Source organism: Canis lupus, chromosome 38 (genome assembly GCF_003254725.2).
Source record: "Canis lupus dingo isolate Sandy chromosome 38, ASM325472v2, whole genome shotgun sequence".
In the NCBI taxonomy this organism is placed as follows: Eukaryota; Metazoa; Chordata; class Mammalia; order Carnivora; family Canidae; genus Canis; species Canis lupus.
The window spans coordinates 17,832,183-17,975,357 of record NC_064280.1 but is presented as its reverse complement, the minus strand read 5'-3'; the positions used below and the strand labels follow the sequence as shown (position 1 = coordinate 17,975,357).

The 143,175-nt window shown below is 48.8% G+C and overlaps 1 protein-coding gene and 2 long non-coding RNA genes across 4 annotated transcripts; 2 read left to right on the top strand and 1 right to left on the bottom strand.

The window, feature by feature from the left end:
• Positions 1-35,158: 35,158 nt before the first annotated feature.
• Positions 35,159-111,236, bottom strand: FAM78B (family with sequence similarity 78 member B). 2 transcript variants are annotated; one of them, XM_025420927.3, is made up of 2 exons: positions 110,922-111,236; positions 35,159-35,900 (listed from the first exon to the last, which is right to left on the bottom strand). In XM_025420927.3, exons 1-2 carry the CDS (start codon positions 111,182-111,184, stop codon positions 35,378-35,380), a joined length of 786 nt encoding a protein of 261 aa, XP_025276712.1. In that variant the 5' UTR covers positions 111,185-111,236; the 3' UTR covers positions 35,159-35,377. The 2 variants fall into 2 exon arrangements, with proteins under 2 accessions (XP_025276712.1, XP_048962868.1); XM_049106911.1 differs by lacking the exon at positions 110,922-111,236 and adding an exon at positions 79,703-79,858.
• On the top strand, positions 73,544-95,154 carry LOC112643089 (uncharacterized). Its single transcript, XR_003125610.3, has 3 exons — positions 73,544-74,029; positions 81,708-81,916; positions 84,642-95,154. It is a non-coding gene; the product is annotated as an uncharacterized LOC112643089 (long non-coding RNA).
• On the top strand, positions 100,426-109,068 carry LOC112643091 (uncharacterized). Its single transcript, XR_003125612.3, has 3 exons — positions 100,426-104,809; positions 105,464-105,673; positions 105,793-109,068. It is a non-coding gene; the product is annotated as an uncharacterized LOC112643091 (long non-coding RNA).
• Positions 111,237-143,175: the final 31,939 nt, after the last annotated feature.

Genomic DNA, 143,175 nt, shown 5'->3' with positions numbered 1-143,175 from the left:
AACACTCGTGTTAAGAGAAAAAGCCTCTACAGTGAACACGGTGCACAGCTCACACCTAGTCCTACATTCAGCAAACACTGAGCTCCTCCCATGCTCCATCCAGAATGCTTCTTGTGGTTGAGATTAAAGGACTAAAAAGTATTTCTATCTCTGAGGAATTCGCAATGAGTAGACAGGGAAAGATATGACTTTTGTAGAGAGAAGACGGGTTCAAGTGTTGGTTCCACTCTGAGCCTCTGTTTCTTCTTCAAGAAAATAAAGGAGGTTGAGAACAGCCTCAAAGGGATGGTGAGGCTATTGGAAATGAGATAAGGCATGAGGAGGTTTTTTTTCCAGGAGGCAGTAAAGCTCTAAATGGGAGTTTTTCTGAGACACCCTGGTGGGTTGAGAGGGGGTACATTGATTGGGGCCCCCTGGTGAACCTCTCTCCACAAGGCCTGACTGTTCCCCCTGCTGGTGGTCCTCCAGATCTTGCCACCTCAGGACTCCCCATCTCGGTTTCTCTGCTTATAGGACTGGCCTATGAGCAGTGGGGTACTGGACTGGGGGTGAGTCCTTCTATCTGTAGAGCTTCCCCACCTCTCCTCCCAACTGGGCATCTGGAACCCTGAGGCGGGAGGGGTGGGGGTGCTACCAAGGTGTGGTGAAAGCTTTGCCCGTTAGTTGTTTTTTTTTTTTTTTTTTTTTTTTTTTTTTTTTTTTTTTTTTATTTTATTTTATTTTATTTTTTTTTTTTTTATTGGTGTTCAATTTACTAACATACAGAATAACACCCAGTGCCCGTCACCCATTCACTCCCACCCCCCGCCCTCCTCCCCTTCTACCACCCCTAGTTCGTTTCCCAGAGTTAGCAGTCTTTATGTTCTGTCTCCCTTTCTGATATTTCCCACACATTTCTTCTCCCTTCCCTTATTTTCCTTTTCACTATTATTTATATTCCCCAAATGAATGAGAACATATAGTGTTTGTCCTTCTCCGACTGACTTACTTCACTCAGCATAATACCCTCCAGTTCCATCCACGTTGAAGCAAATGGTGGGTATTTGTCATTTCTAATAGCTGAGTAATATTCCATTGTATACATAAACCACATCTTCTTTATCCATTCATCTTTCGTTGGACACCGAGGCTCCTTCCACAGTTTGGCTATCGTGGCCATTGCTGCTAGAAACATCGGGGTGCAGGTGTCCCAGCGTTTCATTGCATTTGTATCTTTGGGGTAAATCCCCAACAGTGCAATTGCTGGGTCGTAGGGCAGGTATATTTTTAACTGTTTGAGGAACCTCCACACAGTTTTCCACAGTGGCTGCACCAGTTCACATTCCCACCAACAGTGTAAGAGGGTTCCCTTTTTTCCACATCCTCTCCAACATTTGTTGTTTCCTGCCTTGTTAATTTTCCCCATTCTCACTGGTGTGAGGTGGTATCTCATTGTGGTTTTGATTTGTATTTCCCTGATGGCAAGTGATGCAGAGCATTTTCTCATGTGCATGTTGGCCATGTCTATGTCTTCTTCTGTGAGATTTCTGTTCATGTCTTTTGCCCATTTCATGATTGGATTGTTTGTTTCTTTGGTGTTGAGTTTAATAAGTTCTTTATAGATCTTGGAAACTAGCCCTTTATCTGATATGTCATTTGCAAATATCTTCTCCCATTCTGTAGGTTGTCTTTGAGTTTTGTTGACTGTATCCTTTGCTGTGCAAAAGCTTCTTATCTTGATGAAGTCCCAATAGTTCATTTTTGCTTTTGTTTCTTTTGCCTTCGTGGATGTATCTTGCAAGAAGTTACTATGGCCGAGTTCAAAAAGGGTGTTGCCTGTGTTCTTCTCTAGGATTTTGATGGAATCTTGTCTCACATTTAGATCTTTCATCCATTTTGAGTTTATCTTTGTGTATGGTGAAAGAGAGTGGTCTAGTTTCATTCTTCTGCATGTGGATGTCCAATTTTCCCAGCACCATTTATTGAAGAGACTGTCTTTCTTCCAATGGATAGTCTTTCCTCCTTTATCGAATATTAGTTGCCCATAAAGTTCAGGGTCCACTTCTGGATTCTCTATTCTGTTCCACTGATCTATGTGTCTGTTTTTGTGCCAGTACCACACTGTCTTGATGACCACAGCTTTGTAGTACAACCTGAAATCTGGCATTGTGATGCCCCCAGATATGGTTTTCTTTTTTAAAATTCCCCTGGCTATTCGGGGTCTTTTCTGATTCCACACAAATCTTAAAATAATTTGTTCTAACTCTCTGAAGAAAGTCCATGGTATTTTGATAGGGATTGCATTAAACGTGTATATTGCCCTGGGTAACATTGACATTTTCACAATATTAATTCTGCCAATCCATGAGCATGGAATATTTTTCCATCTCTTTGTGTCTTCCTCAATTTCTTTCAGAAGTGTTCTATAGTTTTGAGGGTATAGATCCTTTACATCTTTGGTGAGGTTTATTCCTAGGTATCTTATGCTTTTGGGTGCAATTGTAAATGGGATTGACTCCTTAATTTCTCTTTCTTCAGTCTCATTGTTAGTGTATAGAAATGCCACTGACTTCTGGGCATTGATTTTGTATCCTGCCACGCTACCGAATTGCTGTATGAGTTCTAGCAATCTTGGGGTGGAGACTTTTGGGTTTTCTATGTAGAGTATCATGTCATCGGCGAAGAGGGAGAGTTTGACTTCTTCTTTGCCAATTTGAATGCCTTTAATGTCTTTTTGTTGTCTGATTGCTGAGGCTAGGACTTCCAGTACTATGTTGAACAGCAGTGGTGAGAGTGGACATCCCTGTCTTGTTCCTGATCTTAGGGGAAAGGCTCCCAGTGCTTCCCCATTGAGAATGATATTTGCTGTGGGCTTTTCATAGATGGCTTTTAAGATGTCGAGGAATGTTCCCTCTATCCCTACACTCTGAAGAGTTTTGATCAGGAATGGATGCTGTATTTTGTCAAATGCTTTCTCTGCATCCAATGAGAGGATCATATGGTTCTTGGTTTTTCTCTTGCTGATATGATGAATCACATTGATTGTTTTACGGGTGTTGAACCAGCCTTGTGTCCCTGGGATAAATCCTACTTGGTCATGGTGAATAATTTTCTTAATGTACTGTTGGATCCTATTGGCCAGTATCTTGTTGAGAATTTTTGCATCCATGTTCATCAGGGATATTGGTCTGTAATTCTCCTTTTTGGCGGGGTCTTTGTCTGGCTTTGGAATTAAGGTGATGCTGGCTTCATAGAACGAATTTGGAAGTACTCCATCTCTTTCTATCTTTCCAAACAGCTTTAGGAGAATAGGTATGATTTCTTCTTTAAACGTTTGATAAAATTCTCCTGGGAAGCCATCTGGCCCTGGACTCTTGTGTCTTGGGAGGTTTTTGATGACTGCTTCAATTTCCTCCCTGGTTATTGGCCTGTTCAGGTTTTCTATTTCTTCCTGTTCCAGTTTTGGTAGTTTGTGGCTTTCCAGGAATGCGTCCATTTCTTCTAGATTGCCCAATTTATTGGCGTATAGCTGTTCATAATATGTTTTTAAAATCGTTTGTATTTCCTTGGTGTTGGTAGTGATCTCTCCTTTCTCATTCATGATTTTATTAATTTGAGTCTTCTCTCTCTTCTTTTTAATAAGGCTGGCTAATGGTTTATCTATCTTATTAATTCTTTCAAAGAACCAACTCCTGGTTCTGTTGATCTGTTCCACAGTTCTTCTGGTCTCGATTTCATTGAGTTCTGCTCGAATCTTTATTAGCTCCCTTCTTCTCTTGGGTGTAGGATCTATTTGCTGTTTTTTCTCTAGCTCCTTTATGTGTAAGGTTAGCTTTTGTATTTGAGTTCTTTCCAGTTTTTGAATGGATGCTTGTATTGCGATGTATTTCCCCCTTAGGACAGCTTTCGCTGCATCCCAAAGATTTTGAACGGTTGTATCTTCATTCTCATTAGTTTCCATGAATCTTTTTAATTCTTCCTTAATTTCCTGGTTGACCCTTTTATCTTTTAGCAGGATGGTCCTTAACCTCCATGTGTTTGAGGTCCTTCCAAACTTCTTGTTGTGATTTAGTTCTAATTTCAAGGCATTATGGTCCGAGAATATGCAGGGGACAATCCCAATCTTTTGGTATCGGTTCAGACCCGATTTGTGACCCAATATGTGGTCTATTCTGGAGAAAGTTCCATGTGCGCTTGAGAAGAATGTGTATTCAGTTGAGTTTGGATGTAAAGTTCTGTAGATATCTGTGAAATCCATCTGGTCCAGTGTATCATTTAAAGCTCTCGTTTCTTTGGAGATGTTTTGCTTAGAAGACCTATCGAGTATAGAAAGAGCTAGATTGAAGTCACCAAGTATAAGTGTATTATTATCTAAGTATTTCTTCACTTTGGTTAATAATTGATTTATATATTTGGCAGCTCCCACATTCGGAGCATATATATTGAGGATTGTTAAGTCCTCTTGTTGAATAGATCCTTTAAGTATGATATAGTGTCCCTCTTCATCTCTCACTACAGTCTTTGGGGTAAATTTTAGTTTATCTGATATAAGGATGGCTACCCCTGCTTTCTTTTGAGGACCATTCGAATGGTAAATGGTTCTCCAACCTTTTATTTTCAGGCTGTAGGTGTCCTTCTGTCTAAAATGAGTCTCTTGTAGACAGCAAATAGATGGGTCCTGCTTTTTTATCCAGTCTGAAACCCTGCGCCTTTTGATGGGGTCATTAAGCCCGTTCACATTCAGAGTTACTATTGAGAGATATGAGTTTAGTGTCATCATGATATCTATTCAGTCTTTGTTTTTGTGGACTGTTCCACTGAACTTCTTCTTAAAGGGGAATTTTAAGAGGCCCCCTTAAAATTTCTTGCAGAGCTGGTTTGGAGGTCACATATTCTTTTAGTTGCTGCCTGTCTTGGAAGCTCTTTATCTCTCCTTCCATTTTGAATGAGAGCCTTGCTGGATAAAGTATTCTTGGTTGCATGTTCTTCTCATTTAGGACCCTGAATATATCCTGCCAGCCCTTTCTGGCCTGCCAGGTCTCTGTGGAGAGGTCTGCTGTTACCCTAATACTCCTCCCCATAAAAGTCAGGGATTTCTTGTCTCTTGCTGCTTTAAGGATCTTCTCCTTATCTTTGGAATTTGCAAGCTTCACAATTAAATGTCGAGGTGTTGAACGGTTTTTATTGATTTTAGGGGGGGATCTCTCTATTTCCTGGATCTGAATGCCTGTTTCCCTTCCCAGATTAGGAAAGTTTTCAGCTAGAATTTGTTCAAATACATATTCTGGCCCTCTGTCCCTTTCGGCGCCCTCGGGAACCCCAATTAAACGTAGGTTTTTCTTCCTCAGGCTGTCGTTTATTTCCCTTAATCTATCTTCATGGTCTTTTAATTGTTTGTCTCTTTTTTCCTCAGTTTCCCTCTTTGCTGTCAACTTGTCTTCTAGGTCACTCACTCGTTCTTCCACCTCGTTAACCCTCGTCGTTAGGACTTCTAGTTTGGATTGCATCTCATTCAATTGGTTTTTAATTTCTGCCTGATTAGCTCTAAATTCTGCAGTCATGAAGTCTCTTGAGTCCTTTATACTTTTTTCTAGAGCCACCAGTAGCTGTATAATAGTGCTTCTGAATTGGCTTTCTGACATTGAATTGTAATCCAGATTTTGTAACTCTGTGGGAGAGAGGACTGTTTCTGATTCTTTCTTTTGAGGTGAGGTTTTCCTTCTAGTCATTTTGCTCAGTGCAGAGTGGCCAAAAGCAAGTTGTATTGGGAAAAAGAGAAAAAGAGAGGAGAGAAAGAAGGAAAGAAAAGAGAAAGAGAAAAAAAAAGGGAAGAAAAAGAAAAAAAAACGAAAAAAAAAAAAAAAAAAGAAGAAAAAGAGAAAGAAAAAGAAAGGAGAAAAAAAGGGGGTGGGGGAAGGAAACAAATCAAAAAGCAAAACAAAACAAAAACAAAAACAAAAACAAAAACAAAAACAAACAAACAAAAAAGAACCACCGGGGAGTATCTTCTGATTCTGTGTTCTTTAAGTCTCTTGACTTCCCCTGGAAGTTGTCCGTCTAGCTGGTGTTCTGGGGGAGGGGCCTGTTGTGCTGATTTTCAGGTGTTAGCAGTTGGGGGAGCTGCTGTGCCCCTGCCTGGTGCAGGGCTCGGTGGGGGTTGTTTACCCCGTGAGGCCGCAGGAGGAACAGCCCCAGTGGCGGGGCCGCTCTGGAAACCTGGATTCAGCTCCGGCAGGAACTCCGTCTGCAGGGCCTGGAGGCTCCGGGGCGGGGCCGCTGCTCTGCTCAGCTGGGGCAGGAGCGTCCTCGCTGTCCTGGGCCCTCCCGGCCTCTGCCTGTCCCGGGGGAGGCCGGATCCTGGGCTGTGTCCCGGCGCCCTGTGCTCCGGAGCCTGCGCTGGTGGATTCGCGCTCCCGGGCCGCGCAACCCCCTCCGCGGAGCTGCCGCCCGAGCCCCTCCGAGCTGCTCCTGGAACCGCGCAGCCCCCTCCGCACGGAGCCTCTTCTTCTGCCCGAGCCCCTCCGAGCTGCTCCCGGGGCCGCGCAGCCCCCTCCGCGGAGCCGCCCCCGAGCCCCTTCAGCTGCTCCGGGTCCCGCCGGGTCCCGCCGTGCGCGCTGCAGCCCTTAGGGACCTCGGCGCACTCTCCTGGGCGCGCAGTTGCTCTGTCAGTGTCCCCGGGAACCCGAGGGCATCCCCGCCCTCCTGGGTCCTGCTCCACCTCCCTGCGAGCCCCTTTCCGCCCGGGAAGGTCGGTGCAGCTCCTGCTCCTCCGGGACGGGGCTCTCCTGTCCTGGGGACACTCGCCCCGGCCTCAGCCCGGCTCCTCGCGGGGCCCCTCCCCCTTGGAGGCCTTTGTTCCTTTATTTCTTTTTCCCCGTCTTCCTACCTTGATAGATGCGCGAACTCTTCTCACTGTAGCATTCCAGCTGGTCTCTCTTTGAATCTCAGCCCGAATTCATAGATTTTCAGGATAATTTGAAGGTTTTCTAGGTAGTTTGGTGGAGACAGGTGATTTGGAGACCCTACTCCTCCGCCATCTTGCTCCTCCCCCTGCCCGTTAGTTGTTAAATAATATCTCAGACATATACAAACACAAAGAAAATAGTATAATGAACCCTGTGTACTCAGTCCTCAAGGTCAACAATTATCAGTACAGGGATGCCTGAGTGGTTCAGTGGTTGAGCATCTGCCTTGGGCTTAGGGCATGTTGTCAGGATCCAGGATCAAGTCCCACATCAGGCTCCCTATGGGGAGCTTGCTTCCCCCTCTGCCTGTGTCTCTGCCTCTCTTTCTGTGTCTCTCATGAATAAATGAATAAATCTTAAAAAAAACACAATTATCAATACATATCCAATCTTGTTTCATTCATAACTCTATCTATGCCTCCAGTCCCCTGGATTATTTTAAAGGAAAGCACTTCACACACACACATACACACAATCACAAGATCACTATCACACCTAAAAATGTAAAGATTGTTCCTTACTATTATCAAACATCTAGTTGGAATTCACCTTTCCCCCAATTGTCCCACAAATGTTTTTGTGGAATAGATTTCTTCAAATCAGGATCTGAACCAGATCCATACCATGTATCATGTCCTGGTATTTTGGCACATGTTGTGTGCTCCCTTAAGTAGGGAGGGCAAAATTGGTTTTGCAGGAAAGGGAGAGAATGATTTCAGGACCAAGGTGCTCCAGTGCACACAAAGTCCAGAGCACAAGTAGAGAAGTTGACTTTGGAGAGGTGTGGAGATGCTTTCTCTCTTGGGATGGCTGGCTGGACTCTGGTAGGCTACCAGGAAGGTGTGTCCCTGGGGATTGTTACTGATATTTCCACAGTGGCTTTGACGGGTGAGTCTGGATATTGCGTTGCATGATTGAAACCCAAGAGTTTGGTCAAGGAGGAGACTCATAATTACAGAATTTCAGACTTAAAGAGGTGCCCCTAAGATCCATGCTCATTGCAAAATATTCCCCAGAGCACCTTATAATCCTTTAGTAAGAGGTTGTTGAGCCAGTGCAACCTGGGACAGAGGCAGAGGGAGAGAGAGAATCTTAAGCAGGCTCCATGCCCAGTGTAGAGCCGGACATGAGGCTCAATTTTATGGCCCTGAGATCATGACCTGAGCCAAAATCAAGAGTCACACTCTTAACTGATTGAGCAACCCAGGTGCCTCTCAGCTCCTCAGCCACTTTTGGATCACACGCAGTGACTGGGTGCTCACCACCTCTCAAGCAGTGTACCCTACTGTGGGACATGTCTAATGGCAAGAAAACATCAGGCTAATGTGGGGTTGAAATCTGCCTCTGTACAATTTCTACCCACTGAGTCTAATTCTGCCTCTGGAGCTGTACAGTTAGACTCATCTCCCTCCTTCGTGACAGCCTTTCAATTACTTGGAGCTTCCTCCCAGGTCCCCCTGCTGAGAAGTGACACTGCTTCTGAACCTCAAGTAGTAGAGTTCTCCTCAGAACAGCAGCCTCACCCCAAAGCTTGGAGGACCAGATTCTCTTGATAGCTCAATTTCTGTTGCTTTTTCTGGCGGATGTCAGGAAGTTAACTCTGCTGCTGACCCCATTTTCTATTTCTTAAAAATGCTTTCTCTTTTCATTTCAGTGACCTGGGACTCCAATATAAGCTCTCTAGTACACCCCACTTGTCTTGCCCATACCTTGCACATACCACAGACACATACCTGCTTGCTCTTCCTTCCTCTGTTAGAGGGCAAGGTCCAGGGCACCAAGCCTCAATCAGGGGGGGCTCCTCTGCTGATTCACTGACAGGTTACCAATAGGAAGTCTTTGTCAGGGAAGGTGGGGATGCTTCTCAGTGTGGCAGACACACAAGTGGAATCTTGTCTGGATTCCCTACACTTACCCCTCACTCTTCAAGTTCTTCTCACACATCAGGGTTCACCCTTGGACCTGTCTCCTCTGTGAAATCTTCCCAAACAACTCTAACCTGTGCTAACTTCCTCTTGCTCAGGGATCTTCATCTTCACAGCAGTGGCATATGGGTAGGAGCCATTTTTACCTCTGGGGAGGAATAATTTATGACAGCTATTGTTTAGAGTTACAGCAATGATGATAGCAACAAGCAGATCTTCTTTTCGTCCATCTACTGTTTGTAAATCCTCTGTGCACAATATATCGCCTCATCACTTGCCCAGGCATGGGTGCCCCAACGCACCCATGGCTTATTGGTTCCTCGTGGCTTGCCATATGTTTCTCTGATTGTTGCGTGAGCCTTTGTTTTCTCCCCCAACCCAAGCATAAGCCATTGATGGCTGAGAGGAGTCTTAACTAATCTTTAGCTAGCCCTGCTGAGCCTGGGCACGTAGTCATGGCTTAAGAAGTAACTGCCTGATTTCGCAAGCGAATTATTGGAGTGGTTCCCCATTCTCAGCATCCAAAGCAGTGCACTGCGGTTCTAATCTCCCTTGAAGTCATCCCTTCTGACTGGCCTCAAGGAGGAGAGAGACCAGAGTGAGTGGGCATTTGTGTGTGTGAAGGAAGAAGGAAGCACCAGGGGAGAACCCTGCATGTCCCCCACCCCCTGGCTGTGGAAGAAGGCAGAACTGGAATGCTCTCTGGATGGCTGGTCCACACCTACCCAGAATCCCCCCAATCTAATCAGGGGCAGGAATCCTACTTCTGCTCCTCTTCTCTCATCCTTTCTCTTCCTCACTCCCACCTTCCTTTTGTAATTACTCTGATGGGATTTCAAAGACTAGAGCATCTTTTCCTGACCTCAGCAGTCCATATGATTTCATTTTGATTATGCTTTGGCTGAGCCCTTGACCTGTTGTAATTATTTTCCCAAAGTGCCTGCAGTCCCCAGTGCACACGGCTAATTATCTGCAGAGCATGCACAAAGTGATCTCTCGGCTTCTGATGGATCCGGGGCTCTGCAGCCCTAGCCTGTTGGTTAAGGACCAGGAGCTCTGGCTGGACAGCTTTGAACTTTTCATTCAGGGCTTTGGCATGTGGGAGGTTCAGCAAGGGCCCCATTCCTTCCGGAGGCTGGCTGTCAATGAGCAACACCCAGTAATCAACAGTACGCTTTTCCTGGATATTCATTCCAACCACATGGTGGCTAGCCTGCTTTCTGGGAATGAGGCCACCATGGGAAATAATTTCATTCAATTACTCATTCAATTCATTCCTTCATCTATTCAACATCTTTTGAGACCCTACTACATGGTAGACATTATGCCAGGTGCTATGTATCTGATGAATGAATAAGACATGGCCTTTGCTTTCAAGAATCTTGGTCTAGTCAAGGAAATGACAAGCACATAAGAGAGTCTTATGTGCTATGAGGGAGGCACAGATCAAATGCTGTAGGAGTTCATATGACAGGAGGGGGAAAACACTTAAATGAGGGGACAGGGAGGTCTTCTGGGTTAAGGACATGGTTAAGCTGGACTTAGAAGATGGCTTTAATTTGGATGTTGGGAGGCAGAAAGTGGAAGAAGCCCATTGTGTGGGTGAATCTGTTAGACTTTCTCCTAAGGGCCAATCAGGGATCCCAGCTTCTTTGAGGCCAGCGGCAAAGTCTCTACAGAAGCCTTGCTAGCCCCAGTCCTCACTCCCTCCCAACCTGAGCAGTGATCCTCTGGAGACTGATGCTCAAGGTCATGTTCTTGAAGTGTCATAGGCTTACAGCTCCACCATCTTCTTTTTGGCCCATCTCACAGATGCTGAGGAACTTCTCCACTTCCAACTCCTGCCACCTCCTTGCTTCCCATCATACCCTCTCCAGGGTCTGGATAAATCACTCTAAGTGTCAAAGATGATAGCACCATAGACTAAAGACCCAAGAAGCACACCTGCCATGCTCCTGGACCTGCCACGCTCCGATACTTTCTCACCTTTGTTCCTTTGCTTAAGCTGATCTTCCCTCCTTTTCACTCCTCCCAGGGCTGACTCCTTATGTCCATCTAGACTCAGCTCCAGTGCTGCCTCTCCCTTGGGACCCCTTCCCCCCAGCCCAGGCTGTGTTATGTGTCTCTTTTGGAGTTCCCATAAATGCCACCATTGCCCAGAACTGTTTGTTTTTGAACCTATGTACTCTTGCTTCTTTGAGGTCAGGAACTCTGTGTTTTTTCATCCCCAGCGCATACATAGTAAGTGCTTAATTGGTGTTTGTTGGATCAAGAAATGCAGGCAGGGTGCTCTATCAAGCAGATGCCTCTGCAATAAATGTGGATTGAAGAAAAGGACTTTGCACATTTTTCTTAAAACTGTCATGATATTTAAATTATGTCACTACTGTGGCCACGTTCTGACAAGTCTTCCTGGCTTCCTGGTGGTCTACGTGGCCTATAGACCTGGCTGCTGGGAGACCTTCTGGGTCTTACCCAGATGCATGTTTTAAATAATCTTCAGGAGATCACTTTTCTCAAAGTGGAGTTCTCAGACTCCATTAGTGTCACCTGGGGACTGGTTGAAATATAGATTCTCAGACCTCCCTTGAGTGTTACTGGATCAGAAACTCTGAGGGTGGGGCTCAGCCACCTGTGTTTTAACAAATTGTATGCTGAAGTCTGACAACCTCTGGCCTAGCTTAGCGCTCCTTAAACTGCACTCTGTGTAAAAATCACTTGGGGGAACTTAGAATGAAGGTCCCTAGACCCCATTCCAGAAGCTGTGATTCTGAAAGTCAGGGAAGCCCAGGAGTGTGTACCCTGGGAGATTTAGGATCCATCTCCAGATCATATTTCAGTTCATCCACATGGCAGGAGATGATCGCTGAGGTCCCCGCCACAGCGACTGGCCTCTGGTTCTGGTCGGCAGGGAGCTGCTGATACAGTGAGTGGCAGAAGGTGGGCCTGGGAAGCAGTTGACGGGGAGAGGCCCTCAGGGGGAAACCGTGATGACTGTGACCGCCCTGTGGGACAGGACCCAGAAAGGAAAGTGGCTCCGTGCCTGAAGTGGGACAGTCTTTCCCCAAAATAGCCTAGAGTGGTACTAGGGGGAGGGCGTAGCTCTTCTGCCCCTTTAAACACCCTTGTAATTTGCATTTAAAAATAGAAAGAAGCTCATGAATAATTTGTGAGTCATGAGCAAGCCCCTTCAAAATACAGTCATGAATAAAATATCCTGCTTTCCCTCCTCTAATGGCATCGGCCTTTGATGTTTTATTGATGGCTTGCCTGCCCTGAGTGCTGCCAGGCTCTGGGATTAATTCATACACTTGGGCCCTCGACCCTCCCAGGTTGGTGGGTTTGCCCTTGCTTGCTTGCTGGCTTGCTTACACATAAATATACCACGCTGTTTTAGACAGTTGGAAAGGGCTGCCTCAGATCCCTTTGGAACAAGAAGCATAATTACAGGACTTGTGGGAACCCCTGCCCTGGCCCACTGAGAGGGTGAGACCTAAATCACCGGGAGCCATTGTTTATGGCAAGGTGAACATTTAGAGCAGGTGTAAGTGTGTCTCCCATTTTATTGCTTCCTAGGAAGCCAGGCATGGAAAGCAGACATTAAGGAATTGTAAATAATAATCCCCCAAAGCCTGAAGGAAGAGGTGCCCTGGAGGCATGTGCCCCATCTAAACAGATGCTCTGTTTTCCCTGGAGGGGTAAGGTGGGGTGTGTGTGTGAGAGAGAAACAAAGGGGGAAGCCCCAGTGAAGGAGTTGGAGGTGGGGCTTGGCTTTATATCCTACCTAGGGAGTCTAGACACCTGCCAAGGACCCTATCTCCAGGCAAGTCCAAAGGACTGCCTGGGTTATGTTGCTATCTACACAGACATAGGAAAAAGTAGGGGAGGGTCGAGGAGGGCCTTTTTAAAGTAAAACTAAACAAACCAACCTTATCAGGAGAAAAGCACTTCATGGGTGAAGAGGATGCTGGTAATGAAGTTCCAGACACTGGATGTTCTGATGAAGAGGAGACCCCAGCTTTCCCAAGGATGACCTGGATGGTCTGGGAATTCACCCTGGGACAACAGAGAGTAGAGGTGTTTTGGATCTGTCCTGGGATGGATTGATTGGAGGTGGGACAGTTTTGGGGTGGGAATGTGGGGACCCTACCAATGTCTTTGATTTAGGTCTTGGGCCATGTCCCAAGTTTGCTGAGAGAGCCCATTGGAAGAGTAGAGAGAGTTGTAACAGGTGAGGGCAGAGCCCTTCAGAGCCTCAGCCCTGTCTGAGTGGACAACTGCGGTCATCCAACCATGGATCCAAGTCTGGTGGTGATGAGAAGAGCCAGGGACACTGGGGACATTGCAGAAGCAGCTGAAGGCATTCAGGCTGGGGAGTGGGAGCGCCTTGACAGCCAGAGACTATGGTGGTCAACGAGGAGACAGTGTGAGCTCCCTTGGATCTGACTGCTCTCCCCGACCCCTTCTCCCCTTCCTGTGACTGGGCTGGAGTCCCCGAGCTAGTCTCCTGTGAAGAGTAGGACACTGGTCCCATCAAGATGCAGAAAGAGGGATGCCTGGGTATCTCAGTCGGTTAAGCGTCTGACTTCTGATTTCAGCTCAGGTCATGATCTTAGGGTCATGGGATCGAGCTCTGCGTTGGGCTCCACTGGGCATGGAGCCTGCTTGAGATTCTCTGTCTCCCTCTGCCCCCCACCCCCGCCGTGTGCGCATGTGTGTGCTCACAACAACCATGAGGGAGCACAAGCCCTGGTGGAAAGAAGTAGACCAGGGCAGACAAGGTTCACGATACCTGCTCCCCTTCCTGTGAGTCAAGGCAGTGAGGTGGTCTGGATAAAGTGGGATCTGTCCTGGTAGTGGTGGGGGTGACACTAGTCCTAGACATTTGCCTGCTATCTGCCAGAAAACTGTCACAAAAATATAAAAAATCCCTGAGGATTCTAATATAAACGGCACCCTTAGAGTCGTGTAGTGTACAGCATACAGCAGCCCTAGGGGAGGTGGGGATGGGGCTCCTTCACCACTACCCCAGGCTGCCCTTCCAGGGGCCAGTGTATTGTAATAGGATCAAAGCCTCATGCAAAAGGAAGTCATGGCTTTGCCCACTGGGGGTAGGGAATAGGCATTTTTTTAGGGGGGTGTCTCAGTCTGCTTGGGTTGCTCTAACAAATTACCATAGGCTGGGTGGCTTATAAACGACAGTATTATTTTCTCATAGGAGGCTGGAAAGTCCAAGATCAGGGTGCTGGTAGATTTGGAGTCTGATAAGGGCTGATTCCTGCCATCAGGAACAGCCATCTTGCCATGTCCCCCACAGTGGAAGGGTCCAAGGAGCTCTGTGGGGCCTCTTTCATAAGAGGACACATTCCACTCATGAGGCTCCACCCTTGTGATCCTTGTGACCTAATTACCTCCCAAAGGCCTTACTTCTTCTTTTTTTAATGATTTATTTATTTGAGAGAGAGAGAGAGACCATGAGTGGGAGGGGCAGAAGGAGAAGGAGAGAGAATCTCAAGCAGACTTTGTGTTGAGCATATGGTCCGGTCCCTATGGCCGGACCCGGGGCTCGATCTCACCACCCTGAGACCATGATCTGAGTCAAAACCAAGCTATGAGGGGCCCCTCTGGCACCCTTCTGGTACCAGGGCTTGTGCCTGAGCCTCTCTTTGCAGCCACTAGGCAGCTGTTTAACTGCCTTGGAGCCCTCTCCAAATGGAAATGATAAAGTTTTTTTGCAGAAGAGAGAGAGAGAGAGAGAGAGAGAGAGAGAGAGAGAGAAAGAGAGACTTGAGCACCAAGGAGCTCATTGGAGGTGAGAATAGCTAGTTGCTGTCTTGTCCACACAGTCTGGGAGACAACCAGAACTATTTTCAGGTCAGAGGCGGGAGGAGATTGTCCATTTCCTCATCTTCCCTCTCAGCCAGCATTCAACGGAGCACCTATGCTCCATAGCCTTCTCGGCCATTCTTCGGGATGCATATAGCAGGCAAGCTGGTAGCCTAGCCCACCCCTGCTGTCAGGTGGCTGGGAGCGCAGCATCGAGCTCCCACTTACCATGTGCTCTGGGGTACCATGTCCTCAGTGCCAGTGAGCCCCAACTTCATCATGTAGAGCATCATGCCATGACTTGGCAGGGTTGTTGTGAAGGCGGAATAAGGGGTGTCTCGGCGCTCGGCACTTGATAAGTCTGATAAGTATATTTTTCAATGCTTCTTGAAAAGGAAATACATAGCAATGGGGTGACTATCAGTGCAAAATGTGGGAAGGTCTATATATATTAAATATGATGAGGAAAAAACTTTTTGAAGAGATTATGCACACAAACAAATCAAATATGGTTAAAGGATATTATGCAAAAATAGATTCCCTTCTTCACTTCTTCTTGGTTCCTTCTCTGCCTCTTCTTTGTTCCTTCTCCCATGAGATGATCATGGGTTTTTTTGGTTGTTTTTTTGTTTTTGCTTTTATTTATTATTTGAGAGACTAAACGAGCAAGCATGAGCAGGAGGAGGGGCAGAGGAAGAGGGAGAAGCAGGGGAGCCCAACTCGGGTCTCGATCCCAGGACCCTAGGATCATGACCTGAGCTGAAGGCCACATTGGCACCCTAGAGATGATCAAGTTTCGCTCTCTGTTGAGACGGCTGTGTTTTGGATTCCCCTTACTTCCCTCTTAGGCTTAACTCATCTCGACTTCCAAGATTTTCTATGCAGCTTTGCTTGTCTGGGAGCCAGTTTTGAAGAAAACATGATTTGAAATGTCTTAACACATGAATAAGTGTTCTCCACATTTGTTCTACAAAGGATTTGTTTCCTCAAACCCCGGTGCCCCAGACAGATACATCTGCCTCGCTGGCACCGTGACCGGCCGCTGGTGTGTTTGTGCACGGTGGCCGTGAGGCCGGAGCCGGGGCGTGAGGTGTGAACAGCAAGCGCCTCGTGGGAGTGGGCTGGCGGGAAGCTGTGGCTGCACCTGCACCCTGGCCACCGCCCCTTCTCTCTGCATCGTGACCTGCACTGGTAATCAATGGGCTCCTGTGAAGCAGCCTGTGGTGATGGGGGTAAACTCATGGTGATTCATGAGTAAACCCTGAGCTCTTGAAGCAGCAAATGCCATGGCTAAAGTCTCACTTTGGCAAAGATAGGCAAGCAAAGCCAGTGACAATTACCTCTTTCCCTCTGGGCCCCTAAAAATGGCATTGATGTAGAGTCCTGCTTGGGTTACGCACTTGGCACCAGTCATGGGACCCCCTGCAGCCCCCAAATGCTTGATCCTGTCCCCACCAGGGAAGGGCCAAGCCATGTGACTCCCTCTGGGGCCTCATGAAGACTGGGAGCTGGGCTGTGTTCAGGAACTCCAGCTCTGGGGAGACTCAGCCCTCACCCCAGGGATCTCCAGGCCCCCGCTGATGGGGAGTGGGACTGACTGGTTCCCCTCATGCAGGCCCGTATGCCAGCTCACAGATGCAATAGGAGAGTTTCTCTGCACAGGAACTGTTTTGCTCCAGTGTAGATGCTCCCTCCATGAGGCTGCAGTAACTGCCCTCAGAGCCCTTGGTTCTAAGGAAAGCAAAGATCCTAGAATCTCATATTCATCCACCCAGGGACCATCTCTTCTGAGGTCCTGGGATTATGGTATTGCTCCTGACCTCAAGAAACTCACAGTAGGGGATCCCTGGGTGGCGCAGGGGTTTGGCGCCTGCCTTTGGCCCAGGGCGCGATCCTGGAGACCCGGGATCGAGTCCCGCATCGGGCTCCCAGTGCATGGAGCCTGCTTCTCCCTCTGCCTGTGTCTCTGCCTCTCTCTCTCTCTGTAACTGTCATAAAAAAAAAAATTAAAAAAAAAAGAAACTCACAGTAGGCCAACTGCAGAGCACCCAATGTGAGCATAGGGGTGCATGCCAGTAGCTAGGATGACTGAGCAGGTGCAGGAGAGGGGGCAGGGGAGGATGGGCATTCGCACAGGGGCAGTTGGTACAGAGCTGCCAAGGAAATAGCATGACCTGTTCATAGCCCTGGTTAGACGTCCATGGTCTTTCCATGACCCCATGTGTCCTATACCTGCTTCTCCTTATTATTTCCTTCCTTCTTTTTCCCAGTACGAACTCACCTCCGTCAAAGACCTGCGAACTACTGAAGAATTTCCACGGGGAAATTGGCTACCCAGCCAGGACATGCTCACCTCTGATGAAGACCAGTGGACAGGGCCAGTTCAGACTCCGTAGGGCGCTCAAATGAGCTCCTGGCAAGCTGGATGTGAAAGACAAGGCTCATTCCACTCTAACCCCACTGGGCTTCTGTAGTTCCTCAATCATGTCCACACCCGGCTCCAGCCTCAGGGCCTTTTCACTGCTGGTTTCCTCTTCCTAATAAGCAACTTCTCTAGGTTTCCCCCTGACACCCATTTCTTTCAAGCCTATGTTTATTTTTTTTCAAGCCTATATTTAAATGCTACCTTCTCCGTGGACCTTCCCTGACCATCCTCTTTTAAACCCATCAATCTTTATTTTCCTTTCCTGCCATATTCTCCTCCAGAGCGTTTATCACGAACATAGCCTCTGTTTTGCCTGCTGATTTTATCATCTATCACTCCCCAGCCACCAACTAGAATGTAAGCTCCGGAAGGCAGAGTTTTGCCTGCCTGGTTCACTACTGGGTCTCCCACACCCTAAACGGTGCCTGGCACAGAGCAGGTGTGCCCGACATGTTTGTTGAATAAGTAGCGAAGAAATGGGTATTTCTGCGGACTGAGTAATTGGACCGAAGGGAGGTTCCTTTTGCACCTCCGCTGGGGGGTGTTGCATGGTGGTTGCAGACTGCTGGAGAAATCGCTGGGAAACTCCTCTGCTTGGTTTCCAAGCCCCTGATCCCTTGACTCCGGCCTCTGTCTTCTTTCAGAGAGGACCCAGTAGGGAGAGCCGTCCCTAGAGGGGAAGGAGGCAGTATGGACTTGGGGTCCCTGGTCAGCTTTGTTGCTGTTTCTCCCACAGCTTTGGTGGTAGCCTCCCTGCCCCTGGGACCCCAGGCTGTGTGGTTACTGAGCGACTCAGCATCCCAGAGCCCCCCCCCCCCATTCCCAAGCTCTATATCCTACTAAGGGGCACTGATCGTGGGTGTGGGATTTGGGGGATTTGTCTTTATAGATATCAGTTTAATACGTTGGAATTCAGAAGAAATAGCCCAAGTCAACTCAGAAATGCCTGGGGACAAACTTGCCAGCCTGCTGTGTTCGCTGCTGCCGTATGGTCCTCTCTATATGGCGTGGGAGAGGGGTGTTAGGAAGGGAAGAACTGGTTCCCCACCAAAGACCATTTTTCACTCTCTCAGAATCTTAGCAAAAGGTCCCTGCAGCTCCGGTTGGAGCCCATTTCTCTCTGTCTTTCCTCAGTGATAGGAACATAATTGGTTCCCATCATCCTCAATGTAGATAATCTCTCTAGAGTGAACAATTGCTCCGCCTCAGAAGATGCTGCTGGGTGGAGACACAGACAAATTCCAGAACTATGCGGATAGATTCTATTTAAACTATTTTGTGTCTTTGTCGGGCTATGGGCATCATGATTCTAGCATCTCCCACATGCTTCCTGCTTATTCTGGGATTGGTTCCACCTTCTGTTGTGTTCATTCACTACCCTTCCCAACAGAAATGAGACTTGCTCGTGTCCTTCATCATGACCCTGGGCTTATCAAGTGTCTTTGTGTTTTGGGTGGTTTTGTCCAGCTTCCCTTGGCATCTTGATGGCGAGGAGCCACAGAAGCAGGGAAAGGACACTTCTGTGCCTCCTCCAAGCTGGGAGGACAGGTGAAGAGGCTACTTACAGTCTTCCCTTGTTGTTCTAAAGTCTCTCACCCAGCCCGTGGGAAGGGAAGGGCAGGCAACATCTGGCGACTCCACGAACCATTTCAGAAGAGAATGTGCCTCTTGCCTTCCCCGTTTGGACGGCTGTAAGAACACCATACATTGGATTGCTTAACCAACAACGGTCTATTTCTCAGTCTGGAGGCTGGGAGTTCAAGATCAGTGTGGCAGCATGGTGAGGTTCTAGTGAGGGAGTCCTTCCTGGTTTCCTCCCATGGAGGAGAAAGAGGGAGAGAGAGAGAGAGAGAGAGAGAGAGAGAGAGAGAGAGAGCGCCCGTGCAAGAGAGCACATGCAAAGGAGTGAGGTGGGGTCTTTTCATCCCTTTATAAGGGCATCTTGCTGTCAAGGAGGCTCCTTCCCCATGACCTCATCCAAACCTGATCACCTCCCCAAGACTAAAATACCCCCAAACCTCATTACCTCCCAGTCTCCAAATACCATCAACTTTGGGGATTAACCCTTCAACCTACACATGTTGGAGGACCCACTCAGTGCATGGCAGCTTCCTGCCCTTAGTTTTTATCTTCTAAGCTTTCCCAGAAGCTGAATTCAGTCTTCCTTCCTATCTTAGACTGATGGGCTCAGTACCAGCTACCTTTCAGGCCAGTGTGACACTTTCTTTCTGCTCCATGGTGGGCATTCTCCAACGGCCGGCGCAACAGAGGGAGACCAGAGGCCTGAATGGGACAATAAATCCAACTGGTTGTTCATGGCCACACCCACAGCCCTGGTATCCGTCACACAAATGTCCTTTTCTCCACACACAGTGCTCAGAAGCTCCGGACACAGACCACGTCCCAGGGCTTCTTTAACTCATGTAGTGCGGTCATCTGTGTGCTTTCTAGAATACCTTCAAGTGGGCTTGCTTTGAATCCAATTGGAATCAGATAATTAGTTTACAGACAGAAAATATATACTGTTTTAATTTTTCCAACTTGACTAAAGATTGCTTTGGGAGTTGTGTGCAGAATGCTATAAAAATAACTCCTTTTAATTATATTTATTTACTTAATGAATCACACAGATAGTAGCTAAATGGAGTGTTGAGGCAGCCTGCAGAGTTGCCCAAAAGCGTCATTGGTACCATGCCTCTTGATTTATAGTGTAATTTCACATCCAGTCACATCTTCTGTTTGCAGGGAACTTTTTGAGGTTTCATACACCTAGTAAGAGGCAATGCTGGGTCTCAGTTTTGGATCTTCTGGCTTCATGTCTTGTGCTCTTTACAAGTGCATCAGGAAAATTATACAATGGAGTCACAAGGGCGTCCTTAGAGTCCTCACTGTGACACTTAGCAGCCATGTGGCTCTTGGGGTCACTTCACCTTTCTAAGCAGCAGTAAACGAAGGCTTCATGCATTGCTTAAGATAGGAGACAATCAACCTGAGACTGCCTTGGAATGTGTGAAGTGTAGATCTCAAGCCTTCCATGGCCCAGGACGCCTCCTGATGCAGAGGTTAAATGGGAGAGGCCATAATTACTATTGTCATTATTAGTAAATGCAATCGACAGCTGCTTCTTCATATATGGCCCAGACCAAAAAGCACCTGGAAGCTGATCTTCCTGAACCCTTTCCCCTCCCATTGACCCTCTTGCCACATAACATATCATTTCCTTATTCATTATGTCCATTGTCTATCTCTCCCTCCACTACAATGGCAGTTCCAGAAGGGATGGGTGTTTGTGTGGTCCTGAGAAATGCTCGGCATCTAGAATAGTGTCTGGTACATGAAATAATACATCTCCTGCTCTGCAGATCTCTCCAGTGGTCTCCTTAGTTATGCACATGGGCGCTTCAGGGAGGGAGCACAGCAGAGGAACCAGGGCCTTTCTGTAAGACAGGGAATGAGAGCAAATTCCTCTCCGCAGGGATGCCTGTGGGGCACTCCAGGGGACCCACACCTGGGCTTAGAGCAGGAAGCATGGTAAGGTCACTGACCTGGAGAGGACAGGGTTGTAGGTTGTTAAACTGAGTGTAACATAGAGGTTTAGAAATTTGTTGAAGGTGGTGTCAGCACAACATGGGATGGATTTTAGAAAGGCTTCCAGTCCCAGCACCGTTGGCATCGCTGTTCATTGAGAACAGTGACTGAGCAAAGTATGGTGTCCAAGGCTGTACCAAGGTAACAGCTTGTGTCCTGGGCGTCCTGGCAGCAGGGAATTGGCATCCTCTGCGGGAATGGATTAATATGACCCTGTTCTTTCTGTCTGGTGTTTCAGCTCTCTTTGGGATGGGTTCAGGACACAGGGTTCCTGACGAATTGGGGGTGGGTGGGCTGTGGGACCTCAAAAGGGACTATCATACTCTCTGCTAACAGGGACTTCTTAGGAAAATTCATGTAATTAATTTGAAAAATAAAAGAAATGTGACCATATTTTTCCCCTAAGTTGATAAGGCAGGTTGTTCCATTTTTTCATGTAGGTAACAATAAATATGTAGTTTCGATTTGAATATTCTGTATTTGTTCCCCCACATTTCTTCTTTAAGAGTGTGTGTGTGTGTGTGTATATATATATATATATATATATATATATATATATATATATATTTAAATCACATACATCATTGTTTCCTTTTCCAAACCATCACAGAGTTTAACATAGAATTTTATGGTTCCTTTTAGTGAGAAAGAAATGCCACTTATTTTCAAGTTTGCTTTAACTGTCACTATGTTCCCAACCCTCATTCATCCACTTGAGCTTTTTACATGTACACACACATGTTCAGCCATCACCAGCACATTGTTAATTTCTTAAATTAATTAGGAAAAATGTGCCAATTGCCACAACAGTGTGTACCTCAGATGATGCTTTTTAATGGATAAGCTAGAGGAATCCCTTTTCTGAAATGTGCCTGTAAGGCTGCTGCCCATAGAATTACGAATGTGCTGCTCTGCTCACTTGGTAAGGGAGGGGGGTGTCCTTGTTATAAATCCGTCTGTTGACAAATGAACCCTCCTTGCCCCATGAGTTGCATGATAGACAAATATTTTTTTTCCAATAGTGGAAACCACTCTAAGTATCTGAGTCTCCTTCTTGATTTTCCTCTTTTGAACGGTCTGTGTGTGTGTGTGTGTGTGTCCGTGTCCGAGAAAGAAAGAGAGAATGAATATGCATTTTTAACTCCAGCCTTCTTAAAACTGCTGACCTCTCAGAAGAGTGGCAGGAGAGCTTGTGGCAAATAGCCATGATGGCTCTGAATAAAAGGTCCAGGAGAGAGAACAGCTGTGGCCGGCTGACACCCTGCGCTTGCCAGCCAGGTGCTCCTTCAGGCTGGAAAGTGGGGTGAGGAGGAGGCGAGAGAGGCAGGGGGGCTGGGGGAGGGCCAGGGCTGGACAGCTGTGTCCCTCACTTCCTTCCCACCCGCAGAGTGTTCAGAATCCACGTGCACGTCAAGATCTCCATCCCAACTACGCTGCCCACCGTTGCTAAGAACTGACCATTAAAATATGTGGGATGCCTGGGTGGCTCAGTGGTTGAACATCTGCCTTCTGCCCAGGGCGTGATCCCCACAGGGAGCCTGCTTCTCCCTCTGCCTGTGTGTCTGGCCCTCTCTCTGTGTCTGTCATGAATGAATGGATAAAACCTTAAAAAAGAAAATCCTTTTTGAAAAAAAAAATGCACCTTGAGGGAGAGCAGGCAATACCCCAGAAGCCTTAACTACCTTCGAGTATGCAGACTCTTCACATGATCTTGTTTTAGTAGAATCCTAAGTGGCAAGTGTTGAGCTACAGGGATATCATTTAGCGGAAGCAAAGCAGAAACTGGCCAAAGGGTGCTCTGGAGAGGAGGAGTGATGGGGAGTGGGTGAAGGGTAAGGTTTGCCCTCTGTGTTTCTAGAATGTTCTCCTTTCCCCAGTTTTGCAGCGCTAAGTTGGCCTTGTCCTTAGTGGGCAGGATCCTTGCATGTGCCCTCTGTACGTCCCCGAGATGCTTGCTCTGGAGCCTCCCCCAGGCTTTTTAGGAAACCAGCCACTGCATCTTTAATGACGGAATTAAAGAGAAAAGATACTTTGTTGTTGTTGAATACATACTGTATTTAACTTTTTTTAATCCCAGAGAAGTGAAATGCAACATCTGTTTGAGTTTATGTAACATCCAAAGACTGACGACTCAGAATTTCCTAATTAAAGTCATTTTTAAGGCACTCTGCAGAGCCAGCTTTCGTCTCTTCCTCCAGTGGCTTTTTTTTTTTCCAAACTGCAGCAGAATACCTGGTTTCTCTTTCTTCCAAGCGATACACACATGCTCATGCTTTTAACCTGTTCTTTGTCCAGACAACACCGAAAAACAGCGCAATTCCAAATGGGAAACAGTGAAGGAAGGAAATACATTTGTCAGAGGTGGGGGTGGGTACAGAGAGGATGCTTTTGAGTAAATTAACTGATGGGGTGGTAGCAGAAAAGAGAAGGAGCAGAAGGTAAATGGACCAGGGTGGGGTGGGCCAGATGGCTGGCGGCCAGTGAAAAATAGGCTACATTTCCCAGTGAGGTTTAAATTAATTTAGCTGTTCCTTCCTTTTCTTTTTCATCTTCTTCTCTCTCTCTCTCTCTCTTTTTTTTTCATTTGTAAAGTTTAGGCCAATATAAGGGAGGTGTCTCAAAATCCTGGAAAGTGTATGTAGGTAAGTGTGCTTGCTTGTGCTCATGTACTTAGGAAGGCTTGATCTTAGAGATAGGTATGGTTTGGGGAGGCCCTAAGAAGCTCCCCGATAAAAAATAATCTCCCTTACTGGCCCAAGGCTGTGCCTGAGATACCCACCATTAGAGCCACTCCTTCGGATTAAGGCATTATCTGTAGCCCCAATTAAAACATAAATGTCACCTGGGAGGGGTAACACTCAACTCTTTAGCACCCACTGACTGAACCGTCTGTCACCTATCAGAGAGTAGGACCCTGAGAGATGGGACATGGGGTAGGGACATTCTAACTAATGGGGAAAGAAGGCTTGGTGGCATGGGATGCGGGAGGGGACAGGCTGGCAGCAGAGGTGTGTGTGAACTAGCACTTGCCCCAGGAAATTACTCAGATGAGGGAAGTCAAATACTAAAAAAACCTCTTGTGTGTTTGACAGTTTGTGTATATTATAACCTTCTTGTGTGTATATCTAATATGGAATTCACCAGGCCCCATTATAAACATGGTACATCTCTATGGATCTCGGTGGTTTGTATGCAGCATATGGACACCACACACATACACACATTCACACACGTGTTTGCTCACACTCAGCTCTGGAGCTCTCATAAGTGTAAAGGGGGAGATGTCTCTTCTCAGCCATTTGGGATTTGGATGCTGTGCAATTGTTGGGAAAAGAACTGGCTTGGGGCAATGAGACTCCTTCTGTTCCCAGTCGACCCCCATTCAATTCAGGTGGCTCTGCAGAAATAGCCAAGGCTTGGGTTATCAAGACTCAGCCTGGGCCTTCCCATCAGGATTGGGATTTGGAGACATAAATGTCACCAAGTGCCCTTTAAACCTTTGGAGTTGGGGAGTCTAGGGCAGATGCAGAGAGCATCTGGCAAGGAGTAGGTTTCTGTTGCTAGAAAAGCTGGACACCATTTGAGAGCCCCTGGGCTGGGTGCAGACATCAGCCTCAGGGTGCAAATGGTGGGACCTGCCAACTCTCCAGGGATCTGCTCAGGTTGGTTGACCTGATGGGTAAGGTTCAGTGAGGAGGAGGAGCTGGAGAAATGGGAAGAGAGTTCTCATTCCCCAGTGGCTTCTCCCATTCTTGGCAGAAAGCTCAGGAAGTAGAGAGGATAAAGGATGTGGGTGGGTGGATGGGTGGGCAGGACGAAGGGAAAAACCACTAGAAGTGCTTCTCAACCCTAGTCTCACATTAGGATCATCCAGGGTACTTTTAAAAACACCAGTGCCCAGGCTCTATCCCCGGATTCTGCTGTAATGAGCTAAGGGGGGCAGGTACTGGGTCTGGATGGTTTTTAAGCTCCTCGGGTGTCTAATGTGCATGTAGCCTTCAGAAGGCGGTACCAGAGCAGAAGGAGAAGTCTGGTTCTGCGGTGGCCAGGCTGTAGCTGACTGCCCGCCGCGCCCCCCTCCCTGCCCCTGCCCCACCAGCACACAGAGCAGGAGGGGAGGTGGAGGGGGTGCTGCTGGGAGGGGGAAGGGAGGGCCGGATGCTGGAAGCTTCCATTTGGGCAGTTGAACCTCTGCTGATTTGTGTGGCTTTATCCCCTCACTGTAGCTGGTGGTTTCTAACCCCATTTCTGGCTGAAAATCTGATTGGGGTGGAAGTATTTGGGTACAGAGGGAATTTCCACCCTCTGTTTTCTGTGGCTTCAGAGAGGAGTAACTCACTGTGCTCTTTGGGGCCAAGAAGATAAATTCTGGGGCTGGGTGCCTCAAAGGTGGGAGTGGGTTTTCTGCTGTATAATAAATACATATTTCATAAATGAATCAACTGGTGAGCAAGCCAATCAATAAACCAAAATAAAACATTACACACCATTTTTGCCCTCTTAGGGTGGCTCTCCCCTCACCCCACTGATCCTGCTGACATACACTTTGCCCTTGGTCACCTGAAGACACCTAGTATGGTCATGCTGGAGAAGTGGGACTGCTTTGGCCCTGGCTCCAAGGATCAGAGAAATCGCGAGAAAGTATCAACACTGGCTACCCACGTGGAGAAAGGAGGTAAAGGATAGATACGCATTCCCTCTGTTTCCCACCCACAAGTGTAGGGAAGGGAAGGCAGAGTTTGGGAACCAAGGCTGGGCAATTTTAGGTGTCTCAAGTCCAGGCTGACCAGCTCCTTCTCCCTGGGCGGCTTCACTTAGAGGGTTGGGGATGGACTTGAGATCTGGATGGATGGGCCCAATCTTTCCACACAAAAAGCTACAGCAGGCATAGCTCCCACTTCAGCGCAGCCCACCGAGAGCCAAACAGCCAGCCCAGCCAGTCCATGGGGGGTGCTGCGTGACACATGGTGGGGCAGGAGGGGGTGCACATCACAGGATGGGAGGATGTGAGGAGACAGGTATAATGGCACTCGTTTTAATGGGAAATCAGCTGTCCAGGTCTTCAGCTTCTAGAGCCACCAGCCATGGCTCGTTTCCTCCTCTTTAGTCTCTGCCATGTGGTTCTGCTTGCTGGACGTGCCTTGTCCTACTAGGTGACCTGTATGTGGACATGGAAACATGTAAACAAAATGGGCATTAAGACAGTGGCCAACGCATGTCATTCCTTAGAAGCAGATGTTTATAATCTGGGCTTCATAAAGACTTCAAGGGGACAACGACCCTGACATTTTATGCAGAGTTACTGGGACTTGTTTACATATGCATTTCTCTGCAAAGATGGTCTATAGCATGTATGCAGGTCTTTAAAAAAATTACCAAAACTAACAATATTAAGGGATCCCCGATCATCAATAGGTGTAACCCACCAGCAAGGCTTAAAGGGATCTTAAGAAACAGGTGGGAATTCCAGATGCCCACCCCCCACCCCACAGCCTTGTGTCCCAGCAGCTGAAGACACAAGGAGATGTGCAACAATCGCTGATTGACCAGAACCCTGTGGCTTACCCCACTTTCCTGTGCAAGTGTGCACACTCCAACTGCACTAGGATTCCTTGGGTGTGGGTCTATATTACTCAACGGGAAGTTGTCAGTCAGTTTTTCTTTTTAAAAACTTGCTGCCCCTATTTCATTGTGGGGGTGCTGGGGATAGATATCTGTATATATGGCTTTATGTAAAAGTTATGGTCCTAAATAAGGGGGCAAACTGAATCTTTCAAATGAAAAGAATATTTTTGAATGCATGGAAGGACGGAAGGAGTGCTCTGAGGTAAAGCCCAAGCACCAGGCATCCTCCTCCTTCTTCCCTGATCATTTTTTTTTTCATTTTGTGCCTTTGGGTTTTCAAGATACTGGCTTTGCTCATGGGGGTGCACTGCCATTATGGCAGAACAAGTTTCTATGCTAACAAATGAACACCGTTGCATTTTCAGATTTTTATGCGTGGTTTCAATTTCAGGAAGAAAACAAATCTCAAATTCTTACATAGATTATCAAATAAGCTTGTTCCAGTTGTTTGCAGTGTGCAAACAACCTCATTATACATACAAATGGGGACTTAATAGCCTAAAAGCCATTCCAGAAATGGTTCCTCCATCCACCCTATACTCTGGATTAGCTGCCATGCTCCAGGGTCAACGAATGTCTGTTCCCTGTCATGCAGTGAGTGGTCAGAGGCACTGAAGATGCCAGGCTCTGGGAGCCCTTGTTACCTTGCATGGCACAGAATGACAGACAAGGTGGTTGATGGGGGAGGATGGGGCACGGTGTGGGCACATGTCTGCAGAAGCCTTGGGACAAGCCCAGATCTGTCTGTTGCTCATGGACCATACTGGAGAGAAGCCTGTGTGCAAAAGTCACATCATCATGACGATTGCTTTATAGGACCCCTATATTCATTATTATAATAATCATATTCTGTTAATGGCATTAAACTTACTATACAGTTAGGGGTGCCTTTGGGTTAGCATAATTTTTGCACAGGAAATCTTTGAACTGCGTGCTTGAGTTCTGTCTCTCTGTTTCCCCAAGGCAGCTCTGTCGGTGCATTGTTACAAGCTTAGAAACGTTGAGGGGGTGATTATGGCACCGAGAACAGGCCTACCTCCCATTTCACAGATGGAGAAGTGAAGAGACCTCTTGCACAAGAGACCTGCATAATAATGCCAATTCTAAAGCAGGCTCGGGGAGGGGGGCCTCCGGTCTCCTGGTTCCTGCCACCACCCTGAGCATTTGAAAGAGGGAGCTGGCTTAGGACGTGCCTACTGCTTTCCTGAAGAGGAAAAGACAAGATCTGTCCTGCAAAAAGTCTGGAATCCAGCTGAGTTTAGAGCTGCTTATTCTCTCGCAACAAAGGCCCTACTTCCTTTCTGATGAATGTGCCCAGAGAAGGAAGGCATTTCCCTTTGATTTTGTGAGTGACTCTGAGGAGCAGGTGTTTTTTTTTTTTTTTTTTTTTTTTTTTTTTTTTTTGCTGTTTTCAGAAGACCCATGAAATTCTTCAGGTGAGACAGCAGATGAGCCTCAGTCCCTGAGGCGTGTGTGTGTGTGTGTGTGTGTGTGTGTGTCTGTGTCTGTGTGTGTGCGTGTGTGCACTGCCCACGAACAGCTAAGTGGTGTAGCTCCTCAGTCCCTGTTCATCTGATATGCATATGCAGGGCCCTTCTTTCTTTCTTAATTAATTAGAAGTAATAGCTTTCTATAGTTTCTGGTACGTGAGGGAGTGAAGTGGGAAATAATTTAATTGGCTGTCTTGCTTTCAAAGCCCAGTTTAATGAAATAGTTCTCAGCCTGAAGTGCATGTATTATCTTTCCTGTTATTTTTCCAATTAACATTTCATTGGATCATGTCTGTGTGGAATATTCTAATTGGCTTGAAGGGTGGGGGTGACGGGACAAGAGCAGATGGAGAGATAAGCAGCTGTTTCTCCGGTCTCCAGTGCCCGCGTCTGTAGGGATGAGGCTGTGAGTCCTCCCAAGTGCCTTTGCTCGGAGGAGATCAAACAACGTGACACAATGTTGCCTGTCACCTCACCCGTCCTCATCGAGTCCTCGGGCCAGAAAGGCAACTTCCCTTCACAGGCTGACTGGGGGAACACTTGCTAAACTTCTGGGGCTCCTTGTGATGTGTGGCACCGAAGGGAAACGTGAGTGGTGCCCAGAGCTTCCTGTGAGCCTCGTCTCCCTCTGGGCAGGGCCTCTGTTTAGTTCGGCTCACAGGAGATGCTGGAAGAATGGGCGTCCCAAGGGACTTCCTGGGACCCGCCTCCACCCACCCTTGCTGTGAAGAAAGCAGCACTGCGTAGACGGTGGCGCAGAGCAGGGCTGGGAGCAGGGTGAGGGAAGCAGGTGTCCCGGGCAGACACCGCAGGGCGTTCACTCTCAGCAGGTGTGGAGTCGGCCTTTGTACAAACCCGCATCAAGGGCCTTCTGAGATTCGGTACCCTGGGCACCTTGGCTGGTTCACCCTCACCCCGGCCCTGGCCTGAGGCAAAGTAGTCCGGCCTCCTGCCTATAATGCTAATGTCTATTCTCCATTCTCCTGGACACTTCTGACGCAGCACTCTGTGGCTGTAAGGGTTGAGCCACATCTTCTGGGTAGCTAAGGACTCCTGGGAGCCTGGCTGCCAGGACAGGCTCCTGTGTGTGGCCGGGACAGGCTCCTGTGTGTGGCCATGTGGCCTGCTGCCCAGAGGCCTGGCTTAATTTTTATCCTGGTGAGAAGAGTGGGTGGCTTCTCTTCTGGACCACTCCCCGGGGCGGCAGGGGAGCGGTGGTGCAAGATGACCTCTCTCTTCAGGGGGCCTGTACTGCTGGGCCCAGCTGGGAGAGAGGCGCAGTGGCATGTGGGGCCAGGGGCCTTGGGAAGCAGACCTGAGGCAAGCTGTGTGGCTGGTCCACGTGCGGCCACAGCAGGCAGGGTGGGCAGAGAGAGAAGGGCCATTACAAACATGCCTGCCATGTGGTGGGACAGCCTGGGGGGGCAGAACATTTGGAGAAGTATAACCTTTTTTTATGTGTACTGTCAGGGCCAAATCTGTAATGCAACCTCCAAACTGTGGAGTCCTAGCCAAGATCTGGGGCATCGGAGACCGTGTAGACAGGCCAGTGGCCAGTGTGTGTTGATCCCCCCCAGCTCCAACACACACACTATATACATAATTACTTTCTGCCTCTGTATCAGTGCAACTCACAAAAGAGGTGTGCGTGTGTGTGTAAAATTATTATTCTCATTTTCTGCCTTTGTCTCTTGCCTGAGCTCACAACAGGAAAAATGCCACTGCCCCTGGCTGGCTTCTCCAGGAGACTTAAACCAGGCAAAGTGTGCTGGGATTTCAAGTCTGGCCCAGATCTGATGTTCAGCATCCTTTCCTTGCCAAAAGGCTTCTTGGAGTTGTAGCTACAAATCCTGCCCAGAGCTCTTTTCTGCAGGGCTACCTAGTGGTCTCCTTTCTTTTTCTGACTGCCAGGGTCCAGGCCTCTCTAGCAAAGTGTTTGGGGGCAGGGGGAGCTCAAAGCCCATCACCCTCCAGTGAGGTCAGGCTTACTTGGCAGGAAGAGTGGGTTTCCTGAAAATGGTTTTGGGCTTCCCAGTAGATGAAACTTGAGATCGTGCAGCTAGCTCTGGGCTGTGTGATTCTGCCGATGTGACAATACCTTACAACAGGCATCAGGTTAGAAATTTTGGGAGTGTTTCCAGATATCATCCTACTGTGTCTTCCTGACTGTGATGTTGACTGGGTATTAGTAGCTCAGTTAACGGAAAAGGCAACAGAAGCCCAGGTGAATTAAATGATTTGCTTAAGGTCTAGTTCAGCAGCTGGATCGCGAGTCACGCTGAGGTCCTGGGCTCTGACCTCCAACATCAGAGCACCCAAATGGGCCTCCCTTCCGATGAGAAATAGGAGGGAAATCCCCTGAAGCCATAGAGCCTGCAATAGTTGAACCCAGACCCTTCAGGTGAGCTGATTCCGTCTTGTCAAACTGAGTTCAGAGATCAATCAAAAAGGATCAATCTTTGCACCCCTGCAAAGACTCCATCTCCTAGTTAGTCAACCCTGCCCAAGGAACGGCAGTAACTACACAAACAGAAAAATGCTTGCATTTAACAAGGGAAAGAATATTCCATGAGAATGGAGTAAAAATATGCAGCCAGAAGACTGAAGCTCAAGTCTTCCACGCACTAACATCAAGGTGACCTTGGACAGGTCACTTGACCTTTCTCCTCAAATCCCTCATCTGTAAAATGGGGACATAAGGCAGCTCTTACAGGGTAATTGAGAACAAAATGACAGAATGTTTGTGTTGGTGCTGTGCAAAGTGTAGCATGGGAGTCAATCAAATCAAATGGGAATCAATGTTGTTAATAATAATAAGGATAGAAAGATAAGGCTAAAACTAAGATTTCCTGTCTTCAACAGAGTTTTTTTTTTTTTTTTTTTACTTTGTGTAAAGGGCAGTAAAAACCCTTTGTAAGCTGTTAAGCATGGTGCACCTGGAAGGGATTGTTAGCAGGATTGAAGTTAGGGTTGGATCCACCGTGGGAGGGAGCAGGGCTGCTCACCGAGGGCAATGGCGCTCATCGCCCCAGACGCACTCCCATAAAAGTGTTTGAGGATGACCAAACAACCTTGGCTGTCCTCCGGCCACTGAGCTGGCAATGCTCCTGCAGGCCCTCCATAGGCAGATGTCCTACCAGGGAAACTGGAACCAGATGTACTCCAGATCTCAAAAGAAATTAATGGCAGTAAGACTCTGGGGTAAAAATATCTGTGTGCACTGAGCTTGCTCACTCAGCTCCCTTTCTATCTGAGGATCATTTAGGCTTAATTATAGAGTTCAGGCGTTCATTGGGTTTTTTGATTAATTTTCTTTTCAGCTTGAGGAGTGTGTGAGTGTAGTGGGTCCGTGCGAGTGTGTGTGTTTACATCTTTCTTTGCAACTCAGTTGGGAGCTGGCTCTGGTAATGTTTAATTGTGCCCTCAGTTCTAACAAGAATGGCTCAGTGTGCCAACCAGAGCTCAGAAACCATTGTTTGCACTGCTTCCGCCCCACGGGCTGCTCCTGCTGCGTTGAGGAGTGGCGGGTGGCCGGGCCTTGCTCAGCTGGGACCCTTAGCTGCGGGATGCATAGTTTCCTCCTCCTTTTGTGCTTACAGGGTGTTTAAGGGGTTCTGAGACCAGGAGAGCACATTTCCTACTCTACTAATTACCATGCTGTGCTAGAAGCGACCAAGTGACAGCAGTGCCCCCACACTGCAGCCCCTAACAGGCATTTTTTGGGAGGCCAGTTTCCCTGGGGATTACCAAGTTCTCTGCATAAGAAAACAGTGTTCATCCTCTTATTTTTAATATATCCACTTAATAGTTGGTAGGGACAACAGGACCGTGTAGGTGCAAGTGACTTGCTTTCTCCCTTGCTTTGTTCTCTTTTGTGCCCTCCAGGCAGGGAACACCCAGGGAGGCTGAGCAGTACGGTGTCCTCACGTGGGATCTGGAGCCAAATATCCCAGTTTGAATCCTAGTTCCTAACTTCTCCTATTTGTGTACCCATGGATAAGTCACTTAACTCTTCTGGATCTCAATTCATTGTCTGTAAAATGGAGATAGTAATATCAACAACAATGTTACACTCGCCATAAGACTGGGGATGAGAAGATGCAAGTGGAAGGCTTTCATAAATATAAATCACAGTTCCTTTATTTTACTGCTCAGAATTGCTGCTTAGAACATGATTTTGACCTATGAGATATTATTCTTAGCACCAGGAGATAGGGGGTTGTAAAAAGGCCCACAGGATGGAGAGAGGACTAGCCTCCAGCCTTCCAATGGGCTGTGGACCAAGGCACTGACCTGGGAATATAAAACCCATGCTGCAAAGGGCCTGGATTAAGAGTTCAATCTCAAAGCAGCTGTCATGGAAAAAAGGGAGTCTGGAATATTCATTTTTTGACATAATGGTAACAAAGATCTTACCCTATTTTTTAAAGGATGAATTCAATCGTCTCTAGTGCTGGGAGGGTAAACGGTTCAGGGATGGAGACAGGAGAGGACCGTGGGTCTCTGGTAAGTGTGCCCAGGCTGTGCTAGGAGATTTGGGAGACCCAGGTTCTTCTCTTGGCTCTGTTGCTAATTAGGTCTGTGACCCTGAATAGATGAGCTAATTTAAGTGGACCTCAATTTCCTTGAGATTGCAGAAGAAAAGATCTCAAAGGTGACGCCATTTAAGATTTATTACCTGACAAAATGCTCTTTTCCACAGGGAATTAAAAGCTCTTGTGCCACCAGAGACCATTGCATATGTGTGTGTTCAGAATTCAAGTACAGTCCTAAGACCACCAACTAAAACCTGATCAAGGCACCGAATGAACCTCTCTAAACTGATGGCATCTGGCATCAGACCCAGGGACTCTCAGGGGAAGAAAAGCCTGTTGGGAGGGTGAGGTGACCCCAACAGAGATTTCAAGGTGAATTCTCTCTTGGAGGACAGCCTTTCATTTGGCAATATCTTGACTAAGCTGAAAGGTAACGATCTAAGGATCACAGAAATAAAAGGGATTGTTTCATTGTAAAACCACTTTAACTTTAAAATAATCAGCTGCGGGGCAATGGAGCATTCTTCCAGGATCATTCCAGAACCAAGAGACCCAACTGCATAGCTCTCAACAGTATCACCGACAATAATCATAATGTACATTTGCCCAAGGGCTGTTAACTTTTATAAGCACTTTCCTCGCTATTTTTCTCATTTTGTTATTACATAATTTTCCAGAAAACTGGCCAGGTCATTTCTTTTCAGCAGGGACAAGTCTAGCTGTGTATGCTATCCCTTGCTTTCTACAGATACGCCCTTGAAAAAGTTATGCTATATATAAATATGATTGTGGAAGTCATATCTTGTTTTAATGGATGGGCAAGGGGAATTTAAAAACAGAAATATTGTGTCGGATTATGTAATTACAATGATCATTTCTCATTAATCAGTTGTTTGTTACAATTTTGGATTTTTAAATATCAGGTTTTCTCAGGATAGGGCCCCACGGGTGAGATTCCAGGATCAGTGTCCCAGCATCCCATAAGGGTGGCATCTAAATCAATCCGAGGGAGGGTTTGTTGTTTTGGACATCAGAGTGGAAAATAGGCAGCTTTATTTCAGCAATGGAGCTCTTTGGAGCTCCCATAAAAAGTGAGGAAGCATGGGAAGGACAGTGGAATCCAAATGTAACAGCTGAATTATTTTAAAATGGAATGTCTCCAGGTCTTCTGTGAGTCACTGATGTGTCATTAATGTGCTGCTATAAATAGCTCAGCTTGCCATCAATAACTAATCTATAAGAGAAGAGTTGGTGGTTGGGGTGTGAGGTTAACACTACATGATTTCAAGTGGATCTGTGAACCCTCTCTTGCAAATAAGCACCATCCCCTGGGACAGGAACCTGAGAGAAATTAGACTTAATTGCATTTTTGATAAAAATAATAAAAAAAGGTTCTTCTGCTTTTCCTTCTCCATTCTTAGACTCTGGAGACATCACTGGAGCCAACCATAGGGCTGTGATAATTCCTCTGAACTTCTACTCTTTGGCCTCTGAAATTAGGATGCCAGTATCCATCCATAAAACCCACAATGACATTGTGACAGTTTTATAATTATTTTGCTTGGGGGATTTTGAATGAAGAAACCATACGTGTGTGTGTGTGTGTGTGTGTGTGTGTGTGTGTATCATAATTTGCATGATTGGGAATAAAAGGAAAGGCTCTTTTTGGGGTGATGTAAGCTAGAAGAGCTGGAAAAAATCCTTACTATAAAGACTGGAAACTCTTTAAAACTTATGATATTGGCCTGACTAAAGGAAATATGGTCTCTCATCCTTGCTGGTTGGATCTCAGCCATACAGTCTTGCACAATGTGAGCAGCTCAGATTTTCATTAAAGAGCTCTGAAGTTAAGCATTATGAAGCACTTCCTCACAAATGCTCATGCAGTTAAAGTTGAGCTTCTGTGAAACCCGAGCTAAAATAAACATATAGGAAGTATGTGTACTGGGCCACAAGTACATATGTAGGTACTGCTGGCAAATGTGTTAGTCACGCTATCAGCAGCCTGGCACGTATGCTTGCATGTGTGCATGAATATACATATGTGCATTCTGTACCTTCACATCATTCAGAAGCTAAAAAGACCCCAAAAGAATGAAAATAGTAATCTTATTTGTTAAAATGTTCTTGAAATCCTACGTGGATTCCAAGGTTTATAAACAATTATCTTTTTTTGTAAACTTAGGGCTGGTAATGGGAACAGGATAAGCAGCTGTAAACAAAATCACAAATAAGGTTTCACTAAAAACATGGTGAAGGCCCCAAATACCATAGCTTCTGCAGAATACAGGAACTGTCTATCCAAATACTGTGATTAAGGATACTCGGAACAATCAGATTTTGGGAAGAGGTGGGTAGATGGAACCATCGAGGCACCACCTGTCTGTTCACATCAGAACCTTGGACAGTTCCCAGGAGGCTCTAGTTCTCCAAGTGTACCTTTCATTCCAGTGAGTATGTTGAAAGTCTGATTGTCTACTAATAAGTTCATAGGTATTAATTTGTAATAACAACATATTCCTTCCTCTCCCCATTCTCTTCACTACCTTTCATTCCACCCCCTTCCCCGAGCACCCTCCCGTCAGACAATGGGACTGTCTGTCTTACAAACACCTGGTGTAGATGTTTTCACTCCCACTTCTAATTGGTTGGGAAGCAGCATTTGCCACAGGCACTGTTTAATTTTGTTTCCATCCCCTGCATCTCACAGGAAAGAAATGGTCAATAGTTCAGATAAAAGAATCATCCTGGTCAGCTCCAAAATATGGCTACTTGCATGGTAATCACAGCAAGTCTGTCATATCAGTGATTTCTTTATTCCTAAAAAGAAGGGACTTTTCCTAAGGATTATGGTTCTACCACCCAAGAAGCAGCCCTACTCTTCATAAGTGGCTGCAAAGGCTGGCAAACCAAGAGGTCTGCTTTGGCTCAGAAACTCAGTTTGGCTCCTGCCACCCCTGGCAACCTCACTGCGTGTCATAGCGTCATGTGCTCCACACACAGTCAGGCCAGTCTGCTTCTACTTAGGAGGGATCACAACCAGAGGTGGTCCTCGCTTGGGCCTCCACATGAGGACCTGGGCATCGTTGGCATTGGGTTTCACTAGTGCATTGGGGGGGATGGGTTCCATCCGGCTCAGGATCCGGGGCTGCTCCTGCTGAGTCCTGCCCACCAGCCGGGCCCGTTGCCCCAAGAGCTGAAGAGGGTCCACCTCAATGTCCACCCTCATCCTCCACTTGATGGTCTGTAGAATGATCTTCTCCTTCGTGGTGGTATTCATGGCCACCAGCCAGGTAGTGAAACTTTGGTCCCTCTTGATCCTTGTGAGCAGTGGCACATTGCTGTCACTCACTGGCACTGCCCACGTCACACTTGGGTAGAAGTTGTCATTCATGCTGACGGAGAACCTGGAGATCTTGTTGGTGGGACCAACCAGAGTCACAGTTTCTGTGGTGTTCCCGTACCAAGGGTAGCTCACCCCATCTGAGTCACTGATGGCTTTTACTCTCCCTTCCCTCAAGTCAGGTAGTTCCCAGCTTGACCTGGCAAAGCAGAAGAGATGCACAAGAAAAGAAGAGGCTAAATGAATTTTTCAAAAGCTGGAGAGGTGCCCACCACTTACTAACACAGTCAAATTGGGCAAAATGGGAAGCTCAGAGGGGAATTCAGGTCAGAAGGTTCTATGCTGTGCTGCTCTGAGATTACAGAGGGGCAAATCTAAACAATACAAAGATTAACAAGCAATACTGAAACAAGTTAAATAAAATCGGAGCTCGTCCAACTAGAAACAGGAAGCTCAAAGAGGCATTTGTGAGCCCCACAGAGGCATCAACTAGTTGGGATGGTGTTAACTGTAATCAGCTCTTTAGAGGCATTCCACTGCAAGAACCACTTTCTTGCGAATTATGAGTACGTGTAAGGGTTGTTTGTTGGGAAGAGATGGTGACAATTTTAAGTACTTGGAAGGAAATATCAGGTGGAGAGGAGGGCAAAAGGAGGCAAAGTCAAGGGTTACAAGAGTTTCCCAGGAAATCAGAGTAGTAGAATTTCTACTCAACAAAGAAGGTTGCTTAAATTCTAGTCCTAGACACATCTAGCACTTGGAAAATAGACGTTGAAACTGATGATACAAGGAGATAACTTAGGTCACCTTGGAAACCACCTCAATGCGGATGTTGTGCCGTAGGCTGGCATACACACTGTAATGTGCTGTTCTCCCACTGACTTCAGGTCCAGCCTGGAAGTCCAATTGCTTAGGTTAGCAAACTTGCCATTCTGGATATTTTGCAACTCCTGGCTGCCCCTGACATTAGCGCATGTATTAACCCATGTCTATCCACTCCTGCTCATCATTTATCACCATCACCACCACCACTAGCACCAGCACCATCATCATTGCTGATAACTTATTGAGCACTTGCTTTATTCTAACCACCGTGCTAAGTACTTTAATTATGTTATCTCAGTTAATATACAAAGTATTCCACAAGATGAATGAATTTCTATTTCCATTTTACACATGAGAGGATGGAGGTATAAAGATGTTAAGGTCCACATCAGGGGTTCTACAGATTGTGAGAGCTGGAGTTGGGAGTTATCCGATTCCAAAGTCTATGCTTTTGACCACTACACCTTACCACTCCTGAAATGCCCTTTCATGGTTCTGGAGAAAACCCGAGTGAAGGGGACTCAGGCTGTCCAGTGTGCTTGCAGCTCCCAGAGCAGCCACAGGGAGCTGGACTGAACCCAGATAGAAGCAGAAGTTTAGTCAGCTGAGCCTGCCTATTTATTCTCCAAATATCCACTGCTGGGACTGGGAATGACTCTCAGTGACACTGCAGAAGAATTTAATAATTTAAAAAAATGAGATGCTCCATTCATCAGCTACGACGTGGTAGCCTTGTTTGATATAAAGTTTGTCCTCTTAGGAAGTGACAGAAGGTCCTACAGGGCTTTATAAGAATAGCTTAAGAGAGAGCTGCATTGTCAAGTTGATGCTGAAATGTCTCAGCATCCTTGATCATCACACCGGGACATGGAGATACTAACTGCTGCCCCTGGCTCATCCCCACAGCACTCCCTGTGCTAGTCAGCCCCAATCTGAAGAGAAAGGAAGGCAGGGCTGCCTGGAGAGGAGGTGATCCCACAGCTGCAAGAACCTTTTCTCCTGTCTCCATGCCCTTGGTAACTGCTGGGAGTAACTGCAATGTATCATGATTGGCAGAAATGAAGAAGAAGAAAATGAACTCAAGCAGAAAGTCAGAGAGAGCCCATTTTGCTGCACATGCTCATTGTAGCCACACTGATGAGTAGCTCCCCCAGTAATGCCACAGCTGTGTCTTCCTGTACAAAAGGGTGTAAATGTTGTTTGAACAGGAGATAATGACATATGGGTCAGAGGTCGGGTGAGACCCAATCAGCTTATTGGGTTGAGGAAATGGCCAGACTGGAGTCAGCTTGTTGCCCCCAGCCAAAGTGTGAAGACAATTAGTAAGTCACTAGGCATTTACTTTCTGTGTTGCCTCAACTCTGTTTTCCCTTTAAGTTACAGTGACCGGGCCTGCTTTGGGTTCCTTTGGGGGGCAGGAGGGCAAGTATTCTCAGCAGTGTAAAATTGTACCTGTTCTCCTCTCTTAGACACTGCCAACTGTGGCATATTGCATTGGGGAATTTTCTCATTCTGGTTGATTCTGTTTTTGATTCCGTTATAACACTGTCCTTTTCAGGACTGGCTATCTTGCTGGTTGATGAAGATACTTTGTCTATAGAGTTTTCACAGTTCATATTTTTGTCCCCACCTTCCTGCCTAGAGCTATGTGAGCAGACTTAAGCCTAGGGTTCTAGAGGTCAGTCATGTGAGAAATTTACAAAGCTTAGCTTGGTCCCAGATTTTCTGCAAACAGAGATAATACAGTAAGTGGCACTCTTGTGCCTGTCTTGAGAGAGAAGGAAGATACCCTTTTCTTGGAGGATTCTGTGGAATAGAGAAATTAAACAAGCGTCTTAATCATCACATCGAAAACAAAGGCCCCTAGCTGAGTGTAGCTAATGGGCGTGGTGATCTTGGGAGCCTACGTACTCCGTCCATCTGCACTGCTGTGACTTCTGACACTGCTCTATTGGGAATCCTTTGGGTCTGAAGCATATTCTCTCCCACAGCCCCAGGGACCAAAGGACTCCATCATTAAGAGAAGGTTTGGTTTTGGAAGTAACAAAAATTGATTATGACTTAAGTCTAGTGAATAGGTTTCTTTTTCAAAAATGCATTTTTGATTTATGAAAAATGGTACTAATGTGCATTCAAGGTAGTGGTGTTTTTTTGGTCTCCCCCCAAAGAGTTATGCCTATACAGTGCATGACTGGTTTATGTAGCTGATAAACTGGCTTTGGTAATGGTTGTCAAAGAAGTCCCTGATAAGTTCCAAGAGTCATAGTACTCTGGAGTCACTCTGTGACCATTTAAGAGGACTACTTTTTTTTTTTAAGATTTTATTTCTTTATTCATGAGAGACACAGAGAGAGAGAGAGAGAGAGACAGAGAGAGAGAGAGAGAGAGAGAGAGAGAGAGAAAGAGACAGAGAGAGAGAGACAGAGAGGCAGAGACACAGGCAGAGGGAGAAGCAGGCTCCATGCAGGGAGCACATTGGGCTCAATGTGGGACTTGATCTCGAGTCTCCAGGATCAGGCCCTGGGCTGAAGGCAGCACTAAACTGCGGAGCGACCTGGGCTGCCTACTGCCCTCATTTAAATTCAAGCCCTTGCCATCTCCCACCTGGTCTACTGATAATGGTCCATCACTGCCTTCTCTGTATCCAACTTTGAGCCCTTTCAAATTTATCTTTTAGCTGCTCTAGTGTTCAAACATTCTGACCATGATTCTGTCCTTTCTACACCTAACACCCTTCAAGAGCTCCTCTATATCGGCATCCCTGGCATCACCCACATGATAAGATTCAATTTTCTTAAAATAGGGCCCTCCATGGTCTGGTCTCCCCACTCCACACACCATGCTGTATTCACCTCTTCCTTTTTTGCTCATGCCATGCCCACTACCTGAAACATTCTTTCCCCTGCTAAAGTCACACTGGCTCTACTTGTCCTTTGAGAATCATTACTTGCATCATCTCCTCCAGGAAGCCTTCTCTTCCATGCTCCCGTGGATATATCCAGCTTTTTACAGGTACCAGTTTATATTATAATTATTTGCTTATGTGTCTGTTTTCCCTGTTAGATTATGATTTCCTTGAGGCTTGGGATTGTGGCTTATTTTTTAATCATTAGCATCTAGCACATTGTTGGCATATAGTAAATCTTGATACATTTTTGTTGAAGGAATGAATATTTTCTTTTAATCACTTTCATGCCTATTTACCTGGAGCTTGTATACAACAAGGTGCTTTATCACAGTTTTACCCTTTATATATTCCTTCACCTTAAAAAAACCCTGACATCTACTATTCATGTATTTTATTATTAGAATAGCACCATGCTTAACACTGAAAGTTATTTATCCTTGAGGGGGATACAGACAAGCTACACACAGATAAAAATGAATGAACTGGTGAATATAAATATATTTAGTGATTGTTTATGCCATCATATACCTACATACAAAAATGGACAACACAGACTTGGAGTGATATGGGACATTGGAGACATGGACATCCACGCAGACTATAGGGGGAGAGCTTTGCTGAGAAAATGGCCTACGAGCTGTAGGGAGCAAAGAAAAGCACACCCTGGTTGGAGGTTCTACTATGGGCAAACGTGTTAGCTGTAAGCATGAACATGGAGTGTCCAGGAAACAGGGGCCACCTGGGAAGAGTAGAGACAAGGCTGGGTGGGCAGAGCAGCGTCAGTCTGTGAAGTAGCCTTAAGTAATGGGCTTAGGCTCTGGGCTTCATCCCAGGGGTGGTGGGACTTTTGAGCAGGAGACCATGTGCCAGGAAGAAGAGTGATGTAAGAAGGAAAATCAGAGGACTAGCAGGAGGGATCCAGGATGTTCAGGAGCCTTTGCAACATTCTGGGTGATCTGTAGTGAGGCTTCCATATAGGCTGGAAGGAACAGAGGAGAGGGGCCATATATAAGAGATACTGCAAAAGTAGATACTCTATGGCTTGGTAACTGACTGCCTATCACATAGGATAAAGTAAAACAGTCACGCAGAAGAGCCACGCACAGTCGACTGGTGTGTGTGTGTGTGTGTGTGTGTGTGTAATAATTCTCAGAAGTAAGAAGGTGTGGTCTCACTGCCTCCGTCATTCCACAGCCATCCCTGGACCTGCCCACAGTGGTATTTAAGAGTGTAAAATCCTGACTCCTCCATGAGGGTGTGAAGATGGAGTCATGTTTGTCTTTGCATCCTTGCCCATGGTGGCATGGGCATGGATGTGTAGCACACACATAACTCCTGCTGCCCTTGTGTCTCATGATCTCATCCTCACCATCCTTGGCTGATTCTGCTTCAGGTCCTAACCTTTTACCTTTGGAGGGCACCAGGTCTCAGTCTTTGGTCCTCTTCTTTCTATCTACTTACGTTCCCTTGGTGAACCTAGCCTCATGACTGTAAGTACCATCTACATTCTGATGATCTCCAAATTTATATCTCCAGTCCAGATTGCTCTCCTGAGCTCCAGATTCACATACCCTGCTGTCTACCTGCCAACAACTTTGAAATCACTCTTGGCCATACTCACATTCCACATCCTCTTGACAAATCCTGTTGATGCCATCAAAATCTATCCACAGTTCAACTCCTGCCCATCCATCACCTCCATTGCCACTACCCTGATCCACGCTACAGCTGTCCCTCCTGGATTGCTGCCCTAGCCTCCTAACTAGTCTCCTTGCTAAAACCTCCGCTCTACTACTCTGGTCTATTTTCAACATGGCAATCACAGTGATCTTGTTAAACAAATGTGAAATTATGTCATTCCTCTGCCCAAAATGATTCCACAGCTCCTAAGCCACTCAGGAAAAGCCCACGTTCTACATGAACTGGCTCTCCATTTCCTCTTGGCCATCAACTTTTCTCACTTTGCCCATTCTGGCTTCTGTGCTGCCCACTGAGCATGCCAGGCCAACTCCCCCCTCATGGGAGTTTGCACTTTATTTTCATTTTATCTGAAGCATTCTTCTCTCAGGCTCTTCAGGGCTTGCTCTCCCTTGCCTGCCTGCATTATTCCTGGCTCAAGTATCATGTTCTCAGTGCAAACTTTCCTGTCAATCATATTTAAAATCACAACTTTCTGCCCCAGCACTCCCCATCCTCTGACTCTATTTTTCTCCACTGTCTAATACACTGTATTACTTACTTTGCTTATGGTCTCTCTCCTATCACCCTACTCCCCAGATGTAACTCCACAGAAGGCAGGAATTTCCTGTTTTATTCACTGACATATCTCCAGTGCCTGGAACCGTGCCCAGCACATAAAATTATGTTGAATTATCTGTTGAATAGGTAAGTACTGAAATGATCTTAAGTGAAAGACAGGAAAAGACTGAGTTTTAACGGGGAGGCGTTGCTTTTGTGGAATTGCATAGTTGGGTCTTAGAGCCTAGGAGAAAGTCAGAGTTAAAGGTGTCAATTTGGCAACTATCTGCATGGAGAGGATCAGCTGACCTGATGGTGCTGGTGAGATCACTGGGGATGAAAGAGACACCTTAGGAGGCCCATTCAGATGGACAGGAGACAAAGAGGAATCTAAGAAGCAGAAGAGCCAGCAAATGGGGACAACTCACTTCCAAAGTCAAGAGAATTTCAGGAAGTCATTGTTGTCAAAAGCTACATGAACTGAAGAGATTTGTTAGTTACCAAGACAGCAGGGAAGATCTGCTGGTAGAGACCATCCTGTAAGGGGTTACAGAGGGAATGGACAGGCACAAGAAAAAACTGGAAGTTCAGGTAATTCCTTCAAGAAGTTGGGCAACAAAGGTGAGAGGAGAGTGAGGTGGAGAACTGGTTGGGCAGAGTAGCCGAGAAAGGGATTTCTGGAGCCAGGCTGCCTTGGCTTGTAAACCGAGTGCTACCACCTACTGGCTGTGTCAGTTAGGCAAGTCATTTGCCCTCTCTGTACCAGTCCCCCTGTCTACAAAACAGGCACAGTAATAGGATTTACTTGATGTGAGCATTAAGTAAGGTAGTGAGTGCAAAGTATGGAGCATGGCGTGTGGCACAAGGAATTGAGATCTGACTTTAGGTATCAGTAAGGAAGAGAGATGGGGGCAGGGTTGGGAAAGAAGGAAACTAACAACCATTGACCTTTCCATTGGCAAGTACCTGACAGCAACCATGTGAGGCAGGGATGATGATTACGCTGGTCACACACAAGGAAAAAAAGCTCAGAGTAAAACGTACCAGGGCCTATCGATAGGAAGGGCAGCACCAGGATCTGGGGTCAGGTCTCTCTGACCTCAAAGCCTACTTTCTCTCCTTCACCAAACGTGTGGGAAAGCTCCTTAATCTTAACCTTAAATAAATTCTTGATCTCATTTTTTTTTTCTCTTGGAAGTCTTGGCCATGGTGAGTGGAGCATGCATGAACACTGCTCTCAGGGGCTCGGGTGTCAGTCCCAAGGTAACAGCTGGCTGGGCTCAGACAGGCTGCTCCGGTCAGCCTCAGGCTCCTCATGTGTAAAATGGGAAGGAAAGTAACTCCAGGCCTCTTCCTTCTCAGAGGTGTTACAAGGATCAAATGGAGTGACGGTATGCGGGCAGATACTTTGTAAACTCTAACACACTAGGTCCACATTAGGTCCTCCTCTCATTCCCCTCCTTCTACAACCCTCTCCTCACAGTGATAAACACAGTGTTTTCATTTTAGACAATCAGTCATTGACCCAAAGCTCACAGCTAATGGCCTCACCAATGGAGCTAATAATGAACACATCGATTTTTGCAACCTTCATGCTTTCTGCATCCCAATCTTTAGAAGAAAAAGGCAAATTTTATTCAAACAAGCTCATGGGAAGCATTTCATTCAAGTAAGTGGTCCCTGGGTTGAGGTCCAGATTCCACCCAGACCCAGCCAGTTCTCCCAGTGCCCATGAGGGGCAGAGCAGCCTCTCTGAAGGAGCCTTATTTTGCTCTCTCTGAAGCCTTGTGGTCACTGGGGGGAGGGGGGCACAACAGCAGCACTTCTGAGGGCAGGGAGAGGCAGGTGTTCAGAGGCACTGCTGACATGGATGTCTCCTGATTGATGGGTGGTTTCAAGCCTGTTTCAAGCTCCCAGGGAGGCCCTGGGATCCAAGATGACACCACCCCTCAGCCCAGGTGAGAGGAGCCCCTGCTTGGCCCTAAGCTTTGCTTTAAGGGACCCACTCTGGTGTCTTCTGGTAATGCCAGTCCACGTTGAGCAAGGGACCTGTGGGGCTAAGAAGACATGCCCACCTGGAGCCCGTGCCCCTCCTTCTGGACCAGTCTAGGTATCTGAGATCTCAGTATTCCCAGTCCAAATGGCCCCAAACATGCCTCCAGGGTTGATGCAGGCCTTTCCCCTGGTCTGTCTTCCTAAGAGCAGTCCACTCCACCGGTGCGAGCCAGAGCTCGCTGTTTGTTGGGGGTGCGCATGGAGTTCGGACATGTGTGTTAAGCATCCACATGCATATGTGTGATGGTCCATATCCCTCCAAAGGGTAACGAGCCAGGGCGGGAAGAGGAGTGGGGCCAGCTGGGGGTTGGCTATTCCTTTGCTGCTACACTCCAGTACAGAACTTTGAGGAGTCCAAGAATTTGAAATTTGAACCTTGCTTTCTAGGCGGTTCTAAAGGTGTATCTGTCAAGGTAGGAGGACAGACCTCATGTGATTTAGCACTGCTAGTCTGACTTACGCCCTTCGCTTTCATTAGTTTACTTAGAATTAAAGTTAATATTTAGAAATAAGGCATATGGGCCTATATTTGCGTCCTTGCCTTGGACCTAACAAATGCTTGGGGACAGTGGAGGAGGGGAGAGCTGGCGACCCAGAGCTTCAGAACCCCGGACAGCTCCAAACCAGCATTTTCTTTTGGTTTGTATGCTTTGCTTTTTTACTCACATCTGTTCATTCTTAACATTTACAAAGTACTCTCAGAAATAGCTTTGCACCTACTTCTTACATCAATCTCATGAAGTGGGTATCATTCTACTTTCCACTACACAATAGCGAATTTGCTCAAGGTCACCCAGCTAGCGATGGGCAGAGCTGAGTTGCGAATCCAGGATCTGATTCAAAATCACATGCTTTCCTCACAATGACTCCCTGGTACTAAATCAGTGGCCCAAAGGCTCTGAAAAAAATGATAATAATAGTCATGGGTGATATTATCTGATAGACGCTCGCTATCACCACACCAGTTGTTAAAATATTGAAACGCCTTTTTAAATAACTGCTAAACAGACACCCTTCACCCTCCCCAAGTGCCTCCTCCCTAGCTACCCAGGTTCTTGCCTGGGGGCCTGGATATATATCTCTCTCTGAAGTCCACTGACCAAAGGGTTAATGCAGCAGGCAGGACAGAGGACCTCGGAGACCCTGCTCCTGCTCCAAGGCTGGACAGCAGCCCTGATCATAGCACACGCTCTGCTCTGGGAGTCTGTGGTCTCTCCACCTCGCTGAGCCTGCTCTTACAGGAAACTGGCTGCTGGGTGAACTTTACTGCACTTTGATGGTGGGAAGGTGCTCCTGATTCTCTCTTCATGGCTCAGACCTACGGCCTTACCACTCGAGAATGTGGAAAATTAAAGAGAATGTCATGTCTTTCTGAGGATTCAGGCTTTTCTCCATCTAGGGCTGGGGAGAGCAATGTGCCACGTCCCAGAGAGTCTGTGGCTCAGGGTCACTTCTGACTTGGCAGAGGCAGTGCCCAGCACCTTTGCTTCCCTGAAGCCCCTCCACACGAGAAGCTGAAGTAACAGCCCACGGCAGGTGGGTTAAGGGAGAGGAGAGAAGGAAGAGAAGCCTCTTCCAAGGAGCAGGTGGGGGCAGGGCTCAGGGCTGGGGAGAGGGCTGTGGTGGGAGGTGGGGGAAGAGGAGTTCAAAGTCAATGCTCCGTGTCACCTGGTGAGTCCAGACGCCCACGGCCTCTAGGCAGCCTCTCAGCCTGTTCAGACACCAGTCCCAGCCCTGGCCCTGGCATGGGTCCCGATTCTCAGATGGTTTGCACCATGATTACAGAGTAAGTTTTAAAATTAGGTTTTTCCTCATTCTGCACTGTTTATGTCAGACTCCAAGAAGCCTCCCACCTCCTCCTCCGCCCCTTCCTTTCTGACCACATCCTTTTTTCTTGGCACGCAGGGAGGTATTTTTTCCCACAGCAGAAAAGGCAATTTCCAGTGTTTTTAAAGAGGCCTCCGTGTTGGGAGAGGCTCCATGTTTAAGTGAAACGCTTCTCTTGCTGCCACACTCATGTTCTGCTCAGACTGGCTTTCACTAGCATTGGGGACACCTTCTTATTACCTATTTATCCTTCACTATTTGGAGGTCAGTTTCTCTGGTGGACCCCTAGCCCAGCTGGGTTCTCGGAGGCCTCTGCTGGCTCGTCCATATTTGACAAAGCCTGAAGTCTCAGGTCAGTGGCCAGGCTTCTGGGTCTTGTGTGAGGATGGGTCTCCTCCGACTACAATTCTGAGCTTCTCGGAGCAAAGCGCCCTTCCTCACAGATGGCTGCAGGCCAGGGCAGCCTGAAATGGCGAATGTCCTCACCTATGTCTGTGGGGCAGGTATGCAGGTGCAGGCTGTGTCCCGAGCCAGCAGGATGTCCTCTGTGCAGGCACAGGCACTGTGCTAGGCATGGCGGGGGTCTGTGCCCAGCCTCCAGTGCTCACAGCTTCCTGCACTCAGAGGTTCCTCACCTCCTCCTGCCCTTGGAATGACGGTTTTGCCTCCCGCTCTCGAAGGCTGCCCCAGGGATGTAGCCTTGAGTTCATGCTGTGGCTCTAAGACCATCTGGCTGGTTTGCAGGTACAATGTCCAGAGTTGCCTACAGGTCAGTGTGAGCCCCCACCCTGCCCTGCCTCCTCAGGTCAATGGCAGCCCACCCCTCAGCCTGCTCAGCTCACGTCCAAAATACATCACACTCATGATTTGCAACCCTGTTAAATAACTCATCACTTCCTATTACAGAATAAACACAAACGATTATTATTTTTAAAGGTAGTCTCTATACCAGGCAGGGTTTGAACTTACAACCCGAGATCAAGATCAACCCGTTGCATGCTTCTCCAACTAAGCCAGCCAGGTCGTCGGGCTCCCGGTGCATGGAGCCTGCTTCTCCCTCTGCCTATGTCTCTGCCTCTCTCTCTCTCTCTCTGTGACTATCATAAATAAATAAAAATTTAAAAAAAATTAAAAAAAAAAAAAGGATCCCTGGGTGGCGCAGCGGTTTGGCGCCTGCCTTTGGCCCAGGGCGCGATCCTGGAGACCCGGGATCGAATCCCACGTCGGGCTCCCGGTGCATGGAGCCTGTTTCTCCCTCTGCCTATGTCTCTGCCTCTCTCTCTCTCTGTGTGACTATCATAAATAAATAAAAATTAAAAAAAATTTAAGCCAGCCAGGTGCCCCAGAATTAATTTTTTTTAAACGAGAACAAAATAAAGATAAAAGGAAATACCCATAATCTTGTGATCACAGGTAACTACTCTTAACAGTTTGGTGTATCCATCCAATGTCTTTCTTAATTTTAACAAATAATCCATCTGTAGTAGCAAAATCCCAAAATGAGAGGAAGAAAACCTATGTCCACTTTCCCTTTCCTCTTGTCCATCATTTGTCTGGCTTCTAGGGATGAAAGCAGGGGATTCAGTTGACTGCCATGGCTGGAGTGTGTAGCACCCCCACCCCCTCCAGCCTCTTCCAGTGCCTTGGGGTGAAGCTCATGGATGGTGCTGTCACATTGAGGCACTCATGCTGATGGCTAGTGGGATTTTCAGGGGCTCAAAGGGAAGAAGTCTAATTTCAGAAGAGAGAAATGCAGTGGGTATTCCTGAGGGACGAGCTGCTCCTCCCAGAACACAGGACCCCACACAGTTTCCAGGGCTCCAAAGACACTGGGGACTCCAGGTGGCTGCCCTGGATCTAAGCTGGGCTTGGGTCCCCATTCACTCTCCCCTCTAGGGTTCCACCAGCCTCCTGATTGGGTCTCTGACACCACCTGCAGTGGGGGAGCCGCTGCGGCTCCTGACAAGTGGTTCTGATCTGCTGGTTGCCCTCCTCCAACCTGTGCATTTGGGGCAGAAGGAGACATGGTTCCTACCTCCACCCCGCCTGGTCCCAGCCCCAGGCCAGGCTTGCCGGGAACTCCTATGATCTAGAATCTCCTCCCGGGACAATGACAGGCCTCTGACCCTGTGAGCACCCAAACCCTTGCTTCTCATTTGCTTCTTCAATTGCTCCTCCTGTTCCATCACTGACTGGGAGGAAGTGTGGCTTGCTTATTTATTTTTGTGTTATTCAAGTAAGAGTCCTAGTTCAGAATCTTCTGGTGGGTCCCTGGGGGAGGGCACCTTGGGGTCCTCCCATTTCTGCAGTCTCAGGAACCAACAGCTTGGCCCTGCATGCTCTGCAGTCACACTCACTTTTAGCACAGAACATCTGCAGCTTTTATTGTTGTTTATAAAGACACAACTGGTTTTCTGGAGGCTGAATCTAATGATGGCACGTGTGTCCGACAGAGACGAGGAACACTGAGGCTGGCTGGCGGGGGGCCCAGGCAGCTCCGAGGAGGAGACAGCCTCTCTGCCATCCACTCTGACATCTGGACCTAATGCTGATGGAGGCTGGGGCCAGAACTCTGAACTCTTCATATGTGTTGGCCTAGACAGTAGTTGTGATTCCTTCCCATCTGGTTTGGGAACAATCATGGAGGACAGTTCCTCAAGGTCAAGGAGATACTGGTAATGATGCACTTGCTAAATCTTCCCCAAGATGAATAGGAAGTCACTAGATATTTACAACTAAATGAATGAATGGGGACACCTGGGTGGCTCAGGTTGGGCATCTGCCTTTGGTTCAGGGTGTGATCCCGGGGTCCCTGGATTGGGTCCTGCGTTGGGCTTCCTGCAGGGAGCCTGCTTCTCCCTCCTGCCTGTGTCTCTGCCTCTCTCTGTGTGTCTCTCATGAATAAATAAAATCTTAAAAAAAAAAAAAGGAATGAATGAACGGATGAACCAGAGCAGGGCTCTCAGGCACAAGTGTCTGAGCAGGAGTTCAGGGGCACCACCAACTCCAGAGCTGTCTGAGCCTCACTGACTCCAGCCTGGGGAAGAGCTGGAAGAGCCACTTCCCAGTCCGCCCACCCCATCTGCTAGCCCAACAGACCAGTCCACAGGGCTCAGGCCACTTTGGGGGTTAGACCTGGAGAGGTAGCTAGAAAGGCCAACTGACCAAGGGGGAGGCTGACAGATGCTGGTCTGGGCCACCAAGCCAAGGGTGGGACTCAGGAGTGACCCAAGGGTATGGGTACCAGGAGTGGGGGGTGTCAATGCAGGGTCTGGGGTGCAACCTCCTTGGCCTCAGCGCTCTTGTGGGGCATAGAGGCTGGAAACTAGAAAATTAAGTCAAAGATATTGGAACCCGAACAAGACCAAAGGAGCCAGACTGAGCACAACAGCGATGGTGACAAGGTAGGAATCAAGGCAGACGGAGGGGACTCTCAAAAGTATTACTCGTACTGCTATTCCCCGCGAAAGTGGCAGCTACTTACCAGGGGCTTCCTGTGTGCCAAGCTCTCTACTAAATACTTGATTCAGCAACCTCAGAGCAGGCCCAGGTTACTCCCCTCAACTTTTTTTTTCTTCAACTAGGGGACTGAGGCTCAGCTCAAATCATTGGGCAAAGTCACAAAGCCAAGCAGGCAGCTGACCTCATCCGACCCCGACTCTCCAGCACCTGTGCCCACTTGCAGCTCAGAACCAAAGGCTGTTGTTGGCAGCTGGTACTGAGCTGAGTGCCCTAACCTGCTTCCCTCCCCCCACCATCCCAAGGCACTGGTTCTCTGTACAGATGATGCCGCAGCTGAGGCAGGTCCCTGGGAGTGGGGCGGGGGGGGGACGTGGTGGCAGGGGGACAAGACTCTGCAAGGTGCTGCTGGGAGCTGTCCTCTCTCGCTGGCACGGGGCCGACGAGGAACCTGCGCCCTTTCTCCCAGCTGCTGCTGCTGCTTCATGGAGGTCCCAGTTCTCCCGGGGTAACCCCCAAGCAGGGGTGGGGGGGTAGGGTGCGGCACTGGCCAGGCCCCCGGAGCTACTCAGGGGAGGGAGGCAGACGCCGGGGAAGGGACGAGGCTGAGGACGGAAGCAGCGTGCCTAGCGCCACAGACTCTTAAAACCAGTTTATTGTTTTCATTAACTTTCCGCGTTAGTGTTTCTCACGTGCCACATTTCACTGCACGCCGAGCAGGGCAACAGATGTGGGGACCAGCCACGTGGGGGGCAGACGGCACGAGGCTGCGACAGCTCAGCGTGTGTCCCGGTGGCAGGGCCATGAAAATGCTTTATTAGGCAGGCCCCTGCTTAGCACACAGAAGGGGGCCCGTCTGCCGGGCAGTGGACGTGGACACATTTTGTGAGCGCCAAGGAACTCACGGAGGTGTTACCCACCTGCAGGGGCAGAGAGATGCCCAGACACCTGCCCAGGTGCGCGCGGCCGGGCGGGGTGCCCCTCAGCCAGCAGCCAGGTACGCGCTTCACACACCTGCTCTTGCTTGGCCTGTCACAACGCTGCCGGATGGCCACAATTAGCCACCCTATTGTGCAAGGGGGAAACTGAGCCACAGAGAGATGGAGTGATGCCGGGGAATCAGGCGGCCAGGAGACCATGGAGCCAGGATTCACACCCCAGTCGCCTCTGTGGCCCGAATTGAGGGACTGAACTCTCCAGAGATGCAAGGAGATGACCATTTCTCACGCTCCTACTATGCCTGCCGTGCTCGGTACTTTCCGAGTCAACAACTCACGTGGTCCTCTTAACCTCCTCGTCAAGGAGGCGTCGGTAGCCCTGACTTTCGAAGTGGGCAACCAGGCTGAGAAGTTAGGTAACTTGTCTGTATTGTCCCCATTGGGAAGTGGCAGGGCTGGGTTTTTTTTTTTTAAAGATTTTATTTATTTATTCATGAGAATACACAGAGAGGAGAGAGAGAAAGAGAGAGGAAGAGACTCAGGCAGAGGGAGAAGCAGGCTCCATGCAGGGAGCCTGATGTGGGACTCAATCCCGGGTCTCCAGGATCGCGCCCCAGGCTGTAGGCGGCGCTAAACCGCTGAGCCACCCGGGCTGCCCAGGGCTGGGGTTTAAACCCAGGAGAGACCCCCACACTCTTTCCCTCTAAACTGGGTGTCTCCCACTTGACCCTGCTTTCAATTTTAAAAAGTCACGTTATTTATCTGCTCTCGACACCCCTCCATCCGCTCTCCTTGTTAATCGATTAAATCCTTTAACACATAATTTGTGAAGCCCTTCTGTGTCCAAGGCAATAAGGGGGCAAGGAGGGGACCCAGCGCTGGCTGTGGCCTGGCTCCGGGCCGGGTAAGCCGTACACGAATGACCTCGATGCAAAGAGGAAGGTGAGTAGTGCGCTCGGGCCAGAGAACTTTCTGGCGTGCTGGGGATGCCAGAGGACACCTGTTCCTCAGTATTTTAGTCTTTTTCATGCTATTGTAAAATGGACTGTTTTCTTAATTTCCTTTTCAGAGCGTTTGATACTCATGCACAGAAACACAGCAGATTTAGGGAGCGCGTGTGTCTGCTGTCGTTGTGTCCTGCGCTCTGGGGAGGGTGGCTCTGAAGTCAGCCTCCCTGCAACGTGGGGTCCAGGCTGCAGATGATTTGAGCCAGTGCTGCTCGAGCTGCTGGTCACCCCCATCAAACACCCAGAGGACTGGCTCTTGCCCCTGGATGGATCACCTCTGCTCTGAAGATTCTGGCGTCCGCCTGAGAGTCAGCAGGGGAGGTGACTCACAACAGAAACCTCTGGAACCTCACACGCTTTAGATGTTAAGTTGGAATCCAGAGCTTCATGACCCTTCCTATCTTTGGGAGGCCGACAGAGCTGTGTGAACCAGAAGGAGCCGCGGCGTCACACCCACACGCCGTGCTCCGCTTTGGCCTCATTCTCTTCCCAGGAGAATCTCCCTCTCTGCAGACCCTGCTGGTGGCGCACACCAAGCATTGGACTTGACGTCAGAAGATCCGGGCCTGCATCCCGGTCTGTCAACTCAGCGGTACAAACCCCATGAGATACGCCCTGGCTCCCCTCGGCCTGCGCTGCCTGAGCAGTGAAATGCAGACAGTAACGCCTGAGCCACTGTGTGGGTGACACAGGAAGTATGCAGAATGCTAGGTTTTATGCCCATTACAATTTCGGGGCTTCATCGAGTGACACCCAGCTGTGGCCAAGCCATTTCCACCCCACAGTCCTCTGGGACGTGCTTCTTGACCATCCAACCTCACTTGACTTCTGGAGGGCTCTGTCACCTTTTCCCACAGCATCAAGCCCAGATGGACGGGCAGAGGAGGCATCCAGAGTGCCCAGGGAGCTGGGAAATGGACCAGGAAGTAGGCCAGGGCTCCATGGAGGGGCTCATGTTGCCCACGTCCCCTGCCCTCCAGGTGTCTGAGGGATACTTGGAATTTCACAAGTATGCCTGGGACTCTGCAGGAGGGAGCTCGCTGGGAGGCACGGGGCTGATTGAACAGCAGCTTTTCCTTATGGGCTGGAGCCCTGTGGTCAACAGTGCTGCGTGGACTCAGCGAGACCCGGCTCACACCGCTCCTGAGCCGCAGTGAGGCTGTCCGTCCTCCTGGGGGCAAGTGTAAAGCCAAACAGCAGAGGCAGGGAAGGAGGGCCAAACAGGAAGCTGGTAATAGCCACTTGCAGAAGTAGCTCTTTCTAAATACAAAGGTTCGTACCAAGGTCAGTTATACAAGGCTCCTCCTGCCCCTCCCAGGCCCTGCCATTCCCAGTGCCCACTTTCTGACCTTGTGCACTCATGTGGGTTGAAGGATGTCAACACGAAAACTGAGGAACAGAAAATCCTACCCGAATGCGCCACTTCTCAGAGCTCCTGAGCTCACAACCCTGGAGATAACGCTCGCTCCACTTTCCAAGCCAGGGTCACACAACCATCTGCCCATTCACCGATACGTGAGTCAGCCCAGCCCCTGGACAGGCACAGCAATGCTCAGCCACGGAAACTGACCCCTTATTCAACAGGAAGACTGGCCTGAAAAAGTCAGTCCCAGGGGAAGTACATGCCATGAGCCAAAGGAGGAGGCCACGTGAATGATGACAACAGGACAACAGCTTCTGCCTCACAGGTTAAGTCCATCCTTCTACGGCTACACCTAGCCCCACCGAAGGACATGTCACCCCAATCAAAATCAATAGTAAAGAAAAACCACCTCAAAGATATGGCTCATTTTAAATCAGTGCCCTGATTTCTGCAGTACTGCCATGTGCCTGGCACGGTCCTCGGTGCAGGGGTCACCCAGACTTAAGGCAGGGATGCTGACCCCCAGGCCACGTTGACATTACTTGAGGAGGTCAGGCTTCGAGGCAGATCACTTCAATATGCTGTGGGATATTTGGGGACAAAGATATGTCATCCTAGGGGAGGTAGGAGAAGAGTGAAGGCCAGCTGGGGAGAGGAGCAGGTGGCGACTGCAATGACAGCCAGCGCTGATTGAGGGCTTGCTCTGTGCAGGCGTCCTTCCCAGCACTTCACACGCATTCACTTGTTCATCCTCACAACCACCCAGTGAGGTTGGAAGTAGCACTGTCCTGTTTTAAATGGACCTGAGGTTTGGGAGGTGAACGAACAAGACTGGGGTAATGCGGGATTTGAACACATCCGCGTGGAATCCTGGATGAAGAATGAGTGGCAGAGGAGGGAGCAGCATGAGTGGTGGCCTCAAGGTGTGGCCTGGTCACAGAGGGCACAGAAAGTGGCCTCTGAATGACTTGAGCATAAAATTGGGCCAAGAGTGAAGGAAGATGGGTGGCTCAGTCGGCTAAGCATCAGAGTCTTGATTTTGGCTCAGGTGATGATCTCAGGGTGCTGGGATCGAGCCCCGCATCGGGCTGTGCCCTCAAGTCTGCCTGAGATTCTCTCTCTCCCTCTCCCTCTGCCCCTCCACCAGCTTGTGCTCTCTCGCTGTCTCTAAATCTTTTACAAAAAAAAAAAAAGTGTGAGGGAAGACGGAGTGGGAGGGGAGGGGGTGGCCTTGCCCACCCGCCTACAGCGGTATGGTTAGGTTGATGCAAGGACGTGGGCTCTCGAGCATAATTCTCAGTGGACCCCCACCTCCTGCTGCCACAGAGATGCTCCACAAATGTTTGGCGACTGACCCGATGGGAAAATCATCGTAGCCAAGTACTGGCTTAGCACTTCACCAAATACTCCTCAATGAGCTCACTTAATCCTCACACTAATCCAATGAAGTTGATATGGTATGTTCTCCATTTTACAGCCAAGGAAACCAAAACTCAGAGAAGTTAAATGATTTTTTTTTAAGGTCCCACAGCGAGTAAGTGGATGAGATGAGACTGGTCCCGAACCTCCATCTGCATTCTGCACGTTGCCTACCTCAGTTCTCACTGAGGCAGGATAGCTGGAGAACCCAGAAACTGGGGTTAACGTGGGTGAGCTACCATTTTTCTGAAACACAGAAAGGGTGGGAGGCTTACGTACCAAGATTCTATGTTTCTGATGAATTTTCCAGAACCCTGGCTCTCGGGGAGACTATCTGTCCAAACTGCCTGTAATACGCTTAGTAAACATGAGCCAGAAATAATTAGGTAATAAGCTGCCATCAGTGCTAATTATCTGTGCCAGGGGAGGCGAGCACTGGCGTGGAGAATAAAGAGCAGTGAGAAAAACGTCCCCGTGATGGGGGCGCATGGCCCCGCGCCTCCTCCCAGTAGGGGATCCTGGGCAGGTCGCCCTGGGTGCAGCCTGTGCTCCCAAACCTGCCTGCGGTTCTCAACCATCCCCAGCAGGAACCCCTGTAAAGGGACCCCTCCGGGTGGTCAGTGCTCTCCCCGGCCCTCTCCCCTCTCCCACCCTCCCGTCCTGTAGACTCTCCATTGTGGACTCACTCCTGGTTCTCTGCCTATTGGCTGCCTGTTGGTCTTTGAGCTTCAGGCTTCCTTCAGCCTGTCATCCGGGACGCAGACCTAGGTGTTCCTCAACTGCGAGCCAGCCTTGCCCACCTGGAAACCCAGTCCTGGCCCTTGGAGCCCCCGGGGAAGGGCTCCCCAAAGGGCGTTCTGTGTAGGCAGCACAGCTTTGACTACACACCCAACTCCCCAAACATATTGCCTTCAATTTGGTGCCATGTATCTGATTATTTTTGCAGGATAAGGTGAGAGTGAAGAGGCCCTGAGGAATGTCACTAATCCGCATTTTTGACAAATGAAGAAATAAGTAACTTGAATCCTCCAACGATGCCCACTTTGCAGATGAGCACGTTGGATCTTAGAGACCTTCCACCTTGCCCCTAAGCAGCCATGCTAAGATTAAAGCCGGACCTCTCCGAGCCCCAAACCTATGCTCCTTCAAGTCCACTTGCAAACTTCCGCTGGAGCTAAGAATATGCCAGGAAATAAACATACGGGGGCAGCTATTCATTAAAGGAGCCTTGCAAAGAAGCACTTTTGGAACAGAAAACGGTTGATGTAACAGATAAACGAGTACCCATTTGTTTTTCCTATTTTACAAGTTTCTTTAAAAATAGATATCCAGTTTCTTAAAGTGGGGCATGTCAGTTTATAGGGAAAGACCCAGAAGAGGTATTGGGCATGAAGAGGTGGTAGGAACACACAGCTAAGTGGTGCCTCAAGTCCAGTTGCACCTGGCAGTTGTGAACGGCAGCACAAACATGCAGATGGTCATAAATCCTAATTTTTATGCAGCTATCCCAAGTACCTGCCCTTCCCATTACTTTTACCAAGAAAAAAGGGGTCTGATCGTTCTCTTCTTACCTGGGCCAAAAGGAGAAGAAGAATCAAAATATCATGACATGCCAGGCCCTGTATGACCCCCACTTTAAAGCAAAGGGCTTTCTTTTACATTAATGGTCTTTCTGTCCCTTCTCACGTGTAAAGGCTCTAAGACATCAAGCCTGCACTGAATTAACGGAGGACAAACACGAAAGGAAAGTGTGTCAGAGCAATTCCTTGAGAAAAAAAGGCAATCTTGTTCAGCAGAGACTTCTCAGGGGCCGGGAATTGGCAGGCAAGGGGGGTCACAGGGAAAGTGTTCTTTATTTTTTTTTAAAGAAAGGAACAAAATTAGCAGAGTAGATGAGGCAGTGGAGGTAAAGCAGGCATTGATTTTTAGGGAAGAATTGATGCTCTTGATTGGCTGGGATGATACAGGGACAGGGCTGCTGGGAGGGGAGACTGCTGGTCCTGGGAACAGTGGTAACTCCCTGGGGAGGGCAGGGAGCATGGGGCAGGGGGGATGCACAGGGAACAGAGGTGGGCGGCTTGGGGGGTGGGGGGAACCACAGGGAACAGGAGGGAGTATGGGGGATGGAGGTGCACAGGGAACAGAGGTAGGGAAAGGGGGAGCAAGGAGGGCCACAGGAAAGGGGGGCCTTGGAGGTGAGGGGAGAGGTGTTCAGGGAATGTGAACGTGTGTGTGTGTGTGTGTGTGTGTGTGTGTGTGTTGAGGCCACACTTCACAGAGCCAGAGGTTGGGAGGAAGCAGAGGTTGGGATCAGGGCTGACCTCACACAGGAAGCTCTGAATGCAGCCCCAGAGAAGCAGCTTTCCGGGGCGGGAGGTGGGGTGGGTTGAACAGTGCTGAGGCAAGGGCCTGCGGTCACAGCCAAAAGACGGTGGCCCCCGAAGAGCAGGAACAGGAGTGCCGGGGATCCAATAGAGGGGGAAGCTGCAGCCAGGAGCTGGGGGACCCAGAAGCAGAAGACCCCCACCCTGCTCTGGAGGGAAGATGTGACCTGTGCTCCTTGAAGGAGGCCGCCCCCAGGCTGCGGCGGGTCTTCTTCCTGGGCAAAGCATGTGCCATGTGGGCACCTGCACTCCAAAAGCGGCAAGGTGGCCATGCAGCCCCAGGGCTCAGGTGCATCTGGCCCCACGCTCTCTTGTTATGTTGGGACAGACTCCCTTCTGCTCCAGTCTGTACCCTCCTTAGAAGGCGGACCGTGCTGGCGTGTCCCGCAGTTGTGGGGACAGGATGCACCCTACTACTTCTGCAGGTGAACATGTTGGCCCCGTATGGATGCTGCCATGAATCAGAGTGGCTACGTATTCTGGAGGGAACCCTAGAGCTGCAGAGGCTGACGTGTGCAGGAGGGGGCCCAGACAAGACTTCTGTTGTAGTGACAGCCAGAAGGACAGCAGGACTACTTGCTGTGGTTTCCATACTATTCCATGGCACAGAGTATAGTGCTTTTGATGCACTTAATCCCCATGGCTACCCTTCTGCACAGTGGATATTATTAGATCCATTTAATATAGAAGGACATGAGCACTAATACCACTTGTCCAAGGTGACACATCAGAGGTGGCCAAACTGGCAGGTGCTCTGACCCTCCAGAGCCTCCTGCCCATCCTCATCAGGCATGGTGAACTCCAGCCCTCTGCACGTGCCCTGGCGCGGCCCCGCAGGAGCTAGCCGGCTGGCACATTTCCCCTTCCCCAGAGGGCTTTCCCAGGCCCCATGTGCAGGCGGCTTCCCTGGGGGGTAGCTTCCTTTCCTTTGAGCATGAATGACTCGATGACAGGCCCTCTTACTGACCCAGTCCCACAAGAGGTGGCGAAGCCAGGCCAGAAGGACCTGGGTAGAGGCACGTCCAGGCATCACAAGCACTGGTGCCAGCCTGTGGTGTGGGTGCGGCTGGGGGTGTGGGTGCACCTCCTAGCTTCCTGCTGCTGTTGCAGGGCTGTCAGAGCCACCAGGGTAGGGGAGGTTAGGGACTGCAGCGATAGGAAGGCAACCATCACCGTTTTCCAGTGGAGCTACACAGCCTGGACCTCCAGGCACTGTCAGGGTTTTCCCTGCCCCTGGCCCAGAGCTCCTGAGCCGCCCTAGGGCCCTTCAGGCTCCCCAGTCATGCCCCTCCCCACCCCTACCCAAAAGGAGGAAATGAGCAGGGAACTGCCCAAGTGGTAGATACGGTGAGCGATGCACAGACCCCCCCGAGGGGACAGTCTCTGGGGCTGGAGTAGGGGAGCATATTCGGACCCATTTGGGGGGGCAACAGAGAGGAGTGGGATGCTAACTCCTGAGGACCAGTGACAGAATAAACACAGAGATGATCAGACCCTAAATGCAGCAAGCTGCAGACAGAAATGTAATTCCCCAGCTGGGAATGGTAACACCTAAAAATACGGAGCTGTGGTTCTCGCAGGAATGCTCAGCGGCCCACGTTCAATCGAGAATGGCTTCTGGATTATGGGTTAGAGTAAATAAAGAAGATCATCTAAGTAACATAACCATAGGTTTTTAGCTTAAAATGACATCTGGTACCAACATATTGTCTATCTCCAAGAAACTCAAATTGCCAGCCGTCCTGGGAGCCTCTGCTGCTCTCAGCAAGTTTTCATCCTGAGTCGATCTGGCGGGTAGGAAGGGCTCAAGTTTCGACCTTCCAGTCCCTCTTTGGGCCCTCGAGTCTCTGCGGTGACTTGGAAGCCACTGCTGGGGACAGGCGACTGTTGTGGGCACCGGGCTGGTGGCTCCGGTGGGGACGGAGAGCTGGGCCCGCTCCCCCAGACACCCCCACCTGCTCTCCCAGAGAACAGCTTTAAGGGCACCACTTCCCCATGGTCGGCCAGTGGCAGCGGTTTCTGGAAGGAAGGAAAACCTGCCCCACGAGAGATCTAATTCCTGGTTTTACAGAGTCCAAGCCGCGTGACCGGGGAGAGTCACTTGGCCACCTTATGCCTGTTTCCTCATCGCAGATGCAGACTAAGGAGTAGACTATTTCTCACTGGCCCGAAGCAGCCCAAGAAGGCTGCTTTCATGTTCTCCTGCTCCTGTCCCCGCCCGGGGGCCTTGGTCCCCGAACACCACTGGGGTAGGTCCGCCCGCACCCCCACCGCACGCTGACCTTTGCCACAGGACGTCAGCCTCGTTACCGGGGAAACCAGGCTGGAGTTCTAGGATCCAGAGAAGATGAAGAGCTGTCTTCAAAAGAAAACGAGCAGGGATTTATCACTGGCCCAGGCCTTGGGTGTCATGAAATCCTGACTTCACATCCTCCTTGGGCACAGCTGGGCGTCTTTGAAGAGTTGGGCGGTGAGAGACTGTAACTGCTGTCTTCCTTCGGCTGTTCTGGACACCGTTCATTATCTTTTCTTCCTGTGGCCAAGGCCTGAGCAAGCGAGGAGCAATCAGAGGCTTTTTTTTCCTCCCCTGAGCCACTGCCCAAGCCTAGCTGATCATTAATGCCCTCACTCCTTTCTTGCTTGGCCAGTCACTGACATAGGGAGCACATGTCACATGCACGTCGGCTGGTAGTGAGGTGGGCATCAGTCACTTCAGATTCCATGACACGTGGAACCCAGTCACACAGAAAACCCAAGGGGGGAGTTTGGGAGAGCAGAACTGCAGCCCCCAAGTGTGAGAGACATAGCTTCTGACACCTCACGTAGCAGGGCTCCGGGATACTGCGAGGCAGTCGCCCAAAGAGCCCCTGGGATGACACCGTCCTAGGACAGGTGCAGGGTCCAAGGGCCTCTGCACATAATACTGGGAATTAGTTGTCAGAGGAGCCTGTTATGCTTGGGGAGGCCCTGTGCCCCATAAATTTTAGGAAATACAAAGAAACCTGAAGGGTCCCTGCTGAGCAAATAAGAAGGACCCAGCAGTGGAAAGAAACAAAGTGACTGGTATCAACTCTTCGATGACCAAACCTAGAGGGCGGAAAGTAAAAGGCCGCTGTGTGAAGACCAGTTACAGGCCACTGTCGACAGGGTTCTCCAGACCATCTCAGGAAAGCTGGCCTGGACTTGAGCCTTCTCTTTCCTATGTTCCCTAGATCAAGCAACTGCAAGGCCCAGGTGGCTGGGATATGTCCCAGGAGGGCCCTGCCCAGCGCACCTGCTGTTCTCTGCATCAAGGAGATCCCACATTTATTTTTTATTTTTATTTTTTAAAACTTTTAAAAAAAGATGTTATTTATTTATTCACGAGAGACACAGAGAGAGAGGCAGAAACACAGGCAGAGAGAGAAGCAGGCTCCCCGCAAGGAGCCTGATGTGGGACTCGATCCCAGGACCTGGGATCACGCCCTGAACCAAAGGCAGATGCTCAACCACTGAGCCACCCAGGTGTCCCAGATCCCACATTTATTAAGTTTGTTAGAAGTAGGCCTCTCTCCAAGACTGATGGGCAGGGATGGGAAGGATAGGGTTATAATGGGTTCACATTTGCTCTCTGCACCCCAATAAATGGGCCTCTGCATTCAGAGGTTGGCCATCAAGTCAAGACACTTGATATGAATGATCTCAAGCACACAGAGAGAAAGCCAGAAATGTCAGATGTGTCCAGGGCCTCCTGTTACAGAGGCCAGAAGAGCTGGGAGCCACCAAGGACACATTGACTGTGAGGTTCATGTACACTGTCCCTGCTATACCTGTAGTTTGTTCTGGAAATGTAGTAAGTCTCTTGTTTTCATTACAGGCAACTGGAATTATCACTGCTTTTTGGCCACCTGAAGTGGGAGAAAAGTCAAACTCACAAAGTCCAAGAAAATGTCTTTACGCGTCAGAAAATTATCAAGTGGATACTGGTCTGGGACACCTTCTGCATGGAGCTTTTGCAGGGACCCAATGCATGCAGGACATTAAGGTTTGCAGCCCAGCTCCTGGTACCTAATAAGCACTCGGTCAATGTTCAATACTATCTAATTTCCTGGAATATTGAAAATATAACCAGCCACAGAGCAGGGCTCCTGGCTTCCCAAGGCTAGTTCATTACCTGTGGCTTACTGTTCTTTATTGCTCTCTGGCTACATTTCCATCCAGGTCATAGTAATTTTGCCTAAGAGGATATAAATTGAGTTCAGTAAGTTGCATGATCATCCAGGTTCTCACGGACTTGAATACCATCAGGAGACGGGTCTCAGCAGCCTGGCCTTTCCCGACCAGTTTCGTGTCTGGAGACAGTCAGGCCTCCCTGGCACTGCTGCTTCTGTCTCACTTCTTGGGGTGTCTCTCTCCACTGCCTCTGCAATTCCCTTTCAGCTGAGTCATTCCCATCTTCAGAACGTATTTACGAGGGATTAGTTTTCTTAGTCACTGATCACATTTCTATTATAATTGTATTCACAACTCTGGTCCCCAGACAGACACAAAACAGAGGCAGGTCAAGGGAAAACACAGGTGGGAGCCCAAAGAGGGTTCTGTGAAGCCCAGCCTGTTGCTTGGCTTCTCATCCTCAGCTCACTTCACCCAATTTCTATAAAAGCATGAATCCTGGTTTTTTGGGTCCAGAGTGTGAATTAGCTGAGGAGAGGAGCCACGGAGCCAGAAAGGTCACTTTTCCCTTAGAGCCCTCCACCTGCGGCCAAGACCCTGCTCCAGGCCCTCATGGCATCGCCTCCTCTGAGGAGCTGAGGAAGGACTGCGAGGGGGACCCTGAGTCCTGGAGCTTGCAGATGAAGAGCAGAGCGCATCCTAACCCCCCGAGTCTGCTCTGCCTGTTGCAGACTCCCCCTTCTCAAGGGGCGGAGAGAACAGGCTGGCTGCTCCGTCACCCAAGAGGCAGGCATTTCCCAGCTCCTGCCCTCAAAACAGGCAGGACGGGGGTGCAGCAGGGCCCTGGACAGCCCACGGTTCCATGAGTGCTCCGCACACGCCAGGCCCCACGTTCGGCACTCTGGACAGGCACCCCCCTTCTCTTAGCAACGATCCTGTGAAGTACACATGAGGGTTATTCTCATCTCACAATGTGGAAGCTGAAGCCCAGGGGGGCTAGGTCATTAACCTGCGGCTGTATCACTAACAGGTGCCAGAGCTGGGACATGAACCCAAGTCACTAGACTCCGAAGTCTGTATTCTTGGAAAAATCTATCATCTATCTATCTATCTATCTATCTATCTATCTATCTATCTACCTATCTATCTATCATCTATCATAAGATTTATTTTTTATTTTTCAAAGATTTTATTTATTTATTCATTAGAGAGAGAGAGAGAGAGAGAGAGAGAGAGGCAAAGACATAGGCAGAGGGAGAAGCAGGCTCCATGCAGGGAGCCTGATGCAGGACTTGATCCCGGGTCTCCAGGACCATGCCCTGAGCCAAAGGCAGATGTTCAACCACTGAACCACTCAGGTGTCCCAAGATTTATTTATTTTAGAAAGAGAGCAAGAACATGTTTGCATGCAAGTGGGGGTAGGGGCAGAGGGAGAGAGAGCATCCCAAGCAGACTCTCCACTGAGCATGGAGCCCACTGCAGGCGCCATCCCAGAACCCTGAGATCATGACTTGGAGCTGAAATCAAGGGTCAGACGCTTAACCTACTGAGCCACCCAGGCACCCCTGGGAAATCCATCTAAAGTTGCATTGTTCAACTGTCTAAGTTACAGAGATGAGAGATTAAAAAGCAGTAAAAAATTAGAAAAACTTTTTTTTTTAAGAAAAACATTTTCTAATGAAATAAAAAACACTACAGAAATGAACTGTACTGAACCAGGCTCTGAACCAGGCTCAGCTGTGCCCGGTCTGAAGTCTTTTCAGGCCTCAGATGGTCAGTGGCCCCAGACCTGCATGCTCTGTTCTGGCCTCAGGCAGGAGGACAGTGTGGGCACAGGGGCCACAGTGAGCCGGCTGGCTGTCACTGTCATCCTCTGCCTGTTTCACTGTCTGCAGCCAGGATGCCTCTGCAGTGGGTCCTGAGTTCCCAGGCCCCCAGAGTCCTGCCCCCACAGCCTTTCGAGGAGACCCTGTGGGGCAGCCAAGGGAGCCTGTATGTCGCTGTGTCCAGATGACTCCACGGCTCCAGCCTCGGCCTCCTCAGCTATGAAACAGGGCTAGAAGCTACATCGTAGAGTTATGAAGATGAAATTAAATGTGTGATGACAAAAGACATGTCAAAGCTTATAAAACACAAAACTTGTAACATGCTGGCAATTATATAACTAAATTTATTTTCATCGGGGTGTGAAGGACCATTAGGATTTGCCCTCCTGCATTGTTTTTAAAGATTTATTTATTTATTTGAGAGACAGAGTGTGTGTGAGAGAGTGTGAGCGGGGCAGGGCAGAGGGAGAGGGAGACGGAGAGAGAGGGAATCTCAAGTGGACTCCCTGCTGAGCATAGAGCAAGATGCGGGGCTTGATCCCAAGACCCTGAGATCATGACCTGAGCCGAAGTCAAGAGTCAGACGTTACCGATTGAGCCACGCAGGCGCCCCTACCCTCCTGCATTTCAAAAGAGGAATTGGATTAAACTAGATGACACCCACGTGAGTGGGGTGTTGATGTGGCATCAGAAAATCCTACCAGCAGGCGGGAGGACTGGAGGCTCCGGCCCTTTGCTGTTGTTCTAGGTGCCCCTGCCCCCCTGCAAGCTCCCTCAGCTGTGCTCCATCCAGAGGGCTGCTGGAGGGGGACAAGGAGATGGGCCTGTGTGCAGGGGGCCCCGGCCCTCGTCAGTGCCGCATGCGAGGGGAAACTGAAGGAACACGCTCCTCCAGCAGGTGCACCGTCAGGATCCAAACCGGGGCGAAACCATGAAGGCCGAAGAGTGGCCAAAAGTAGGCAGCCCAGTGGCACTGGGGACACCACGGCATCCACTACCCCACGGGTACCTTCTGGCATATGACTTCTTTTTTTTTTTTTTTGGCATATGACTTCTTTATAGAACAAGATGTGGGATGGTAACGACATCATGGACCCCATTTATCCCTTCAACACTGGCTACAGGCCTCCTCTGTGCACACTCTACACTGACACCTGTTGAGGGGGTGGTGGTTTACCACGTGTGCCAGTAAAAGGACACTTCTGCTGCATGTTAGAATTCCGGAGGTGCTCACATCAGCATGACCGAACCAAATTCTTGAAGCCAGCCTCTACAAAACACAGTCTAATGCCCATTCCGTGGTGGGGAAAGTCAAGTCCAGGGAGGAAAGGTTTTCTAGCTCAGAGTCAATGGCACAGCTAGGTTTGGGGGCCACCTGTCAGTCAGTCACAATTTTTCGGAATTAATTTTAGTACAGATCTGCCACTTTTTAGAAAAGTCTGGCCGTTGAGCCCAGAGGGTCCAGGGCCCCGAGAGAGGAGAGAACGCCAGCTTTGTTGGGGCGGCCTCCCCAGGACAATGGCTACTCTGGCAGGAGGAGGTGCAGATGGTAGAAAAGGGAAATTTTACCTCCTTGTACCCCCTTCTGCTCAGCAACTAGTAGTTTGAGGCCTGATCTCACTGGGTCCTGGGGAAACTGAGGCAGCCTAGCAGCCTATAATCACACTGGTGGCGAGCTGCCACTTTACACTCTCATTTCATCCCTACGATACCCCGTGAGTGGGGCTAAAACCTCCCACTTCACCATAGGTATAAAGCCGGAGAGGAATAGGAGGCTGGGTCCTGCTGCATAGGCTACGGGGTCTGCCCACCATCCAGCCTCTCCCTCCCATTTGCGTTCCTGCTGTCAGCGCTCCAGCCCACCCAGACCCCGAGTTCCTCTCCCGTGCAACACCTCAATCGTCCCTTTGACATCTGTTAAAAACACATACGTATACGTATACACTTCGTGAGCACGGGCAGTGTTCTAGGCTCTGTGCTGGATGCTGGGAAATGATGCTGAGCATGACCCAGGGCCTGGCATTCTAGGGAGGAAGAGGACAGGAGACCAGGCAAGCCTAGCACGCGGAATGAGCGCTTCATGCAGGGAAAAGTCCAGCTGTAGCGTGAGCACACGGAGATGCAACTGGCCCAGCTGGGGAAGGTGGGGAAGTGGTGTTCGGGGGGCTTGGGACCTCGGGGATGAGTCCAAGCCAACCAACGTCCTCATGACCCGCTTTCAAAAATGAGAATCCAACCACACCACTCCTCTTCTCAAAACCTATCAGTGGCTCCCCATCCCTGACAGAAGGAGGGATGGGCTACTTAGCAGGCTTGCAAAGTTCTCCATGTTCTGACCCCATCTCCTGCCCTGTGTGTGTATGAAGACATTCCTGAGGTCTGAGTCATTGTACCTACAGAGGGAGAGCCAATTCTGCACGCCCTTGGGTCTCACGGGAGGAAGGGCCCAAGCCCCCTGTTATTTTGCTGAGTGAGGGGAGAAAGCGGTGGTAATAAGGAATGAGATGCAGCCCCGGTCCCTCTGTGTCCCGTGGAGAGCCCTATGAGGCCTGTGGACGGTTCTTCCTATGTCTTGACACGGAGGAGTCAGTTTATATGTCCTCTGAGTGCACAGTCCACGGAAACTTCTCTGTCTGAACTGCCCCTTCCCTGGGGCCTTCTCATCCCCTCCGCCCTCCAGGAGCCCCAGGCCCTGCACTTGCTTTGCACACACTGAGCATTCAGAAAGTTTGTGCATAAAGGGTAAACCTCTGCACTTTGCACCAGGATGGGGTTTGTAACAGAGACAAATTCTCCTCCGCTAATTTTCAAGGAGAAAAGAAATGCACTTCAAGCAAGAAAATTGGGTATCTGAGAAGGTTTCCAGCCAGGAGATTTCCAGCAGGACTTGGGAAAAAAAAATCTCTAGTCCATCCTGCATTAGAACAGAGTGGGGGTGGGAAGGCGACCTTTACTCATCCTTTCCCCAGCTCTGTGCCAGTCACCTCCAAGGACACAGAAGAGGCAACATGGGGCCTGCCCAGGAGACTATAACAATGTGGATTCCTAAATGTAGGAAAACTACACTATAGTGTAGGTTCTTTGCTGTTTCCTCCCCAATTCTGAGTCGGCCTTCTTCACAGTTAGGATGGTGTCTGACCCACGTCTATACCAGGGGCTCCTGACTCCCAGGGAGATAGTCTGGTTCTGTATCAATGGTTCCTCTCAGCCTTCCTCATTCGATAGCCTAGAGATGGTAGTTTTTAAATTTTGGGAGGAAGGATGAGGCGTGAGAGATTTAGGAGGGGCATACGTACTACTGTCCTCTCAACACGTGGCCGAAAGCAGCTTTCGGTGCCTTAACACGAAACACATGGCTTGTTCATTCATTCCACAATGTCTGCTGAGTGGCAGAGACTGTTGTAAGCCCTGGGTCCCTGCACGGAACCAAACAAAGCTCCTGCCCTCAGGAAGCTTGGACGGTTGGGGGAATAAACAACAAACAGGACCCAGGTAATGAGGGTAAGACAAGTGCAGGGCAGGTCTCTTTGAGACTGTTGTCCCATTGTCATCTGGAGCAAATACCTGGAAGAAGGGAGGGAAAGAAATGCATGGATGTGTGGAAGCTGAGGAGCCAGCAAGGGCAAAGGCACTGGAGTAGGAAAGCACTTCATGCATTTGAGGTCGGTTGGTGGCAGGTGGGTGGACGTGATGCCAAAGAGGGTGTAGACACAGCAGTGGGACAGAGCTGGTGGGCCCTGGGAGCCATGTTCAATGAACTCTGGGTATCTCCTGGGCATTTTCTATGTGCCTAGGCGTGTCCTAGGCCCTGGGGATACTAAGATTTCACACAGCTTAGAATCTAGCGAGTGATGGCAAAGAGAGAGAGAGGAGTCCGGGACCCTGTGGTCAGTGCTGGGGGGCAGGGGGCATGCGGACGGCCTCCCTGGGGAGAGGACATCAGAGCCAGTGGGGGTGGCTGCGAAGCAAGCCGGAGGTCAGCTGTGTTCCGCCCACCTGCCACCTCGGTAAGGTCCCCTAATCTCTCTGAGCCTCCCCTTCCTTGTGCAAAAAAAAACCCAAAAAACAAAAAAACAAAAACCCAGGAATCACAATACCCGTTCTCTAAAGAGAAAACAAGGCCCTGGGTGTGAAAGTGTTTTGAAAACTGTGAAGCCCCAGATGGATGTAAGACGCCGCTACCATCCCACCACGCTGCTTCCTGTCCCCCTGCATGTTGTGACTCTGTGTGAGGGCGCAGGCTCCTGCCGCTCTCCATCCTCCTGGAGTCCAGCTGCTCAAACACGTGTTCAGACTCCTGTTCTCTTCTGGGCTCTCTGTCCTCTTCCATCAGAACCAGAGCACCCTGCCCCTGCTCCCTGGGCTCCAGCCGAGACAGGCCACCCTGCACTGGTCGGATCCATATGCATCCATGGGGGGAACGCTGTCCCCACACAGGCCATGCGTGGCTCTGACCAGAGCTGCATGTCTCTGCAGCAAGAGGTGCTCAACCGGGGAAAGAAAAGAGCCTGCGCTCTCTATGAAGAATGGACATTCAGGAGTAAATTTCCACCAGCAGACTGGCACGGTCCAGGTTGAACACCAAACCAACCCCAAATGGAGTTAGAACAAAGTGCGTTGCACGTGCCCCGTTCCAAAGTCAAAGAGCTCTTCATCTCCAGGTCCCTCTGGAAAGACAGGTATCTGTTCACTGAGCCCCGAGCTTTACATATTTCTTCTCTGGTGTGTGTTTTCTGCAGAACTGCCCTCCTGTAAGCTCCCCTCCTCAGCTGTGACACCCACCCCTGCCTCATGGGGGGGTAGACGCTGGCTGGGTTCAAGTACTGCTTCTGTTCTATCACCCCGAGCACCACCCCCTTGGGCCTTCAAGACTATCTGGAAAAAAAGGTGGGCGTGACAATCATCCACCCCAAGGTGGATGAGCTTCAGTTTCTAATGGTAGCACCCGGCCATCTCTCCCGGCTCAGGATCTACAAGGTCCCCGCATTTTATCTTGACTTCTGTGTTTCCATGCTCTCCTGCTTCCCTCCCCAGTTGAGGGAAATACACATGGTCCTGGGTTGGATTCTTGCCTAACTTGGCATTTTGTGAAGCACGCAGCTTGCTCCTGGTGCCCCCGATACCACAGCAGAATAACAGACCCCTGAATCGCAAGTTGGCCTTCGGGCCTTTAGAGGATGAGCCCTTGCGGTCTTGGCACTCCGGATACCACATTTCCTGGTCAGTGCAAGCAGCTGCTTCTCCAATGTGCTAATAACATACATATCCATTTGCTCCCACCTGAGAAGTGCAGTTCTGAGGGCTTGTTTTATCCCAGTCTTAATGGCACTGATTTTTCTCCAGATATTTGCTTTCATGAGCATAGATTTCTGTCGAGAAGGCAGTTGGCTGTTTTATTCATGGCAGGAATGGCTCAATTGTAGGTATAGAAGTAGGTCGAAGGCACTGGGGGTTTGATTGGTCTGGGGAATGAGATTTAAAATACCCAAGGGGTTCTCATATATTGTAAACCTTCTTCTTCGATGAATGGGAGCCCAGGGGAGGGACATGGGCAGAGCTTTCTGGATTGTCTGGGAAGGGCATGGGGGTTGAACTAGGTGGGGTCTCACAGGAAGGCTGGCTGGCTGGGCTGAGCAGACCCAAGGAGCTGGCGAGGGGTGTGGGGCCCAGCGGTGCCAGGCCAGGAATGCACTGAGGGATGCAGAGCCCAACGGGTCCTCTGAGGCTCTGTGGGCAGGAGGGGGAAAGAAAATTCAGAAAAAGGCAGAACAAAGGAGCGCACAGCAGTAGGGCCAATGGGTAAAGCTACAAGGACTCAGAGTCCGCCTTCACCGCTGGAGAGGCTTGAGGAGAGGGGGCTGCTGCCCGAGATGACCAGCCCTCTGCAGGCTAGGGATAAGCAGGGCTCAGGGAGGGGGAGAGGGGCTCCTAGCAGGTGGGGCAGGGGCACTCTGTGACCCTGGAGATCTCCTGGAGCACTAAGAGTCTGACATTCTATGAAATTTTCATCAAGTATCTCCCAAGATAGTCATCTAATATACAATTTCAGTTCATTACATCGCGAATAAAAGAACCAACAATTTCATATTCTAATGGGTTTTATGCCTTCATTAGATAAAACATATAACTTTATTAAGTTAGAGGAAGCTTATTGGATATGTTTACTACCTCGACTGTGGCGAGGGTGTGTTTCATGAGTCTGTGCAGATGTCCAAGCTCATCAAATGATAAGTAAATAAGTGCCGTTTTTTATATATCAGTTATAGCTCAGTAAAGCTGTTAATTAAAAAAAATACTGTGAATTAAAAAAAGAAACTTATTGGTTCTCTAATCCAGGACCTAGGGCCTGTGGCCTGTTTTTATAAAGTTTTATTGGAACAGCCGCACGCATTCATTTACATGTAACCTTTGGCCGTTTTCATGCCACAACGGCAGAGCTGAGTAGTTACGGTGGTGACCATATGGCCCAGGAAGCCCAATATATTTATGACCGGGCTCTTGAGAGAAAAAGTTTGCCATCTGTCTATCTAATTCTAATCACCCAATTCATAGGTAAGAAAACTGCGGTTGACATAATCTGGAGACTTCCTTTAGGTTGAGCAAATCGGTGGCTGAGAGGGGATAAGAACCATATAGCAGAGGCCCAGGCCCGTGTTTCTTCTCAGCTTCGGCTCACAGCATCCTGCTGCCGGCGGCTCTCTTTAGGAGTTCCTCTTCAAGTCATACCTTGTGCTCCTTTTACAGACACAAGGCCCAAGGCCAGAGGTGAACTGATGGGCCCCGGGTCACCTGGCCGCAGGATAGGGCTCCCTCCCTGAGTTCCCATCCCATAGGGCTGGCTCCCAACTGCCTTCCCAGGAAGGCTGAGGCCTGGAGAGCAGAAAGAGCTTCTAAGAGCTTCTAGGACTAGAACTCATCTGGTTCCCCAATCCCCTCTCAGCATTAGCATTCACCTTCTGTTAGCCAACAAAAGGACACATTTACAACTGTCTGGAGTTCGACTTGAAAACCCTTTTCACAGGTTTCCAGGGAAATTACTCCAAGTGGCCTTGATGGGTTAAAATGATTTTAACACACCCAGTCGCCTTCAGCTCCTTCCGTGGCATCTGCTACAAGCAGCAGAGTACATGAGTACCTGATGTTTAGCTTCTTTGGAAATAAAAGACTCCAAACAAGATGGTGCAGAGGGGCAAAGCCCCCTATCTACCCGCAATCATATTTAAGAGAACAAACCGCCAATCTGAGGCCCACGATGAGCCTCTGTTCTCTGTGTGGGAGATTTCTCAGAGCTATGAGATCAACTGACCCCTCGAATGATCTAACGTTTATCCCAGAAGAGTATCAAGTGGAAGCTGACCCTCCTTTTCTCCCTCCTCCCAACTGTGTCCCCTCAGAGGGCTGTTTCCCTCCTCCTGACCATTTACAAGCCTTTACATTCTCTGCATTTCCACTTCTAGCACACATTCCTCTTGGACAGAGACCAATGAATAGTCTCAGGAGAAGTTAAAGACCATCGGCATTCCCAATATAAGTGGTCAAGAGAATAAAGGATGTGTGTGCTATCAACATGAGGGACACCCCCACCCTCCCTACCCCAAAGCCTTGCCAAGGCCATACGTCTCACAGGTGCATGGTTCCCCGGGCCCAGAGAGCTCCTGAGCAGCTCAGACACAAGTCTGAATTTCAAGAGTGACATTTCCTAGCCAAGGGAGGAAAGTTAAGGATGGGAGAGAAGACCGGTCACCAGAGCCAGCTTCGTGTGGAGTTCAGCCATTGGGTCCCCTATTCCTTGTCCCTCTGAACTCGGCCCGCCCTTCTCAGTGGAGTCAGCTCCTCATGGCTTAAAGAAGACAACCGACATGTATGGTGTCAGGCACTGGGTGGGGTTCTGGCCATCGAAGCTGGAGATAGTCCTTGCCTTCACATTCTTTGAGAACCTGGACCAGGTTCTATCTGTATGGCCTATTTAAATCCTCACATAACTAGAAGATCAGATTATCCGTGTTTTATACACGCAGCATCGCCAACTCCGAGAAGCTAAGCAACTGGTCCAAAGACATGCAGGAAGTAAGTGAGGCAGCTGGGCTTTGAACTTGTGTGTGTCTGTGTGCTTTCCATCACACCATGCTGCCTCCAAAGCCTGGGGACTGTTTTTCACTGCGGTTGCTGGCCAGCTGTGCATCACCCCACCAGTGGGTGCCCAGCGGCTGCAGGAACATGGGCGGAGACACAGACTCACTGGATGTGCTGCCCAGGGTGTTGGAAAGCTGAAGGTCGTTTGGAGAGGAGAGGGCAGAGGGTGGAAATGAGGGAAGAACAAACCCGATTTGTGTGGAAATACAATTGTGTATGTTAGTGTGAATTATTGGGATTGATCTTGGCTGGTGAGAGTCCCAGATGTACAGACAACTGTGCTCACTTGGGCCCCAGGGGCTCCTGAACAGAGGAGGGATATCCCCAAGGGCCATTGCAAGGGCTGCCGAAGACAGCAAAAGCACAAGATTCCAGTGGCACCTGGAGTGAGGTAGGCGGGTGAGGACAGGACCTGAGAGCTGTTTCCGAGAGAAAAGGTGGGCGGTGAGCTGAAGACCTCCACCGTGAGCTGACAGGTAACCCGGATGAGTGGCTGCACCCTGGGGCAGAGGGGTCAGCCTGACTCTTGGATCCCCCGGCCACGTATGCAAATGCCATTTCTCTTGTCCTTTGCAGCTAAGTCTCCAACACCTCTCTATCTCCATCTATTCGCCCACACTTGGTGGAGGGAGGAAGTGAGGATGGAAGTGACCACAGTAAGGCAGACACACCCCAGAGCTTCGGTTCAGAGTACCTGCTCCTGATCTCACTCCTCACTACGAGTATCACCACCAGGCCCACCGCGAAAATCTTCAGGGTCTGGGGCAAGAACAGAAAAAGCCCACAGGCCATATCAGTAAATATTGAAGAGTTACAAATCAGGCCTACAAATGGCTAGGTAAAAAATGTACTGTTCTCCTGCCTGGGATATTATACATCCTCCTATCTGGAAGAGCAGATTCCAATTCAGAATTTTCAGAGTCCACATATTTACAGGTTGAGCCATGGTGGCAAGGGATGGCGCACCCATGGATGTGGACCTCATGGTCAGGGAGGGGCCACACCCACGTGGTGGGACATCGAAGTCCACCTGGGGCCTCTGATTCCCAAGGCAGTGGAGGCCACCCACAGGAGGCTGACCTGGGGGGAAAGCTCCCCATGGGTCCTGGAAGCAGGTTTGAAGCAGTTTCAGTGGGGAATTCTGGGGTCCTGGATCCCTGAAGCATGGCTTAGAAGGGGGAGTATGGAAACGTATGTCTCCTTGGCCATTCAGAGCTCCATGCCCTGTGGCACAGGCCCTCTAAGGCATGGAGCCCAGGACAAGGGTGCAAGAGTGGTAACGCCCTTCGCTGACCCCCATGGGGTGCCACATACTAACAGGCAAGCCAAGCATTGTACATGGGCTAATTTATTTAATTCTCACAACTCCAGGACATAGGTACTATTCTTATCACCATTCCACAGATGGGGACCCTGTGACACACAGCAGGGAAGCCACTGCATGCCCAAGGTAACAAGTGATGGACGGAGCCAGGTTGTCTGGCTGCCCTATCAACTACCCCTCTCCCCCTCCTCACATGGAAGAGCTCACCTGCGGGACATGTGAGGCTCACGCAGCAGCCGCTGCAGAGAGACACAGAGCCACGAGACAGCTCCCAATGAGGCACGATAGAGTGTTTGCTGTATACTCGAGGCCAGAATGCTTGTGACAACTCTCCCACACCCCCATCTCTCTGCTTTGCTGAATCATAGATTAATTCCCAGACCTGGGAGGGAGATTTGCTGAGGCATCGTTGTGAAGCACGGGTAGTGAGTTAGCGGATGGGGTGTGTGTGCCTCCGCCAGGAATAAGGAATGGAATCATCCCTACGGGAGAGGATAGGCCCAGTTGGAGGGCACTTGTGGGCTGATGCCACAGCTGATAACCGGGAGGAGGCTACACTGCCCAGGTCCACCTGAAGCATGAGACATAGAAGGTGGATGATCGAGGGTTCCAGCAGCTGGTGATGGTAGCCACTCTTGAACTGGGGGAAAATCCAAGCCAAAGAAAAGGAAGCTACTACACCTCATCTTAGAAGTCCGACCCACCTCTACCTGAATCAGATAATGAAGGGGAAGAAAACCCCCATGAGTGTGATATTTACGTATGTTTGTAAAGTGTGTCATCCAACTGTGTGTCAACAGGCTGGTATCTTAGGTCATAACGGACATCAGGACAGAGACAGCTGGGACCCACTCGCAAATGGTTAAAAAAAAAATCAGTCTGGAGGTGAGAAGCATCACAGATCTGGATTCAAATGCTCCCACTCTCCCTTAGTGGCTGTGTGCCACTCTACCTTCTGAACCCTGGCATTCTAGCCCGTAATGTAGCAACGGAAAAGTATCTCCCAGGATCACCGTGAGAATTCAGTGAAGTCACATTTGTAAAGTCTCTGGGACATAGAACGTGCTTGGACAACATGCCATTTCCCCACCTTGAGGCCCTCCTGGGAGCCTTTGTGCTCTTGCGAAGTGCAGGGTCCTGGGTGCAGGGTCCCGGGTGTAGGATCTCGGGTGCAGGGTCCAGGGTCCCGTGTGTAGGGTCTCGGGTGCAGGGTTCACGGTCTCAGGTGTAGGGTCTAGGGTGCAGGGTCTTGGGTGCAGGGTCTGGGGTCCAGGGTCTCAGGTGCAGGGTCCTTTGTGTAGGGTCTCGGGTGCAGGGTCCAGGGTGCAGGGTCTTGGGTGCAGGGCTCAGGGTCTCAGGTGCAGGGTCCAGGGTCTCAGATGAAGGGTCCAGAGTGCAGGGTCCAGGGTCTCAGGTGCAGGGTCCGGGGTGCAGGGTCTAAGGTTCATGTTGGTTCCAGCTGCGGGAGGCCCTCTTCTGCAGGGATGCCGCGAGGTGGGGAACCGAACCGAGGTCCAACTGAGAGGCCCAGGAGGAAGGCACAAAAGCAGCACAGGGCAGGGTCTGCTTTTGATCAGGAGCCGCTCTAAAGGAAGGTGGGAAACCAGACAGAAGCATCTCAAGGAAGTCCCGGGGGAAGTCCCAGGGCCCTGGGTGGCCCAGCGGGTGAGCGTCTGCCTTCGGCCCAGGGCGTGACCCCGGGGTCCCGGGACGAGTTCTGCATGGGGCTCCCCGCGAGGAGCCTGCTTCTCCCTCTGCCTGTCTCTGCCTCTCTCTCTGTGTCTTTCATGAATAAATAAACATAATCTTAAAAAATATATATATATAAATAAATAAAAGAAGTCCCCCGTGGCGGGCGGGGACAGCAGAGCAGTACCGCCGGCACCAGGGCGGCTGCAGGGGGGCGGGGCGGGGGCGGGGCGGGGCCCAGCGGGGGCTCCCTCCGCGCCTGCGCACTCCCCGCCAGCTCGGCCCCTCCCACCGGGCGGGTCCAGGAGCGCGGGCCGGACGCTCCGCAGCCCGAGTCGGTGTGGCGGGGGCTCCTGGCGCCGCAGCGTTTCTAGAATCCGCTGCCTTGTCTCTTGCTACTTGGAGGCCTGTCTGCACCCACCGACGTGGGGCTCGAGCTCGGACCCCGAGGGGAGGAGCCGCGTGCTCTCCCGAGGAGCCGGCCAGGCCCCCGCGCCGCCGCTGCCGCCGGGGCGGACCCCACGCGTCCCCCTGGACCCCTCCCGCTGCCCGGGGCCCCCAACGCACGGCCGACCCCAACTGAACGCCTTCAGCAGCAACTCGCGGCTCAGACGAGGAAACTCCGGCCCCCCCGAGGGCGGCCCAGCAGTCAGGCCTGCTTCCTCTGCAAATGTCACAGACCAACCAGAGATCTTGTTTTTTTTGTTTTTGTTTTTTTAAGGGTTTATTGGCAGGAGGGGGGGAATTTCACAGCCCAGAAGGAAGAACTACGGGAACCAGGGTAGGTGACTCCTCCACGGGGCGGGGCCTCCACTCCCCCGGAAGCACATGCTTCCATGCGGCAGGGCCTCTCCCCCCCCCCCCCCCCGCCCCCGCCCCGGAAGAACACGCCTCCATGGGGGCAGGGCCTCCACTCCCCCGGAAGCACACACGTCCACGGGGCGGGGCCTCTACTCCTCCCCCGCCCTCCCCCCCCCCGGAAGCACATGCCTCCATGGGGCGTGGCCTCCGCTCCCCCGGAAGCACATGCCTCCAGCCACGCACCGGGGGGTCAAGCGCCCCGCTCCCAGCTGGTTCCAGTTCCGGTTCCGGTGAAAGGCCGGGAGAACTGGCCAGCTCGGGTCACCTGTCTCCATCCCTCTTGCACTCTGGCCGCAGTGGTGTTTGAGCCCCACTCTTGGGCCTACCAAAGCGGGGAGAAGAGTGGGATCTGGGGGAAAAACAAGTCAGAAGGGTAAAGACCAAAGCCCCCCAGGATCTGAGCTCACGGTCAGCTTAGCGCCTCGCTACTCAGGGTCCCTCCTGGAACCGTACGCTCTGGCGACACCAGCCTCCTGCACTCCCTCGTGCTCGCCTGTCTCCTGCTCAGGGTTTTCAACACCCCCTTCCTGGACCGTCTATACCTTCTTTGCATGGATAATGCCTATTCATCCTTGTATTATTTTTTTAAAGATTTTATTTATTTATTCATGAGAGACACAGAGAGAGAGAGAGAGAGAGGCAGAGACACAGGCAGAAGAAGGCGGCTCCATGCAGGGAGCCAGACGTGGGACTCGATCCTGGGACCCCAGGATCACGCCCTGGGCCGAAGGCAGACGCTCAACCTGCGGAGCCACCTGGGGATCCCCCCTACTCATCCTCCTAGATTCAGTGCTTTGTCACCTCTTCCAGGAATCCTTCCTAGAGCCTTGGGGTAGATCAGATGTCCCTCCTGAGCTCCTGGCACACCTGCGCACCTTTACGGCTTACCGCAGAATGTCCCTGGACAACAATAACGATAGCAGCAAAGACACACCTATATAATGTTCATTTGCCACGTGCCAGGCACTGTTCTAGGCAGTGACACACTTGAATCCATTTGCTCCTCACAGCAACCCTGCGAGGCAGGCATACTGCTCATCCTCCTTTTATGAAGCAAAGACACCGAGGCGCAGAAGCTAGATCGCAAAGCTAGCACTCAGCGGAGCCGGGTTCAAACCCGGGGCCCATGACTCTGAGCCTGTGCTCCTAGCTATTGTGCCCAGAAAAGGCTTCACGGGCTGCAGTCTGCCCTCCAGGGCGGGGATGGCGACAGTCACCCTCACTCCTGGCTATGACAGAGTCCGCACTAACAAAATACCGTCTGATGGATCTGATGGAACTGAATAGAACTTTCTCCGTTGGGCGGCTGGCGGACGAGGAGGGAAGGAGAAAAGACTCCATGGAGCTGGATTTTGCAGACCCATGGAAGGAATGGAGTCAGAGGCCAAACTACCCGTGTCCCGGCAAACCACACAAGCTGGCCAGAGCCCCGCTGCCCACCGCCTATTTCTGCCAAACGCCTCTGGATGGCTCGGCCACACTTTCTCTGCACCTTGTGTCTATATTCTTTAAGTGAATTTGGTTTTCTCTGTGGTTAATGGAGGCTTACCTCATGGCACGAACGAAGGCTTCTACAACTGAGCTCCCACAGTTGTGTTTTTTCCTTAACATAACATGATAAGGCCAGCGTTGGGGTGTGCAGTGATTTTTCGCCTGGAGATTTTCACCTGGAGCCAGGGCATTCTTCCTTGTTTTAGTTTTGCTTTCCATCAGGTGCTGGCCCAGTGGTAACTCATTGCTGCTCCTAAATAAGTGATCAAATGTGCCCTGACTTGATTTCTCCAGTTGTGATGAAGCTGACCCTATTAACCCACCTCAGTGGGCCTCGGGGCCCAGTAAAAGGGTACACTTGTTTCTACTAGCAAGGCATGTGGCCAAGGAGGGGCTGCCACCACAATGGACGGGTCACTACATGTGGCAAGTGTTTCCCTCTGGTAGGGCCTGAATTCAAACTACAACATGGCAGCAAATTAATTAATATGAAAGTCAGATACAATGAGCGCGGCTTTTTCTTGAGTCCTTGCCATGGGTCAGGCTTTGAGCTAAGCTATTAACAAGTACCATCTAATTTAATCCTTGTAAATCTGTGTCAATCCTTTCAACGGTACAACAAGCACCCACTTATGCCAGACTCTGCATTGGGTCCTTGGGACTGAGTAGAGAACAAAACAAAGATCTTTGACTTGAATAGAGAGAGCAAGCAGTAGACATAATACGAGTAAACTACAAGGTAAACCACATCGTAGGTTAGGGAAATACGGGTAGAACAGTAGAGGTGAGTGGCCGGAAGTGCCGGGGGGGATGGTCTAGCTAGGGTTTATTGAGAAGATGCTATTTGAACAAACATTTATTGGAAGTGAGGGGGTTGGCCACGTGGAGAATGGGAGAAGAAGATTCTGGGCAAAGCAAAAGGCCAGTGGGAAGGCCTCAAGGTGGGACTGTGCCAGGGGGTGCTCAGGGCGCAGCAAGGAGGCTCGGGAGGTGGGGGAGGTGTGAGCACTGGGAAGATAAGCAGCAGAGGTAGTGAGGGGCCACATCACACAGGCTCTTGCAGGTCACAGTTACAAGCCACTTCATAGAAGAGGAAACTGAGGCAGAGCAAGATGATGCCAAATGTGATGTGACCTAAAAGTAGCAAGTTTCAGAGCTGAGATTGACCCCAGGGGCAGGGAGGACTCTACATCAGAGCCCAGGTGTCCATCCTGATGCTAGAGACACCCCCCCTCCCTCCACATGGTAACCAAAACTGCTGCTGCTGGTTTCTATTTTTATTTTTTTAATGATTGATTTATATAAGAGAGAGCACACACAAGCACATGGAGGGGAGGCGCAGAGGGAGAGAATCTCCAACAGACTCCCTGCTGAGTGTGGAGCCCGATGTGGGGCTCGAACTCACGACCTACGAGATCATGACCTGAGCTGAAACCAAGAGTCAGACAACTGACCGAGCCCCCCAGGCGCCCCACACCAAAGCTTCCTGATGTCCTCCTATGTCAACCAAGTTAGGCCTGAGGGGACCCAAGACTCAGAAAAGTCTGAGCTGGAAGGAATCCCAGAGATGATCTCATCCAGTTCTGGTGCCGCGGGGAGAATAACAGAGGCCTCAACTCCTACCCTGCTGGGCAACGGGATATCCAAATAGGACAGGTATCCTCATCTGCAAAATGCAGACATCCACCCCTCCTTGGAGGGAGTGTGTATTAAATGAAATGATGTGTGCACAAGGGCTGTGACAGTACCGACAGCTCCCCTTTCCTGGCCTGTCTCCTCCCCCTGCTTCTTGGAGCTGCAGTCACTGACGACCATGTCTGAGCTCCACCCTGCCCCGGATGGGGACAGGATCTGTATCAGCAGGTTCCACACAATCGCCACCAATCAAGGGCGGAGCTTGGGATTTTGCTGGGAATGTGGAGCATTGTCCCCCCACCTGTCCCCACACACGGCAAGCGCACTGTCCTCCCTGAGGGCCGGGATCTGGTGCCCCGGAGGCCCCCAGTCTTGAGTCTCTACTATTCCTCTTCCATCAGCTGGAGCCCTGCTGGATGCACGCAGAGTTCTGCTCAAAGCATTGGATACGCAATAGGTGCTCGATAAGTGGTTGTTACTGTTGTTACTAATAGTGCAATGGAATTTGCTGCCACCAAAAGTGTATCAGGCAAGTCATGTACCTCTGTGCACCCCAGTCTTCCCTGAAATATGGGCTTAATACCCACGCTAGTTTCCGTCACAGCAACAGCCTGGGCTCATACTGATGAAAAAGTTCATTCAATTGTGGAAAGCTACACACACGGAAGCCACTGTTTTCAGGTATCAGCTGGAGAACAGAGCAGAGGTGGTTTCCAGCAGGATCCCACCGCCCACATCCACGAGCCAGAGCCTGGGGGACCTGGTCCTTGGGCCTCTCCTGTTTTCCCACTGGGAGCAAACCTGGGCCAGGGCTGTCAGCCAAGACCGCCTTCTCCCCTGTGGTGGCCCCAGAGAAGCACACAGCATCCCTGTGGCTGGTTAGCAGATAAATATTAATGACTAAAAATGTATGTAGGATGGATGATGGATGGGTGTCCTGGGAGCCATCGCTTTGATTGCCCCTCCTTGGACACATTTAAGGATCAACGTGATAATTACAGAGAGCTGGAACAAAATGATAAAAAGCCTAGGGAGGGGTAAAGCAAAGTCCAAGGGAGGAAAAATACACCAATCGGGTCACCTGCGGAGAGGACACGATGCAAATGTGGCTGAGGTGGCCCTGGAGGGCAGAAGCCTTTGGTAGGGATACCCTGCTCGTGCTCCAAGAGTCCCAGCTCCTTTTTCCTGCCTGGTGGTGTGAGCAGTGGCAGGAAGCCCAGCGGTACCAATTCGGGCTCAGAGTGCTTGCTGTGGGCACACGACAGTGTATATAGACTCAGGGCGTCCTGGTGTATTGTTAGAATATTCGGAAAAAACAGCATATGGCACATGCTCCGCATGCGATTCTGTTCCTGCTGTTAACTTAGTTAATTCCAAACTCTGATTCTTTCTGCTTACAAAAAGGTGCTTTGCACAGGGACGAAGGCCCCAGACTGAACCTCTTCTCTTTTTCTCTCACCGAATGTTATTTTTTGAGGGTCACGTAAATAGTCCCTAAAAACATTATAAATAGATTTGAGAAGCCCATCCCCACTGAAGAAAACAAAGCCCTGAGCAAACAAGCACGTGCTTTTTCCCACAGGAAGCGTGTGAGCCCGGCCCAGGCACGGGAGTGGAAGCCTCTGGCAAACTCACATGATTAATGCTCTTCCCCGGCGCCTCGCCAGGGCCCACGGTTCCTGATTCCTGGTCCTTCCTCTGTCCCTCCTGTTCTATTAACGGCCTCATCTTTGTCAGGGATCCAGAGTCCACATTTTTGTCCCTCTGCCTCCTCCCCACCCTCCCTCACCAGTCACCAGTCCTGCTGCTTCCCTGTCCCTCTTCCTTCGTTCGCCCTCTGCTCCCCACTCCCACGGCCATCACTCTCATTCAGGCCACGAGGCATCTGGTTCTCGGCTTCCCCTCACTCCGGTCTACTCCAGACACTGCCACCAAATGCTTGAAACACGGCTCTGACTGCACCACTCCACTGCTCAGACACCTCCCATAGCTCCCCACTCTCAACATTAAGGGCAGCTGGCACAGCTGATGTGCAGAGCCTTCAGAAGCTGGCCACCAGGTCTCATCTCTGGCTGCCTCGTCCTCTCATCCTCTGTGGTTCTCTGCCCTGAGGAGCATCACACTGCTCCCTGTGCTCAGAACACCTGCCGGCTGCGCTGTCCCGTGTCTGCTGTCCCACACCTGCCTGCTGAAATCCTACTCAACCCCCAGGGCCCATCCCCAACATCAGCTCTCCCATGAAGTGTTTCCTCTCTGCCATCTGAGCACCTCTTCCTGGTCTCAGGTAAGGGAGCTCTGCATTCCAGTCACTTCTCTGCTGAAAAATTCCTCCCACTAGAATTTATCACCCATGAAAACAGGCACTGCTCCTCATCTTTTCGGCTCTTCACTTCACACACAGTAGATACTACACACATGAAAAGAAAGACACTTGAACTGCACGAAGGTAAAGCACAGACAGACATACCACATTTCCTGCTGGATCACACAGGGGCCTGGCTTAGAATACGCGGTTTCTTCTTTCTGCTTCTGCATAATTATGGTCAGAGCAGAGAAGACCAAAATGCTAACGGATGCTGATGGTGGCACCAGGATGGTCTGCATTTACACCGGTGGTTATTCTGTGTATCCCAGTAATCCTAGGAGCTAATGCAGTGGCTCCCAGCTGGGGGGCGATGTTGCCCCCCAGGGGACACATGGCAATGTCTGTAGATGCTTCAGGTTGTCACAATGGGGAGGTGCTACTAGCATCTAGTGGGTAGAGGCCCAGGAGGGGGCTAACCACCCTACAATTCACAGCCCCCACAACAAAGAATCATTCAAGCCAAAGTGTCCATAAGGCTCCTGTTTAGAAACCCTGAACTATTGTAAAATAGGCACTATTAACCCCATGATGGGGCTAAAGAAACTGAGGCACAAACATGGCAGGCGACTCTCCCAAGATAACACAGCTATTTAAGTAGCAGAAATAGATCTACCCCCTGGCTCCTTGATTCCCAGCTGTGTCCCTTCTCCTGACTTATCTGCATAGACAGACACCACGGCACAAACTCAAAAGCACTGGACCCAACTGAGACTGCTGCTACTAAGCCTGGTAGATGTTAAAGTGATCGCAGGGATGTGGGCAAGGTCAAACAATTTGGCCCATCAACCCCTCTCCGGAGCTAGGATGCTTTTTTAGAGTCCCTCTAAATTACACAAGACAGTGGAAAGCCAAACAAGAGGTCCAGTGGGCAGCGAATCCTCATCCTAGTAGGCAGAGCCAGACTGCTCTGGCACTGAAGCGACTCCACGGGGCCATGCTGGGAAGCGAGTCAGGGAAAGGAAGCTACCTCCTCCCTTTCCTGTCCCTGGAGAGCTAAGCCCTCGACGACGCAGTGGCTTTGCTGAGACCCAAGAGCATCCAGATTGGCTTTCCTCACTCTAAGCATGGTGATGAAGCCTGAGAAGCAGCCCATGGTGAGTCGGCATCCAGTGGTGGGAATGCCATGCTGGGAAACCCCACATGACGCCGTGGTTACTAGATTCCTTGACTCAAGAGAGCAGAAGGGCAGCATGCTGGCACGGAGGAGGAGGGGCCCAACAGACACAGATGCCACTTTTTCTGAGTATTTGGGCCCATGTCCCAGAACCTGCCATCTGTGGGGAAGCAATGGGATGGAAAGGGGTTGAAGAAGACTGATGGGCAGTGGGCATCTGGGGGCACAAGCACTTCAGAAAGTGCCTGCAGGGCCGCCTGGCAAGATTATCTTGGGGGCTCCAGTGGACACAGCTGAATTCCTGGAGAAGACAACATTGGGCAGATTTGGGCACAATGTGAGGACAACAGTATAAAATCACATGAAGTTCCATGTCACTGGGATCAGGGGTAAGCTGTGTGATTGCTAAAGCATGTTCAAGAAGTTCCTAACCGGATACCTCCAAGATCCTCTATGTCTGATGAAGGAAAATGCAAAGGTGGTGGCTGTGTGCTGATTACAGGGCCTGAGCCTCAGCAGCATGGCTGCCTAGGATGGGAGGCAGGACTTGGAAAAACTCAGCCCCACATCACAGGAGACATTCAGCTGGATGCAGAAGACCTCAGCCTCCCAGCGACAGTGACAGGCATCACTTGTGCTCCGATCAGAGCCGTCGACTTCGGTTGAGAAAGACTCCTTCAATCCGAGGCTGAAAGTCAGGAAGGCCATAATCACTCACCTATGGACGGTCTTCTCCAGGTTCTAAAATTTGTTAGCAGATGTCTCTACAGTGAGAGCAACAGGCTGTGAAGCCCGGGCACGTAGTAGCTGTCGCTATTAAATAAAACTTCTCATAAAACGAATATGGGATGTTCAGTGTTATCATGACCGTTGTGTTACGTGGGGGTGAAGCAGTTCACGTGTATAACTGGAAGCTGCTTGGGTTTTCTGTTCTCACTTGGCTACTTAGAGGGCATAATTCAGGATCTCTGCTCTACCCCCGACACTCAACAGGGTGAGGACTGCAACACTGGCTGTTGACCGACATCCAAAATCTGTCACCGCAACTGAACAGCGTGACCTTGGACAAGTCATTGAAATTTCACGTGGCCGTTCCCTCACCTGTCACGGGGGCATACTCCTACTCCTACTTCCCTTGGCGGGGTAGTAGTTGAGGATGAAGCGAGATGACTGTAACTTGCCTGCCACAGGGTCTGCGCACGGTAAGTGGCTGGTGAACGTCAGCCCTCGTGACAAAGGGCTTTCCCATATGTCACCTCTTTTCCCGGGTACCACCATAAGGTACAGCAGCAGGAGATCCCCCCCCACCGCTCCAGTGTAGTAGGATTCTTGACCTCACGGTTGTTCCCTCCTGCCAAATTGTTCTACTTAATTAGACAAGGACTCTCATGTTAGGATGAAGTCGACCAAGTTCTTGCTTCTAGTTGCCTTCCATAAAGGAACCACTCTAATATATTTATATATATATATTACATACATTTATATAAATATATAAAATATATTTCATATATATATATATTGCATCAACCATGCGAACCAGGTGGTTCACTTGGTTGCTAACTGCCCGGAAGTATTACTAGATAAGCAGTGGCTCAAGTTACCATGCCAGCTTATTAGTGTGATCAAATAATGCGTTGTGGTATGCGTTGTGGTATCCGCCGGCTTTCCTGCGTGAACCATGGCGAAAGCAGTAAGAGAAGTTTGTAGGGGTGTCCACAGTGCTACTTATACCTTCTGGGATATGGAAACAATCTCTGGGGCCGATCTCAGGTCACCAGCAGTGCTGGGAATTTGTTGGAGAACTTGCACTGCCAACGATGAGCGGAGGTACGAATTGTGTGTGTGTGAACCTGGCAGGATCTTGGCAGGGCAGGAGGCATTGCTGACTCTGGGAATGGCCAAGTGGCCCTCCTCTTCTCTTTGAGGATAGGATACCTCCTGGAGTCTGCACCTGTGTTCTTCTCTTGGCCTCCTGCATGGGGAACAAGGGCAGGGCTTCGCAGAGCTGACTGCCTTGATCCAGCAGCTGCATGCAGTGCCTGAAACTCCTACTATCAAGGGCCCCCATCGGTCTTCTGCAAGGGTAGGTTATGCAAATTCTAGGGAGAGAATGCATGTTATTTCAGAATTCTAGGTTTAGAGTTACACCTTCCCAAAGATGCACGCTAGAGGTGTGCACAAGATCTTTAGTGAAACAAAAAACCTGCAATTTACAAATTCTGCTGGCAGGTGACAGCCACATGACCCAGACTGGAAGACCCGCTACCTCCTATGAGATCTGTCCCCAAACCCCACAGGTGTGATTCTGCTATCTCTATGGACTTAGGAGAATGTATACAACTTTAAAGCAACATAAATCCACCAAGCTGAGAAATCTTAAAGAATATAGAACCCCGTGGATATGATGTGGAACACCAAATCTGATTTGTATTGGTTAGAAATGGTTTCTGATGCAAACCCCAGGCCTGTCTAATTGGAGTGGGTTCTGTACAGCTGCAGGCTGCTGTTTCTTGGCTGGCCACTGGCGTGGAGGAGCTTGCCACCCTAATCATCCTGTTCGGAACCTCTGCCACCTTCTGTGAGCATTATGATGTACTGAGCACTCCCTTTATACTAGGAACTGGACGAGACTTCATGCCGCGAACTGGACAAGACTTCATGCCGCTCACTGCCACCTCGCCACAATCCCACAAGCTCTACATTATCATCTTTGTCTTACCAGTGAGAGATGGACTCAGCTGGTGACAGAGCCACATCCAAACTTGGACTTGCCCAACAACCCCCACATACCAGGCTCACCCCTGCATGTCGCCCACTTCCTTTACCAGGTTCAAAGAAGAGGAATATACCAGGGTTTCCCTGATGCTGACAGGTCTTTCCTGGTGCTGTCCCCATGGTGCTCCTTTCCCCCCAGAAGGGGGAAGTCCTCTACTTGATCCCTCTTGAAAAATAAGGCAAAGCAGTCCCCCCACCCTCTCCTATTCTTTCATTCCAGGCACTCCCGGAATGAGTGTGCATATTGAATTTATTTCTAAATCTTCCCACCAGTGGGACCTCAGGGGAGCTTGCATCCAACTCCCTCTCTTCGTGATATGATAAACCAGGCAGGAGAGGTACAGTGACACCCGAGGGTCAGGCAATGAGTTGGCAGAGGCAGGACCAGAGCTCAGGGGTTTCCCATCTCATAGCTGGCCTCTAGGACGCCCTATATTTTCCAAATCATGTCAAAGCATTCTGAAGAAGTGGCCAATTGAAAGGGACCAGAATGTGAAAATAAAATAATTAATAATAATAATAATAATAATAATAATAATTAGATTAAACTGGTTAAACTGGCTTAACAAGAGTGGAGGATGAAAATTTAAAACACCTCAGTAGATCAGACCAGCATTCACCCCACCTTACAGGGAACCCTTGACAGTGGTATCACAGAGGATCATGGGAAAATATGGGAGACACATCTAGAATGTTAACTTTAAGCACTTAGGAAATGTCCCCTAACTTCCATTTAATAACCCCATTTATATCTGTCATCCATGACTCTCTGAAAGTTCATTCCTGGAATCTATTTATAATTTCAGCCCATACTGTTTCTTGGAGTAAGGATTCTTGCACATTTACTACCTACAGCGTAAAGTACTACTTCCTTTTATTTGGCCTAAAACTATCAAGTTCTCTGGCTCTGCTCAGCAGGGCAGGATGAGAAGTCATTAACATCTTTCACCTGAAGAATTATTTTTAAAGAAGCTAATTAAGTCTACAATGAAAACAGGTATATTACTATGCAAAAACATTAATTAGGTCAATTTTGAGGTTCCTACAAGTGCCCTAAAAGAGTTCAGGCCACCTACCGGGCCTTACCTTCTCCAAATGACTTCCAGGTAGAACCTACTTTGGTAAGAATTGTCTTTTCTTTTTTTTTTAAAGGAATTTTCTTTAGTCACCTACGTGGACATGATTTATGGCTGCCCCAGAGGAAAAATGAAAAAAAGTCAGCCAAGGGGCAGGGATATATAATCTCCAACTACAGTGTAACAGCAATGAAATCTTCAAAAACACATTCTTTTGTTCTCAAAGTCCAAAATTTTCACTTCTGAACAAAGAGTGTATTGGGAATGACTCCAAGAGCTGAGGCTGGGAGATGGGATGGCAAAGGAAACACCATCCCGATGGAGCTTCAGGTTGCATTACCTGAATCCTTCTGGATCACCACTTATAATGAAAGCATGCATCACCCCATGTCTGTTTCACTATCAATAAGGGATAAGCTTTCATTGCTTTTCTATTCAGTCCAATGGTATAAGACATGCTGGGTAAAGACATTCTCCTTGAAGATTCAAAGAAAGGGCAGATGGATGGCACTGTCTGAATCTCCTTCTGTGGCCAGCCGAGGAGAGAGATGGAGAGGCACCCGAGCCAGGGGGAATCCCAAAGAGAACAATTTCCATCATGGGCCCAGGGTTCTCCAGCACAGGCCCAGACACAGCACTTAACACCAAGGCACCTGTCAACTGGGGAGGGGAGAGGTGGTCGGTGCCTAAATGAGTTTCTCTTTCCCCTGAAGAGTCACATTCTGAGTGTGCTCTGCAAAGACAGCGCAAAGGTTAATCATCCAAGGTATTTCAGAGTCAGTACAGACCAAACCCTTTTTCTGAAAGTTGGTTTTGCTATTAGGGAGAGATCTAGTCTCCCAAGACCACAGAAATCCCTAGGGGTTCCTGCACTCACAAGGTGGAGAGGGGGAAAAATGAAGAAACATGGCAAAGCCTCAGCAGTAAATCTTTTCAAACAGCCCCTTTGAGGGAGACTTGCCATTCACCCGGATTTTTAGGTGGGCTAAGTGCAGTCTTCACCAAACTTTGCTAGCGATGTGCTTGTCCAGGGGACCAGCTGGGAACTAGCGGAGGACCCAGAGGATGTAACAGAGCGAGGTCGTAAGAATCCTGATGCACAGAGCAAGGCAGAGATTTGATAAGAGTTCAGTCTTCTACCAATGTCGGAACTCACAGCATGTTTTTTTCCGAGAAGCGCTGAGTGTTTTCCAGATGACACATTCATCTTCCCAGAGCCCGGGGAATGGAAAGCCGGAGGCCGCAGGGGCAGGGGTGTGGGGCTGAGGAGGCAGACCTCTCAGGGTGTGCTCACCCCGCCCCCCACCCCAGAGAGCCGATGGGTGGTGCGGGTACCAGGACAGCCCTATCCTCATGCCTCCTCCTTCCGCTCCGTTGCTGCCCTTGCTGCCAACCCTCCTGCCGGGGTCACTACAAACCGTGACCCTCACCTTTCTCTCTTTACAGCAGCCTGACTTTGCTGATAAGCAATAAGCCAAAATAAGAGACTTCAAAGAGTGGATAAGGGGGGAAAGGGGCCACGGGAAGATCTGCCAAAAGAAAAAAAGCAATGAGCTCACGGAGCATGAGTCTTGCCTTCTGTCCCTGGCCCCGGGGCTCCCCTGCCCGAAAACGGGGCGGTGTGTCTGTTCCAGATCAACGGGCCTGGCTCCCTTCTCAGCCTCCGTATGGGAAGACAATGGAGATATCTAGTGGTGAGCTCAGGGTGCTGGCCTGAGCAAACTGAACAGTGCCCACCCCTGCGCCTTAGGACAGCGCCTGGCTCAGGGCGCACCCCGGAGTGTCTGCTATGGGGTCGTACTTGCATCGCATTCTCCGGCTTGGAAAGTGTTTGCTGACTTTCTCCCCTTCACTCCCCATAACTACCACACAGTAGGGGCCAGTAGGGGCCCTGACACTGTAGTGAAACATGAGACAAAGAGCAAGAGGAGGGACGTGCACCTACATCTTCCCATTCTGTTACTCTCATTAATCTCCAGAAAAGAGAGGGTCTGACCTGGTGAAAAGAGCATGGGGTGCAGGTGGGAAGAACAGGTTCTGATGCCCAGGATGGCCAGAAAGGAACCTGGAGATCTAGCGGAGAGATGGCACGGGAGTTCCTTTTATATGCCAACTCCGATTTTCAGCAGTGGCCTTACGACAAGAGCCAGGAGGACCCTGGGGCTGCTCAGTGGGGCAGTGTGCTGTGATAGATTAGCCATGTCAGCCCCAGACATGGTAAGAGCTGATGGGACCAGGATGTCACTATGTCACCACGATGTCATCCATTGGCTGTATTTTCTTTTTCCAGTGTTCCTATTTCTTTTGTAGCCAATTAAATAAATTTCATCAGAAAATTAATCTATTCTACGTTATACAGCTGGATTGTAGCTGTGCCGAGATTTGAATCCAGGCCTCTGAACTACAAGTCCAGTACCGTCTTCACTATGTCATGCTGTCCAGGTCCTAATACCAGTTATGTTCCCATAAATGTGGATGCATGGGTTCTCCCCTGCCTCTGTTTCTTCACTTGCAGATTAGAGGAGATCATCCCTGTTTTCTCCATCTCACAGAATTACTGGCAATCAAACAAAAGGCCAGAATCCCAGCACTCTGAGCTCCCAGGCCCGTGTTCTTGCTGCTGCACCCTGTTGCTATCAATAGACATGAAAACACTGAAAGGCAGAAGCGGCCCTAAAAATGCAGAGTAGTAGTATGGGAAGCGAGGAGTCTGAAGCCCTAGGTTCTGCTTCAGTTGCATCTGCTCCACACCTGGTGGCTTTCTCTCCACAGCCCCACATGCAGAAGCTCAGGAAGGAGGAGAACGGAAGAGAACCAAGGCTAACAATGGAGGCAGCACCCCCGCCCCCTGACGACTCCCCAGGGGCAGCTGCTTCTGGGGATGTCCAGAAGCTGCATCCTCTCATATCCCTCTCAGCCCTCTGTCCTGCCCTCCAGATTGGCTGTCCCAGACCTAGTCACCACACTGAGCGGTGTTCCTGGAACCCGGGACGCTGCAGTTCAAAAGAGGATGATGACAGTAGGGCCTGGGGATAGTGGGGCTGGAGGTCCTGGGTCTCCACTTGCGGGCTCCCCTTTGTCTCCTTCTTCTGCTCCCTCCTCATCAAAGTCTCCATCTAAGGAGTAAGTAAGCTTCCACTGCTCTCAATCCTGTCTTTCCCTCCTCCTGACACCCTAATTGGTCCAACCACGTTGCCCATCTTCTGTGGTTCTCTTCAGGCTCAACAACATGTCAACTTCAAGGAAAGGCAACCACCTCCCCTTCCCCACATGCATATTCCAGTAGTGGTTTTTGGTGTTGCGCATAAAAATAGTCCCTGCACCCGCCTCATCTCTCCTCATAGGATGGGAGTTGCTGGAGAGTGGAGGTCACGATTCGGCCTAGAGTTGTCTGAAAAAAAGGGAGATCACCCATCTTAACTAGCCTCAGACTCATAGGATTGTAGGGCTGAAAGGAACTAGGATGTTCATCTTGTCTAGTCAACCACATAAGTCCTAAAAGTATCCTTGAACACAGAGACCTGCCTAGCTCCCACGCAGCCCATTTTGGGGTTCCAAGAAGCTCCCACCCATCATGTTTATGTTTCGATTGTCTCCACTAGCTAGAACGTAAACTCCACAAGGATGAGGAATTTTGTCTATTTTATTCATTACTGCATCTCCAATGCCTAGAATAGTGCTTGGCATGTGGCAAGTACTTAATAAATACTTGTTGAATTAATTAATAATTGGTTTTGTTTCTAGCCTTTGGGGTCTTTCAAAAGAGCTTAAACATTTTTGCCTGCTATATGATGGTGTCTCAAATAATTCAAGACACCTGCCATGTCTTCTCCCTCCCTAAGCTCTTACAGTCCCTTGAACGTTACCTGAAGAATATCCTGATCCTTTGCCACCTCGGGATGTTCTCTGAATGTGCTCCAGAATCACAAAGCAAGGAGGACACCTGGAATTTCCCCAGCTAGCCCATGCTGTCATTCTACAGGCTATGATCTGGTCTTTGGACACCAAAGCCCAGGCTGCCTCGCCACCTTGTAACCAAAAGCAGCTACGTTAGAGGGGCATGAAGCACTCCCAAAGTGGATGCCGTCTTCACGTGTGGGCCGTGCTCCCCTGACATAGAGGGCCGGGCCAGTAAACAGATGGAGAACTCCCAAAGGGCTCACCTGTGGTAGTCCCAACAGAACACATAAGATGCATGGAGATGGTCTCTGCCCTCAGAGTCTGCAGTGGGACAAATGGATAAGTCAACGTGCAATTACATCCTAGCGAGATAAATCGTCGATGCCCTATCATGAACACACCAGAGGCTTGCTCTGTGCGCTTTACTCTGGTGACTGAGCAAGACATTCCTCTCTCTGAACATCCTTGGAGCCTTAAATAACTGAAGGAAGACAGTGGAGTGTTTCTACCTGTACATTTTTCACATCATTTTGAAACTCCCAAAGACAGATTTTCTGAAAGCTGTTGTGACTGTTTACTCTGTGTTGGGAGCTGGGCCCATAATAGGTCTTCAACAACTGTTTGTTAGATAAGTAGCTGCAGGATCTTCACAAAAACTCTACAAGGTAAGCATGTTTAGCCCCATTTTACAGAAGAGGGAAGTGTGTTGCCACTTGGAGGTGAGGACAGGTACATATCTACATAGGGCCTGGCAAAGGATAACCACAGATAGCTGGCAGCAACTGGATGCACAGCCCATGACAGCATTGTCTTTTGCAAGCACTGACGGATGCAAAGCTGGACATGCCAAACATGGTCTGCAAGTGTCCTGGACTCTGGAGGAGGGAGACTGCTCTGGGCTGGATTGTGTGGAGACTGGGGGGAACAGGCAGGCTTCCAGTGCTGGGCTGGTCCTACAAGCTGTGGTGCTCTCTGCATCCCAGTTTCCTTGCTCTGGACACAGTTCTCCTCTGATCAGACTGGTGGTGAGGGTCAGTGGCACTGTGGCAGCCAGTCCTGCTCTGACCCGAGGCATGCTGGCATGGAAGGGGACCATGGCCTAGAGATCTCTACAAAGGTAGCTCAGTAGGACACATTGCACGATGGAAAGTAATTGTCGGGGAGGTGGTGTCAGACTATGCTTAAAGGAGGTTCTAGTCTCCTGAACTCAGGTCTATAGCATTTTGGGGCTCTGCCCCCAGAAATCCACTTCCAACCTGGGATCTCCCAGATGACTGATTCCTTTGAGTCACCTCTACCATCCAGCTCTGGGAAGAGTATGTAACTGAAGCTAAGACACAGGGTGGCAAGAAGCCTTGAGCCCACGGAGAGGTACTTACTTGGTCCCTCTCTTCAAGAGGTCTGGAGTCCAGCTGGGACAATGGGGAGGCCCTGTGTCAGGACTGACCATCAATCAAAGAAACTGGCTTTGTTTGTTATTTAAGGAATTATCCTACTCTAGGTTTGTGTATAATCTTGTTTACTTCCTCAACCAAGACACAAGTGCCCCAAGGGTGGAGGTTTTGTCTTCTAAGTCTCTGACCCCATGGTTCTAACTAATAGAAGGCATTCTAGGCCTGTTGTAGAGTGATGGGTGGGCAACTGGCTGAATCAAGTGGATTAGTCTTAAATCAGAGTCCCATAGGCCTAGAAGGATGGACCGGCTGAAGGGTTAACTGCAAAGAGATGTGGTCCTGCCTGGAGCTGGGCCACATGGCCAGTTCCAGGATTCAAGTGTGAGTAGCACACAGCTTCTCAGGTCAAGGAGCTCAATCCAGAAAGGGCTATGGTTCAATCAACAGTACAGGAGGCCACAGAGCCTGTATGAAAGACACAGAATGGTTATGAAAATGCAGACTCTGAAGCCAGATCAGGAGTTCAAATCCCAACTCTAAAGAGATATGTGATCTTGAGCAAATACTTCAATTTCTCTCTGTCTCAAGTTCCTCATCTAGAGGTGGCCATAATAATAACAGCTCCCAGGATCGTTGGATCGAGAATTACATGAGTTGAGATATATGAAATATCTGGAAACACATGCGTGCTGGCTATCAATGTGTGGTAGAGGCTGGGGGCAGGGGGCGGGGAGGGAGACCTCATCCAGACTTGGGGTTGGGGGAGGATGCCAGACAAGCTCTCTGGGGAGACGAACAGGTGGAGAGAAGAAGGTGGGCAGGTGTGAGAAAGATTAGGTTAAGGGACAGGATTGGCAGATGCTCAAACACCACCAGCGATAATTCGGGTGGAGCCCTGAACCAAGTCCAGGCCTGTGCTGAGCGCTGGGCTCCGATTCCTCCCCAAACCCTCCAAGCCTCCTGTGGGTAGGGTGGGCGGGAGCCCTCAGGGGCTGCAAGACAGAAGAGACACAACCTGCTACCTTACCTTGGACCAGAATAAAGGAGAAAGGGGACTTCCCGAAGGAATGAGTGACATGAGGCAAAATAGCTGACAAAAGGCAGAGCAGAGATCCTGAAACCAAATCAGCAGGTCCAGCATCCAGGGCTCCCACGGGATAAAGGGACTGTTGAGTATCTGCTTCTCATTACTCAGGAAATGGACACCAGAACTCAAAACTGCTTGATAGTCTGTCAAACGTGTGTGTGCGTGTGTGCGTGTGTGTGTGTGTGTGTGTGTGTCTGTATAGAGGATGACGGAGGAGAACGGGAGGGGGAGAGGGAGCAGGGAGGGAGAGTATGTTTTCACAGACCCAGGCACGCTCACTCAGCTGGGGTGAAAGTGCTGAGTAAGGGAAGGGTCTGGGAGTGGTTCTGCTCCTCTTTATGAATGATCTTGATGTGGGTGTCACAGGAATGAAATCAACAGATGGCAATAAATTTGTAGGAAATGAAAGAGACGGGTTTAAATCCAGGATCACAAGAACCCTTAAACTGCTTCTATGCAAGAGAGGCCTATGAACACTAAATATTTCCTAAAGGATTAGCTCAATTCCCGGAGGTGGGAGGCAGGGATGGGGAGGAGGAGCTGGCTGTCCTCAGCACCAAGCATCAGAGCCTCAAGGGGCGGCGGAGGGGGGAGCAGAGAGAGGTCTCCCATTCATCTGAAGCTGTGCCGGCTCTTGACAGACAGGCAGTGGGCGGCTGTTTATCTCTCAAACTTCAGCTATTTTCTTCAGTAACAAGGTGTAAACTAACTTTCCTCGGGGCAGAATTTCCAGCTTCAAGGGAGAAAGAGGACATCAAAGTGGAGAGCCCGCACTTGAAGGAGGGACCTGCCATTTCTTTGTGGAAAAAAAAAACCCTCTCTCTTTTCCCCTCCCTGACCTCACCCAGAGGCTGCTCTGGGACTTCATCTTCCTACCAAAAAAAAATAAAAATAAAAAAAAGCAATCGTCTATTTCAACTCCTGCCTATGTAAAGGAGAAGTTTTGAGTTTCTTTGAAAAAGCCAGACATGGGATGGGCAGGAGGAGGGCTCAACACCATCTGCTAGGCTTGACTATCATTTCAAAGGCCCAAGGCACACGTTAGTTCCTTGATTCTCACAGTATGCCAAAAAAGACAGGTGCTAGGGGGCCCCCAGTGGTTGAATCCATCTAAGTCCACATAAAGGATGTGCCCCCTAGAGGGCCCTGGAATGAAGAAGGTGACCCCTGTCTGATATCCACAGACTCAGGCGGCCCAAGGACTGCAGGAATCACCATTCCTACTTCAGACTCTCATCTTTTCCACCAAGACTGTTTCCAGCACATTCGCTTTTCCAAATCACAGTTGTGTTCTAACCATGGAACCAAGGTGAGGCTTGACATATTGGATGTTTCTACCTGTCTCACTAACCTGTCTGAATGGCAAAGAGTTGTCCCAGAGTGCGTCTGGTGTCTTGCCTACCAGGGCATTCAGCAGGTTGGGTCCAGATGCCACCATGGCATCAGCACTTTGCTCAGGCTTCCAAAGGGAAAGGAGGTTTTTCAACGGGCAAGGGAGGGGTGTGGAAGGGCCTGTGTGGTACAGGACACCCACCTGCTTCTGAGTTTCCTGGGGGAGAGGGAACGATGAGTCAGATGTTTTCTCAAATCCCCTTTCAGCTGCTTTGTGACTTTAAGAGAGGCCACAAAGCATTATCTTGGCAAAAGTCAGCAAAATGCTCGTTTTGGATCTGTATATTGTCAAAAGACAAGCTCAAGTGAGACACATTTTTGGCACCAAATGGAGCCCATCTATGCAAGTTTTCCAAATGAAAGGTGACTGGCTCTTCTTGGGTGGCTGCCCATCAAGCTGATGCTCAAATGCAGAACCCAAGGGCTAGAAGGATGGCAAAGTGGACAAAGTGTGCACCATGGGTTAGAAGAAGCTTGGTTAGACATATCTCTTGCCTTCTGGCCTTGGACATGTCACATAACTCTCCTAGGTCTTGGTTTCTTCATTTGCAAAAATAAAAAATAAAATAAAATAAAGGGGAGAGCCTACCTCCCTATCTTTGTCTTACAGCTATGTTGAGGGCAGAGGGAATGTTATGAGCAAAAGCACTTTGTGAGTTTCTGTTACCAACATGAAGGATGGTTATTATTAACATGGCCTGCAAGGTCTAGAATCTTCCCTGAGGGCAATTCATGGGAATGCTCTGGGCCTTTAGTACAATGGACTGATGTTTCAGAGTTACTGCCATGGACACTGTGTTGAAAAGGCTTTTGACCTCAAGGGCCAATTTCTAGCTTCTCCGCTCAGGGTTTTATGACATCTGGGACCACAGAGCATTATGTTTATTTAGGATCCTGTCTGAATCACTTTTTGTACCTGTGAATTAAAGTTATTGATTATTGGGTCAGGGTGGCACATTAAGTTGATGTTCAAATTCAGAACCCAGACAGCCCGTAGGATAGTAAAGTGGACAAATCGCGGGGAATGAGGCTCAGGGGACATCTCCGCCTATCTCAGCACAGGTAAACGGCCTCCTGAGCATTAGCATGCATTTCATTTTGGCTCATAGGGCCTGCAGTTATCCTGAGTTTCCTCTTTGAAGCTTTGGGTCCCTTGCCTTCGTCAGTATTCAGCGCTCGAGCTCAGCTGATGACATTGTGATAATGACCCCTCTACTCAGTCGCTGTAGGTCTCATCCCTGGTCAAGCATGCACATAAAGCCATCAGGGTTCCTAAAATTTCTGAGCTCTTAATCTAATCCAAGGGCTTTGAGCTCTGGGTCTGGGGTTTAGGAGACACCAGATCCAGGGGTTGATGAGCAGAGAGAAAGCCATTCTGGGAGATGTGGTCAGGAAAGAGCAAAGTGCAGCCTAGTAAGTGCAGCAATGGACAGGAGGAAGGGAAATTTGCTGACAACCAGCACAGGGAAGGCAGGCTCTGCATGAGGTAAAGATGAACAGTCCTAGGGCCTCTATTGAGGGTAACAACTGGCATCTTTTACTGGAACCCTGTGGTTCTGGGGGTTCAAACAAAGCAGGCATGATGCGAGGATAACAATGCCTAGATGGGAAGTCCTCCTGTGGCTGTTGCCCACTCATGTAGACTTTCTCTGGGAACAAGAGTCCCGAGGATGAGCAAGTTTGAACCCGTAAGGACACTTTAGGGACCTGGTATAATTTTGCGTGCAGAACAACTTATGGTGGTCTTTCAGTGGTCTCTATCAGTCTTTTGAGTTCCACCTCCTCTGGGCAGGCCTCCCTGACTACAAAGCCCACAGTGGACCCCGCTGAGTGCCAAGCACCCAGGTGCATAATAACATCAGCTGGCTGATTTAGCTGTATGAAGGGTTTATACACAACCACAAGATCTTCTGCACAGTATGAAAGATTTCCTAGCATAGCTCCTGGCATCTACCATGTATTCAACAAATATTTTGTCCAAATGTATTCAACAAATATTTTGTCCATTTAGTTATTTGTTCACCCATTTGTATTTATGTTTTTTATTTTTTATTTTATTTTTTTTAATTTTTTAAAATTTTTATTTATGTTTTTTAAAGATCTGTTTATTTTTAGAGAGAGAGAGAGAGAACATCAATGGAAGGGAGGAGGGAAGGGCAGAGGGAGAGAGAATGAGAATCTCAAGCAGACTCCCTGCTGAGCACAAAGCCTGCTCCATCCATGACCCTAAGATCATGACCTGAACTGAAGTCAAGAGTTAGACACTTAACAAACTGAGCCAGCCAGGCGCCCTTCTTCCATTTTTAAAAACATTAAACAAAAACATGGCATGCCTGTAATGCATCAGGCACTGTTATAAGCATGTTATAAATGTTAACTCATGTACGCTTCCTAACAACTTTATGGAGTAGGTGCCCCCATTATGGATGGGGGGAGTAGAGGTTTAGAGAGGCACCTGAACTGCCTGAATTGCCGTACATAGCTAGTAAGAGCTACATATGGAGCTACATACAGAGCCTCCATATGGAGGCTCAGAGTCCGTGCTTTCATGTTTTGTGGCCTCCAGTCAAAGAGGAGTTAAGGGCAGTGAGTTTCAGGAGACAGGTGGCTCTGAACCCCATGCCCTCTCCACCGTGGCACCCTCTGCCTGGAAATTTAATGCTTCATCCACAACAATGACAACAAATCTCTAGCTTCACCCAACTCCACCACATGGAAACCCCAGCTGAATGCAAAGTAGGGTGTGAGGGGTCTAAAGAGCTAGTAACATAAAAAGCACAACTCCTTGATATATTTTTTTTTAAAGAGTGTTTTGTTGGCTTACAGAAAAATCCTGGACTACCTGTCACGTACTTGCAGTTTGGTAAGAATGTTTGCAATAAATAGTTTTGTGATCAGGTGTTCAAATTATTTGCTGTTCCCAGCCTCCTCTGCTTGGAATCTTAAGGTTAATTTCCTCTTAGGTGAAGCAATAGTCCTAGTAATGCTGTACTGATACTAGTGGTCAGAAGCATGGCTTTGGAGTCCTTTGAACCTGGTGTTCAATTGTGGTTCTAGCACTGGTTTGGGCAAATCACATGATTTGAAGAGCCTCCGTCTCTTTATGTGTCTAACAGAGATGACAGGAATTGAAGCGAGTTGTAATGAGATACATTTGTGTGAAGGCTCTAGGATGTCACGTTCATCCTATGCCTATCAGGTAGCGAATCAATGAAGGAATGGATGACTGCATAACAGTCACATGGGCAAGGTATGGCTCAGCTCTCTGATGGCTACCACATGCACACAATGTAGGAAACAACTAATTCTGCCCCTCGGAGCCAGGAGGCCCAGCTGAGAGAGGAGGCTCAGACCCTATGTTCCCAAAATAGCACCTGTCCAGGCTAGGTGATTCCTGCCGACCATCACTGCATTGCACAGTGTGTTTCTCGGGGGAATGATAACGTTTGCATAAAAAATTAAACTCACTGAATTGTGATAAAAACAGACATGTGTTACAATAAACTCAATCCTTGAAGGATCTCAGCTGGTCTGCCTCTTAGCTATTTGTGTGACTGTAGACAATTCCCTTTACCTCGTTGCACATCTGTGCAGTTGTTTTAACCTGAGAAATAGAGTAGTCAGATTGGGGAGCTCCAAGGTCTTTCTGGCTTCTAAAGTTCAATAGCCATTTCTTTTTTAGCAATTGCTTAAGGGAGCAATCGTTTTGGAATCAGGTGGCAAGTGTGGCCACTTCCTAACTGTGTAAACTTGCCAAATCACTTGTTTCCGGAGCCTTGGTTTTCTCCCTTGTTCCACAGACAATGAGAGCACGAGCTCAAAGACTAAGCCTGAGCCTCAGCAGAAGTAACTATGGAAAAGCAGTTTGGTAAATGCTACAGTTCCAGCCTCGCCTTTTGTTACTGGATTGTAGTTTTATGTGACCCCAACTGCCTTGAGATCCCCACACCCCAGAGTAGCTCGATGCAGGGGATCCTCATCCCCATCCCCACATCTGAGAGAGCCAGCCCAAGGGGCATGCAGGCAATGCCAGGCGTTGTGTGCCCTCTCAAGGGTCCCTGGTTCCACCTTCCAAACAGCAGACAGCTTTGCTTCCCCGCCCCCTCCCTCCTCCTGTTGGTCCTTCTCAGAGCCATCTGGAAGAGAAGGAGGCAAACAAGCTCACCACCTGCCAGAAGCCAAATGCCAGTACAAAATGAGCCTCAGGGGTCAGGCCCAGGGAAAGAGAAGAGCGGAGAAACCTGCTGTAACTCCTTCTGAGTTCCTGATGCTACCGAGGGATGCTGAGGATGGCTGTGCTCAGGGAGGGCCTCGAGGCTTCTTAAGAATGCAGCTTCCTCTCCAGCAGAACATTCTGGCTTGTCAAAGCAGACCTTGGGGCCCTGAAGTGTGTACCGATGGGGACCAACGCCGTAGTCATTGAACAGAATCACAGAATCTCTATGATGCCACAGAGACACTGAGTCACTGAGACAGCAGTAAGCCTGTGTCCAGTGCATGGCAGGGGTCTTGCCAGACTCCCTCAACCCAAGATCCTCGCTGTGCCTTGGTTCCTCTCTCCACTCCCCAATGGTGAGGTGCTAAGAAGCCTCAGCTCTTTTTACCAAAGGGTAAAATATCTTGCTTTGAAAGATATTCCTTCAGACCAGAAAAAGTAGCCTCTGAAAGCTTATTTTTTTCTTGCCTTACTTTTGCCTGTAGTTATGGAACAAAAGAACCTAGGACGGAAGTCATAATGTAATTAAATAAATATCTTGAAAAACCCTCCATTACAAATCTCTCATGGAATCCATGGTTGAGCTTGCAAAACAGATTCCCCAGAGGTCCAAAATGAAGATGAAGCAAAACCAAAGAAGTGAGCTGGCTCAGCCTTGAAATATCTAAAGCAAATTTGAGCGCCCTGCAGGAAGAGAGTCATGAACGCACCAGCACGGAGAGAAATTTCAACACATCTTCTCAGTAACTAATAGATCGAGCAGATACAACTTGGCAAGAACGCGGAACATTTGCACAACACAACTAACAAGTTTGATCTTAGGGAAATAAATAGTGACTATTCAGAAGCTGGATGGAGTGACCCCAGAACTAAGATTCTGAGCTTGTATGGAAGTTGGTTCTTGCCAAGGAGCCAAGTGTCAGGGTGATCCATCTCAGTTCCATCCCGGGTCATGCGTGTATCAAAATGTTGACAAACAGGGAGGGCAGGACAGAAGCTGAACCCTCCAGAATGGAAACGATTGCAGGTAGAGCTGTAACAGCTCAAGAGTTTGATGCTACCCTGTAAACAGGTCTGTGCTCTTGAACTCTAGATATACTTAGCCCTTGACCTGTCCCAGCGAAGACCGCCTCGCCACCTACCCACTTCCTTCTCTCTGGTCGCTCTGCTTCCATTTAAGCGGAGATGTTTCTAACAGAATATTTTTTTTTCAATGTCTTTGCTCTTTTGGAATAGCATGAAAGCATTCCAAAATGCTTTTCCTTTTCTGTGGCAAGTTGTAAATACTAAGGTGAAATTCTAGACTCTAACTCTGATGCCCAGACGTTTCAAGAAGCACCAGATGCTGAGAGCACCTCTTAGAAAAAACCCTCTCAGCCTCCAAGTAAGGATGGGTTTCTCTCTCGGAGTGAAGACCTAAACACACCTGTCTCCTGATCCAGAAGCATACTTCCTCTTCTGGGCTCCGTGGTTGCTTGTCTGGTTGTGGGGGTACCTGGCCTATGACTTCTCCATCCTGAGTCACTGCCACAAACCACAGAAACTGTGGCGCTATGTGAGTAGAGAGGAAACCAGCTGAAGATCCAGGTGTTCACAATCCATCCCCAGAGGGTGCTGTGCCCAAGTGTCTCAGCTTCAAGTTCTGGGCCCGCCATCCCTCAACCATTTGGCTACAGAGAACTGGCTGCTTAATGGAAAAATCTGCACAGATCCGCAGATTCAAGGTTGACAGATACGGTTTCCATGAAAACCTTACCAGGTGGACCGATGCTGCATTACCCCTTCCATTCTAGGCTGAGGACCCAGTGGCATCTGCAGGAGAAAGGGGCCCTTAGCTCCAAATCTGCACAATGGCCCCTTCTAGACAACCCTCAGGTCTGACCCTTTGTCTCGTTATGCAACAGTTCCATCTCTGAAAGTCTTGGGCAGCCCCATGGATGCACCAGATGGTGAGATTCTCTGTGGGCTCCAGGCTCTGGAAAGATGACCTCTGAGAGGTTGTCTGGCCTCACTGGGCAGGAACCTGATTGGCTGTGGCTTCCCTGGGCCCTGTCCACACCCATCAGTTGTCCTCCTTCCCACATCTTAGGGTCTGCTCTTGATACCCAGGCCTTCCTGATGGTCGCCAAGAGGACAGGGCAGTGAACCATCTTCTTAAACTTTTCTCATTCCCCATCCTTCTGCTACAGACTTCTGTGAGTGGCCTGGCCCTGGAGGCTTGACAATCAATCTGTCCCCTCCCTGTCCCACCCACCATGCGATGTCCCCAGTCCTCCGATCTTGCCTGAGTTTCAGTTGCCTTGCCAGACTTCCAAAACTCTACTTTAGTTGCCTCTGTAAGTCACAAACAATTTTCTTTATAAAGATCTTTCCGTGGCTTTTGAAATCCCCACCCCATCCTCCATGAGAGGAAGGCAGCCCAGTGCACGCTCCAAGGGTACGAAGAAGAGGAGGGTGGCTCAGGGCTCCCAGGGCAAAGGACAGCATGGCTCTTTTGGCCAGGACTCCCTCTGCATTTTTCTGCCCTACCTCAGAGAGAGAGAGGGAGACTGACAGGGAGGACCCAGGAAAACAGTGGGGGTAGGGGCAGGCATCTGGGTAAATTCCAGCAGCTTGACAGGGTGGGTGGCCCGAGATAAGCAGAGGACCAGAAACCAGGCAGGGAAATGCGGACATGGACGCAGAGATGGCACAACACGTGGTAGACTTGACAAGGCCACACAGGCCAACAGGACGACGGTGAGGAGCCCAACTAGGCCAGGAGATTTGAAGGCGTCTCTCCCTCAGGTTGGGCCAGAGCTGGGCCCCAGTGCAAGTGCTGAGAGGGAGGACCAGGCTGGAACAGGACCGTATAAGAGGGGGCAGACCACTTGACATTGCTCTGAACTTCCAGAGTCCTCACGACAGGCAGCCTGCAGTGGTGTGGAGAAAGAGCTTTGGAGCCACCAGACCAGCCCAGGTGACAGGCTGCTCGGAGGCACACGCTGCCCCCTCTGCAGTCCTTCCTGCGGACCCCCTCAAATCCCACCAAGGGCAAACTGTATGGGCCTTGCCCGGCTTGCTTCTGTTCCCCCTATCCTTCCCTTCTTCAGAGTAAGCAGACAGCACACGTAGGTCATGATGCCTCAAGTTAACAACGACAACAAAATAATAAAGGGAAAAAAAAGTGGAGAAACCCAACCAAAAGCCACAACAGAAACAGAGTCTCCAGGCTGCTAGGATCTCCCTCTCAGACTTCCCCCATCTGTTCTGCTCCATAGGGGCCTCCCAGCTGAGCCCTGCTGTCAGGGGAGGGCCCCCAGCCCCTCACAATCTGTCACCTTTGACACCACTTGGATCTTGTTTCTTCTGGAGCCGCCAGGGGCCATGTAGCTACCTTGCCTGTGTGTGGGCAGCGGGCCAGGGAGCCCGTGTACGGCATCAGTCCCCGGGTGCGAGGGGGCTGGGAGGTGGGGGGAAGGGATTCTGAGTTGCTGGCATCCAGGCAGAGTCTCAGGTTCCCCACACATCCCTCCTCCCTCAGGCTGCCAAGCCCTCCCATTTCCTGCCATCTGTGATGGGCATCTCTGGGGAGACCCTCTCCTTTCTTGCTTGCTCATCACTGTCTATGGACACCGGGAGGAGGCTGGTCTCTCTGCTCCTGGCAACTGTGTAGACGTCCCCTGGGCTGATGTGAGCTCCTCCCCCAGGCTGCAGAGGGCCGGGCTCTACCTGTACTCTCTGCTGCTTCCTCTCTTGGGCAGGTGGCCATCCCTGCCCAGAAATGGGGGACCCTCTGCGAGGTGGGAATAGGGCGGTGGAGGCAGGGATGAAAAGATGGGCGGTGGTGACCCAATGCCTCCTTCCCAGGCTAGAGGTGCCCGGAGTCAGAAGGACTTGGGTCTGTGGCCTGGTTGTACCACTCACTGGCTGTGTCACGGCCCTTCTTGGGGCTTTGGTGTTGCCGTCTGTAAGATGAGCAGCAAGGAGGGGGGCCCACATTGTACTAACACCCTGAGACTTATGGATGATTCAGCTGCACTTTTCTGGGTGTTTCTCTTTAGTCTAGACTCTGCTATGACTGGTAGCTGGTAGTGGTCACTTGCCAGGTAGCTCCAAGGGTAACAAATGCTAACTCAGGTGCTAGGAGGGTCCCTTGGGTCTGACCCCAAGACCCTGGTCTCATTAACGTCATGTCCTGACCAGCTGAGCAAACCAGCTGAAAGGCGAGGAGGCTGGCTATTTCCAATCTGATTAAACCCTTTGTTCTCCAGGTTTGCTCAGTGAGGACAAAAGCAAGCACTCAGGCAATATCCCGAACACTCCCCTATCCATTCATTGGTGCATTCATTCGCTCACCCCTTCATGAGGTAGCATCATGTCAGAGTCTCTGGAAATCTGGTTTCTAATCCTGAGTATCACTGATTAGCTGGGTAATGACAGGGAAGTTACTCCACCTCTCCAGGGCCTCAGTTTCTTCTCAAATGTGGGGAAAGTAACGGTCCTACTTCACAGATGTGCACATGGTGCAGTTAGCACAAGATGTGTGCTTGACAAACGGCGGCCTCATGGGGAGACAGACGGCAGGCAAATACCTGCTCCTTCCCTAAAGCGCACGTGGGGCCCAGCACCAGACAGGCTCCCAGGCTCCAAAGGCCACGAAGACAGTTTTCTGACACAAATTTCTTTAAAAATGTGAAGGTGATTCATGAAAGTTGGAAACAGAATCTCAATTATTTGCGGGCCTTAAAAAAAAAAATCTGGTCTTGAATGGAGTCCCCCAGCCTCAGGTGTGGAGGATGCCATTGGGATCGGAGGCTCAGCCGGTGGCTCTTAGGGAGGAGAGGAGGGCGGCATCCTGCTCTCTCAGAGCCAGCCTGTCTGCATCCTCTTCCAGCCTCTCGGTCCCCACAGACCCCAGTGCCTGACCCCGGTCCCCTTCCCCGACGTCCAGAGCAAAGCAACATCTCATGGGCCTGGTTTGGCCATTCCCACCTTGCCGAGTCCTGTCGCCCAGAAGCCCTAACCTCCCCAGCCCGCCTGCCCCCCAAGATGCTGCAGGGCCCGCTGACCGAGGATGCGGGTTTATTGCTTCCCATTAGCTGGACCTCTGACAGCCTCTGAGCGCCGCAGCCTGACACAGGCCCAGAGCCAGCTTGGAAAGGTCAGGCCCAGGAGAGGGCACCGGCCAGAGGCTGTCTGAGGCGGGCCTGTCACAGAACCCCCACTGAGGTGGCATCAGACACCACGGACTTATTTATTCCACTTTAATCTGACAGCCTGCACATTTCTCGTTGCTTCTGTTGAATACATTGAGAGGTTCCTATCTGCTCTCTCTTTAGAGGCTGCAAATGCTGGCTGCCCCAGAGGTGCTCAACGGGCACGGCTCTCGTCCGCAGCCCTGTCCAGGGTTGGCTGACTGTGCACTTGGCACGGGGAGGCCAGAGGGCAGGAGCCGCAGGGCCCAGGCGCCGGGCCTGACCCACCCCACGCCTGCTGGGGTCACCTGGTCACCTGGACCACACTCCTTAGCCTCTTCGGGCCTCGGCTTAGCTACCTTAAATGAGAATAACCATTGCCCTAATGATGTTTCATGACTGTCGTCAGGCTAATTATGTGAGGTCTCCTTATAAAGAGACAAAATCACTTTCCACGGAGAGAATAAAGCATATTCATGACAGCAGACATATTAATAATAATTTGGATGCAAATCATTTCAGGTGTTGGTCTGTCTTCCCCGGGCTGCAGAGTCTACGGCTACAGCTCCTTCCTGAGCCAGGACAGCATGGCTTACACACTCTAGCATCGCCCCCAAGTCCTAGGCAACTCACCCGATTGACCCTGTCACCTCAGGAGGGCTCTGGGACAGGGTGGGGGTCTCCACTGAGTACGTGGCTGAGTCGCAGGTGTCCTGTCCAGGAACTGGAAGCACTCGGGGTCCTGGATGCTGCCCACAGAGCCCACAGCTCAGAGGAGGCCTGGGAGGGCGGCTTCTGGGTGGGATGAGGGGTAGCCACTCCCCTCACCCCCTCGAGTATGTGTGCAAAGTAGCCCTGGATCCCTATGTGCAAAAGCCAGACTTTCTCCGCCTCCCCTCCGGGTCCGAGTGGGGCCAGAGAGCAGCAGCAGATTCCTCTGGGACCTATCTTTAGAGTCAGAATGCTTTTCTGCCCAGAAGCCACAGGGCCACAGTCAAGACCTCTCTGTTCCTTGAGGCTCATCGAGAGTCATCCTCTAGTGACAAGAGTCATGCCCCATAGTGATAACCATAGTGATAACAGTAACGTGTGGACAGCACATTTCAATTTGGAGAACTCCATCACAGTCTCTACCCCCCAGTGATGGAGATAGGATAGAATAGATCTCATCGCCCAATGACATGTGTGCAAAGCAGACACTGAACTGTTAAGATACCTGCCAAAGGTCATGTGACTGGTGCTCGAACCCAGGAAGACCTGGGTTCTTCCGACCTGAGCCCCTGCGCTGGGGAGCCAGCGGTGGTATCCTCAGCTGGCACAGTGAGCAGCTGTTTCCATCTGGCTAGCATCCCAGGACCCAGTGAAGGAGAAGGGTCCGCAGGGCTAACACAGTAGCCCGAGGGGGCCTTGGGAAAGGAATAATAGTACTAGAATTCCCAGGAGCCAGAGGGATGTCCGTCCAGTGAGCCAAAGGTCCTCCTGCCACCAGAACTGGGTCTTCCTTCTCTTCCTGGTCATCTGTCCAAACAGCGATTGTCTGAAGAGTCTGAAGGACAAACAGACTCTGAAGTGCAGGAACTGAGGGGCCTGGGTGACTGTCTGCTGGTGACTGTCCTGCTGCCCATCAGGGCTGACATGGGACCCTCGAGGCAGCTCCTGGAGGAGGCAGCAAAGGGCTAAACTTGCAGCCCAGACTGGCTGGCTTGGGGTCCCCGAGAGCTGGGGGCTGCCTTCTCTGCTCCCCCCTCCAAAGACTCGGCTCTCACTGCTCACATCCTCCGCCACCGTCAGCCAGAGCTCTGAAAGATCCACATCCCTAACCTCAGAATGACTGTCTCCATTTCCAAAGGAGTGAGGAAATTCGCAAATCAGAGAAATCACTATAGCTTGGGCCATTTTGGAAAAGACTAGCAAACCACAGAGGGACAACAATATTTTGCGGAGTGATTTTGGAGCACCTTCTTCCTAGGAGTTGGGGCAGTGGGTTAGAAGGAGCAGTGCGTCCATGGTACCCAGAGGCCTGGACTCCTGGTCGGGCTGCTTGCCACCTGAGGCCCCGGACTAGCTACTGAACCCGCTGCCATGGGAGTCCCCCCCTCGCTGCTGAGATTTCCTGGGGGGCCACCGTGGAAAAGCTCTCAGCACACAGACCCTTCATGTCACCATTCCCCCTCTCCTCGCGGCCTTTCAGTAGTACATCTACCAGACTATCTCCTTATCATCCTTCCTGGATGCCAGCAATTCTCCTGCCACTTGGACACACCACCCCCCTCGTTCTAAAACCCATGGCAACAACCCCAGGGTATGTCACTGATGGGGGAGGACCGGTGAGCACAGCAGGCAGCTTGCCCAATACTCTGTGGGGGTTTCTCTGCGGCTGGTGTGTGCACCCCAACCCCTCCCAGGGACCCCAGCACCACGTGGGCCTTGCCTAGCTGTGAGTGTTCACCAGGATGCTCTCCTGCTACTGACTTCATGGTATTTCTCTTCTCATGAGAGTCATTTATAAATAGCGGGCACTTCCTGGGGCCTATTTAGTGTTAACACATCAGAAACGGCAGCACCTCTGTTATCTGTGGCTCAAGTGGCTGGACCAGAAGGGAGCTATGGAATCACCTACCCAGGTGATCCCAACCCCAAGCCTCTCCTCACTGAAGAAGCAGTGATGCCCCAGGCCCTGGCAGCTGTAACCACTAGGTTTCCTAGTGCTGATATGAATGGGGTGCTAGCCGGTCCCCTCTGCAGCTGGCCCAAGCTGCGGAAACCTACAGACAGGCGAGGTACAGGGTCAGAAGACAGTCCCTATGCTGCCACTTGCTATGCAAGTGCCCTCCAGTCCTCTGACCTCCCCGAGCCTCAGTCTCCTCCTCAGGAAGATGGGCACATCAACAGGGACGGAGGAGGGTCAGCCAATATCCAAGTGCTATAGAAATCAAAGGGTAAGGGATATTTGGGATCTTGTGCCCCACACCAGTCTTCAGGTCCCTACCCAATCGCCAGCCCTTCTCCCTTAGCCTGGAACATGAAGCATCTGCAGACCTGGCCCCAAAGACATTCGCCTCTGCTGCGCAGTGGAAGGTAACTGACACCCTGCTGTCCCTGTCCACCCTGTGCATCCAGGTTACACCAGCCATATTTCAGTTTAACCCCCCTCCTAACCCTTTCCCTGATGCCCCTCTGGTTCCCACCCCCTCCAGCACCAGAGTTGTGCTTTATCTCCAGTGAGCTTAATGCTTCTTGATAAGACCTGCTAATCCTCCCTGTTCCACTTCTCTAAGATGGAGAAGATTAGAGGCAAAAGGTTAGGCCAGCTCCCCTTCAAGGGCACTCAGGACTCTCATGAGGGAAGTGGATTCCGTTTCCCATCTGATGCTCTAGATTGGGAGTCCCAGACACTTCTGGTGAAGAGCAGCTCTAGCTCTTTCCAGATCATGAGTCCCCCATGTCAGGGATGTAATGGGAATGGGGGATGGGCATTGATGCAAGTGGCTTGGGGGCTCATCAGATGTCTAAAAGAGGCATCTCTATGACCGATGAGGGCCACACTCAAAGCTCCAGTGAACATGCAGGCAGCATGCAGTGATGAACACGAAGGGAAGTGCTAGCTTTGGGGGAAATGACCCTAAGGGGTGAGGTACTAAAGCACCCACGGTCCTGAGATTCAGGCCAGCAGTCACTGATGCAGGTGAACAACGCTATGACACGGTCTCTATGTTACCTCTCCTTGGGCAGGCCCTGAGTGCCACCTGGTCACAGGTGACGGGAAAGTGAGGCTTCGGTGTTTGCTGGACACTGCTCCTGATGCAGTCACCGCATGGGGGCAGAGCAAGTGATAAGACGGAAGCCTGGTGCTGAGGAGCAGTGGAGCTGCTGGGACAACACAGAACGGAACGACACAAAAGCACAGCAGCATTAAACTGCATGTATGCTGAGCAACAGCAGGTTTGTCTAGAGTTCAAGGGCTTGGTCTGGTTAGCCCAAGGTGTAATAATGAAAAGTTGACTTTGAGGGGCACCTGGGTGATGCAGTTGGTTAAGCATCTGTCTGACTCTTGGTTTTAGGTCATGATCTCACGGTTATGAGGTCGAAATTGAGCCCCAAACTGGGCTCCACGCTCAGCGCCAAGTCTGCTCCGGAATCTCTCTTTCCCTCCCTCCCTGTGTACTCTCTCTCTCTAATAAAAAAACTAAATCTTAAAAAAAGAAAAAAAGCTGATTTTGAAGCGAGACATGATTTGTTGCAGATGACCTCTGATTTGAGGTCTGAAAAAATGGCTCATTAATTTCTTTCGGAATGTTTATGGAGTATCTGCTAGGATAATATCTGTTGGGAGCTAAGCATTATTCATAGAGAATAAAATAGATATAATATCTGCTTTCATGGGGCTTATAGTCTAGTAGAAGGGTCAGGTGTTAAATAAATATGCCATTATGTTCTTATGAACTGTAACAAGTAAAAGAATAGTGTCTCGCTCAAGAGAACAAAAGGACCCTAATTTAAACTGTGAAATTCAGGTGGCCTCTGAGGAGCTAATGGTTTAGACCTGAATAAGAAGCAGGAATGTGCTAGAAAAGACTGGGCAAGAAGAGCATTTCAGATTAAGCGGCACAAGGAAAAGTTCTGAATTGGGATGAAGCTGTTTTGTTTGTTTGTTTTTATGAAATAGAAACTCGCTAACATGGCTTAAGGATAGAAATTCAGAGATTGGGAAGAGGCCTTTCCATTGCCCCTTGATTACAATGGAAGACTCAGTAAAAGAGTTCAACCAAGAAAGTGATGACATTTATGTTTTTAAAATCACTTGGCCGCCGTGTGGGGAAGAGACTGGAGGGAGGGCAAAAATGAAGGTGGGAGGTTTGGCTAGAGATCCTCTGTTGGAGCAGGTGGCAGTTGATGGTGACCTGTCCTGGGAGGGTACGAGTGGATGCAGACTGGTGGACGGATTACAGAGCTGTCTTGGAGATGGGACCAGCAGGGTCTGAGGATGAACTGGACTCATGGGAAAATACCTAGCATGACACACAGATGTTTCAGCCTGAGCTGCTAGGGGGGCTGGAGGTGTTCTTTTTACCAAGATGGGGAAAGAAGGGCGGAGATGCAGATTTGGGGAGGGAGCTGTCATGGCAATCAAGAGTTCCGGTTTGGATATAGGTAAGCTTGAGATGTCTTTGCGACAGCCAAGTGGAAACTGTGCACAGATGCACACACCCCTCTACCGCAGGTGACCGCACATCACACAGAGCCTCTACTGCCACTGGGATGGATAAAATTACCCAGGGAGAGGATCAGATGAGTAACGTCCTGATGAACTGTACTCCGAGGTAAGGCAGAGAAACAGCTAGAAGAATAGCACGAGGCTAAAAGATGGGAGTGATTCAAGATGGAAGAAGCTGTCGGTTCTGTGGAAGACTGCTGAAAGAGTAAGTGTCTCTCAAAAGCATCTGCTGGATTGGTAACATGGAAATCACAAACTGAGCCAGAACAATTCTGGAATGGATAGAAACCAGCGTGGACTGGACTGAACAGGCAACAAAGGTGGGTAAGTAGAGTCAAATCCTCATTACCATTCGCTCTGAAGGAGGAGTAGAGACAGGCAGGAGTGAGCTCTGACTTCCTCAAGTTTCACTCAGGCCAAGGTTGTCCCAGCCCTGGGTTGACCACAATCTCCTTATAGTTCCAGAAGATGATGTACGTGGGCTGGCGTGGAGAGGAGCTTTAGCCATTGCCATTCTACCCCTGACCCCAGCTTCACCTCATTCATCTTGACACATGAACCCCATTCTTTGTTCAAACCTCTCGGGTGGCATGCTGTAGCACTCCGAAGTGTCCCATCACAGAGGTTTACGTCTCTGTTGAAACACCCCCGCATGCCCCAGAGGTATGAATAAAGTATCAAGAGCCTCTCGACACTGTCTGGTTCAGGAGACCTGATCTCAGCCTTCCCTTCTCTTTGTCCTAGTCCTTTCCCAACAGACCCTGGCCCGCTTTCGGACCTCATCTCCCACTGCTCTCCTACTTGAAAGCTCCACAAGGCCTACCTACGCTCTCTTATAACACCTTATATTTTCCTGCCTCCTTATATTTGCTGTTCTTTCCCCTCTGGAACTAGTCCCCCTCGCTGTCTTGCTGAACCTTATCCAATCCTCACATCCAGCTCCAGGCCTTCTGCCTCTAGAAAACCCCACCTTCCTGCCCCTGTTCCTCCTCCTCGCCCCCCTCCCCCCTCCTTCAGTCTCTCCAGCAATCTCTCCTACACCACTTTGGGAGCAATGGCTTGTTCTGCACGTGTCCTTCCTCCCTACACTGAGGAACACTGAAGCTGCCTGCTGGGTCCTTTGCTTTCTTTGCTGGCGCCTGTATCAGAGAGAGGCGCTTGATAAATATTTGTTTATTGATGGGATGACTGAAAGAAACCAGAGGCCCTTCATTCCTGAAAGATGAAGACTTGCATCACGGCTGCATCAGCGGGGTACACCAGGGCCAAAGGAGAAATAAGTAGATGACGTAAGTATTCGCCAGCCTGGGTTCTATGCAATCATATGAAGATGTTCCAGGTCACTTGAGTTCAAGTTCAAATTAAGCTCTGGCCATCATGGTCACCAACTATTTCAAATGCTCCTTCAGAAACCTACTCCTTCTTGGAAATGTTGAAACTTTAAACCACAAAAGCTCATGTTTTCTTTTAAGCTTGTCACTAGAAGTTTATTGCCATTTTAAATTGTGGGTTTCCCCTGGCAGTCCCTTTTAAAATGTTAAAAAGGCAGCTTTCTAACCTATACTAGGGATCATTTCATGCTTCATGTAACAAGAGCATTGCAGCAGGATGAAAATTCAACTTGCAGTGGGTTCCCCCCCCCCCAACTCACAATACTGGCTAAAGTGGATAATAACTAACAGACTGTGATGACTTTTATGCACTATCACATCCCATTAAAAAGTCCGCTCTGGCTAAGTTTTCAGGGCATAAACATTTTTGTGGAAATTGGTTCAATCAAATTTGGGTTCCAAGGTATCCTTAAACATAGAAATTGTTGCAACCATGAAGACAGGTGGACTCTGGACACAGATCTACAATAAAAGCTTCATGATTTCTTGGGCACTATTTTGCTTCTCTGCATCAGTATGAACACCAAGAATCTTAAAATACAGATAGTGGCAGTTTAAAAGCAAACCTCTTTTCCAAGCCCCAAAGGCAAGAATTCAGTCAGAGAGCAAGTGCCCCTCAGATCCAACACCAGTTCATGCCCATTAAAGTTGGTTCCGCTGTGGACACACTCACCCACAGATTTAAGGAAGTTCAACTACTGTGTCTGTTTGATTCTCAGCTTGGCTTTTAACTGAGGTAGAATAAATTTTCTTTTACGGAAAGAAATGATCTATGTATTTGTTTTTGACTTACTGATTCACAAGGGACACGAAGCAACATTGAGGCCTGGCTGTTTCTGCTAGGTCCCTCCCCGCATCCTCTGCAGGGTCCCCACCCTGGCCCACCCAGGCGAGGTGCAAGCGGCCACCAGGGCCAGGGCAGGGAGACAAAAGGGAAGGCTTTTGCCTGGTCTGGGGCTTTCTCCGGACTTCATGGGAAATAATGGGTTTGTAAAAGACAGTTTTGAGAGTCCCATGTGTGCAGATGTAATCATCCTTTGGAGGGTGTGTCTGTTTTTTAAACGGCATGATTCACCCAAAATAACATGTCCCCCATTTCTTACAATCAGCTGTCTTCCAGAAAGATAACACAGCAAACAGTCACATAGGAAGCAACTAGGCTCTCACACATCTTCACTGGGAAAGAGCTTTCTCCTGCACTGAGCTTTTTTTATGCTTGAAGAGGAAAGTTCCAACTCCTTTAGGGGGAAGTGGGGGGGGGGGGACAAGGACAAAACAACCTGTCAAGATTTCGTTTAGCACCTATGACTGACTAGTGTTAACTTACATGCTCACAGAGTGCAATAAAAAGCGTGCAAAACTGCCATTAAAAAGATACTTTGGCCTTTCGAAAGAGAAACTCCCTTGCCCCATATATTCAACGGATGAACCTTGGGAGCTCTAGAGTCTTCCGTTAATAAATGAAATGAGGCCGGATTTCCAGAAATGGGTTTCCTCTATAGGCTGTGGGCTAATTAGGGTGCTCTAGATCAACGCTAACCCAGGGAGAACGCAGCGCCCCCCCCCCCCAAACCTTTTAGCCACTGTAGTCGCCGACTGCTGAGAGTGGGCTTCTGCAAGGAGGGTGGCAGGGAGTTTAAAAAAGAAAAAAAAAAAGTGAGTAACTAAAAAGTCCTGGAAGGGACAGGCTGCGGGCTCCGGGTCGCCGAGATGCCGGGTCTCCCCGCAGCCGCCCAGCCCCGCGCGCACCGAGCGGCGCTGCTGAAAGAAGTTGGAGAGCTCCCAGCTCGCCGCCTGGACTCGCCGGGGGGGCGCGCCGGGGAATCCCTCCCAGCGCCGCAGCTCGTAAAGTTCTGGAGCGAGTGAGGACCCCGGACAGCCAGGAGACCCGTACTTCCCCGGAGCACAAGGAAAACCCCGCGCGGCGCCAGCCCCCAGGCCGCGCGCGCACAAGGTGCCTTCGCGCTCCCCACCGCCGCGCGCTCGGCCAGAGGGCGCCGGGCCAGGGAGCTGCTCCGCCGGGTGCGCGGCTCCGAAAGGAAGCGCCTGCAGGCTCCCCGGCCTGGGGACCCGGACAGAACCAGCAAGTCCCGCCCGGATGCCCGGGGCCGTCTCCCGCGAGCCCTCCCGGGCTTCTCCAAAGGACGCACGGCACCAGCCCGTGCGCCCCCGGCACTCCGCTGCGCTCCTCCCTCCGCAGTCACCCCGCACTCGCCCCCGGCAGCCCCATCAAGCCCAGACGGCGCCCCGAAACCTCGCAGGGCGCTCGCCAGCCGCCCCCACGCCCGTGTCTCGAGCCCTCCCCGCCGCGCTCTCGCCGCCGCGCACCGTCCTCCTCGCGTTCACGGGGAGTCGGGAGCAAACCACGAGAAGATGCCTTCGCGAGGAGCCTCCCTACACCCGCCCTGTCACTGAAACAAAAGCGCAGGGAGGAGGGAAGTGGAAGAGGAGGCGGGAGGAAGGTTTAGAAAGAGGATGGGGCGAGCGCTAGGAAGGAGCCGGGGAGGAGGAGGGTCGCGGTGGGGAGGAGACGCGGGGCCAGGGCCGGGGACCCCGCTCCGGCTCCGCGCCGCCGGTCGCTTACATGCCCAGGTCGCTGTAGGTGTTGAAGAACTCCATCTGGTTGCACGCCTGGATCCAGCCCACCACCCAGGTCTCGTGGCGGGGGATGGGGGGCATGACCACGCGGGCCGAGGCTTTGAAGTAGGGGGTCTTGTAGCGCAGGACGATGGGCGAGGTCTCCTCGATGCGCGTGGGGCACTGGTCGATGGTGGCGCACACATCGTACACCACGATGTTCTCGCGCCGGATCCGCGCCTTGCAGGTGATGCTTTGGATACAGCCCATCCTGCCGCCCGGCGCCGGCGCGGCGCGGCGTGGGGCAGCGCGGGGGCCCGCGCGGGCGGCCGGGGGCGCCCGTCACGCCGCTCCCGGGCCGGCTCAGCTCGCGCCTGGGAGCCGGGCGCCGCCGCCGCCGCCGCCGCCGCCGCCGCCGCCGCCGGGCATCCTCCGGGGAAGCCCCCTCCTCCGGCCGCCGCGCGGGGTCCCCGCCGCCCGCCGCCCGCCCACGCCCGCCCCCTCTCTCGGGCAGGGCGCGCCGAGCGTGCGCTCCTAGGAGGCGGCGGGCGCCCCCGCCGAGGGCAGAGCGGGCAGCGGCGCTGCGCGGAGCGGAGCCCACCCGGGGCCGGAGCCCCCCGCCCCTCGCCGGGGAGGAGGCGGCGGCGGCATGGAGCCGGGGGAGGGCGGCGGCGGCGGCGGCGGCGACGGCGCCCGGTCGGTCTGCCTCCGCGGCGGCAGCAGCAGCAGCAGCAGCAGCCGCCGCCGCCGCCGCCGCTGCATGAACCTCTGCACCGCGGCTGCCCCCCGCGTGCAGCGCACCCAGCGGCGGGCGAGCGGGCGGCCCGAGCGGCAGGCGGAGGCGGCGGCGGAGACCCGCGCGGCCGCCGGCCCCGCCCCGCACTCCCGGGCCCGGCCGCCGCGGGCCGGTGGGGGTGCCAGGGGGCCGCGGCCGCGGGAGGAGGGCCCCGCGGGCCGGGCGGCCCGGAACGCGGTCCGCGGAGGGCGCTGGCCGAACGCCAGGAGTTTTGTCCCTCTCCGGCTGCCGTCCGGGCGGCGGGGGGGGGGGGCGGTGCAAGGGTGGGGGTGTTTAAAGGGCCGCGGGCGCCGGGGTGCGGCCCTGCACGTGGGGAGGCGCGGCGCGGGGCGGGGCTGCGCGGGGTCGGGGAGGGCGGCCGCGTCTCGGGCAGGCCGGGCGCTAGTCACGTGGCTTGTGGGGTTAGAGTTAGGCTCCCCTGCTACCCTGTCTTGAGGAAGCCTCCAGCGGTGGCTCGGAATGCGCCGGATCTGCTGTGGGAGCTTTTCCTGCAAGCGCCCTACCCCTACGTAGGGAGGGTGCCCAGAGAACACCCCCACCCCACCCCGCCCCACGTCACCGAAATGCCAGGAGTTTTGGTTGTGGCCCCCCCAGCTCAGCTTTTACTCCTCGCCTACCTTCATCCAGATCCTCTCCTTCTTAGAAAATGCTCTTTCAGCAGAATCCCACACACCGGGGAGTCAGAGCCGAGGTGGGCTTACCCCCCCCCCCCCCAACATGGAGCTGCGTCCTGCAGGAGGGCTGTGCATGACCGGCTAGCTGCATTAGAATGCTAGCCCCCCCCCCATGTCACCCAAGGTAACCTGTGACCTGCTAAGTATCAGGGGAACTGGAGAAAATTCAGTGGAACCAGGCTGGACTGAGGTGGGCCCTTGACGGGATGAGCACTGGGTGTTATTCTCTATGTTGGCAAATTGAACACCAATAAAGAATAAATTTATAAAAAAAAAAAATAAAAAGTAACCGCTTAACTGAACTCCAATAAAAATTTTTTTAAAAAAGACTAGATTACTAGAATGACAATACTGCAAAAAACAAAAACAAAAAAACAAAACAAAACAGCAAAACGGTAACCGCTTAATGATGCAAGCCCGGGACACCGGTTTGTAGTAAGCCACCTTCCTCTTAGGAAGCCTGGGATCTCCGGGGCCCAGTCTGGTCTTTGCTTCTCCAGAGCACAGGGTGTCGGGGCTGACCAGCCTGTTGTCTGTGAATGAATGAAGGAGTAAAGAAAGAACAGCCTCACTGTCACTCCTGCAGAAACTGCCACCATAGATACTGGATGTTGTGTACAGTATGACCCAAGTCATGTGTCTGATATTGCCGTCTAATGTACCAAACAGAAAGGTTTTTTAACAAAGGCCCTTTACGGGGCATCTTTTTACATTTAAAAGCCAATAGGTTTTCTTTAAGTATTTCTTCTGTGATCATTGAACATTTGCAGGATCCGGTGCCCAAGTGAGAAACACTCCAACTAACAGGCTGCAGGAGGCTGACTACAGCTAGTCTTCAGCCAGGACAGATGTGATGAGTAATTTAAAAATCGGTTGAGATAAAAGCATTCTTCATCCTTGTTTTAACTTCTCTGGCACCTTGATTCACTTTATAGTTAACCAAAAAGCAGTTTTTGCCCTTTGATGATATGCTTCTGTCATTTTACCACAGAGCTACAGATCTCCGTCACTGGTCCTTTTATTCAGGAAACACTCACTCACGGACTTCCTGGCAGGAGCCAAGCATTGTGCTACGACGTACTAGGATTCAGAGATGAGCAGGAGTCACGGATCACTGAAGACAAACCTGTTCACAAGTTGTTAGTGTAAACTGTGACACATACTTCGATAGCGGTGTGTATCCAGGACTGGGGGAGGCCAGATAGGCAGCCACTGAGAGACACACACGTACGTGGCTCTCTCGGAGTACTGACGTTTGAATTGGATGCTGAAGGTACTGAAAGAGGCTCTCCAGGGAAAGGAGAGTGTTCGGGCAGTGTAAGACAAGAGTCTGGCAAATGCAAAATGCGTGGAGGTATGAAAGACCGTGGCGTGTTCAGGTTGATAAACAGCTCACGGTCAAGGTGTTTCTCAGTGGTCTGTACAGACCGTGGGCATCTGAATCACTGGCCAGGAACCAGTTATTGACAGAACCTGTCTTGATCTTCAGGGGAAGCCGGAGAGTGCAAGATTTGCATTTTGAGAAAAATTACCTGGTATCGTTTTGGAGGACAGAGCAAGGACAGTTTAGAGGCAGGGGGTCAGGATATTGTGATGACCGTCACAATGCGCCTCGAGCTGGGGTGGTGCCATGGGGCTGGAGAGGCCTGGCTGCATTTGAGAGTCTTTTAAGAGGTAAAAATCTATTTACTTGGTAACTGATTAGATGTTGGGGAAAGAGTCTGGCCAACTCTGAATTTCCTGGCTTCAAATAAATACATTTGATTCTAATAGTCAAAACGAGACTGAATTGGAAGCAGATTGAGGTGGTGTGTTGGTATGCTAAGTTGGAGGTGCATGGAGGGTATTTTGGGGAGGGGGCCAGAGTTTGAGTTTCAGTGGTTTGAGGCCCCAGGAAATAGACTAAGAGAAAAGCACTCAATTGGGGGAATTAAGTTAATCATTGTTGGTTTGAATGACTCGTCAGGCTGTAGTGTTGTGGACAGGTAGCATCCTTCATCTTCTGGTAGCACATGCTGAGCCTCCATAAACAGGGCAGAGCAACAGCAGCCTTCTCCAAGTTATAGGAAAGCATATAGAGGAGAATATACCTTCTTTCCAAACTTAAAACAAGGCCTTGTTATAGCCAGTCAAGTGCTAGTAAAATATAACTCATTATTCATAGACCTGGACCCTTGACATTCTCAAAGGGTTCATCCATGACCTTCATGAGTCTCCAAAATCATGAATGTCACCATGACATATCATTTCCACTATCAAAAGCAGTAAAGTGTGAAAAATGTAAGGGATCCTCTTAGACTCTTAATGGTTCTATAAATATGGGACCAAGGTGATTTCTAAAGCGACTTAAATAAATTTTGCCATTAAAATAAACTCTTACTTCATTACATCTGGACCTTATTAACTCCACATTTCCCTGGCTCTGCAAAGAAAAAAGAAATGTTAGCCACAGTAGGAGAATTACTACACAGATGTCAAGGAGAAGAGAAGAGCTAAGCCGTGCGGTGACATGAATGCGAAGCATTGGGTGTGGTCCATTCACTAGCTAAGTGGCTGCAAGTGCACTCCACCACCCTGGCAGGCCATTCAAATTGTGTCTCAACAATTACCTCATGATGGGGACCTTTCAGACCACTCAGTGGAGACTGTTCATCCACGAGTATTCAGTCTGCAAAGGCCAATGGACTACTCCACGGAGCATGAATGCAAGTCCTCAAAGTGCTGCGAGGTCTCTACGCTGTTCCTCTTTCTTTCCCAAATTCCTCTCCCAAGGAAGAATTCCTCTTTCTTTCTCCCAAGTTCCTCTTTCTTTCCTGGTATAGTGAGAGTCCCTGCCCCATGAGCATCATTTACCTGCCTCTCTTAGCCCCTTTTGTGCCATTTCACAGTCGAATGCTCAGGCGGATCTCCTTCAGTGAAGCTGGTCACACCTCCAGAGTGACCAGCTTCACTGAAGGAGATCCGCCATGTCCTTGCCCAGCCTAGGGCCTGCCACCTAGGAGCTGCTCAACAAATGTTAGAATGATTAAAATTATTTTTTAATACGATAAAATATTATCTACCATAACTTAACTCTGAGCTCTGTCATCTTCCCTCCAGTGAGCATATATTTCTGTCCTAATTCTTCCTGCGTGGTACTTCTTTGTCTTTCCACTTTCCTCACCATCCACCTTCTCAGTGGAAAGCGATACCCTTTGTCTCTGAGCACTATACACCAGTTCATGGGTTATCCATTCTAGGCACCAAGAAAGGGAAAGACTTCACTGACAAGACGTTGATGACAATCATTCCTTGTGAATAAGCTCATTCGAGTTTACTCTCGGGGCACAGCACAAATGCTTCTTTGTATGTCATGCTTTTGATGGTCTTGTACATGACAGAGACCCTCAGTTCCCCCAAGTTAGAGCCCCAGAGCACACTCTCCGGGATGCTGGCCTCTGCACCTCCTCTACAGTCCACTCCCTCAGCCTCCGATGACCCCATGCTCAGAATTTCCAGAAGTGGGGCGATCTCTGACTTTATTTTTCCTACTGGTTGACTCATTACTTAATTTGTCAAGCGTGCTTTTTAGAAACTCTGGGTTACCAGGGCCTATTTTCGAGTTGACCTTGGCCAGAGTTTTCAGAAACTGTAGAACAGACAACCACAAGTTGTTGCCTCTGGAGCTGTAAAAAATGGGGATTAATTTCCACCTAGCTTAGATGTCCTGAAGACAGGCAAGAGGGTAAATGAATCCTCCAGGTGCAAGAGTTCAGAGTTAAAGAAACAACTCTGCTTTTTGGGTGTGAGCTCCAGCTTCCACCATTTCAAGTCAGAGTAACCAATTTCTCTTCCAGAGCAGGCTAAGCTTGACACGAGGTGGACCGTAGCCATGGACTCTTTGCAGAAGGCACTCAGCCCGAGATGCGACAGCTGCTTCACGTAGCCAATATCTATCAAGCCTTTCCCAACAGTATCACATTACCTTAGGCTACAAAGACTGTGAAGAAGGATGCCCTAGTTCCTCAGCCATCATGTTGGAGGTCACTGAAGCCTGTGTCTGCCATATTCAAAGTCTTTTTCTCGGTCCTTATCTGTAGGGTTTACTTCCCTTCTCTTTTTTTGATCTCACAACTCTCCTCCTAGCCTCTCAGACACCTCTTGCGTCCCTGTCTCCCCAAAGGTTTCTCCTCCTCTACATGAACTCACTCAGGGCATTTACCCATGCTGCTGGTTTTAACTATTATTTTCCATGGACGTCTTCCATGTTGGTCCCTCCAGCCCAAACATTTCCTCAATTCAAGGAGAGCGCATTCATCCATCTAGTAGTTTCCATTCAGAAGTACTGCCATCTTCTTTATCTCAGTGAATTGGCACCTCTCTCCCTGCAAGCCAGTGTCTCCTCCTGACTACCCCACTTCTGGCTGAAGGCTCTTCCCTCTCCAGCTTTGCTACTAGCATCCAACACATCAAGGGAAAAGCAAATTTTAATCATGATTCTCCCTATTGTAGAAACTTCCAGTGTCTTCTTGTTGCAGATTCACCAGGGGTCTCATGGGTTGGTGTTGAAGTGCTCCATGATGTCACCCCAAGCAGCATTTTGAGACTTCTTAGTCTCTGCTTCCAAAATACCCTAGGCCTCAGCCTGAGCAGATGACTTGCCATTCTCTCAACAGGGCTTCATCCTTTCCAAATCCCTATCTTTCTTTAAGCTCAGTCCTTGACTGCGTGTTCAAAGCCCACCCTGCTCCATGACGATGATAATGATGGCGGCAACCGTGTATGTCTCACTGAGTCCTTAGATGAGTCTGAGTTGGTGCGATCCTCCTCTATGGCTGGTGGTGCAAAGAGAGTAAGGGACTGCCCCCAGGTCAAACTAGTAAGTGGCTGGGCCGAGATTCAGATCTCTGCCTGCCCACACACTGTGACCCTCTGACTCATAGAAACTGTGAGCACTTCAGCCAGAAATGATCTTTTTCACCCCTGAACTCCTACGCAGAGCACACACTGGATACTGAGTAACTCACACATGAATGAACAGAATAACAAGATTTTAGAATGGCTTTATCAAAAGAGCAAAGGAGAAGGAAGAGTCAAGGAGAAATCTAAGATTATTAGACTAACTACTTAGAATGAAAACACCAAAAAAAAAAAAAAAAAAGAATGAAAACACCATTTTCCAAGTGGGTAACATGAGAAGAGGAAAAGGGGATAGTCTGGTGGGTTGGGGGCTATGGCAACCTTGACATCAGGGTATCCAAGTGTTCGAGTGGGGAAGTCACCGATGGAAGCGTCTTGTTTGAGTTGTCGTTTTAGAAACTATAGCTTAGTGTAATTCCTTCCTTCTCTCATTTCTCCCTCCCTCCCTTTCTCTGCATTACCTTCCCTCCTTTACTTTCTTCCAGAAATATCATTAAGCCTTTTCCTGGTGCCTGGTATTATGATGCTGCTTGGAGACAGTGAGGCATATGAGATCCTCCATCCTGTTCCTACTTTGTTCATAGCACTCACACTTTTAAAAATACTATTTACTTACATGCCTCTCCCATGACTACATTATCATCATCTTGAGTTTGTGTCTCCTATTTAATTCGACTTTGTCTCCTTGGTTGTAGGCACAGTGCCTGGTACATGGTAAATGCTCAAGTGATGTTGAGTAAAAGGTAGCCTGGTGAGGAGTAAGAGAAAGGGCATTTCAGGTTGAGACCAGTGCTTCTCAAATTATACATAGGCACCCCCTGAGGATCTTGATCAAATGCAGATTTGATTCAGTAGGTCTGGGTGGGCTTGAGACTCTGCATCTGTAGTGAGTTTCTAAGTCCTTGTTACTCAAAATGGGATCTGAGGACCCTCAGCATTGGCATCCAAGTTCATGAAGCATGATGGAAAGGATGGTGTTTAGGAGGCAGTGGGACATAGTACATCGGGATATGGGCATGGGGTTTGAGGAAGCCAGAGAGGGAAGCTGGGACCAGGGCCTGCAGCTCCCATGGTCTATATGAGGCTGAGGGAGGTACAGTGAAGCACTAACGCAGCTGGAGTCAGACATGCCTGGGTTCTAATCTCTGTTTAGACCAGAACTAGCTGCAAAATTTCAGTGTCCCTTAGCTTCATTTTCTGTGTCTATCAAATGGGATTAGAGAGAACACAATGTCTACTTCGTGGGGCTGCTGTGAACATTAATTAAATGTAAATCTCATGCAATGCTCAGTGCATGGTAGGTGTTCAGTAAATGGCAGTGAGCATTGGCACCATTCTAGAGGATGCCAGGGTCAACCTGCGCAGATGGATTAAACATAATCCCTGCCTGTAGGAACTTCAGGAGGGGACAGATCATCACTGTGGTTGGGCTCCTGGCTTTTTAGCCTCTCCATTTTCTGTTTTGGTTTCAAGACTGGAGGGGATAGGCCGTACATTGGTTGCACGCATGAGGGTACCCACTTGCAGGTAGACCCAGGCCAGTGAACACCCTCAGCAAAAGGCGTCACCTTCTCTGGATTTTTTCTGGATTCAGTCACATTTCTTCTAGACACCTTCCCCTCTCCTTCCTTCTTACCTCACCATTGGGTTATCTGCCAGGCACAGACTGATGTTGGATGAGGCATGTTTCATTCCTCCACATGGGTCCGAGTGTGGAGTTTTGATGTAGGGTGTTGGGGCAGCATCTCAGGGTCAGTGTGTATGGGCGGGTACTCTTCCCCAGGGCTGGCTGCCCCGCTCTCGCACTGCCGTGTGGAGGGCAGAACCACCGCTGGTTCCTCGTGGGCGCTAATGTTCTTCATCTCCACCACCTCCACCATCCACCCACAGTGTCTAGTGCGCAGGTCTCCAAAATGATCTCCACTGGAGCAGAGGAAGAAAATAATGGAATTTCTGTTTTCTGCTTTTCCTGTTAAAATTTCTATTTTTAAGAAGAGTTTATGTATGTATGTGTTTATTTATTTATTTATGTATTTGAGAGAGAGAAAGTGAGAGAGAGAGAGAGAGAGAGAGAGAGAGAGAGAGAAAGCACAGGAGGAGGAGCAAGGGGAAGGAACAACAGACTCTGCTCTGAGCACAGAGGCAGATGTGGAGCTCGATCTCATGACCTGATCTGAAATCAAAAGAAATCAAAAGTCAGACACTCTACCGACTGAGCCACCCAGGTGCCCCAAAATTTCTATTTTTGTGTGTGGTGTATTAATGGACCTATCAATCAGTGCCATGGTGCTCACATATACAAATGTATAAGTAAGTAAATAAGCAAACCTGCATGGCCATCATTGAACTAGACAATTGCAACTTCTAGCTGGTTTCCTGTCTCACTCAATCCCTTCTTTGACATTATACTGAGAATTCTCTTTCCAAAACACCCTTGTCCTTGTTCCCTGGCCTGTCCGAAGCCATTCGTCCATTTGTGTATTGTTTCATTCATTCATCCGTGGGCTGAGCAACAGCCATCAGGCAGGTATTGTACGCGGGAGACACAAAATACCGGGATGTGAGGCTCCTCCCTGGGGATGAAGAAGGCTTTGTAATTTGGCCCCTTCCTACCCTGTAGCATGATCTGCAGTTCTCCCCATCACATGGAGCCACATTGAGGCCTACATAGTTTCTACCCCACATCCCATAAAAGTGCCAGCTCCATGAGGACAAGGATCTTTACCTTTTTGTTCATTAATGTATCCCAAATGCTTACTGTGGTTCCCAGAATATAAACATCAAATGCATGAAGGCTCAGCATTTACCTTTTCTCTCACTTGGGTGCCATTCACGTAGCAAATGCATGAGTCCTTGGGACTCAACCTAAATGTCCAACCCCCTCAGCAGTGCTTGTGACCACCCAGGTCCAGCGAGGACTCACTGTTGTGCATTTGGACAGCCCCTCTACCGCTTCCTCACAGCCCTTCTCACAATAGGAGTTACTTAACCACTTCTGTGTTTATTTTATTATGATCTCTCCTCCTTGTTAGATTATAAACTCCATGAATGTGGGAACCATGTTTAATTTTATCGCTGTTTTCCCAGGCGTCAGAGCAGTATCTGACACATATGTGGCAGATTCACAAATCTTCATGGGATGAGTTGGGAGCCTCGTTTTGGTAACCTGCCCAGTATCCCAGTCCTTCTAGAGTTGCTGCCCTATGTCAGCAGTAGTCCCTCAGCCCCAGGGGTAGGAGAGGATCCCTGAACTCTGCCTTGATGACTGAACCTGGTACTTGCTCACAGACTTCCATCCTGCTCTCTGCTTTGTTACAGCTTTGCCTCCTCCCAGGATGCATGTGTCACTTCAGGAGCTTCTATCGTCCTGAGGTCAGGCCTTCCTGACACTGTGCTGTACCTGGAGGACCAGACATGTTTCTCTCAGCAATGTGGGATTTTTTTCTTTCTTTTTTTTTTAAGACTTTATTCATTCATTCATGAGAGACACACAGAGAGAGGCAGAGACATAGGCAGAAGCAGGCTCCCTGTAGGGAACCCGATGTGGGACCCAGGACCCCAGGATCACACCCTGAGCCAAAGGCAGACACTCAGCTACTGAGCCATCTAGGCGCTCCTTCTTTGGGATTTTCATGTTAAGCTCCAAGTCCTACCCCTCCTGGATTGCCCTATCCAATGTGAGGTGCAGACATGTGTCTAGAGATACAGCAGGAGGTGGTGAGGAGCTGGCATGAGGATCCCCAGGGAGTGACTGTGTAAGGAACTCTAGCGTGTGGTTGTGTTTACTCAGAAAATTCAACCTGGGCCTCAGTCCAGGCTAAATAAACACACACGAGGGCACACATTTCTGTGAGCATTTACCAGTGGAATGAGTACTTGTATTTATTACTGCTGGAAACTATTGATTTATGAATGGAAAGCAAGTCCAAATCACATTATAATAAAGGGAATGAGCAGTATAGGAAGAAAACAGTACAAAAAGGAAGGAGAAAGCCTGAGAATCTCTTTAAATTGGGTATTGTGTTTACTGGAATAGAAACTAATTCTATCTGTATCTCTCAGTAAGAACCACACACAGTGGAAGCAAAATAACATTAGTGTTTACACTTCCTGAGGCAGTTGGCAACACCCACAATCCTGTAGCAACATGAGACAAGCATCGAGCAGGCCACACATCATAATTTCATTTCACAGCACCCCCTCCATGGAGCTGGGTGAAGAGGACCATACTGTTTCCCTAAAATGTTCGAAGTACAATTGATTGTATCTTAAAATAAGCTCACAGCCTGGCACAGTGAGCTTTATTGGAAAGTTATGTCTCTGAGGCTTTGTGTGTTTCAGTTAATGGAAGATTGGAAGTGATATCAACTCACTGACCTTGGGCAGGTTACATAAAGCCTTTGAACTTCAGTTTCCTTGCTTGTATTGGTAATTCCAAAAAGCCAATCTTCAGGACTGACTCCAGATTTCCTCCTGTTTTTGTTCTGGGAAATACCTTCATAAACTGCTTGGGGAAGAAGATGAGAATTCGACAAGGAGCTTGAGACCTGGTAAAAAGATGTTGGTTGGTTTCTGCACAAAAATGAATGTAAATTTGGGGGATAGGAAGAGAAGACAGAGAAGGAAAGAGTGGAGGGCCTACCAAGATGGCTAGGGAGATCCACCCATTAGAACAGGGAAATCTAATATCCAATTTTAAAAGGTTCATTCATGTTAATTTTTTTCATGTAAAAGACCCATTCTTCTGTGTCCCCAAACCCTTAACGGAGCCTCCCTTATTTATGAAGACTGTGTGTGTGTATGTGTGTGTGTATGTGAATTAAAAAAATAATGCTGAGCTCCATATGTGGGTGGATTACAAGGCAGACAACTGTATGAGTTATTGTGGAGAGCAGCAGTTGAGGAGTAACATGAAGTCAGAGTCGGAGGAGGCTTTGAAATCTTGCAAGAGTGAATGAACTTTCTGAGGGCATGGGTTAAACATTTGAGCTAATCCAGTCTTTCTCAAGAAGAAGGAAGACCTGAGAATGCCAGGTCACATGCAAAAGGGTAAAAATAAACACAACGCCAGGGCAGAAATATTTGTGAGCATTTACCATTGGAGTAAGCACTTGTTTTAATATTGTTGGAGACTGCCCTGCTTACTTACATGGTTGTTAAGAGTTGAGGAGTGCCAGCAGTCAGAGAGTATGAAAGGCTTTGTCCTCATCAGATATTGTTACCACCACCACTGCAACTACTATAGGGACTTAAAGCCCTCTCTGCTTGTGCCTCTAAATTTTGTGACTCAATTTCCAATCTGGAAAGCATCACACAAGGGCTATTGTTTATTCTTTGGTTGTTGAAGATAAAGAGCCACTCCCTAGGGAGAGCATCTTTCTGAGCATGCTATGGTAGTAACTAAAATGAATGCAAAATAGGGGTGCCTAGATGACTCAATTGGTTGAGAATCTGCCTTTGGGCTCAGATCATGATCCTGGGGTCCTGGGGTTGAGCCCTGCCTCGGGCTTCCTGCTCCAGGAGGAGTCTGCTTCTGCTTCTCCTTCTCCATCTCGCTCATGCTTGTGCTTGTGCTCTTTCTCTCTTTCAAATAAATAAACAATCAACAAAATAAAATGAATGCACAACAGAATAATTCTGCAGAGGTATAAGGAGACTAAGCCATTTTCTCCTCAGAGAGGAAGAGATTAGAATACTACATTAGACATACAAAAAAATGAATGAACAGTGGGAAGGAATTCAGCTCCTTTTCTACATAGAGTGATGGGACCTGAAAAGAGGGGATGGAAAGGAGATTCCCAAGGTGAGAAGTAGAGATAAAAGCAAAAGAGGTTTTACCTACATTACCTGAGTTTCATGGGGACGAGGACGTAGCTGAGCAGAATATGTAAAGTTGAAGATATATGAGCACACATGGTAAAAACCAAAAGACCAACTAGGGAAGTTAGTGTGAGAAAATACATGTCAAGTGAGAATAAAGGGACCACTCTCAGGTATATTAGAATGGTGGGTGACCCCCAACACCCCAAGGTGGAAGATGCCATGGCTGTGGAGCAGGCTGACTGTATCTGGGTGATTCCCTGGTTTCTAAGATGTAAAATGGAGAAGCTCACTGGGCTGTTCCTACTTATGTTCAATTCAAACATACTCTCTTTTCCATTTTTTTTTAGTGTTCTAAGTGCTTTGCTAGAGATAAGAGCAATATCTAGAAGGTCTAAAGGTCATGGGGTAACCAGGGCTGCTGACAGGCTGGGGAGACCTCCAGCATCTTAACCTACAGTGGAAATCATCCAGAGCACAGCAGCTCAGACCTGCAGGTGGAATGCCTACACTCCAGCAACAGGACCCTACTAATTTTCTCTTCCTTCAGGTCAGGGTGGGCAACTGTGGCATATGCTCAGAGGAGCAGACAACATGGGGTACTGCGAGCCACCTGGGACTGGATCTCACTGCCCTGCCGCTATCTCACTCCATAATCCTGGGTGAATAATTTATCCTTCCTCAGATTCAGTTTCCTGCTGGAAAAATGGGCTTAATCACATCTTCCTTATGGCCCTCAAGAAGAATATCATATGTATAAATGCTTCAACGTGGTAGGGCTCTGAACACATGTCCATTAGATGATGTAATGTTGAGTGGAAAGACAATGTGTTTCTTTTTGGAACCCTTCCAATCTCTGAGGCTCATTTCTTCCTTGTGCACTAGTTCCCTCTGTGCCACAGAACACTAGGCTGTGTCTCAAGTGACCGTCAACTATTCTCTATTAAAGTGTCTATTGATCAGTAATTTATGAAGGGCCTCACACGTGGCAGGCACTGTGCTAAGTATTGAGGATTCAAAGATGAATTGGACACCATTCTTGCCCTGATGGAACTCACAGTCTGGGAGGAAAGAAAGAATTATAACAGAAGGTGAGGTTCTATAAGACAGGCCCCCTAGAGTGCTGTGGGGAGATGGTGAAGATGGGGTGGAAGAGCCTGAGGTTCAAAGAGGAAGGTTCCTCGGAGCACAGGAAGAGATCTGTTCTAGGATGTGAAGGGTGAATAAGTGTCCCCTGCGAGAAGACTAGAGAGGACAGTGTTTTCAGGGCAATAGCATGAGCAAAGGCCTGAGCATACAGAGATACTTTATATATTTAGGAAATGCCAAGAAGGCTGATGCAGATAAATCCAGAGTGAAGAGTGGAATGGGGAAAGGTGGAGGATGAGATAGGATGGGTTGCTGGAGGCCAGATCTATTAAAGGGATTTGGAGCAGGTTGGAAAAACAATGGAATATTGAGCCATAATAGCTTTCCTGGGTAAAACTATTGGGTCAGGAGGAATTATCTTCTTTATATATGGTTAGAGTAGATTTGCTTAAATTTGATAATGACCTAAAGTGTCAATATTCTGTGGCTTATTGTAATGTCATCATCTGGTTTTGGGATCAAGATAATATAGGCTTCACAGGATGAGTTGGAAGTGTTCCCCGTATTATTTTTCTCTTGCTGCTGAACTAATGAACACGGATTTAATGGTTTGAAACAATGAAAATTTATTATCTCACATTTCTAGAGGTCAGAAGTCCACAGTGGATCTTACTGGGCTAACATCAGGGTATTGGCAGGGCTGACTTCCTGCAGGGGGCTCTGGGAGAGTTGGTTTCCCTGCCTTTTCTGGCTTCCAGAGACTGCCACATTCCTTGGCTCACAGCGTCGTCTTCCTTCTTCAAAGCCAAGAGATCTTACAGCATTTTCCAATCTCTTATTTTAATCCTCCTGCCTCTCTCTTTTACTTGCAAGCACTCTTGTGATTATACTAGGCCCACCAGGATAATGCAGGGTAATCTCTCCATCTCAAGACCCATAGTCTGGTCACATCTGCAAAATCCCTTTTGCCATGTGAGGTAGCACATCCATTGGTTCCAGGGATTAGGACACGGGCATCTGTGGAAACCATTATTCTGCCTACCGTGCTCTTCTTCAATTTGGGGGGAGAGTTTGTGTCAAATTGGTATTACTTCTTCCTTAAATGTTTGGTGGAATTTGCCAGAGCAGTGTTCTGGGCCTGGAATTTTCTTCATTGAAAGATCTTTTTTAACAAAATCAATGCCTTTAATAGCTTTCAGACAGTTCAGGTTATCTACTTCTTTGCAGTAGAGCTTTGGTAGATTATACCTTTTAAGGAATTTGTACCATTTCATCTAAGTTGTATTTTTTTCCATCTTAAGTGCTTTTTTTCACCCATAAAAGTTCAATTTGGATCTTTTAAAAATATCTTTCATGTCTCTCTTTATCAGGCTCATGATTTGTGCTATCTTCTTGAGTATATAGAGTATATTTATAATAGTTGTTTAACTGCCTTTACTTAATGATTCTTTCATCTACACCATTTCTGGGTCTGTTTCTATTGATTGATTTTTCTCCTCGTGAGAGATTATACATATTTTCTCATCTGTATGCCTGATAAATTTACATTTTATGTTTTTGGGTGCTGAATTATTGATACTCCATTACATGCCTTTGTGCTCTGTCCTGGGAATGCAGTTAAGAAAAAACAGCATGGTCCTTTTGAGGCTTGCTTTTGAACTTTGTTGAGTGATACCAGATAGTTTTTTGTGTAGAGATAGTCTGGCAATCGTCTTTCAAATTTGCTTTCCGATATTCCACATATTTCAAGTTTCTTCACTCTAATTGTTGCAAACTATTCCCTGCTCTATGTGAGTTTTGAGAATTATTTCTCCTTCTCTCTTCTGGTGGATCTTTCTTCTGCTTTAGCTAGATTCCTCACGTGTAAGCACTAATCGGTATTCAGCCAAAGATTCTAAGGGAACACTCTGAAGATATCTGCAGTTTTCTCTCTGTGCAGGTCTGTTTCCACTGACACTTGATTCTGTGAACTCTAGCTGTCTTGGGTTCCTTAATCTCCCAATTGCATCTCTCAATTCAGGGAGACTCTTTGCCTGGGTCTCTTCTCTTTGTTCTATATCCCGGAAACTCTTTCCAGACATCAATCAGGGACACCATCGGGCTTCTTCATTTGTTCCTCCTGTCTCAGGGAACCCTGTCCCTTACAGCCTGTTGTCCAATGTCTGAAACCTCTTGTTTCATACACTTTGTCCAGTTTTTTAGCTGTTTCAAGGAGGGAGAGTAACTTCAGTCATTTTGACTCTGTCTTATTTGGAAGCTGAAGTAGACATGAAATAACTTAAAATGAGATTGTTTAAAGACTTGACTTTTAAGAAGCTCAGATCCAAAGAAATAGTGCCATGGTCATGAAAACCTAGAGCATGAACACCTGGCGTATGGTAAGGAGCAAGAGACTAATCTCAAAATGCCTAAAATCTGTATAACTGGTTCTACACTGCCTCAAATCAGAAATCCACACTCTACCCTTCTGAAAGCTTAACTCAAGCAAGATATAGAAGTCCCCACTATCACTGGGAGCTGGGGCATTGACCTTACCCTTGATTCCAGTGAACGCACTCGCTCAAATCTACTGGAAGTTATTGAAGTCTGCAAAGAGTGTCGGGCCTGGGCCCCTGGTCACAGTGGATTTGCTTGGCTTCCTTGAAGACTATTTCTGCCTGTGTTTCCAGGGAAACAGGCCATAACCCCACGGGGCCTCCTAACCCCTCAACACAAAAACTCAAGACTGAGAAGTGAAGCCATCTGCCCAGGGCCTCACTTTTGCCCTTTGGGATTATGATGAACTCTGTGGCAGAGTTGTGATAAATGACTTTCTTTCCCTATAGTAATTCAGATCTCTTGGGTGGAGCGGCTCTGCTGGGGTGAGGAATAAGAGCCGGGCAGCTCCCTGGGCCGCAGGAGAACCGGTGGCATGGATGGTTGAGCATCCTTCAGCATTCCTCTCAGAAAGACAGATTGAAACAGAGTTATCAGACGGCTAAGCTTCTCCCCCAGGCCTAGAATCCTCACTTCAAAGACTAGGTGACCTACAAGGTGCTTTTCTTATATGTCCTTGGAACCCAGTACTTCTTCCTTCTGGTTTCTTTCTCTTGAGGCAGTGTCTGTAGAAACCAATGCCAAGAAGGTGCAGCCAGGGTGGCCCTGCCAAAGGAGGCTCTCTCCTCCCTGGATGATGAAGGAAGGCCTCTTTCCCAGGGAAAACTGTGATTGTTCCTATAAGGATGATAGGTGACCACAGTGATGACAAACGTCAGGTGTCATCCCTGCGCACTTTGTATAGAAGTCCCAGGGACTACAAGGTGTGGGTACCCATGTGCCTAGCACATCTGCTGACTCAGCTGCAGTGACTAACACGGATCAGGACACACGGTAAGTACTTTCTGAACAAGTACTCTCTGAACAAGTAAGCACAGAGAGTTCTAGAGTTGTCATTGGAGACAGACACATTGATGAGCTCCTCCTGGGTGTGTGGCATCAACAATGTGGCACCCCAAACCGACAATGACATCTCACTTGCCACAGGGGGTTTTCCAATCTGAGGAAAAGAACTATAGCACAAAGTAAAAAGTGGTAATGTCTGCAAAATCCTTGACTCACAAAGCCCAGGAGGAAGAGAGCACTTAATTCCAGCTTCTTCTTCACATGGTAGCCCTCTAGTGCTAATATTTGTCTGTTTCCTAATCACATGCCCTAAACCCCTTTTATGCTTGGGGTATTTTCTGCAACACAAGCCTTCCCTCCCCAGAGGGAAAGTCTTTCCAGCCTTCCTTGTAGCTGGGATTTATTCACAGATCCAAGTTCTGGCAGCAGGTGCTGGAAACTGCTTTCTGTTGAGGGAAACCTAGGGGCACTTGGCTGCTGGGGGCAGCAGAGTTTGGGGCCTCCAGGGTCGGGAGTGTGAACTGTGTGCTGTCAGGTCCCCCAGCAGCATCTCCTCAGAAGCCATCCACAGTATGGCTCTAGTCTGACCTGGGCGGGTCATGTGGCCCCTAGACCTAGCCCTCTCACCCTCCCAGACATTTTCTGAGTTACCCAGTATTCTTTAATCTATTCTTTTCCTGCTTATGGCAGCTGAAGGGGGTTCTGTTATGTGTACCTGAAAACCTGATTGAAAAACCTAGGGCTAACACTTCTGGCTTATGTGAACAAAAGTGGGACTCTCTTGTTCTGTCCTCAGGTGTGATTTCCCCACAGGAGCTGGGTCAGAATGAGCGAGCAGGTCCTAAACCACCCTGGGAGGAGTGAGCACAAATCTCGCTTCTGGAAGCTTCCTTGCAACGTGTGCACTCCAAACATACTGTTAAAAACAAAATTCAGCTGAGTACATTTGAAGATCTAATTGGCTTTATTAAGCAATTTATGAACTGGGCAGCATCCCACCCAGCAAGTAGAGAGATACTCTGAGGAGTTGCCTGAAATGGAAGGTGTTTACAGGAAGGAGGGTGGGGTGAGGAAATTATTTGGAAAAAAAATGAGAGAGAGGGAGAGAGAAAGGATTGTTTCAGGCCATGACATCTCTTTTCAGGGAAGGAAACAACAGTTTTTTCTTTTCTTTTCTTTTCTTTTCTTTTCTTTTCTTTTCTTTTCTTTTTTCTTTTCTTTTCTTTTCTTCTTTTCTTCCCCCCCCCCTTTTTTGCTATGGCTAAAAACACAATTTTCAAAAAAATGCATATTTTTATTGAAGTATAGTTGATACACAACAGCAGCGTTTTTTACTTTATTTTTTCATGCAGGTTACCTCACTAGTGCTGACCAGGAAATTTCTGACTAACTTTTAAAAGGTCACATCCCTGGGGTAGGTTAAAACTGTAATTAAGTCTTGGTTTGCTATTATTGGGACAAAGGACTCCATTCTGGGCTTATTTCTTTTTCTTTCTTTCTATATTTCTTTCTTTTTACATGTCTTCGTTCTTTCGTTCGTTCTTTCTTTCTCTCTTTCTTTCTTTCTCTCTAAATTTCTTCCTCTCTTTCTCAGTCCTGGGAACGAATGCTCTTCTGCCTACATCACCCACTTTAGGTTAGAGTAGCTGGAATCACAAGCCAGAGACATGTCGTCATCCCAGACTCTTCCTGTCTCTATCTCCCAGTGACAAACTTTTAGAATTTGACCTTGTTACTATTGCTTAAATCATTGCACTTCTCTCCATCTGTACTGCTGCTCCCTCAGCTTGGATCTTCATCCACTATATTTGTCCGTCCAGTTCCCTGCCTCTAGCCCCTTCACTCTTCAGACCACCTTCCGTGCCACCAAATTTAAGGTGTCACCCTTCCTTCTAGGATAAAACCTTCAGCGGCTCCTTATTACTTGCAGACTAATGTCCCAGCTCCCTTGTGATCTTACCCCCTGAAAACTGGTTTAAACTCACTCCCTGTTCCCCCATCATCACCTCCTGTGTCTAGCCACCCACCCGTCTTCAAACACCAGGTGCTCGTAGCTGCCTCTGACATGTACTACTCTTCTCTTCTTGAAATGTCCTTTGTCACATTATGCATTTGGCACACTCCTACTCATCCTTCAAGATTTAGCGAGAATGCCACCAACCTTGGGAAATGGTTTTTGCCATTTCCAGCACTGTGGCACTTCTTTTCTGTGCTCCTAAAGTGCTTTCTCCAGCCTTCTGAGAGAGCACTTACCACATTGCTGTGGTTACTGACTTACACATGTAGCTTCCCATTTGATGGTGAGGAGTGAGCGGTAGGGCTGAGTTCCTCTGTTCATCTCTGCATCTTCAGGGCCAAGGACAGTGCCTGGCCCTTAGCAGATACTCAGTTGATGCTTGCGAATTAACCAACTAATAAGAGCTATTGCAGGAAAGAAGCTTGAAAGTTATCTAAAACATTGGCACCGTGCATTCCCAATAGAGCTTGTCAAGAAAGTGGAAAGATTCTAACCCCCCTGGCCACAGCCATCCCCTCTCCGGTGGGGCATATGCATCTCCCGAGGGGAATCTTTCTGCCCTGGCGGCCTAAAGACAGACTGAGGAAAGGGAATGAAGCATCTGCTAATTTACAAGCACCTAGGAATTTGGAATAGTAATTAACACAAAGCTCACTAATAGTTAGGGAGTAATTAATAGCTAAATGTTGGCATTTAGCAAAATGATGTTTTTCCCCTTTTCTACCCAAGCAATGATTTTTAAGTTGAGGATGCTGAAAACGGCTTGAAATGGGAGGAAATCATTCCAGACACCACGTGTATTTAAAAGGCAGTGCTACTGGTGGGCGTCCTTCATTGCTATCAACCACAATGGCAAGTGCAAGCATTTACTGAGCCCCTGCCAGCCAAGGCAGAGGTGCAGAACTGAAGGCAGGCCCGCTTACTCAAACACCTCTCAGATGAGAACCAATTAGGCTTGCAAAGCAAAGGAATTTAGAGGGAGGCAAGGTTACCATTCACAGCCCAGAAGGACCCTTTGCTATACAAAAGGGTCTCCCACAGGGCTCCTTTAAATACGGAACTCCTGGAAACACTTAAAATATCATTGATTCTATAAGGAATCAATTAAGAACTAATTCTTTCAGCAACTGTTCTATGGCACAGTGGGGGTGCAGCTACCTTTTAGAATTGCGGCTCCAGCCTTTGCCTTGCCATCAACATTTGCCAGTAACCAACACGCAGTAACATTGTGTAAATGAAAATGCATAGACACGGTCAGGACACCTGGGCTTGAGCCTGGCTTTTGACCATGTTGGCTCAGCCTCAGTGTTCCCATCTGGAACAGTCTTGGGGGCAGAGAATGGAAAAGAAAACGAGTGGAAATGGCCTACGACATGACATGGGTAGTTAGTTGTTCACTCATGTATTATTTTGCTAGGGCTACTGTAACAAAAAATAGCAAAGACTGAGTGGCTTAAACAACAGAAATGTACAGTCTTAGTTCTAGAAGCCAGAATCTGAGATCGAAGTGTTGGCAGCGTTCGCTCCTTTGGAAGGCTGTTCCATGCCTCTCTCCTAGCTTCTGGTGGCTGGCTGGCAGTCTTTGGGGTTCCTTAGCTTCTGCTGCATCGCCATGATCTCTGCTTTATCATCACAAGTCTGCTCTTTTTGTGTGCATGACCCCATCTTGACTAATTGCATCTGCAATGACCCTATTTGCAAATTGGTCACGTGCTGAGATCCTGGGAGTTAGAACTTTATCACATGAATTTTGAGGGGACACAATTCAACCCATAATAACTCAATAACAAAGGATTGTTCTGGCCCTAAGTCCCTGAGATGACAGACAAGCTGTGTTTCTCCTTGTTAGATATTTTCCTTTTCTTGGCTAGGATGTTGCCAAGTAAAAGACATTTTTATAGAAACAACAGTAAGCCACAAGGAGAAGATTTTGAGCATAGAAATCAAGACAAAGGGAAATGTTAACAGAGAGCAGATTGGGGCAGCTGCCCCAGCAGCACTTTTTCTTTCTCCTGCCAGGTTCCTTTATCCCTTCCTTGTCAGGAAGGGGAGTGCACTCATCAGGGATTTGGTCACATTCTCCTTGCCACACTGACGAGTACGAGGGAGGTCTGGCACTCTATTCTTATCATGACTCACTTTTTACAGGAAGAAGATTTCTCACACCCAGTGGAACCATCCTTCTGTCAGATGGAGACGACTCTCTGCCTTCAGAGTTCTGCCAAACAAGCCACAGGAACAATGAATCGGTCATTTCCTCCCAAGTTTGGTTTCCAGTAAACTCCAAAAAAAAAAAAAAAAAAAAAATCAACTGATGCCATTGCCCCACAGACTCTATTACTATTGGATTGCTGGGGGTTCGGAGGTCAGAGCTCAAAAGTCAGTGACACAACTGTTTTGTGCTCTGGTCTTCAAACAGTGATTCTTGGCTATTGGGGTAGATTGTGATGATGACCACCTTTGCTCCCATGTCCTGTATCCAAGCATTGATAATGCCCCTCCCATACCACCATTGGCATAGCCATGCATCTTGATTTGACTAAGCTTGAAAGTACCTGTGCATTGAGGTTTTTCTTCTTGCTGCTCTTGTGACCTCTGCTGCTGCCACCAACCCATTGAGCTCAAGTTAGCCTGCTGGAGGAAGAGACATTACCTGGAGCAGAGGCAAGCCATTCAGCCAAGCCATGATGGGCTAGCTGGCTGCCAGGCAGCTCTGCAGCTGAGCACAGATACATGAGTGCCCAGCCGATATTAACAAAGTCTGGCCCAGGCTGGAAGAACCATTCAGCTGTGGGAGGCCCAAATTGCACACTCTCCAAACTGTGAGCTAAAATAACGTTTTCTTTGCTTTCCTCTTTTCATTGTTGTGGTAAGCCACTTGGTTTTGAAGTGCTTTGTTATGTAGCAAAAGCTCCACAGATATTTTCCTTAGGGTTCTCCTGGAGTCTAGTACTAGTGACGAAACCGTATGTGGTGGGATTTTAGGGACAGTTTTCCATGCAACCAGGGGTAATTTGGGCAGTCTGGGCTAGGAGGTAAGATCTGTTATCAATCATGCTCTGTGCCCTTTGGGACCACAGGCTTGGAGTCAAACTGGCCTTGACTCAAATTATGGCACTGTGTCTTTGCCGTGTAACAGCTGTAATAACATGAAAATCTCAGTGGCTTCCCATCATAAAGATGCATTTCTCCCCCATGTCACAGCCCATTTATATAATTATATATCGGGTGTCTCATACATCTATGGGAATCTGCAGAGTTGGCTGGGTCTAGCTAGTTGAAGATGGCTCAGGGGGGATGGCTCGTCCCTGCTCTGTGTAGTATCTCATCCCCTGACACGCCAGCTTGTGTTTCATCATACCGGAATATAACCAGGTAGAGATTCAGGGACCCAGATTCCTTCCATCTAGGGCCTCCTCTGAGCTTTCCACTGGATCCTTGACATCCAGCCAGGAGACAAGAAAAGAGAAAGAGCATGGAGCATCTGGTAGGACTTGTTTTAAGGGCCAGGGTTGAAAGTGGCGTAAAACACTTCTGCCCTTATTCCATTTAGTGCTAGTCACATGACCCTACCTGAATGCAAGGGGACTGGGAACATAATCCTGCAGTGTGCCATGGAAAGACAAAAGACAGATATTGGTGAGTTCCAGAAGCCTGTCTCATGTAGCTACTCATTTACTAGGTATTTGAACAAGTTCTTTGATTTCTCGGACAAACAGTCCCATGTAGGTTGTGCAATCTATGCAGAAGGTGCTTGCTCCAATCTATGTCTCTTCATTCTGGTCCATGGTCATTCATACTGGGGGAGCTGAGGTAGGTTAGTGCTACATCCTATGCTGTTGTTTTCCAGAATCAAGCTCTGTTTGGAATACCAGTGACAAGGCAGTGGGAATGATCTACTCTCAGTGTAGGTAATAAATCAGTGTATTTTCTTTTTTTTTCCTTTTCTTTTCAAGATTGTGTTTACCCATCTTGAGAGAGAGAGAGAGAAAGAGAGAGAGCAGGGGTAGGGCAGAGGGAGAGGGAGAGATTGAATCTTTTTTTTTAATTTTTTATTTATTTATGATAGTCACACAGAGAGAGAGAGGCAGAGACACAGGCAGAGGGAGAAGCAGGCTCCATGCACCGGGAGCCCGACGTGGGATTCGATCCCGGGTCTCCAGGATTGCGCCCTGGGCCAAAGGCAGGCGCCAAACCGCTGCGCCACCCAGGGATCCCGAGAGATTGAATCTTGAGCAGACTCCGTGCTGAGCACGGAGAGCAATGCGGGGCTCTACCTCAGGACTTGAGGGTCACGACCTGAGCCCAAACCAAGAGTCTGATGCTCAACCAACTGAGCCACCCAGGCGCCCCTTAGTGCATTTTCTGTGGAGACTTTTTTTAAAATTATAAAATGAACTGGAAGTTGATCTTTTGAAAATTGTTATCATGTGCCACTAATAATAATAATAAAATACTCCTTCCTAAATAAAAATTGTTATCTAAGTGCTAAACAATGATGGCATTACTATGGAGATTTTTTAAAAAATTCATTATTTAAATTCTGTTTAGCTAACATATACTGTATTATTAGTTTCAAGAGTAGAATTTAGTGACTCATCAGTTGCTTATAACACCCAGGGCTTGTCACATCACGTTCCTTCCTTAATGCCCGTTACCCAGTTACCCCATCCCTTCCCACCTCCCCTTCAGCAACCGTCAGTTTGTTTCCCAGAATACAGCATCTCTTATGACTTGCCTCTGTTTTCATCTTATTTTGTTTTTCCTTTCCTTCCCTTCCCCTATGTTCATCTGTTTTGGTTTTTTAAGTTCCACATATGAGTGAAATCATATAGTATCTATCTTTCTCTGAATGGCTTATTTCACTTAGCATTATACCCTCTAGTTCAATCGATCCCATTTACAATGACACCAAAAACCACAAGACACCTAGGAATAAACCTAACCAAAGAAGTAAAGGATCTGTACTCTGAAAACTATAGAACACTGTGAAAGAAATTGAGGAAGACACAAAGAAATGGGAAAACATTCTATGCTCATGGATTGGAAGAACAAATATTGTTACTACTGAGTAACAATATTAATGGTATGCATAGCCACAATTGAGTCCTAACACACAAACTCTTGCCATACACTTTGGTTTTAAGAATGTATTTTTAGAGGCATCTAGATTTCATAAGCAGATTTTGTTTTTTTTTAAAAAATTTTTTTGGAGTTCAATTTGCCAACATATAGCATATCACCCAGTGCTCATCCCATCATGTGCCCCCCTCAGTGCTCGTCACCCAATCACCCCAACCCCCCGCTCACCTCCCCTTCCACCACCCCTTGTACGTTTCCCAGAGTTAGGTGTCTCTCATGTTCTGTCACCTTCTCTGATATTTCCCATTCATTTTCTCTCCTTTCCCCTTTATTCCCTTTCACTATTTTTTATATTCCTCAAATGAATGAGACCATATAATGTTTGTCCTTCTCCGATTAACTTACTACACTCAGCATTATACCCTCCAGGTCCATCCACATGGAAGCAAATGGTGGGTATTTGTTGTTTCTAATGGCTGAGGAATATTCCATTGTATACATAGACCGCAGCTTCTTTATCCATTCATCTTTTGATGGACACTGAGGCTCCTTCCACAGTTTGGCTATTGTGGACATTGCTGCTATAAACATTGAGGTGCAGGTGTCCCAGCTTTTCACTGCATCTGTATCTTTGGGGTAAATCCCCAGCAGTGCAATTGCTGGGTCGTAGGGCAGATCTGTTTTTAACTCTTTGAGGAACCTCCACACAGTTTTCCAGAGTGGCTGCACCAGTTCACATTCCCACCAACAGTGTAAGAAGGATCCCTTTTCTCCACATCCTCTCCAACATTTGTGGTTTCCTGCCTTGTTAATTTTCCCCATTCTCACTGGTGTGAGGTGGGATCTCACTGTGGTTTTGATTTGTATTTCCCTGATGGCAAGTGATGCGGAGCATTTTCTCATGTGCTTGTTGGCCATGTCTATGTCTTCCTCTGAGATTTCTGTTCATGTCTTTTGCCCATTTCATTATTGGATTGTTTGTTTCTTTGCTGTTGAGTTGAATAAGTTCTTTATAGATCTTGGAAACTAGCCCTTTATCTGATACGTCATTTGCAAATATCTTCTCCCATTCTGTAGGTTGTCTTTTAGTTTTGTTGACTGTTTCTTTTGCTGTGCAGAAGCTTCTTATCTTGATGAAGTCCCAATAATTCATTTTTGCTTTTGTTTCCCTTGCCTTCATAGATGTATCTTGCAAGAAGTTGCTGTGACCAAGTTCAAAGAGGGTGTTGCCTGTGTTCTCCTGTAGGATTTTGATGGATTCTTGTCTCACATTTAGATCTTTCATCCATTTTGAGTTTATCTTTGGTATGGTGTAAGAGAATTGTCTAGTTTCATTCTTCTGCATGTGGATGTCCAATTTTCCCAGCACCATTTATTGAAGAGACTGTCTTTTTTCCAGTGGATAGTCTTTCCTCCTTTTCGAATATTAGTTGACTATAGAGTGGAGGGCCCATAAGCAGATTTTCAAATTATCACTCTAAGCCCCTGTGTTTTACTGTTTAAAAACTTTTCAACGTGAGCTCATGCCTCATTACCCCACTTGCACACCCTAAAACCTGTCTCACACTGGAATAAAAAGCTCCAAGTGGTCACAGAATGGAAGTAACTCCAGTTCTGTTCTGTCATCTTCATAAGCATTGTTTATTTTTACTTTATGGCTTTAATGCAGGAATATCTAGTATTGGATACCGGAGACACAGGCTGCTCACCAGAGGGCTTGAACTATTCTGAAACACAATGAGCTTCCTGGGAGTTCACCAAGTCCACTTTCATGTAGAACACACTATCCATTTAAAAGTTAAGTATCTTAGTCAGCTTGGGATGCTGTAATAAAATACCATGGACTAGGCAGCTTAAACAATAGATATTTATTTATGACAGTTCTGGAGGCTGCAAATCCTAGGTGAAAGTAATGACCATTTGGTTCATGGTAAGGGCTCTTTGCCTGACTTGCAGATGACGGTCTTCCTGCTATGTCATCACATGGCAGAGAAAGGAAGTTCTAACGCCTCTTCCTTTTCTTATAAGAGCACTGCTCCCATTACGGAGGCTCCGTCTTGGTGACATCACTGCAACCTAATCATGTCTCGAAGGCCCCACATCCTAATACCATCACTCTGAGGTTAGGGCTCCAACAAATGAATTTGAGGTAAGACACAGACATTCGGTCTGTAACAAGAAGTAATGACATTGTGCTACTTTGAAGATAATTTGGGGGAAGTCAGGAAATTATCTGCTTTGGGTTCAAATTCACTAGCTTAGTTATTGTCCCCACCAGAGGATTGGTCTTTAATAACCTTTCCTTGCCAGGACTCCACTCTCCATTGGGGTTCCTACCTCCACTGTGTTATATTGGGATCTTCTTAGGAAGGAGGATGACTAGAAAGGACACCAGAACTCCAGGACTCAGATCCAGACATTAATTGTGGCCTGGACCACACTGTTTACTGGATGGTGAGGCAAAGTCATATTTGTCCCAAGTGGGGCAAGCATAGAAGCCCTGAATCCCTACCTTCCTCTCTTTTACCCATAGTCTCCTGCTCCAGTCTTGTTTGTTTGTTTTACTGTCAACTGCCTCTCAAATAGCTGTGTTCAGTTGTCCTCTTGTCCAAATGATTAAATCCAAATCTGGATGGATCTGTTCTTCCCATATATAAATGACTCTTATTTCACTTGTCCCACATTCATCCTTTTTTTCTTTTTCTCTATTATTATTATTATTATTATTATTAGCATCATTATTCTCCCAGTCTTAGTAATCTTTGGGATGGTTTCCTTCATTTTCTATAGTTCACTAAGTTCTCTCCTTTCGTATCTACCTTGGTTTGGACTCAGGTCAGCTTCTACGTGAGCTCATGCCTCATTACCCCACTTGCACACCCTAAAACCTGTCTCACACTGCTGCCACATGAACTTTCCCAAACATCACTTCATCATGACACTGTTCCCCCTAGAATCTGTGATGGTTTCCTGTGGCTAATGCATCATAATTACTTCCCCTTGGGCCTGAGGACACTCAAGCCTGTGACAAACAGATGAAATATTTTTAAGTAAGCATTTCAACTGAAGATGCTTTCCTCAGTCTAAATCTAAGCTTGGTTTTTGAGGGACAGAACACATAACTGGGGCAAAGGAGACTCTATTTTCCTCCATGCACGAGAAGGATATGTTGACTGATGTTGGGGCTCAACAAATATTTCTAAATAGAGAAAAGAAACTTATGGATAACATATGAAGATGTAACTTCCTTAGATAGTTGCCCATATTCACCCATGGATGCTGTTTTAGTTATCTATAGATGCACAAATAAACTACTTTAAAACTTAATGGCTAAAAACCATGTTATTACCTTCCAAATTTCTGTAGGCTGACGGGGCTCCGCAGGCCAGTTCTTTTACTGGTCTCTCTTGGGGTGTCTCCTACAGGTGTACTTAGATGGAGGCTTGGCTGGGTTGCTGGCATAGCTGGGCCTCTTCTCTTTTTAAGTGGTCTTACCTCTCTCTTTCCATGTGGCCTCTCCATGTCATCTCACCATGTGGTCTTTCCAGAAGGAGAGCCAGAGAAACTCAAGGTTTCCAAAAATGAAATAGTGGAAGCTTCCAAGCCTATGAAACTAAGGCCCCAACTGGCATAGCATCAGCTCTGCCATATTCTGTTAGTTAAATCAAGTCTGAGGGAAGCCCAGCTTCAGTGAAGGAGGGGTCTACACAATGGTGTGATGCAGGGAGGTGTGGTTCATTGGGAGCCATCTTTGGAGACAAGCTACCATCCTCTGGCTTTTAATGATTCACATCTTTTTTTTTTTAAGTTTTTATTTATTTATTTGAGAGAGAGCATGAGCTGAGGGGATGGGCAGAGGGAGAAGGACAAGCAGACTCTCCACTGAGGAAGGATCCCAATGCAGGACTTGATTCTGGGGACTCCAGGATTATAACCCAAGCTGAAGGCAGATGCTTAACCAACTAAGGCACCCACAGGCCCTGATTCATGTCCTTTCTACATGAAGAATACACTCACCCCTACAAATCTCAGCCCAATATGGCATTAGTTTAAAGCCCAGGATGTTGTCCACTGAACCAGGTACTTGTATGGATGGGACTCCCTGGGGGAATTCCCTTAAATGTCCTTCTTCTGATGGCAAAAAACAGCAAAGGACAGGTTGTCTGCACCTCATCCACCCATCATATAATAATAAAAGAGACAGAAAAACCACAGTTGATGCCTTGTTCAAAAAGAAAGAGAAAGGGAGATATGAGCAGTCACTGATTTATAGCAATTCTGAAAAATCCAGCCTGGCACATGTCCCAATTTCTCTGACTCCAGGCAGGGAATGTTCCTTGATTAAGGCACAATTTTGCTTTTTAGGAATGGTTCTCCTCAGCTCCTGGTTTCATCCTCTGGGCTCTTGTTCTGAGTCATTCTTCCTTTTTTTTATAAGAATGGCCCGTGTTTGCAGCTATGTGGCTCTAAGCCTGCTTCCTGCTTTGTTGGAAGTCACAGGCCAGAAAGAGGGCAAGCTGGTGTGGCTGGTCTACAAACACTGCCCCAGTAGCCACACCTCCTTATCCTTTTGTTGTTTCCTCACTCACTGATGATGGGCTGGCCCCGGCCCTACTTTAACCAATGGACTATGGCGGAAGGGACACTGTGCTAGCCCTAGACTCAAGTTTTAAGAAGCTCTGGAGGCTTCTGATTTTGTACTTTGGGGATCCCTGAGCCACAACCCTCTAAGAAGTCTGGCTGCCCTACTGCAAAGACCACAGGTAGAGTCCATATAGAGAGAGAGAGGCTTGAGACTACACCAGGAAGGAGAGAAGCCTCCGGAGAACTCCATGTCAAATTGGTGTCTGACCGCAAGTACACAAGAGAACCCAAATGAGACAATAAGAAGAATTTCTCACTGATCTTAGTCAACCTAGGGAACTGTGAAAGATAAGGAGGTTGTTATTGTTGTTGTTTAAAGATTTTATTTGTTTATTCATGAGAGGCACTGAGAGAGAGAGAGGCAGAGACAAAGGCAGAGGGAGAAGCAGGCTCCATGCAGGGAGGTTGTTGTGGGACTTGATCCTGGGTCTCCAGGATCACGCCCTGGGCCAAAGGCGTGTGCTAAACTGCTGGGCCACTGGGGCTGCCCAGGAGGTTGTTGTTTTAAGCCAATCCTTTGGGAGGTTTGATATGCAGCTGTAGGTAAACAAAACGCATGTGGTTATTTACTTAAAGCAATTTAACTATCCTTCTGTGCCTGGTACTGTGTTAGGAAAAGTGGATGCAAAATTAAATAAAGCTTTGGTTCTGAACTCTTATCTTTGTAAGTAGAAATAGTTTAATTTTACATTTCAAAGGTGAAAGATTTGTTTTATTTAAGCATACATGCAGTGAGTCCTTTTTTAAATTAAATATTTAATTTATTTATTTAAGAAAGAGAGAGAGAGAGAGCTTGTGTGCATGAGTAAGGGGAGGGACAGGGGAAAGGAGAGGGTGAGAGAGAATCCCAAGCAGACTGAGCATGGAGCCCAATTAGGGGCATGAGGCTTGATGCCATGACCCTGAGATCAAGACCCAAGCCAAAACTAAGAGCTGAAAGCTCAACCCACTGAGCCACCCAGGTGCCCTGGCAGTGAATCCTTTTGTAAAAAGGAATAATTACTGGGAGGCTTTTCATATTTTTTATTTTCTTCATTTCAGAGTTTTTACATAGTGAAGCACAGTTGGGCTTCTGATAACATAATGTAACTCAGCAAATATTTTCTGAGCACTTACTATGTGCTTCCTCTGGATAGTTTTAAACATTGTGTTGAAATTCAAGTGTTGTTTTCTACCTGACGTCTCTCAGCTTGCCTGGGGCTTATTGTCCTGAGTTACTTGGGGATCCTGTTTTTGTCTGTTAGCATGTATTCCTGTTCCTATTATGCATCCCCTGGCTGTTTTCTTATTGCTTCAGCAAGAATTACATTCAGTTGTTGAGTTTCTAAATGACCTAATTAGCAGTACTTTTCCATTCTTCCTTTAGAATTCTCAGTCTCCAGTTGGACTCCCTCCCCCTTACTCTTTTCCTCTCTGAGTTTTACTCAACATCCTGCTAATGAGTTCACGTTCCACTCTTGTCCCTCCACGGATTGCTGCCCAGGCATTTGGAGGCCTCCTTGCCTTAATTATCGGGGAAGAAAAAAAAAATCTCGTCTTGGTCTTTCCTTGATAGACTCTGTTTCCTCTGACTTTCCAGCTTCTTACCTCGTATGTGTCTGTTTTTCACATACACCAAGACCTTAAAGCAGAGAGGCACCCTGGAGATCATATAATTATACGAATGAGCAAACTTTGGCCAGAGAGCCAAGTGACTTGTTCAAAGAACCACAGCCAGTCAGTGGCAGAGCCAGGGCCAGGACTTGTATCTCCAAATTGAGAAGCTCTGGCTTCACTAATGTAATGAAGGCACCATCAAACCACATCACACGAATGCAAGCAGACTGGGGATTGATCAATCAGCTCTATTTATAATTAATTAATGGGTTTTACTTCTATTCCTAGTTCTGGACTAAAACTGGGGGAAAATAAGAAAAAAAGGTAGCACAGTGGATTCAGAAGCTTTAAGATGTACAGCAGTAGATCATAATATTTTTTAGGGTTTAGGATTTTTATTTTTTTTTATTTTTTTTATTTTTTAGGGTTTAGGATTTTTAAAAAAGATTATTTATTTATTTAGAGGAGAGACAGCAAGCATGAGTGGGGGTGGTGGGGAGACACAGAGGAAGAGGGAGAAGCAGATTCCTCACTGAACAGGGATCCTGATGTGGGGCTCCATCCCAGGACCCTGGGATCATGGACCTGAGCCCAAGGCAGACACTTAACTGACTGAGCCACCCAGGTGCTCCTAGGGTTTAGGATTTTGATGAACACTCTTGAGTGTCTCATTAATTTATTCAGTAAATATTTATTGAGTGTCTCCCAATTGTACCCTTGTATGGAAGCATGTACACATATACATGTTTCATCTGATCTTATTTTAGGGGGCATTGTGCAAAATAGTTTACAACATCCTCATAAATATCTGTATAGTGCATTCAGTTGCAAGATCCATGCCCATGGCAATGTATCACAGATTTGTTGCTTGCTTGCTTGCTTTTTTTTTTTTTGAAAATCGGACACATTGATTCCTTATAGATATCCTTTATCTTCCTAATCACTCTCATGTCCCCAATACCTAGAACTGTCTGATACTTGTATTTCAAATGCATTCAAGGGCCACATAGTTAAGGTAAATAAGTGGAGCAGGCTCAGTGTTGCACGGGGAGAATGCTGGCGACTCTGGTAGCACTGAAACTACAAATCCCATTTAAAGAGGGCAGCTGTGACTCTGTGTCAGGTGATTTTTGTCATGTAGGAATTCAAAGGCTAGTATTTCTAGAACTTCTGCCTTTTTAAGATATATTAGAAATCTTTATTTTATACGAACTCTTCTGATTTTTAAAATGCTGGTGAGAGGTGCCTGGTTAGCTCAGTTGGCTAAGCTTCCAACTCTTGATCTCAGCTCAGGTCTTGATCTCACATCTGTGAGTTCAGGCCCCACATTGGGCTCCATGCTGGGTGTGGAATCTGCCTTAAAAATAAAAATAAAATGAAAATGAAATGCTGATGGTTAATTTAAAAAACTTAAAGGTGCCATGTGGGCCAAATAAAACCTGCTTACCAAATTCAAATCCTGGGCAGACATATCCACCACCCTGGTATTGCCTTCTTCATTGGAAGAGATGGCAGGATCCAAGCTCCCTGGCCAAAAGACTCTCATTTCCTAAGACTTCTCTAAATAAGGGCTCAGGGGCAACAGTTCCTATTCATTGACCTCCATGGAGCAGTTAAACAACGCATTCAGTGATTTACCTGGTCAGTCTCCACTTCATGTCAGTGAGAAAATTAAAATATCTTATTAGAGGAAGTAAATGGGGAAATGTTTCTCATTCCCTTCTGCTCTTGCAGAGATCCAAACATGGAATTGTCTTGCTTTTATTACTTCACAATGTATTAGTTATTTTAGAAATGAAAATGTAGTGTTGGCAGTGTCACCCAATGAGTCTGTCAGATGCCCATTTCTACGTGGGCCATGCTAACACAAACCTACACATGGCATCTCGGGTCCTATTTCTCCAAGCCCAATAATAAGTGTCTGGAATTAGCTTCAACCGTTCAGTTCAAAGTCCTCAATATTCTCCCCAACTTCAAATCTAATTGCTCTCATTGCTTGTCTTATTTCATTTGCTCATCTGTCATATATTTACAGAGTGCCTTCTAGGTGTGGATATGTTTTAAACACTACAGATATGACATAGACATGGTCCATTCTTTCATGGGGCTTAGGGAGGTGAGGCGAGGGAGACAACAGTCAAGTAAACAAATGAATACATAGGATAACTTCAAATAGTGATAACTGTTAGGAGGAAATGGGGTAAGAGTGAGTGAAGAAAGGCTTTACTGCAGAATCATCTGAGGTGAGATGCAGACCTGAAAG

Coding starts and splice junctions, on each gene's coding strand:
- FAM78B (XM_025420927.3), bottom strand. CDS start 111,184: ATGGGCTGTATCCAAAGCATCACCTGCAAGGCGCGGATCCGGCGCGAG. Junction 35,901..110,921: donor ACCTACAGCGACCTGGGCAT/GTAAGCGACCGG, acceptor CTGCTTTGCCAG/GTCAAGCTGGGAACTACCTG.